This window comes from Capra hircus, chromosome 21 (genome assembly GCF_001704415.2).
Source record: "Capra hircus breed San Clemente chromosome 21, ASM170441v1, whole genome shotgun sequence".
Lineage (NCBI taxonomy): Eukaryota > Metazoa > Chordata > Mammalia > Artiodactyla > Bovidae > Capra > Capra hircus.
The window spans coordinates 21,249,534-21,388,634 of record NC_030828.1 but is presented as its reverse complement, the minus strand read 5'-3'; the positions used below and the strand labels follow the sequence as shown (position 1 = coordinate 21,388,634).

At 45.9% G+C, this 139,101-nt stretch overlaps 1 protein-coding gene across 3 annotated transcripts; it reads left to right on the top strand.

Moving 5' to 3' along the window:
- CRTC3 (CREB regulated transcription coactivator 3) lies at nucleotides 17,913-114,769 on the top strand. 3 transcript variants are annotated; one of them, XM_018065967.1, is made up of 15 exons: nucleotides 17,913-18,178; nucleotides 27,435-27,533; nucleotides 71,244-71,363; nucleotides 80,399-80,460; nucleotides 81,942-82,004; nucleotides 84,088-84,188; nucleotides 90,493-90,528; nucleotides 92,335-92,420; nucleotides 94,603-94,652; nucleotides 99,716-99,933; nucleotides 103,370-103,668; nucleotides 108,551-108,751; nucleotides 108,840-108,920; nucleotides 110,724-110,826; nucleotides 111,281-114,769. In XM_018065967.1, exons 1-15 carry the CDS (start codon nucleotides 18,047-18,049, stop codon nucleotides 111,484-111,486), a joined length of 1,857 nt encoding a protein of 618 aa, XP_017921456.1. In that variant the 5' UTR covers nucleotides 17,913-18,046; the 3' UTR covers nucleotides 111,487-114,769. The 3 variants fall into 3 exon arrangements, with proteins under 3 accessions (XP_017921456.1, XP_017921455.1, XP_017921457.1); XM_018065966.1 differs by having other exon boundaries at nucleotides 17,914-18,178; nucleotides 111,278-114,769; XM_018065968.1 differs by lacking the exons at nucleotides 17,913-18,178; nucleotides 27,435-27,533 and adding an exon at nucleotides 63,793-63,942 and having other exon boundaries at nucleotides 111,278-114,769.

Sequence of the window (139,101 nt, the reverse complement as noted above, 5' to 3'; positions counted from 1 at the left end):
GACCCCATAGACGGCAGCCCACCAGGCTCCCCCGTCCCTGGGATTCTCCAGGCAAAAACACTGGAGTGGGTTACCATTTCCTTCCCCGGTGCATGAAAGTGAAAAGTGAAAGGGAAGTCGCTCAGTCGTGTCCGACTGTTTGCAACCCCATGGACTGCAGCCTACCTGGCTCCTCTGTCCATGGGATTTTCCAGGCAAGAGGACTGGAGTGGGGTGCCATTGCCTTCTCCCTAGTGCAGGGGACGCAGGTTCAATCCCTGGTGGGGAGCTCACATACCTAGCAGCCAAAAAACAACAAAACACAAAACAGAAGTAATATTGTAACAAATTCAATAAAGACTTTAAAATGAGCCACATTAAAAAAAAAAAAAAAAACCTTCAGTGCATGCATGTTAAGTCACTTCAGTTGTGTCCATAACTTTGCGGCCCTATGGACTGTAGCCCGCCAGGCTCCTCTGCCCTTGGGATTCTCCAGGCAAGAATACTCGAGTGGGTCACCATGCCCTCCTCCAGGGGATCTTTTCCCACCCAGGGATCAAACCCTTGTCTCTTGTGTCCTGCATTGACAGGCAGGTTCTTCAGCACTAGCGCCACCTGGGAATACCACCCCTCCCAAATATGTGGATAAATATTACTGCTGGCCATAATAAAAGAGAGCTGTTGACCAATTCTCTTCCTGTTTTCACTTTTATAAATGTGAGCTCTGAGAACCTTTGCTGCCATAAATAAGTCACTCAGTCGGGTCTGACTCGTTGGGATCCCATGGACTGTAGCCTACCAGGTTCTTCTTTCCATGGGATTTTCCAGGCAAGAATACTGGAGTGGGTTGCTATTTCCTTCTCCAGGAGACCTTCCTGACCCAGGGATTGAAGCCGGGTCTCAACGCATTATAGACAGATGCTTTACCCTCTGAGCCACCAGGAAGTCCATAGTAAGTACTAGTATATGGAATGGAAAGTGTTTTGTGATAATGATGTCACCCATTTTTTAGGACTAATCATATCTCCCAAATCTCAATGAAATTATAATTAAAAAATTAAATATGATTAGGCCCTCTAATTTTGCTGAAAGCAAAAAAAGTTTGGAAAAGAGCTTATTATCCAGTCTGTAGATCATACACTGTGTCAAGGCTTGGGAAGTAGGCGAGGGACTTCACTAAGACTTATTGAATGACTATGAGTTACACTCATAACCTTTGACTTGTGGTGGTTCAGTTGCTAAGTCGAGTCTGACTCATTGCGACTCCGTGGACTGCAGCATGCCAGGCTCCTCTCCTTCACTGTCTCCTGGAGTCTGCTCAGATTCATGTCCATTGAGTCACTGATGTTATCCAACCATCTCATCCTCTTCTGCCCCCTTCTCCTTTTGACTTAGAGATAACTTACTTAAACTAATATGCTAGTGATGCTTTGGAAAAGTAGAAATATTTTAATACTCCTTTGGTATGACAATTTTTAAACAAAATTTTATCATGGAAAAAAATGTCTAACAATCTAAACAGAAGGAATGGTATAATGAACTCCCATGTGTCCATTGTCTAGCCTAAGCAGTTACCAACACTTTCATCTCTACCTTCACCCACATCCCCTTGGGTTATTTTTACAAATCCCAGCTACAGTCTCATTTCAACCACAAATACTTGAGTATGTATCTCCACCACAGTGTTTCTCAACAGGGAGCAACTGTCCCTCCATGAAACACTTGACAATATCTGGAGATGGTTTTTGCTGTCTTTATTAAGAGAGCTCTGCTGGCATCTAGTGGGTGGAGATGAGGGTTGCTGCTCATGCACGTCTTAATGCAGAGAACAGACCCCTCAACAGAAAATGAGCTAGTCCAAAATGTCGGTAGAACCCAGGGTGAGAAATCCCACTCTTAACACTGGGGAAAAAAAAAAACAACTCCAAGCCATTATCACACCTAAAAAATAAATTTGAAATACTGAATAGGCAGTCACTGTTTACATTTCCCCAGACATCTGATAATTGGCTTAAACATTTCATATATTTGAATCAGCTGCCCAACAAGATTCCCACATTACATTTAGTTGATGGGTTTCTTAAATCTCTTAATCTATGAATTCTCTCTCTTTTTAAAATTTTAATATTTTTGAGTACTCTGATTCTCTGTTGCTCTGTGGGGACTGTATCCAGATGCGGAGAGCAGGAGCTTCTCTCTAGCTGTGGCATGCAGCCTTCTTGTGGTGGCTTCTCACGGCAGAGCACAGGACCTAGAGCACGCAGGCTTAATAGTTGTGCATGGGCTTAGTTGCCCTGTGGCATCTTCTGGACCAAGGATTGACCCAGTGTCCCTTGCATTGCAAGGCAGATTCTTAACCACGGGCCACCAGGGAAAACTCTCTGTTTTTTCAAATCTTGGGTTGGCCAAAAATTTCTATCAGGTTTTTCTGCAAGATGTTACAGAAAAATGCAAATGAACTTTTTGGTCAACACAGTATTTGGTGTTGATCCTATAGAATTTCTATTCTCTGAGGTTTCTTATTATATCTTGATCTACAGGGTGATCTCAGGGATGTGTCTTTTTGTGATGTAAAGCCTGATCACAAAGTTCAAATATTTCCAGCTTGATTCATTTGTTATAAATTTTCCTATCCCCTCTTCATCACATACCGCATGGGTTCAGCAGCCACTGACATGACTGACTAGATTTCTTACTTCATTGAGGGTTGCAGAATGGTGATAATCAGCCATTACTTCTTCACTTATCAGAATTTTTCCAAAAAGAATGTCCTATCACCAACTATTTGGTTATCTTGAAGACTATTGAAAAGATGGAATGCTGTCTCTCTCCCTTTATTTGCCAGCTTTCAGAAAAAGCGTGTTCCCTAACATCTTCATCTTCCCAGGTGGCTCAGTGGCAATGATCCCGCCTGCCACGCAGGGGATGCAGGTTCTATCCCTGGGTTGGGAAAGATCCCCTGGAGAAGGAAATGGCAATCCACTCCAGTATTCTTGCCAGGGAAATCCCATGGACAGAGGAGCCTGGCGGGCTCCTAACATCTTCTAAAGGTGACCGGTGAGGTTTTGTTTTTTTCAATCCTGTGACTCCTAGTTTCTTTAATGTTTTAATATTCAATGTCTTTCAATCTGCTGTAGATATATATATATTTTTAAAATATTTAAGAATTTTATGGTAAATTTTAAATTTAAATGTTAAAAAATTTTAATGTTTTTACATGCTCAAATTGTCCTCTTTTGGACCAGTAGAAGTCCTTCAGTGGGGACTGTCCTTTTATCATGACCCCAGTAGACTTTTGACAGCTTCCTTGCTTTCTGGCTTAAGATGTTCCAGCCACATCTTGCTACTTTACTCACCCCCAGACTTCAAATCAGCTATTTCTCCAAGGACCCCTGCTTACTTTTAGTGGGAAAGGGTACTTGGAGAATATAGTCTGGGTGCTAGGAGAACTCATGACTGTTAGGTTGGTCATTGTCTCTGTTTTCAGTAGAAAGAGTTTTTTAAAGAACATTTCCTGAGTTCATTCTTTTCTTCTAATAAAATGCTTTTATCTTAACATATGCAGTTTGATGAAAGAAAAAAATAATGGTTGTAGCATTTGCCAATTCCGTAGTGTGAACACCTCCCACAGCTGATTTCAGGCTTGATGCCATTGGTCATTGAACATAGAGTTGAGGGGTAGGGGTGTTTTTGTTTCGTCTTGTTTGGCCACACCGTATGGCAGGCAGAATCTTAAGTTCCCCAACCGGGCATTGAACCCTCACCCTGTGCAGCAGAAGCATGGAGTCTTAACCACTGGACCTCCAGGGAAGTCCCTAGAGTTGGGAAAAGATGCTAACAGTTGGCTTTCGTGAGTTGGTGCTAAACTACTGATTTTATTCCAACAGTAATAGGGAGCAATGGATGGGTTTTAAGAAGAGCAAGAAATGATGAGATCTGGGTCTTAGAAATGTGGAGGATGGATGGGGATACGGAGGCAAGACTCCAGGTTACGCTATTTCCTGTTTGTCCCTCAGATCCACTCTCCACCTTCTACTCTCCTCTGGGCCCTAGGAAGCTGGCTGTGTAGACTACATCACTGTCTCCCTCCAGCTTCTGCTTGGGTTTGGCCAATGACAGGCACCTCAGGAGAGCAGAGGTCTAAAATAAGGTGAAAAAACAGTGAAGTGAAAGTGTTAGTCGCTCAGTTGTGACTGATGCTTTGTGACCCCACGGACTATAGCCTTCCAGGCTCCTCTGTCTGTGGAATTCTCCAGGCAAGAATACTGGAGTGGGATGCCATTCCCTTCTCCAGAGGATCTTCCCAACCCAGGGATCGAACCCAGGACTCCTGCAGTGCAGGCAGACTCTTTACCATCTAAGCCACCAGGGGAGCCCAGAATAAGAAGAGGTTAAGACTTATTCTTCCAGGTCACTGTGAATTAACTTCTCTCCCTGCCAAAGGCCAGAGTTCCTCTCGGGTTCCTCTCTACAGATAACCACCTTCTCCCTATTGCAGTAAGCAATCCTTCCCCAGGTCCCCTGTGGCCCAGAGAGCTAATGATTCCTGTAACTAGCCCCAGGGGGTCCTGCATTATCTGTAAGCCTTGCCTGTGTCTTTATTAACTTTTCTTCCAGTCTCCAGTTTCAGCAGCCATCTGTTTCCTGCTGGACGCTGACTGATACACAAATGGACCAACTAAGGTCTCAGTTAGTGAGAGACTTTGCTACTTGAACTGGATAGTGGTTGTTCGGATGAAAAGGGGTGGGTAAATTCTAGAGATGTTTAGGAAGCAGAGTTGGTTTACTGGGTGTTGGAAGAGTGGAACCTGGGTCAGCAGGTGCTCTACAGGAAGTATTCTAAGATCAAGAGAGATGATTTTAGAAAACATTAATTTTTGCCTAGCTAAAGCATTTATGACATTTTGATTCTACTTGTTTGACTTAGTATGAATAGAATGCTAGATTTCTAATAAAAAAAATAAATATGTAACAAGCAACAAAGGTTTACTATATAGCACAGGGAACTATAGTCAATAGCTTGTAGTATGTAGTAACCTATAGTGGAAAATAATTTCAAAAGTAATATATGTGTTTATGTATAACTGAATCAGCTTGCTGTGCACTTGAAACATTGTGAGTCAACTATATTTCAGTGAAGTATATATGTTAAGAAAAAAGAGAAATTTGGAAAGGGTTGTATTCCATCATTCTCCTTGGAAGTCACAACACACATAAACATATTAAAAACCTCTGAGGGACTTCACTGGTGGTGCAGTGGTTAAGAATCCACCTTCTCAATCCACTATTGTCAAATATCTTTTGATATTGATTTCTGACATAATTCCACAGGGATAAAAGAGCAGACTCCATATGATCTCAATACCTTTAGACCATGACATTTTTGCCCCTTGTTTTGCTTTCCTGAAAATGTTCCAGTGTCTCCTTGTTTATAATCTATGGGAACTTGGACAGAATTTGTATCCTACTATTGTGTGAAAATTGTATAAATCTTAATTATGTTGAATTGGTTCATAGTGCTTTTTAAGTCTACTGTATCCTACTTTTTTTGTCTATCCATTCTATTAATTTTTGAGGGCATGATATTGAAAGTGTCAGACACGACTGAGCGACTGAACTCAGTCGTGTCTCCTCAAGGAGGATATTGAGGAGGCTACAATAGTACCTGGCTTTAAGCTCCCAATAACTGTTAAATATTACTTAGGAAACAAACAAACAAAAAAACTAAAAATCTTAATTTATCTATTAAAAAAATAATCGTAAGCTATAATGGAGCTATGTATGTAATTTTGTTCTGTACTTTCCAAGAATCCTATAAATGTGTTATACTTTCATAATTAAAGAAAGAACCCACCTTCCAATGCAGAGGATGCAGGTTTGCTCCCTGGTCAGGGAGCTCAGATCCCACATGCCCACGCACAGCTAAGCCCATGCACTGCAACCGTGAGCCTGTGTGCCACAAAGAAAGACTGCACGCGCTGCAAATAAGACCTGATGCGGCCAAAAATAAAGAAATAAGTAAACATTTGAAAAAAATAAGAAAAAGCTTTGAGAAATCCTACAGTCAGGAGACCAGCCCACCCCTCCTGCTTTTCAGGGAGCCCCTCTTAGCTGTCTATAAGACTCATGCTCCGTGAAACACACCCTGTGAGATGCTAGAGAAAGAGAAGGCTACAATAATACCTGCTTTAAGCTCTCAATAACTGTTAAATATTACTTAGGAAACAAACAAAATAAAAAGTGGGTATTTGTAGGTCACTTTTGCTAAAGAATTTTGGATTCCATTAAAAAACTTGAGTTGGGTGAAGTTATTTGTGAAATGCTTTGGGCCTTAAATTGCAATTCTGACATTTACCCCTAAATTTGATATGATTCTGTAAAAATGTATACTTGATAAGCTCACTATACTTTCTCAGAGTCACTGACCTTTGGAGAAACACATTTCCAGCTCCTATGAATACAGAGGCACCAAGTCTGCAAAGTGGAGAAAAATCTGGAGGTAGGGCTTCCCTGGTAAAGAACCTGTCTGCCAATGTAGGAGACACGAGTTCAATCCCTGGGTCAGGAAGATCCCCTGGAGAAGGAAATGGCAGTATTCTTGCCTAGAGAATCCCGTGGACAGAGGAGCCTGGCAGGCTATAGTCCATGGGGTCACAAAGAGTGGGAGATGGCTTAGCAACTAAACAACAACAACTGGGGTTGAGAAGGCACACAAGTGAAAGGGTGATGTAATAGAAGTTAAAGGATAATTCCTCTCAAAAAAAGCCGACTCAGAAAGACTAGCTTCCAAAAATAAAAGAACCAGTGCCCAAACACCCTTTTCCATGAAAAGAAACCAGGACTGCTTGGAGAAGTGACTGATTCTGGGACTGGAAAGGAAAAGTACAAGATGGTCAGGATATCTTGTTGTGTCCAGAAAGGAAAAAAAATACTAAAAAATGGATAGGGACATATTAGAAGGACACAGAAGCCAGATTAAAGGTTAAAGCTGGGATAACTTAAATGTAATAATAGTAGTGGGTTATAACCTATTGAATAAAATAAGAATTCATGAGCCCATTCTAATATAAAAGAATAAATAGGGAGAAGGCAAGAATCGTTAATGAGTGCTAAAACTAGTTTTCTGCAAGTTTACTGAGTAACAAAATATTTATACAGTCTCAGACTGTCTCCCTTCAAGAGTTCTATTGACTATTAATGGAAAAAATAGAAACTTTACAGTGGAGAAACCTGGCAGACAGCATCTTAGCTAAATGATCCAAACTTAACGTCATTAATGGGACAAGTTGACATCGTGTGCCTCCTGATGGATAAACTGAAAACGCAATATTGCTCCTGGGCTCAGTTCACTTCAGTTCAGTCGCTCAGTCGTGTCCGACTCTTTGAGACCCCACGAATCACAGCATGCCAGGCCTCCCTGTCCATCACCAACTCCCGGAGTTCACTCAAACTCACGTCCATCGAGTCCGTGATACCATCCAGCCATCTCATCCTCTGTCGTCCCCTTCTCCTCCTGCCCCCAATCCCTCCCAGCATCAGAGTTGTTTCCAATGAGTCAACTCTTCGCATGAGGTGGCCAAAGTACTGGAGTTTCAGCTTTAGCATCATTCCTTCCAAAGAAATCCCAGGGCTGATCTCCTTCAGAATGGACTAGTTGGATCTCCTTGCAGTCCAAGGGACTCTCAAGAGTCTTCTCCAACACCACAGTTCAAAAGCATCAATTCTTCGGCACTCAGCTTTCTTCACAGTCCAACTCTCACATTTATACATGACCACTGGAAAAACCATAGCCTTGACTAGACAGGCCTTTGTTACTCCTACCCAAAATGCATAATCTGAAATTAATCAGGAGGACACACTACACAAACCTTAATGAAGGGACCGTCCATAAAATAACTGGCCTGTCTCTTCAAAGGGCTTCCCTGGTGCCTCAGCTGGTAAAGAATACACCTGCAATGGGGGAGACCTGGGGGAAGATCCCCTGGGGAAGGGAACGGCTCCCCACTCCAGTATTCGGGCCTGGAGAATTCCATGGACTGTATAGTCCATGGGATTGCAAAGAGTCGGACACACTTCAAAAATTTTCAAAGTCAAAGACAAAAACTGAACAACTATTCCAAATGAAAGGATACTAAAGAGGTGGTCCCTGGTGGTCCAGTGCCTAAGACTCTACATTCCCAATGCAGTGGTTGGGGAACTGTATCCCACATACCGCAACTAAAGATTCCACATTCCCAGTGAAGACTGAAGATCTTGCATGCTGAAACTAAGACCTGGTGCAGTCAAATAAATAAATAAAAATAAACATTTTTTAAGAAAGAATAATAAGATTTTTTAAAAAAGCTTTCAGAAAAAAAGGGATACTACAGAGACATGTCATTCAAATATTGAGAGCAATCCTAGAGTTTCTTTTGCCATAATAATGTATTGGGATAGTTTTCAAAATTTTTAAATAAATATCTGCAGATTATATAATATACTAAAGCAAAGTTAATTTCCTGATTTTGATAATTGTATTATGGTTACATAAGAGACTACTCTTGTTTTTATGAAATAAACACCAAAGTTTTTATGGATAGATCGGCATCATATCAACTTACTCTCAAATGGTTTAGAAAAAATGAACATATATACAGAGAAAGAAATAATAATGCAAGTGCAATAAAATCTTAATATTTGGGAACCTGGGTAAAGAGTATATGGGAATTCTTTACAAAATGGCAGCTTTTCTGTTAATCTGAAATTATGAAAACATTAAAAGTTAAAGGAAAAAAAAGAAATGAAGATCTTTACCAAAGTGCATCAGGAATGATTTTGGCTGCAAGAAATGGAAAACAGACTGCCAGTGATTTAAACATTGAGAGCTATCTTTGTTTCACAGACGTCTGGAAGAAAACACTTGCTAGTGTTGGTTTAGCTGCTCACAATGCTAGCCCTGATCAGGTTGTTTTCCGTCTTTCTGAATTTGGAATTTCTTAATGCTTTCTCTTTTTGTGACTGCAAGATGGCTTCCATAGCTCCAGGCATCACGTCTGTATTCCAAGTACAAAGCGGGTAGGAGCTGGCTGCAGTTGAATATGTTCCTTTGATCTGAAAACCAAAGTTTTTCAAAAAGCTTCCTGTTTGGCTTTCCCTTAAGTCTCAATAACTAAACTAGTCATGTGGCCAGGCCCATCTGTGAGAGAGCCTGGGAAGTGGCATCTGCCTTTCTGGGCTCTGCAAAAGAAGAGTGGAGGGAGTTTTGCTAAGGAGTGTTTACTTTCCAAAATTCTTGGGTTCATCCTTTTTTATATTTATTTCAATCTTTAAAAATATATATGTTTGTTTACTTGGTTGTGCCAGGCTTTTATTACTGCACGCAAAGTCTTAGTTGAGGCATGTAAACTCTCAATTGCAGCATGTGGGATCTAGCTCCCGGACCAGGGATCCAACCCAGGACCCCCTGCACTGGGAGCACAGAGTCTCAGCCACTGGACCACCAGTGAGGTCCCTGTGATTTCATTCATTCTTTTTTTTTTTTTACACCCCCTTCTGATTTCATTCTTAATGGCAGCATTTCTTAAGGTTTGACCCACAAACGACCTACATCAAAATCGCCTTCTATGATTTTGATCTATGGGCCCTGAACATTCCTCAACATTCTGGCTGGTTATGCCACAGATACAAAGCTCTGGTCATTCCTCGCTGGGCCATTCTTCAGAGTTGTGCTTATAGCGAGCAGCTCGAAGGGATGAGGCAATGTCTTCTTCTGAGTCAAAGAGCAAATTGATTCCTCTCCTGGGACAGAACCCATGCATGTCTGGGCATCCATCTGGGCCCTTATTTTTTTTTTTTAATTTTTAAAAATATTTATTTTTGGCTGCCCTGGGTCTTTGTTGCTGCTGGGCTCTCCTGCAGTTGGGGTGAGCAGGGGCTGCGCTCTAGTTGTGGTACGCGGGCTTCTCGTTGCGGTGGCTTCTCTTGTTGCAGAGCACGGGCTCTAAGGCACAGGGTCAGTAGTTTCACAGCAGATGGAATCTTCCTGGACCAGAGAAGGGACCCATGTCTCCTGCATTGGCAGGTGATTCTTCACCACTGAGCCACTAGGGAAGCCCCATCTGGGCTTTCCTGCATCATCCCCGTGGGACCTGGTGAGCAAGGTGAACTGACACATAAATGAGCCTCACGATGCTTGCTGTCTCTGACCTGGGAATCTCATGCCTCCTGGCAGCAGCCGTGCAGTAGTAACAGGCTGATGTACAAGTCTGTAAGCGGGGTAAAATCCCAGCCTGAAAGAGTAAACTCTACAACAGGCAAAGCTGACAAGGAAGTTTGACTCTCTCTGCCTGGGTTCTGGGAGGAGGGGTGGGGAAGCCCCTTGAGAAGCCAAAAACTCGGCCCATACACGGTTTTAGGATCTGAATGTATGGTTTCTATGTAATAAAATTCTCATGTCTGGTAATTGATTCTCATGCATCTCATGGAACAAAAAAACCCAACAGCAACATTTGAGTCATATTCCCACTACCCAGGATTTCCATGGGGTATAAATCAAGCCCTCCTAAAGTTGAAAGCATAGTTAAAAACATTAGGAAATAATCCATCATAAACAAGAGCCTGCAGATACAACAAACAGGGTCAGAGCTCCCCAAACTTGAAATAAGAGAACTACTTGCTGAAAGAGAATATAAAATTAGTATAACTAAAGGCATAAAAGAAAGAATAGAAAGATAAGAATAGAACCCAGTGAAGAGTAGCTGTGCGTGCTCAGCTGTGCCTGACTCTTTGCAACCCCGTGGACTGTATCTTGCCAGGCTCTTTCTGGGATTACACTGGCAAGAACACTGGAGTGGGTTGTCGTTTCCTTCTCCAGGGGGTCTTCCCAGCCCAGGGACAGGACCCATGTCTCTCGCATCTCCTGTACTGCAGGCAGATTCTTTACCGCTGAGCCACCAGGGAAGCCTTAGTAAAGAGTTGGCATATTTGACAAAGAACTAAATGGAGTTTGTAGATGGGAAAACAGTTCTTAAGGAAGAAAAAACTCAACAGATAGGTTAAACGACAGATTACACATGCCTGGAAAGAGAAGTCAGTAAACTGGAAGACAGATCTGATGAAATTACCTAGATGTAGCACAAAAATTAAGAGTAGAAAAATATAAAAGGGAGGTAAAAAGGCATGAAGAATAGAATGGAAATGCTTAATACGCATCTAATTAATCTTCTAGAGGGAAAGAACAAATATGAATAAGCAGCATTTAAAGAGATTTTAGAAAAATTTCCTAGAACATTTGGAAGACATATAGCAGAGTCTTCCAGTTGCTCCCTGTCGTCTAAAAGTGATGGCCCTCAAAGTGAAATCCCAGAGAACAGGCAGCATCAGCATCACCTGAGAATCTGTTAAAAGTGCAAATTCTTCCCACCACCCAAGACATACTAAGGCAGCAACTCAGAGTTTCTAAGCTCTTTGAGCCCCAGACTGTGCTCAGCAATCTGTGTTTTATATGACCAGGGGTCAGCAAACTATAGCCAATGGGTCAAATCTGCCCCACTGTCTGCTGTTGTAAATAAAGTTTTATTAGGATACAGTCATGTCCATTTCTTTATGTGCGGTTTATGGCTGCTGTCATGTACACTGGCAGAGGTGAGTAGTTATGAGGAGACAGCAGATGATCTGCAAAACTCTTTTCAGCAAAAAGTTTCCAACCCCTGACTTTGACAAAGGATACATCTCAGTGAGTGTGGTTCCCAGAGTTTCTCTTCTATTCCTCTTAGACAGATGCTCAAGTGATGGTAGCAATGGTCAACAGACCCGAGGAGCTTCCAAATAAGGCTCCCTGGTAGTCCAGTGGTTAAGAATCTGCCTGCTAATGCAGGGGACATAGGTTCGATCCCTGGTCTGGGAAGATTCCACATGTTTAGGGGCAACTGAGCCTGTGCGCCACAGCTCCTGAAGCCTTCCCTCTAGAGCCTGTGCTCCACAACACGAGAAGCCGCTGCAATGAGACACCTGTGCACCACAGCTAGTGAGTAGCCCCCACTTGCCAGCCTCAACTAGAGAAAGCCTGTGCAGCAACAAAGACCCAGTGCGGTCATAAATACATTTAAAAAGAATTTTTTTTAAAGGTCCCAGTTTTAAATTTACTCCTGCAAAAGCAGCCATATCAGTTCTTGGAAACAACTTAGGTGACATTAGCACATAAGAAAATACTTTTGCCGTTCTGCAAGTCAGGTCACCTGGGTCCTGATTCTGGGTTCACCATCCTGAAATTCTTAGCGTGTCCAACATATGCAGTTTTTCCTTGCCTGTGCCTTTACTTTTAACTTTTTTTTTTTTTAACCCTCCCAGCACTTCAACATATAACTTTTAATTTTTGTCCAGTTAGGGGCTTTCCGGTAGCTGGCCTAGCCATGACTTCCACCCTATGGACCAATGGTAATCAGCACAGCAGAACATAAAAGGATGAAACTGAAGTGCCTGCAAAGCAGGGGAAAGGGGAAAATCTAATGAGAAGCAAGATGATTTGAATCAGAGAACTTCAGAAAGAGGGCCAAGGCACCTGAAGAGGGAAGGTATAGAGTTAAAAATACAAATATTGGTCAAAAATGTGTACAAGATGCAGTTAGACACCCAGATACTTTGCACTGTGGCTGTAGGCGGGAGGTTAACTGGGGAAACAGAGGCAGAGATGTTTTGGACTTAGGGTGAGGCAAAGACAACACCAGTGAGGTGTTGTCTGAAAACAGAGAGATTAAGTGCAAGGCAACACATCAAATAGTGGAACTCTTAGGACTTTTTTTCCCCACGTGACTCTCAGAGAGCCAGCGGCTTATTTATACTTCCGGATAGTCAACTGGAAGATTCTTTAGGCGGGAGAAATTGACCTGCCCAAGAGAAAAAAACAAATTTTAAAGTCTGTCCAGTGGTACAGATGAACCTATTTCCAGGGCAGGAACAGAGATGAAGCTGTAGAAAACAGACACGTGGGCATAGGTGGGGAAACGGAGGGTGGGGCAAATCGGGAGATTGGAATTGACATATATATACGGCCTGTGTAAAACAGCCGGCTGGCAGGAACCGACTAGAAAGCACAAGGAGCTCAGCTCGGTGCTCTGTGAGGACCTAGGGGGTGAGATGCAGGGGAGCAGGAGAGAGTCTAAGAGGGAGGGGATATGTATACACGTGGCAGATTCACTTCATTGCTCAGCAGAAACTAACACAACATTGTAAAGCAATCATATTCCAATAAAAAAAAAAGCAAAACACACACCAAACCCTAGGGTATTGTTACCTGGAGGACATGCACTGAAAATTCTGGGTCTCTGTTCCAGTGAGCTCTCTAGTCAAGAAACCTCACAGGTGCACAGAGCTTCCAGTTAGTTCTTTAAAAACAAGTGATATTTGTACTTCCTTATTTTTTCCTGATTTTACTAGTAATACATACTTATCTCTAAAACTGTATATAATTTAGAAATGTGTAAAGTGGAAGATAATTTTCCCAGTAGTCCCTATTCCTCAAAGACAAATGTTATTAACCCATATCTTGATATACTTACAAATTTTTTTCTATTTAAATGTAACAGGTCCTGGCTTGATCCTGTAATAAGGCCAAAATAAGTGGGCTTGAAACAAAATCGGTACTTCTCTCTCAGCCACATCATAGCCTGGAAGCAGTTGAGAGCTGATACTGTGGTTCCCCAGGGCTGGGAAGCCAGGGGTCATTGCTACTACTGGTTTGTCATTCCCAACACAGTTTTTATCTAATGGTCTAGGACAGCTGCTCTGTCTAGTTACCACATCCATATTTCAGCCAGTGAGGAGAAGAGGGAAAAGGTCTTTCTCCTTTTCATTTAAGGGCATGATCCCAAAGTTGCCTGTATTTCTTCTGCTAACATCTGTGGAGTGAAACATGACCAGATCTATTCACAAGGGAGACTGGGAAACGTAGTCTTCAGCTGATTTTAGCTGGGCAACGAAGCATCCAGTTAAAGTTCAGAATTTCTCTTAATAAAGGAAGAAGAGGAGGATGAATGTGGAGAGAACAGCTAGCAATTTCTGCTACAGAATATATAAAAATATTAATTTAAATCATTTTAATTTCCAGAAACAAGATATCTATACATATTTAGTGTTTCTGTCTTAATTATGAATGGAGTCAAGGATTACCAGAGGCTTGAGGGAAGCCTCTAGATGGAGATCAAAATGAACAAACTAAAAACTGAACTCAGACAAAACAGAGACAGACAATACAAGGAGTAGAAGGAAATATAAAAACAGAAATAACCTCTAATTAATAGCACACCCTTGAAATGAGTATAGGATGCTATTTTAAAAAGGAGCAGTCAGAAATCAGGAAAGAGCATTTAGAAATTAGAAATACAATCACAGAAATAAAAGTTCAACAGAAAGGAAAGACAAAACTGAAAGAAAGAGCTGAAAAAATTTATTAGGGAATAGAATAACAACAGCAAAAGACAAAAAAAAAAAGAGAAAATAGGAGAGAAAAGATGAGAAAATTAGATAAGCAATGTAGGAGACCCATTAACTGACCAAGCAGAATCTCCACGAAAGAAAGAAAAAAGAATATTGTCAAAAAGATAGGACAATTTCTCAGAACTAAAGGATATGAGTATTCAGTTTCCACATACATATCTAATGCCAGTGTGGTGAACAAAAATAAAGCCTCCCACCAAAGTACATTATCATAAAATATCAGAATACTAAGCCTTCAGAGAATGGGGTGTGTGTGTGAAAATAAATAAACAATAATCGCCCTCAAAAAGCAGGTCACCTACAAAGGAAAGGTGAGAGTGAGTGGAATGTGAGTGGACTTCCCAATGGCAACACTGGAAGCGAGAAAACAGTGAAGCAATGCATTCAGAGAAGTAAATGCGAAGGATTTCTGATGAAGACGATTCTTAGCCCAAATGTCAATCAAGTCTGAGGGAAAAATAAAAACATCTGCATACGCACAGAGCCTGAAGGATTTTATCTTTTATGTATTCTTTCCCAGGAAACTATTGGAGAATGTCCTCCGTTCTAACATGAATTAGTACATGAAGCAGGAGGACAGCTTGAGATGCAGCAGGCAGAGGTCAGAAGACGGGAGATGAAGGGAACTCTCAGGATGAAGGGAGGAGAGCCAGCAGATAGCAGGCGAGGAAAGCAAGAGTCCAGGATGCAGCAGGGAGGCAAAGTGGTCTGCGAGAGAAGTTCCCTCCCAAACTGCCCGTTCATAGGTTCAGTAACGTCTTTCAGAGTTCAAGGAACTTTAGAAAGAAGACCAGAGGGACCAGAAGAGGGGAGAGACAGAGCTAAAACCCAAATACTATAAATCAGAGTTTGGGAAAAGATTTCTAATGAGTTGAGAGAAATCTAAGCAAAAAAAAAAAGTGAAGGCAGGTTTTAACTAAAAAAAAAAAAAGTTTAAAAATGGAACTATTGTGTATTGTGTAAACACTTAATATTGACTTACCAAAAATTATCATATATTAATAACTACATTGAAAGAATGGGAGCAGGGAAAATCATATTTGTGTTGGGGGCACAAAAGAGCCAAAGCATTCTTCCCATAGTAGAAAATGAATAGTTAACATCTAAAACTAAAAAAATAATCACAAAACAGCAGGAAAAACTTATTTACCATGGGAACTGGGACTTACTTGGGAAAATTGTGTGCCTTGTAAAGCTATTGTTAAAAAATTCACATGTATTTATTTGATTAAAAAATTAAATGGAAAGTGATTAGATTAATCACGACTATTTTCCAAATTAGATAAGGGCAAAATGGAAATAAAAAAGAGTCATTCAGGGCTTCCCTGGTGATCTAGTGGTTATGAATCCACATGTCAATGCAGGGAACACTGGTTAGATCCCTGATCTGGGAAGATTTCACAGGCCTCCGGGCAACTAAGCCCTTGTTCCACAACTACTGGGCTCCCAGGCCTAGAGGCCAAGTTCCACAACAAGAAAAGCCAGTGCACACAGCAACAAAGACTGTAAATAAATACATAACTTAAAACAACAACAACAACAGTCATTTAGTGCAACAGAACCCAGACATGATAGATCCCTGCAATGGTGAACTGGTAGATTAAAATAGAGGATTTAGCTCAACACCCATTCCAGTGTCCTGCGGCGCCTCCCTGTATCTCAAAAGCTGAAAGGCTATAGCCACATTTCCTAGATGTTACTGCAGCTAGGATTCTGGATGCAGTTTTGGCACTTCCAGTCCAATTTTGTTTCTTATTTGATTTGTGAGGTGGAAGTGAAGCTGAGCCTTTGTGTGTGCTGTTTCTATTGGTGAGTACTGTTGTATTTTTCTATGGTGGCTTCAGGGTCCAGGAGGTGGCCAGTGTAGTGACAGCCCTCCAATTCAGTAGGCGGCTTCCAGATTTTAGAAGAAGCAGTGGCTCTTTTGTTGGCCTGGTTCTGCAGCATGTGTCTCCAGGTCACTTCTGACCCTTTCAACCCAGAGTCTGCTTGCTCAGCCCTCCTCACAAGTCCTTAAGCCATTTCATACCCTACAGTAAATCCTTCTGTACTTTACCTAGGATGAATTCTGTTCTTTGAAACTGAAAAAGCAGAAAATATAGAGTAAAAGCATGATAAACAGTACAAAATAAGACAGAAGAAATAAATCCAATCATAATGAATCAAACTAATCATAATGAATCAAACTAACCTCTAGCTAATAGAGGTATGTTCTCATTCAATTTTCTGAAAAACAATCTATGAGACGCAGGAAAAGTAGAGTGAAATACTACACAGGAATTAAAACAAATGAATCAATACAAACGAATTTCAAAAGCAATGGTAAATGAAAAAAAGCTGCCAAAGTTAATTTAGCATGATGTAGCTTTTTTGTAAAATTTTAAAAATAAAATTTGGTATTCCATATGCAGTTGGTGGATCCATATGCCGTATATAATAAAAGTGTAAAAACATTAATGTGAATGACAGGTACCAACTTGAGCCCAGTGACCACCTCTAGGGAGGAGGGAGAAGCAATAAGGGTGGGGTTTTAGATCTGCCTGATTTTCTATTTCGTTAATAAATACCAAGTAAATGAAACAAAATGTTTTGATACATTTAACCTTGATAGGGGAGGGCGTGGGTGGCGCTAACATCATTTTCTGCAGTCTTCTGCGTGTCCCTGATAGTTACTAGCTTACAAAAGGCAGAGACACACTCTCAGAGGCGTCCAGGACATCTTTACACACATCAACATCTCTACGGAGAGGAACTACGGGGGCTGCAGACAGGGAGAAAACCGATGAGGCTGACTGACTAGGCTGGAGCTGGAGTCCAAAAGAGCCCACGGATGCTCATAAAGAGCCTGGAAAAGGGGCCGGGGCTGAGGAGCGAAGAGGGGGACCCCCGGGCGGCGGGGATGGTGTCTCAAGTGCAACTCGGGAGATGGTTTTAGAAACTGAGATCCAGATTTAGTAACTGTTTTCTTGGGTGGGCCCGAGCGGACCGTCAGCGACACAGATCGAGGGAGGAAGCGGGCTGGGAGGCGGAGGACGGAGGGCAGCTGTTAGGCCCCACAGGGGTGGGAACCGAGGGAGAGGATTGCTCAAGCGTAGGTCGCCCGTTTTCGCCCCGCTGAAGGAAGTCGGCCTGACTGGGGAGGGCGAGCAAGGTGTTCAAACTCTTTGAAAACTAACGTCAATCCGAAGGCCAGGCGAGCCCTCCCGGGGAGCGCTTCAGTAAAATGGTACCCTAGCGGCTCCCTCACGTCGGGCCCGCTCTGCCGCGCGAGCCGGGGGTCTCCTCGCGGGGTCCGCGCGGCGGGTCGCGAGCCGGGCGCGGGACGCCGGGGAAAGCCCTCCGGCGGCGGGCGCGGGGCAGGGTCGGGGCCGGGCGGCGGGCGGGCCGCGCCGAGGGCGGGGCCGGGCGCGCGGGGGCGGACCTCGGCGCGCTCCCGGCCGCTCGCTGGCGGTGGGGCCGCGGCGGCTCCTCTGCCGGGTCGCGCCGGAGGACGGGCTTCGGGCGGCGGCTGGGGCTGGCCTGCGGACGGACGGGTGGGCCGAGGCAGGGCCCGCGCCCGCCGTCTCCCGCCTCCTGCCGGCGCCGGGCCCGCGCCATGGCCGCCTCGCCGGGCTCCGGCAGCGCCAACCCGCGGAAGTTCAGTGAGAAGATCGCGCTGCACACGCAGCGGCAGGCCGAGGAGACGCGGGCCTTCGAGCAGCTCATGACCGACCTCACCCTGTCGCGGGTGAGGGCCCGGGTCGCGCGGGCGGGGGCGGCCACGGCGGCGGCGGCAGGGGGAGAGGTCGCGGGGCCGAGGCGCCGGCGGGGCCGGGCGAGGGGCCCGGGAGCGGGCCGGGAGAGTCCGGGAGCGGGGCCGGCGCCCCCCGCGCGGCCTCGGCGCGGGCCCGCCTTCCGACACCCGCTGACCGTCTGCGGTCGCCGCGGAGGTGGGAGGGTCGCGGGGGCCGGCTGTGCGGGGAGATGGGAAGGGGCCGAGCCCGGGAAGGCGGGCCGCCGGGTGAGGGAGGCCTAAGGGGGAGGGTGACCGGGAGCCCCGGGAGGAAATCACAAACAGCTTGGAGGCGGGAGTTGCGGCTTCTCGCTGCTCCGAACATCCACCGCCCGCGAGTCCTCCGGGACTGCCCGGCGGGGCGGGCCCGGGGCTCCCACCCGCTCCCTCGGGAGAGCTTCGCGCACCCGTGCATCCGGGGACGGCCCCGGCCTGCTTTGGGGTCCGTCTGGGTATCAGGCGGTGACTCCTTATCGAGTATGGGGCTTTGCTCCTCTCTCTCAGTGGAAGTGCTATATCCGTCCGGTTTACCGAGTTCGGCCCCGGTGTATCATGCGAACTGGAAAGGTGCACAGCGTTGCGGGTGACCCGAGGAGGGTCCAGGGGGACCGAGTAAGGTCCAGGGGGCCGCGCGACCAACACCCGGCGAGGTTAGGTAGCTGTCGAGGGAGGCAGTGGAGGATGGAGGATGGAGGACACAGGAGTGTCTGCGCAGGGCTGCGGGGAAGGAGGGTCAGCGTGAGCGGGGGCAGGCCTTGAGGATCCTGAGTGCTGACCTTGAAGGACCATCAGTAGGATGGGGGAGGGTATGCAGGCGCGGGGCCGGGGTGCGGGGCAACCCGGAGGAGAGCCCAGTTGCAGCAGACTGGTGGTTCCTGGCTCGCTGAGCTGCAGACGCGTCCGTTGCTGGCCAGCAGTGTTTGGGTATCTGTTGCCAGAAATTGGGAGGGTTTTTGTAGAAATCAAAGTTAAGAGATTTTAAATGTAAAACCGACATTTCTTTACATTTAAAATTGGGAGACCTGATAACACTCCTGATTCCCATGTGACAGCCGCTGGCTGGAGCTGGGTGGTGGCTGCGCACGCCTTCTCTGGCTGGCCACAGTTCACACCACACCCTGTCATGATCCCCCCTCCTGATCCCCCACTGCTGAGCCTAGATGTCATTTGCCATTTATCATATTTTTGATGTTCTGGTTTTTTTTAGTGAGGTTAAGGAGAAACAGAAATATTTCTTATGCTTACTTTTCTATCATCATGAGAATAAATATATGCAGATTAAAAAGACAGGATTTCAAGAATTTTTTTTTCCCTTGTGTCCTGGCTGGTTTCACTCATTTATGACCTGCCTGGTGTCCATTTGTGACCTTGGTTGTGTCCCGGGATGAGCATGTCAAGCTCATCACATTGAGGAACATGACAGGGTCAAGGTTGAGAATTAATGCTGGGGCCTGTGTTGTTTAAATACATAAATTTTATGTGTACAGATACATGCATTCTGTATGTATATCTAGAGGTGATCTGCTTGCTCACCCAATTCATGAATCCCGTTTAAAGTGTCTCAGACAAAGGAGGCCGTAATGTACAGACTCTTTCAAAGGCAGTTAATTTTCACAAGTCCTGTGTTCACTGAAATGAGTCTGATTATGTTACTTAAATATGTTCAAACGTAAACTTGTATGTAAAATTCTTTGCTTTAACTGTGATATAACCATTAGCTAAAACATAGGTACCAATAAATTCAAAGTTACAAATGTAGTGAGTTCAAATGGAATTAAGTTAATGTGATAAGTGCTGTTTTGCTGAACTGAATTGAGGCTTTCAGTGTGAATCTCATGTTAAACCCTATAGTTCAGATTATCTGGAGTTTAGCAAGCCTGACCAACTGTGCCTTATATGATAATTCAATTCAGCCACCACTTTTCTCTGTTCTAATTACCATAAACTTATGATGTCATTTTGTCCTTCACCTTGTACAGGACATTATTTACATGTTAATTCTGCCTATTACTGTCTACCAATTGCAAGTAAAATAATGAATGCTAGTTGGGTCCTCTGTGTTCATAAACACAAAGGCAAATGATAATTCTGAATTTGCCTAGTAATTTTTGCTTATTTACATTTTTAGGAATAACTTTCATAATGAAATTACAAAGCTGAAGTACTTTTCGTAGAGTTCTTTGATTCCCCGAGCATATGTCCCAAATTCCAAGGGTCCAAAGATCTCAGATGGAAAAGAATCTATCCTGTTCAGCAGATTATCGATAACCTGATGGCACATATACTGATTTTCCATCACCAGCCCATGGCAGTCATGCTTATGGATGGAACAGACATTGCTAATCAACCTAGGTGCTCTTTCCTTCCTGAGTCTGTGCTGGGCTTTGAGTCTTTCTCCTTATAATCAGAGTTGGAGCTAAATCCTATTTGTTTAGTTGGTGGGATAGATTAGATTATGGAGAATTTTCCACTCTAGCTTTAGGGGTGCAGCCTTATCAGGAAGCAGTGGATAATTTTTGAGAAGAGAATGCTAGGAGGATCAGTTCAGTGATGATGGTAAAGAGAAGGAAGAAAGCAGAGGCAGATAGGCCTGGAAAGAGGCTGTTTCTTTGTTTATTCATTAATTTGTCAGTACTTGAGTGCCCAGTGGGGAGATGTTGGGGTGAAGTGAAAGGTGGGAGGAGGTGAAGATGTGGTGCCTCCCTTCAGAGATCTTGTTAATTTGTTTAGCAAACACCTTTTGAGTCTCTTGTGTGTGTGGGAGGGGGTGTGGGGTAGGATGGACCCTGGGGATACAGTAGTGTGAAGTCGCTCAGTCGTATCCGACTCTCTGCAACCCCATGGACTGTAGCCTGCCAGGCTCCTCTGTCCATGGAATTCTCCAGGCAAGAATACTGGAGTGGGTTGCCATTTCCTTCTGCAGACAGTAATATGGTAGTGTCTCCTAATAGATTGTAGGGATGCTATGGAAGACAAAGATTAATGGGGAAGACATTCATTTGACAAGTAAGGGCACATTTTGGTGAATATTATGAAAGGGGAACAGCTGGGAGGGTATGGTAGAGAGTCCTCACCTCTTACAGTGTCATAAAGAATTAATGGGAGTGGGGAAGGTGTATGAGGGTATATACTTGTGTGTTGAAGGAGGCAGAATGTTTTAGGCACAGGGACAGAGGTGCAGCAAGGGAATGAAGAGGGTCATTTGAGATGAGGCATTCTCGGGAATTTGGGACTTGATCCCAAGGACAATGGAAAGGCACTGAAGGGGTTGAACCAGGAGAGATTTACGTTTTAAAAGAATGACTGTAACTCCCGAATAGGATAGATCAGAGGACGAAGTCACAGGGAAATGGTTTAGAGTCTAGGAGGTGTGATGGTGGGAGTGCAAGGATGCAGTGAGGTGAACAGGTTGATTCTTAGAAGGCAAAAAGGACCAGAATGGTGAATGGATGAGGGAGCTGAGGGAGAGGGAGGACTCGAGAATGATCTCCAGCTTTCAGAGCCGAGCCATTTCAGGGTGTCTTCTGTTGAGAGGGGCTTCCCTGGTGACTAAGATGGTAAAGAGTTCATGTGCAATGCAGGAGACCTGGGTTCGATCCCTGGGTCATGAAGATGCCCCTGGGGAAGGGAATATCTACTCACTCCAGTATCCTTGCCTGGAGAATTCCATGGACTGAGGAGCCTGGCAGGCTACAGTCTTTGAGATCACAAATTAAGAGAGGAAGTGCTGGCAGGAGCAAGTCGGGAGCAGACTCGGTGTCAGGAGATGCCGAGTTTGAGGTGCGCGTGAGGCACTTAAGTAGAGATGGTTCAGCAGACAGTTGCTTCTGGGGCTCAAGAAGGAAGTCTTAGCTGGGGGGGGGGGCCGCGGGGGAGCGGGTCTCTTTGTTGGGTAGCAGCAGGAATAGATTCTGCTGCCTAGAAAGAATTTCTAGAACAGATCTTATAGATTGGTGGCCTGAATTGTAATTTGGCTGTGTGATTTTTTTTTTTAATTTCTTTGGTGGGAGGCCCCAAATGTTGTTTTTTTTTTTTTAAATTAGGGCCAACAGTGAATATTGAGATTTTTACGTTAAAATCTGGACTCTGGCTTCTTTTGAAAAATGAGATTATCTAACAACACTTACTGTCCATTTCTGCATGACTGCCGAATGGCAGCTGCCCCCGTTAGACATGCCCTTCATTCTGCCACAGACTTCCTCACTCTCTGTGGTTTCCTCACAAGTGATTCTAGCCTGCTTCGCTTATTTGCCTTCCATACTTGGCACCCCTACGCTCTTGAGTTTGTAACTCTGCTGCAGAATGAAACATGCAAAGGGCCTAGGAGGTGTCCAAGGAGCTGCACCATTTAAAGGAGAGGGACAGGAGGAAGGAGGAGAAGGGGCGACAGAGGATGAGACGGTTGGATGGCATCATTGACTCAGTGAACACAAGTGTGAATGAACTCTGGGAGATGGTGAAAGACAGGAAAGCCTGGCATGCTGTAGTCCATGGGGTCACAAAGTCGGACAAGACAGCAGAGGAGGATGAGCCCGCAAAGATGACTGAAGGGTAGACAGAGAGATAGGGAAAAAACCAGGAGGGTCATGGTTCGGAGGAGGGAGGGCGGACTAGCCGAGCCCAGTGCTGCTGGCTAGTCTGATGTGATAAAGACCCAGCCTCTGGTCTAGTCGTTTAGAGGTTGTTGGTGGCCTTGGTGAGAGCCACCACATCCACAGCATACTGGGTGAGGCACTGAGGGCTTGAATGAAGGAAGCAGGAAAGGGTTGGGAACCTGCTTAAGAAGTCTGGCTTTGAAGGACAACTGGTAGTGTTGAGAAGCCCCAGGATAAATGCCACATAACCTGGAATGTTAATTTTGCTTGAATATTTGGGAGGAACTGTCACTTTCATGGGCTTCCCAAGTGGTGCGTGGTAGAGTCTGCCTGCCAGTGCAGAACATGCAAGGGATGTGCGCTTAGTCCCTGGGTCGGGAAGATCCCCTGGAGTAGGAAGTGGCAACCCGCTTTAGTATTCTTGCCTGGAAAATCCCATGGTCAGAGAAGCCTGGTGGGCTGCAGTCCTTGGGGTCGCAGAAGGTCAGACATGACGGGGCATGCATGCACATCAGTTTCGTATTAAAACAGGCAACAGATATGGTATAGTGAGGCCTCTGAGAGAGGAGCAGAGAGAGGAGAGGATAAAGATTAGGTGTGGTTTGACTGTGGAGTGTTATCGCTTTGCCAGGCATTGTGCTGATCACTCTCCATTCATTGTCTCCTGGAGTTCTCACAGCAGCCCTATGGACTGTGTGGTCTACAGTGTTCCTCATTTTGTGGAAGGTGGCATGGCCAGTAAGAGGCAGTTCTAGGGTCTGATGACGGTTGTCACACTGAATGTCTATATGCTCAGCTGCTTTTCTCCCCCACTAAGATACCCAGTTGTACTAGTGGCATCTGCCGAAAACAGTTCTCCACTGAACTGCTGTGACACTTTGGTCAAAAGTCAGTTGGCCATATACGTGTGGGTCTGTTCTCGGACTCTCTCCTGTTTCTGCAGATCTGTTCATCTTTCTTTTGAACAGTAGCGCACTGTCTGGATTATGATAGCTTTATAATCGGTCTCAAAATGAGGTAACTTAAGTCTTCTATCTTCACTGGTCTTAAGAATTGCTTTGGCTACTCTAGCTCATTCACTCATCCATAAATTTTAGAATTGTCGTGTCAGTTTCTGTGAAGAGGCCTGCTGGGATTTTTGGGGGGGATTGTGTTGACTCTTGACAAGACTTTTTCAAAAACGAATTGGTGAGACTTAGATCTCATTTCTTACAGACATTGGAGGAAATTCCACTGAAGTATGAGACCAAAAAAAAAAAAAAAAGATAACCAACCTCTACTGTACAGCACAGGGAACTCTGTTCAATATTCTGTAATATCCTAAATGGGAAGAGAATTTGAAAAAGAATATGCATATATATATATATATATAAATTAATCATTTTGCTGTACATCTGAATCAAGCACAACATTGTAAATCAACTATAGTCCAATATAAAATAAAAACTTTTTAGACTTTTTAAAAAATTGAAAAAAATAAAGTGTATGCCTATAGGCTAAAAGTTGCTAACTCAAGGTACCAGGTGAGGCAAAAAAATGAATGGAGGGATCAGGAATGAGGTGGTAAATGGTCACTGATCTCAGGCCAGAGTGGAGGATAACAGGGTACAGTGAGGACTTGGGGAAGCTGGAGAACCCAAGCCCTGTCTGAACTCCATGCCTCGCCTCACAGCTCCATGCCTTGTTGCCAGGCAAGAGTATGGGTTTAGTGTTCGTCAGATCTTTCAGTCAAGAGAAGATGGAAATCCAGATTTTTGTGCCTTCTTGCAATGTTTTAAAATTTAAAACATCGAGTGGGTCAGTTCCATGTGGGTCGAGCAGAACTCTCTAGGCTAACCATGGCCTGTAGCCTGATGGTCCAAGTCCTCTGTCTCAGGCTACTCATTCTTTGATCCTCATTCTCCTTATCAGTAAGCATGATGGTATGGGAGACCATCTCTAAGGTTCTTTCTAGCTTACTGGTTCTCAGTTTCAAAAGAGGAGGGCCTCAGAATTACTCAGTAGTTTAGGAGGTGGCTGAAGCTATCAGCGCTAATGACGTTTTGAGCAGTTGTCCCAGACCTTTACACACACTGTCACATCTGTTCTCTGACTTAATCCTTCCATCATCTGTGTGAAGTAGGCAGCAAAGAGATTTGTGCAACCACATGGGAATGCCAGGTTACGACGTCAAGTCTTCCCATTCCAAATCCAGCGCTCTTTTTTTTTTACTGTGGTGCAGCCATTTCTGAAAACTCTAGAAATGGACATTTTGGTAGAGCCAGCAGATGCAGGAGATGTGGGGAGGGACTCCAGTTCGGCTGAAGGCAGATCTCTAGCTAGATCCAGAGCTCAGCTTGGTTGAAGTGTCAAGGCTTTTGGGTAAGAGTTTAAGCCTTTGTGAAAACTCCCTGAAGGTAGAGACTTTGGCACATGTTCATCTTAGTAAGCTGCTGCCTGGCACTGTACCCAATACACAGTTTACCATTTTTATGTAAGTGAGTAAGTGGATGGGTTGATGGAAGAAGGAATCAAAAGCTTTAGATTAAGGGGGCTGAGAATTTTGTCTAGAGAATCTCAAGGACAGAGAGTTGAATGTTTCCGGTTGAGAATGTTAAAAGCTGAGACTTTATACTGATAACTTAGCTGATAGATGGGAAAAGCTCACCATGGCCTCCCTCTCGTATTTGACTCTCAGATCTGGGTTTTGATTAATAGATTATTACCATTTCCCTGTGCCATGTTTTTGAAAAATCAAGTACTGTGGGTATAAGGAAGCTAAGGCTGCCAAAGGATTTTATATGATATGCTTTTATAACCTCCAGACAGATGCAAGCCCTTATCTTTGGAGATACCTATTGAAATATGGAATGCTAGGCTGTCTCGCTTTCAGTGGAGTGTAATGGGTGATGAAGGAGATAAAGATGAATCAAGGTTAGATGTAAGTTGATCGTTGTTGGAACTGGAAGATGAAGAGATGGGGTTTCATTATACTCATCTCTGCTGCTGCTGCTGCTGCTAAGTCGCTACAGTCGTGTCCGACTCTGTGCGACCCCATAGACGGCTATTTTGTATGTATTTGAAAGTTTTCATAATAAATGTAAAAACAAAAAACCAGAGCACGCCATAGGCTCAGCGAAGCTTTTGGTCACTTTTCCCTGAGCTTGTGAATAGTGTGATCATTGAGGAAGAAATGGATCACAGGAGAGGAACATGGCAGAGATAAGAATGTGGGTTTTGAGTTTGCCGTAGCTCAGGCTCCTCTAACTGGGTGACCTTGGGCAGGTCTCTGACCTTCCCTAAGTCTGGGTTTCCAGGGTTGTAAAGGCAGGATCACTTGGTCTCCCTTGGTGGTTGTTGAGAGGGTGAGGGATAAAGTGGGCATAGCCTCTGAGGACAGCCTCTGGCTCATCTTAGGGGCTCATATCTGGTAGTTTTTATGATTATTAGGCAAAGACAGAGAAAGTAACGAAAGGGTAAAACTCTGCCTCAGGGTTCCCAGCTACCCCCTTCTTCCCTACATGAATTACAAGTGCCAAGGGTTATATAACCACCGAGGTAATTTATTGTTTTAGAAACAGAATTCTCAAAGATCAGATTGGACCACTCTGGGATTAAGGACCGTAACCAGTTTACTGCCTTTTGAAAAATGAAGCAAGAAAGAACTTACAGAATAAAAGCATATTAAAACAGTGGGACACCATGTTATACCTGTTGAATTGGTCTCCTTCTTTCCTCTAATGAAGGATAATATCCCATGTTAGTGAGTTTTTGGCCAAACATTTTTCTCACATATACATTGCTACACCCTCTGGGAAAGCATTTTGGCAATGTGTATTGAGAGCCATCTAAAAGCCCAAACCCAAGACTTAGTAATCACTCTTTGAAATGTATTCTAAGTCAGTAATGTGGAAGAAGAAATGTTATGTAGCCATTTAAAATGCTTATATAATATCATAGAAAAAGAGTTGTGATGCAAGCTTGTAGACTTGTGCCTATGTTGTGATCACCACTGTGCAGTTTTTGTTTTTGTTTTTGTTTTTTTAATTTTGGCTGTGCTGGGTCTTTGTTGGGGCATGCAGGCTTTTTCTAGTTATAGCATGGGCTCAGTTGCCCTGCAGTATGTGGGATCTTAGTTTCCCAACCAGGGATCGAACCCCTGTCCCCTGCACTGGAAGGAGGATCCTTAACCGCTGGACCACCAGGAAGTCCCAGTGCAGCTATTACACCTGAAAGTAAATGGAGACTGGAAAAGAGCATGGAGAAGGGAGGATAGTATGTTAGGATCATGGGCAGTGGCTTACTTTTTTTTTTTTTAATTTCTTTTATTGCTGTTAAAGATTGTGCCTGCATGCGCCGCCTCCCCCACCCCCCCTCAACACACACACACATGCACTCAAAGACTGTGCAAGAAGGTCTTTGAGTCATGCCTGTGACATGACACGGATAAATTCCTTCCCCAAAATAGACGAATCAAAACCCAGAAAGCCCCGGAAACTGGAAGGTTTTAAGTAGAGAAGAAATTGAAACCAAGACTTTCACTCTTGAACCATGTTGCTGCATAACACTGTACTTTGATGCTTCTTTCAGATCTTTGCTGTCATGTCTCAACAGCTTTGAAATCTCTCTGTCCCCAGGTTCAGTTTCAGAAGCTTCAGCAGCTGCGCCTTACACAGTACCACGGAGGATCCTTGCCCAACGTGAGCCAGCTGCGGAGCAGTGCCCCAGAGTTCCAGGTACCGGAGACACTTACTTCCTTCACACCTTGTGAGATCTCAGCTCCCTGGCCAGGGATCGAACCCAGGCCCTCAGCAGTAAAAGCAGAGTCTTAACTAGGCCACCAGGGAATTCCCAATACTTACTATACTTTCTTTGAACTGAGTGGAGTGTAAAAGAGGCAAAAATTTTCCTTGAAAAGATTAGATATCAAAGGATAAAGTTCAGAAGTGTTCTGGGCAATCCATTATTATTCGTTTCACAAATGGTCCAATGTAGCACTGTCCAGTGGAAATACACTGTGAGCTACATATGTCATCTAAACATTCCTTCATTTAAACCATGTTAAAGAGAAAGAAATCAATGTAATTAATTTTAATATTGCTTAAGTAATTAACTTTATTTGACCCAGTGTATCCAGAATAATATTATTTCAACATATAATCAGTATTAAAAAATTAATGAGATATTTCATCCTCTTCTTTTTTTGAATGAAGTCTTTGAAATCTCATGTGTATTTTGCACTTAAAGCACATCTTAATTTGTACCAGTTATGTTTCCCCACCTTCGTGTGACTGGCTTCCACCATATTGGACAGGACAAATCTATGGCACAGATAAGTGGTCAGTACTTTGTTTAGAGGAGTAGTGTCATAGAGCGCTTTAATCATTCATGTTATTGAAAAGCCTTATTCAAAACAATGTGGAATCAGTGATTTGGACAATGGTATATGATATTGTTGTTGAAATCTGAATTAGATTTAGGTATCCTAGTCTCTGAAAACTTAGGAGCCTGACATTTTCGTTAACACAATATAAGATTAAGTGTTAAATCTGGGATATAAACTCTAAAATGAGGTATAACTGTATTCATTTGGATGCCTCTCCATTTTAAAAGTACTATCTTCTTTCTCTGTGGTGAAATCTGGTTCACTTGTTTGATGATGTCCCATAAAGCAGAAGTAATATTATTTAAATGGAGACTTCCATTTGAGAGTGCTGATAGAAACTCTTAGGTATAAGGCGGGTAGAAAAAGTACTCTGTGAACCGGTTTGTGCCTTAGTACACTGGAGTCTTGTCTTTAGCATAATGACTTTGGAATCTCACCGCAACACTGCCTGCATTAGAAACCCACTTCTAGCAGTCAGACTATCTTACATCTTGGCCCGTTGGGTCATTCAGTATCCAAATAAAGTAGATCTCTACCTTATGCTGGAGTTTGTGCTTCAGAAAATAGGGCATCGCCAAGGGGTACTGAGTTTGAGATTCCAGTTTTGTGGTACTTTCCTATCAGCCTTGGAGGAATACAGAATAAACTGTAGTGTCCCTCCCCTGGTATATTGGATGGGACAAAGTGACAGGCCCTGGGCTCCCCAGGATTCTTTGAGTAATTTCTAAACTTTGAAGCAATTGCAAGCTTACAGAAAAGTTGGGAGTACAGTAAAAATAGCTATATTTTTCCCCTTGAGAATAAGTTGCTGATCTCATGCCCTGTCAGCCCCAAATACTTGACCGTGTATATTTCCCACCATCAAGGCCATTGTTCTACATGAGCTGAATAGAGCTGTGAAATCAGGAAATTAACAGTATGTGTTACTACCATTTGACAAGCTTGGGCACCTTCAGGGTGGTATGGCTGTGGACACATTATTAGTATTTGATCCTGAGACCCCATTCAGGTTTCCCCTAGATGTCCCGTTACTGTCCCTGACAGCAAAAGGATCGAGTTCAGAGCACATACATTGTCTTTAGCCCCTTCTGGACAATTTTTCCATTTTTTATTTTTGACATTAAAAAAATCATTTGCAAATTGTGTGACCTTGCCACTTCTGAAGGTTGCAAGCCAGTTCTTTTGCAGAATATCCCTCGATTGGGGTTTGTCTGATGTTTCAAGATTAGATTTAGATTATGTGTCTTTTGCAGAAAAGCCAAAATTGATTTTAATTTTGTATCCAGTGAAGTGGGTGATTTTTCATTTGCATGATGTTCACTTTTATCATTTAATTTAGGTGGTGTTTGTCAGTCTTCTCCACTCTAAAGTTACTCTTCTTTGTAATTAAATATGTGTTTTGGCACCCCACTCCAGTACTCTTGCCTGGAAAATCCCATGGATGGAGGAGCTTGATAGGCTGCAGTCCATGGGGTCGCTAAGAGTTGGATACAACTGAGCGACTTCACTTTCACTTTTCACTTTCATGCACTGGAGAAGGAAATGGCAACCCACTCCAGTGTTCTTGCCCGGAGAATCCCAGGGACAGGGGAGCCTGGTGGGCTGCCGTCTATGGGGTCACACAGAGTTGGACACGACTGAAGTGACTTAGCAGTAGCAGTTTGTGAGGAGGTAATTTATCAGGATTCTCATCAAACTTTCAACTTATACATTTATTTATTTCTACATATTTATATGGTTTAGTGATTTCTTATATTATCTGATGGGTTGTAATCTCTAACTACTATTAGTATTTTGGTCCTCACATTTTCCCTGATTAGGCTGATAGGAGCCCCTTCCCAAGAGTCTCGTCAAAGTGAGAAAAAAGGGAATCCCAGAACCATAAACTATTTTTTAAGCAAACAGCGCTAGAGTTTAATTTATGTACAGTACGTACTTGTATATACGGGGGCCTAATCTCTGGCTGCAGTGCGTGGGCTTCTCATTGCAGTGGCCTCTCTTGTGGCGCACGGCGTCTAGAGCGGATGGGCTTACGCTGAATGCGGGCTCAGTAGTCCAGTGGCTTCTCTTGTGGCGCGCGGCGTCTAGAGCGGACGGGCTTACGCTGTATGCGGGCTCAGTAGTCTCGGCTCGCCGGCTCTCTGGCTCTAGAGGATGAGCTCAGTAGTGGTGGCATATGGGCTTAGTTGCTCTGAGGCACATGGGATCTTCTCAGATCAGGGATTGAACCTGTGTCTCCCGCGTTGGCAGGCAGATTCTTTACCACTGAGTCACCAGGAAAGCCCTGACCTCTCTATGATTTATAGTTTTACATTGTATAATTATGACCACAGTCCAAGTTAAGAACAGTTTCATCATCCTGCAAAAGTTCCCTTAACATCCCTTTGTAATCTGTTTCCATCCCCACCTCCTGCCTCTGGAACCACTGATCTGCAGTTTTGCCTCTTCCAGAGTGTCCTCCAAATGGAATCAGACGCAGAATTTGTTGACATAGAAATTGCATTTGAGACTCACTCACCTCTATTGTAGCATGTATGTGTTTCTTAGAGCTGCCATAACAACATACCACCAACTGGGTGGCTTACATTTTAAACAACAGAAATGGATTCTGTCGCAGTTCTGAGGCTGGAAGTCTGAAATCAAGTCCATAAGGCTATACTTTCTGGGGACTCCAGGGAAGAATCTATCTCCTCGTCTCTTCCGAGCTTCTCTTGGCTGCCGCCAGTCCTTGGGGTCCCTTGGCTTGTGTGCTGTCACTGCCCCGGTGGTCTGTATTCCATATGACCACTCCTGTTTGCCTGTTTTCGGATACCCGCTTCCTTCTCTTATAAAGACACCACCCTAATCCAGTATAACCCCATCCTAACATGTTTACATCTGCAAAGACTCTCTTCCCAAATAAAGTCACATTCACAGGTACTTAGGGTTATGACTTGAACAAATCTTGGAGGAACATGATTCAACCCACTGCATTGCAGTTATCAGTTGTTGTTTAGTCGCTGAGTTGTGTCCATGTGTCTTTTGTGACCCCACGGACTGTAGCCCACCAGGCTCCTCTATCCATGGGATTTCTCAAGCAAGAATACTGGAGTCCATTGCCATTTCCTTCTCCAGGGGATGGTCCCAACTCAGGGACTGAGGCCAAGCATCCTGCATTGGCAGGCGGATTCTTTGCCACTGAGCCACCAGGGGAGCCCTGTTGCTGAGTAGTATTGCACTGGAGGGAGGGACTATAATTTGTTTATCCATTCATCACTTGGTGAGCACTTGGATGGTTTCCACCTTGAGGCGGTTATGAGTGAAAATATTCACATTCAGTTTTTGTGTAAACACCTAGTAGCGGAACTTTTGGATCAAACGTAAGTGTATATTTACCTCTGTGAAAGACTGCCAAACTACTGTACAAAGTGGCTATACCATTTCACATTCCTGCCAGCAAAGTTCCAGAGACTCTGTACTCTCTCCAGCCCTTGGTATTTCAGTTTATTTTTTTTTAAATTATGCTTAAAAAAGCACAACATGAAGTTTATCATCGCCACCATTGTTAAGTGTGCAGTTGAGTAGTGTTGAACATATACACGTTGCTGTGCAGCCAATCTCCTGAACGTTTTCATCTTATAAAACTGAAACTCCATGCCCATTAAACAGCAACTCGATTCCCTCATTCTCCAGCCTCTGGCAACCACTGTTCTACTTCTGTCTCTCTGACTCTGACCACTCTAGGTACATTATATAAGTGAAGTCATGTAATACATGTCTTTTTGTGACTGGCTCATTTAGCATAATGCCCTTGAGGCTCATTCATATTGTAGCATGTGACAGGATTTCCTTCCTGTTGAAGGTTGAATAATACTTCATTGTATATATATGCCGCATTTTGTTTATCCATTCATCTACTGATGGACACTTGGGTTGCTTCTACATCTTGGCTATTATGAATAATGCTACTATGAACATGGGTATGCAGACACCTCTGTGAGATCCTGCTTTGAATTCTTTCTGATGCATTGCCAGAAGGGGGATTGCTGAGTCACATGGTAATCCCATCTTTAATGGTTTGAGGAACCCCCATTCTGTCTTCCACAGTGGCTACAGCATTTTGCATTCCTGCCAACAGTGTGCAAAGGTTCCAATTTCTCCACATTGTTGTTACTATTTGCTGGTTTTGTTTGAATTCTTTTTTTTTTTTTGGATAGTAGTCATCCTAGTGGGTGTGAGGTGGCAGTGTATCAGTTTTAAAAAGTTGGTCATTCTGGTGGATGTGTAGTGGTATCTCATTGTGGTTTTAATTTGCATTTTTCTAATGACTTAGGAGGGCATGGCAACCTACTCCAGTATTCTTGCCTAGGAAATCCCATAGACAAAGAAGCCTGGCAGGCTATAGTCCATGGGATTGCAAAGAGTCAGACACGACTGAAGTGACTTAGCATGCACAGTACGCGATGACTTACGATATTGAACATCTTTTTGTACACTTATTGCCGTTCTTATCTCTTCTTTGAAGAAGTGTCTGTTTAAATTTTTTGCCCAGTTTTAAAAAGGAGTTCTTCTTCTTATTGTTAAATAGTTAGAGTTCTTTATTTATTTATTTTGAATACCTTTTCTTCAGTAGATATGTATTTGACAAATAGTTTGTTCTGATCTGTGGGTTATCTTTTAATTTCTTAAAGTTTTGAAGAGCATAAGTTTTACATTTTGATGAGGTCCAATTTATCAAAATTTGCTCTTTTATAATTAATCTTTTATATTGTCTCTGAGACTTCTTTGTTTAATTCAAGGTCAGAAAGATTTTTTTTCCAGTGTGTTCTTCAGAAGTTTTATTGTTTTAGGTTTTATACTTCAGTAATTTCAAGTTAATTTTTTTAATGTGATGCAAAGAGTGGGTTGGAGGGCTCTTTTTGCATATGGATATTGAATTGTTGAGCATCATTTGTTGAGAAGACTTTCCTTTCCCTACTAAATTGCCTTGGCACCTTTTAATATTTTTATTTACTTATTTATTTGATTGTACTGGATCTTAGTTGCACCACTCGAGATCTTCCGTCTTTCTTGCTACATGTAGGATCTTAGTTGTGGCATGTGGGATCCAGTTCCCTGACCGGGGATCAGACTTGGGGCTTTGCATTGGGAGTGCAGAGTCTGAGCCACTGGACCACCAGGGAAGTCCCACTTTGGCTCCTTTGTTGAAAATCAGTTGACCGTATATGTGTGGGTCTGTTTTTGGATTCTCTCTTCTGTTCCACTGGTCTCTATGCCCATCATTTCACTAATATCACACTGTTTTGATTGCTGTACCTTTACAAGAAGACTTGAAATCAGGGAACAGGAGTCCTTTAGCTTTGGTCTTTTTCAAAATTATTTTTGCTTATTTTAGTTCCTTTGCTTATCCGTAGAATTTTAGATTTAGCTTATTGACTTCTACAGAAAGGTCTGCTGGGATTTCAAACGAGATTTCATTGAATCTATAATGATGGTGAATCTAAAACTGATGTTTTAATACTGAGTCTTCCAATCCATGAACATGGTACAGAAGCAGAGGTTCTTGAGTCAAGTATTATTTAAACACAGCCCACTTCCTTTTTGTTTATAGATCCTTTGGAGTTTACAGAATGTTTTCACTTCTGCTGTTCTACTTGATCTTTAATACATTAATTGGTAAGCATGCTGCTACTGCTGCTGCTAAGTTGCTTCGGTGGTGTCCGACTCTGTGCGACCCCATAGACAGCAGCCCACCAGGCTCCTCTGTCCCCGGGATTCTCCAGGCAAGAACACTGGAGTGGGTTGACATTTCCTTCTCCAATGCATGAAAATGAAAAGTTAAAGTGAAGTCGCTCAGTCGTGTTCAACTCCTAGTGACCCCATGGACTGCAGCCTACTAGGCTCTTCCACCCATGGGATTCTCCAGGCAAGAGTACTAGAGCGGGTTGCCATTGCCTTCTCCAGTTGGTAAGCATAGTACTGTGTTAGTATTGGTTAAAGACTAATTTTCTATTCTAATGGAGGATCTGAAAGTATACTCTTCATCTAACCCATTGGGCTCTTGTTCGGAGAACACAAACTTACCTGATGAGTAAACCAAAGTAAGCTTTTTCAGGCTATGTTCTGATAGTCCTTAGCAAGAGGCAGGTCATCAGTCAGGAATGGCTAGGGTCACTGCCCTCCTGGTTCTGGGCCGGGCCTGGCTTGTGTGCGTGGAAGGCAGAGAGAGGAACTGAGTGCTACCCTCTCTCGGAGGGTCCGGGGAGGGCCAGCTGGTCTCTGGCGTGTTTCAGCCCACGTGACAGCCAGGGCTCCTGTTGACTGTGCAGCCTGATTGTCAGGCAGCTACTGAGAGAGACAGAGGGCATCTATTTGTACAGCACTCTGGGCGCAACTCTGTCCTTTCCTAACCTTCACGTAACTCATCTAGTTCTTTCAAACAGTATCACTAAAAACTAATCACACGTTTGACATTTCTGACTTCATTTTTAAAAAGTTGGGTCATCTTGTTTGTAACTGAGAGTTTATAAGATCTAACTAATTTAGGAAACAGTCTGATGGGAGAAAACCCTGTTGCAGGTATCAAGATGTGGGCCAGATGTGGAAGCTGATTTTTCTGAGACCCACTCCCAATACACAGGGGTATAGTGAAACCCAGAGTTCCTGTAGCAAGTATGTGGGAGAAGCCGAAATTGCAAATCCTGGTTCGATTTTAATGGCTTTCCATTGATGCATTTCCCTTAAATTTTTTATAAGATTCTTTCAGAAATGATTGACAGAAGATTTATTGGTTGAATTCAAACAAATGGAAGACTTAAGTAGCAACATGAACCTTAAAATGCTACTAATAATAGCCAGCATTTGTTGAGTGTAGGCTGTGTGCCAGACACCGCATTAAGCTCACTACAAAGATTATTTAATTTTCACAAAAACTGATTGGAGTTGGTATATGTCTTTGGTAGTTGTCAAAGCATTCTTTGAGTTGTATGTGATAAAATAACATAGCAACAAATTACAGTTCTGAGACAGGAAGAACTTATATTTATCACTTTTGACTTCTTTTTTTTTTCCTCCTGTGCTCTTCACGTTCTCCCCACCCTGCCAAGACCTGTGCTGTCCAGCATGGTAGTCATTGCTGTGCTGTCTGTGCTTAGTCACTCAGTCATGTCCAACTCTTTGCTACCCCGTGGACTATAACCCACCAGGCTCCTCTGTCCATGGGGAGTCTCCAGGCAAGAATACTGAAGTGGGTTACCATGTCCTTCTCCAGGGGATCTTCCCAACCCAGGGATCGAACTCACGTCTCCTGCATTGCAGACGGATTCTTTACCATCTGAGCCACCAGGGAAGCCCAAGAATACTGGAATGGATAGTCTATCCCTTCTCCAGGGGATCTTCCTGACCCAGGAATTGAACCAGGGACTCCTGCATTGCAGGCGGATTCTTTACCAGCTGAGCTACCAGGGAAGCCCATGGTAGTCACTAGCCATATTTAAATCTTTAATTAAGATGAAATAAAATAAAACACAACGGAAGATTCACTTTCACAGTCACACAAGCCATCCTTCAAGTCTCAGTAGGCACACGTGGGGGTGGCTGCTTCTGCGATCGGCACTCCCTAGTTAAGGCTGCACGTGCCCCTGAACACCCAGTGCTTTTGGATGATCTGTGCTCCCTGTTTTCCTTCATCAGCCAGTCAGGTCACTGTGTCTTGGCTAAGGTGCTTGTTTGGATTATAAGAAAATTGTTCTGGGGGAATTCTCAGTGGTTAGGTCCCCACGCTTTCACTCCCGAGGGCCCAATTCCATTCCTGGTTGGGAAACTAAGATCCTGCAAGCCAGTCGTGTGGCAAAAATAAATAAACATATAGATATATTCTGATAAAATTTATATTAAAATTTTTTGAATGGACCTAGATATTATTATACTAAGTAGAAACAAGTCAGAGAAAGAAAAATACCATATGATATCACTTATATGTGGAATCTAAAATATGATACAAATGAACTTATTTAGAAAACAGAAACAGACTCCCAGACTTAGAAAACAAACTTATGGTTACTAATGGGGAGAAGGAGTGGGGGAGAGAGAAATTAGGAGTGTGGGATTAACAGATACAAACTACTGTATATAAAATAGATAAACAACAAAGTCCTACTGTATAGCACAGGAAACTTGTATTCAGTATCCCCTAATAAACCATAAAGGAGAAGAATATGAAAAAATGCACATATGTATAACTGAATCATTTTACTACCCACCAGAAACTTAACACAACATTGTAAGTCAACTGTATTTCAATTAAAAAAAATAAAAAATGTTAACTTCCACTTCACTACTCTGAGGCACATGCATTTTGAAAGAGGGTGCCTGAAAAAATCACACATCTCCAGTTGGCAGAATTCCACACAGTAAATGGTGGTGGTTAATCTGAAAGGCTGTGCAGAAGGGCTTATCCTTAAATTATGGAACGCACACACACACGCATATGCCGGTGGGCATCTGAACGAACAGACTGACCTGTCAGGCCTTTGTGTTCTCCTGTTCCTTCCCTCCTCTAAGAGAGGATTGGCTACTCTTCTTTTTCTCCTCTCACTAATTGATAGATAATAAATACATTCATAAATTTCTTGCAACCACTGTGGTGGCAGAAACGTATTTCTGTATGAAGCTTACGAAGAGTGGAAATGGGTGAGTTGGCCTCTCCGCAGAAGAAGACTGTGGCCCAGTTGGTAATGGTGGAACCCCCTCAGCTTTGGCCCTGAGGTCTGGGCAGCCTGCACGCGGCCACTGCCCCTCACTGAAGGAGGGCTGCTGTGCTTTACTTCCATGATCATGGACTCTCAGAGACGATCCCAAAATAGTCAGGGCTTGAGTCATGGATGAGAGTCTCCACAGAGACCTCAGAACAGCCTCTCTTGTGCCTTCAGATGGTCTTCAGAAATTCCGTCTATCTCCACCTTCAGCTCCCTCCCAGAGCTGACAGCATCTGCTGACCCTCTCCCACCTCATTCTCCCGTCTCCTGGAGTCATGGCAGCAGCTTGCAAGGTGAACTTGCCCTGAGCCCCTGCCTCCGTTAGGTCCTGGGCAGGGGTAAGCTGTGGTATGCCGAAGAGTGTGGCTTGGGTGTCCGAGCTCTGGCTCCACTGCTCTTTTGATCTGTGATCCTTGGCTTTCCCTCAGCCTCTCTAAGCTTTTTGTGTTTTTTTGCATATAAAATATAATCATAATTATCCATAAGGTAATCTGAGATCGTGGGAGGCATGGGAGCATGGACCAAGGGATTTGGGAGCTGGACTGAGTTAAGGGAACTAGGGTGTAAAGATAACTGATTCCTTCCCAAGCCGCTAGCTAAATTCTGTTTATGTATGCTCGTTCGTCATAGTTTGTGGCTTCTGTGGCAGTCATCTCTCAGAACTTGAAAGTGAGAGGGAATTTTGTTCCCAAGGTCATAAACCTTAGCTAGCGCAGCACTTGGGCACAGCATGCTCTCTGCCAGCCCTGAAACAATACCCTTTTATCCAAATACTATTAGTTAATAATAGAGAGGGCAGTGGCCTTGGTCTTCTGCGTGAGATTTAGAAGACCACATTTATAGATTATTTTATCATGCGTTATTTCCAAGAAAGATTTTCACTGATTGCTAGTATCTCTTATGTCTAAACGACAGTTTTCTGAATTTGTCACTAAACTTTGTTTAGGAGTCTGTACCCCCCCAAACTACATGCACTTTGCAACTGTAATTTTTTCCCCACTGTCTGTCTCTGTGCTTGATTTGCTGCCTGGCTTGCCTTTGCTTTTGACTTCAATGAGTTCTTCTCTTCTGCCCAAGGAAACAGTGAGAAGCCCAGAAAGCTAGGGCCTTACTTAATAGCTTTGGAATGTGCCTCTGTCCCAAAATAGGAACTGTGACCAAGAATACGGTTGTCATATTTTTAATACAGAGTCGGGTAGTGCTTTCCCCCCTTTTTGTCTAACCATACATGTTGAGTAGAAAACTTACAGCATGAAGGAGAAAAGTAGGCAACTCATGAATCTCTAGTCACTCGGAATAGAGGTCTTTGATATTATGCTAGGGGCAAGGAAACACTGGCCCCGCACCCTGAATCGGGAACATCTGCCTCCATGAGAACTTGAACGAGAAACCTGGAATACGGCCACATTCATTCTGCTGTTCACGTGCTCCCAGCTGCTCGTGTGATGGAGGGTAAGGAAGAGCATGGATACTCCAGACAGTGCTTCCAAGACTGAGCTGTATTCCATTAATTTAAATTTTTTTATGCCAGATAATACTGGAAGAGATGGGAACTTCTCCTGAGAAGTCCACCTGTTAGATAAAATCAGGGGTCTGCTTGAAAAGAAATTCTCTGAGGACTAGAGTGCCAGACATTTTGTTGTTACTGTTTTCAGATGCTAAGTTGTGTCTGACTCTTTGCGACCCCATGAACTGCAGCACACCAGGCTTCCCTGTCCCTCACTATCTCCTAGAGTTTGCTCAGATCCATGTCTATCGAGTCGGTGATGCCACCCAACCATCTCATCCTCTGTCGTCTCCTTCTCCTCCTGCCTTCAATCTTTCCCAGCATCAGGGTCTTTTCCAGTGAGTCAGCCCTTCACATTAGGTGGCCAAAGTATTGGAGCTTCAGCTTTAGGATCAGTCTTTGCAATGAATATTCAGGGTTGATTTCCTTTAGGATTGACTGGTTTGATCTCCTTGCAGTCCAAGGGACTCGCAAGTCTTCTCCAGCACCACAGTTCAGAAGGATTTTGCTTTAGAATAAAAGCTTTAGTGCCACACATAGGCTGCCCAGCCTGACGGCCAAAAGGTCAGACTCTGAGTTCAAATCCTGCCTCTGCCACTTTCCAGCCAGGTGACATGGGACAGATCGCTAACATGTCAGCCTCAGCTTCATCATCTGTAAAGTGAGGGTGGTGGCAGGGCCCATGTCAGAGTTTTGTCGTGAGGAATGGATGAGTTAACATCTAGGACACTGTCAGAACAGTGCTTGGCACAGGATGAGCCTCTGGAGGTCTTTCCTCTTGTCGATGGCTTTGTTCCTACCCGCTGCTCCCACCCTGCTCTTCCTACCGCTGTAATTACTTCTGCCACCTCGTCTGTGGCCACCTCAGTGGGCACTGCTACCTCTACGGCTTTGGCCTCTGCCTGGCTTGAGTTCCAGCTCTGCCACTGTTCAAGTCCAAAAGCCTCTGTGTCTGCATTTGCAAGATAGGGGTGTTACGAGTGTCCTTCCCAGGGTCCTGGTAAAGATGACCTCAGGGTCGTGCATGTGAGGCTTGTTGCTGTCTTATTTTACTGCGACAGCTCGAAGCCAAGGTGTCACCCACAGAGTGCTGGGCTCTGTGGTGAGTTCCCAGTACTTTGTTCTTATTAATAAGCTGCCAGTGCTTGAGAATTGACACGACTGCAGCGACTTAGCAGCAGCAACAGCAGCTTGCGAATTATTTTTAAAAGGTAATTGGAACTAAGTCAGGTTATCCTCATGTAGCATTGCTGTTTGCTTCCATATTGAGAAATGGGCAGGTGCTTGGAGGTGGGGACACCCGGGGTGCACCTGCTGGACTATGGGTCCTGCATTTGAAAGTTGAGAGCTTTGTGTGAAGCGAAAAGCAGGTGCGAGAGCCACGGGTCTAGGGGTGCTGGCCCTTCTGTTACAGAGTCCTGTCCACGGTCTTCCACATTCATGCTCCTCCACAGGGCAAATCCCTGTTCCTGCTGCTTGTCAGACCGAAGCACCGTCCTCCCCACATCCAGCCATTTTTATCCTGTCCAGACATGTGCAGGTGTGCTCAGCCGCTCTGTCATGTCCGACCCTGTGGCCCCCGTGGACTGCAGCCCACTGGTCTCCTTCTCTCCACAGTATTATTCCAGCAAGAATACTGGAACGGGTCACCATTGTTATTCGTCCAAACATACGAGTGTGCTCAGTCGCTCAGCAGGATCTGACTCTTTGTGACCCTGTGGACTGTAGCCGGCCTGGCTTCTCTGTCCATGGGATTATCCCAGCAAGAATACTGGAGTGGGTAGCCCGTTTCTTCTCCAGCCAAACATATGTAGATACTGAGGAAATACTTGTTTGGACTCTGAAAATCGCTTTCCATATACATTAAACAGCTACTATGACTTGCTCTGACTTTGCCCATTAATAAATATTGACTGAGTGCCTGTTAAGAGTCAATGATTATTGAGCTTATAAAGATAATCGTCCACTTAGGAAGCTTATAATCAAGTTTGAGAGACAGGTTGTGTACACAAGAACTTTAACAGAAAAGCATTGACTCTAGTTTCTTTTTCTTTTTTAGCTTCCATTTTAAACTTTTATATTCAAAAAAAGTAACACATTGTGTTTTTTTATAGCTTGTTCCCTAATTCTTTGTTGTTCCTTGAAAAGTGATATATACCAATTGTATAAAATATAGAAAATGTGTAAAAAATGAAAAGGAACAGAAAAAGTTATCTGTATCTCATCAACTAGAAGTCTCCTTTTGAATGTTTTATTTTAGTTATTTTTCATGCATCTTTTATAGGTGGTATCATTTTCTGTATTTATAACCTTTTAAGAAAATTTCAACCATTATGTAATCATTATTTCCCTGTTATTAAGATACTTTATAATTTTAGTAGCTAAATAATATTTCATCACAAATGATATAATTTATAACCACTTTCAGTATATTTTGGATATTCTGATTGATTCTGAATTTTCTTTATTATACATCATACAGTAATAAACATCTTTGTGTATGAGTCATCTGTTTCTGAAACATAGATTCCCATAGGAAGAATATTCAAGGAGTAGAAATATTTGTAAGGTTATTAATACACGTGGCTTTGTTGCTGTTTTGTAAATATCAAAGATATTTAACCTAACAAAAATTTTGACTCTGATTTGAATATTTATTGGCTTAGCCAAAATGTTCATTACCTTAGGTCCTTAGCCTTTGCAGATCTTACGTTCCAAGTGTTGACTGTTCAAGAATGACTCCAAATGGGGGAAATGAAACTATATAGATACATATATGTATATACACCAGAAACTAATACAACATTGTAAATCAGCTATATTTCAATTTTAAAAAAAACTAAAAAAAAAAAAAATGGAATGACTCTAGAGTTCATGACATAAGAAGTCTGCATATATACTGAAGCACAAAACTTAACCACATGGACCTTGAGGGGCCATGAGTTGAGCCCCTTGTCTAGTGAGGGACCAGGGCTGCTTAGCACATGTTTCACTGGGGCTTCATGGCTTTTTCTGCAACACCTCTGGTATGTTGCTTTAAAAATTAATTTTTTTAAGTGTAGAGAACTTCTGTGAAAACTGAAAAAGCCATTAATTTATAGTATACAAGTATGCAAAGAAAATCTGTGATCATCAGAGAAATGTGCCTCAAGAAAAAAACAAGTTTGTACAATTTTTTCCGTGTTAGAAAAATGAAGATTTTCTTTCTGATTGTTTAACGGTGTTTATTAATCTGTCAGTTATAGAAAACAAATATGATTTCATTTTTAGTGCCTAGTGAAGAAATTTTTCTCTTTATAATAAGTCATGAAATGGTCATATGTATCTTTATGACAAAATAAGAAAATACATTAATGAAATCATCAGACAGTAAGCTGCAACAGCTCAACAGACATTATCCCCCTTGCATTAATTCTAAAAGGTCTTTGTATTTTGGTGGGAATGCCTTATACTCTAGCTAGGAGAGACAGTATGTGGAAAACAATTTAATCAGTGTCTAGGAAGAAGTCAGAGAGCACTCTTAGTAAAAGAGACACTGCTTAGACCAATCACAGGTTAAGCTCTGCTTAACCTAATACCTCTGAGTGAAACCACCCACCTGCCAGGCCCCAGCATCACCATCTAGAGCAGCTTCCCCCTGCTCCCTTTGTCTGAACTGTTCCCCTTCAAGTTGCTTTCTGTCCTCTTGGTGACGAGGGGGTGGCAGTTACTTCCTATCTCGCCCCCAGCATGTTTCTTGCTTTGATTTCCCAGTCCCTTGGCAAACTGTCACCCCCAGCTCTTCCCATCCCAGGAGTTGCCTTTTCTTCGCTCCCCTCTGCAAGGTCTCAGACACGTATGAAAGGAGAGAGTCGTGTTTCTGCATGCCCGGACCTTTCACATAGTGACCTGGCCCCGTGGCCCTGCCCAGTGTGCTAAAGGCCTGGAGTCAGTCTGTGATGGGCCAGCATCGCCCTGATGATGCAGCTGAGCACAGATATGGAGTCAGGTCTATCTGGTTTCTGGCTCCCGGTGTGGGCTTCTTCCCCAGGCTCTGGAGGCCACGTGACCCCTGATCAGCCAGACTTCGCGCCATCCCTGAGGCCCAGAGAGAGAAGCAGAGGGACTGGGGCTGCCTCTCACCCTGTAATTTGGCTGCAAGTCACCATCATTGGCCTTCTGCCTCAGCTCTGATAACTGGACTCCTGTCTGGTTCTGATTGCCAGGATCCCATGGTAACCTGCTTCGTATCCCTGGGCCTCCCTCCCGGGGACTGAAGTCCTGCCCTGAGTCAGTGACCGTGGCTCTTGGCTGATGTCAGCCACCCCTCTCCCTGGATCCCCGTGCCCTAGATTTCTCATTGTTCCAAAGGGCCTGCAGTCAGGAAGCCTCTGTTCTGGACTCTTATCTCAGCAACGGCAACTCTGCCGTCCCAGTTACTCAGGCCAAAACCTTGGGCTCATCCTGAACTCCTCCCGTTCTCTCTCATCCCACGTCTGAGCCTTCAGCAAATTCTTGGTCCTACATGAAACATGTATCCCGCCTCTGCCTCCTCTGATCTGCACTTGTATCATTCCTGCCCTGCATTCTTACAAAGACCGGTATCCCAGCTTCTGCCTTATCGCTTTTCAGTTACTCTCAGCCCTGCCATTCGAATGATCCTGTGAAAAAATGAGCCAGATTCTGTCACTTCTGTTTTCAGAATCCTCCGTGGCTTCCGGTCTCACAGCGCAAAACCAAGGTGCGAAGCACAGTCCCTGCCCCATGAGGCCCTTCCCCTCTCTGTTCTCACCTGCTACATGTCTGTCCAGCACCCTTCTCACCACTCTCTCCACTCTGGCCCCTCTCTCTGCTCCCCAAGCCCCCGTGGACCTCACTGCCAGAAGTATTCTTCCCCAGATACCTTTTTTTGGCCGCGCTGGGTCTCTGTTGCCGCGCTCGGGCTTCTCTAGGTGCAGCATGTGGGCTTAGTTGCTCCGAGGCACATGAGATCTTAGTTGTCCTACCAGGGATCGAACTTGCATCCCCCTCACTGGAAGGCAGATTTTTTTAAAAAATTTATTTATCTGTAATATTGAAGGATAATCACTTTACAATATTGGGTTGGTTTCTGCCATACAACAACAACAATCAGCCACAAGTGTACGTACATTCCCTCCCTCTTGAACCTTCCCCCCAAACCCACCCCTCTTTTGATTGTCACAGAGCGCAGAGTTTGAGCTCCCTGCATCATACAGCTAACTCCCACTGGCTATCTGTGTTATATATGGTACTGTCTGCGTTTCACTGTTACTCTCTCAGTTCATCCCCCCCTCCTTCCCCAGCTGTGTCCACAAGTCTGCTCTCTGTGGCTACGTCTCCATTGCTGCCCTGCGAATAGGTGCATCAGTACCATCTTTCTCGATTCCGTGTGTATGCTGTATGCTATTTGTCTTTCTCTTTCTGACTTACTTCACTGTGTATAGTAGGCTCTAGGTTCATCCACCTCATTGGAACTGACTCAAATGGAAGGTGAATTCTTAACCACTGACCATCAGGAAAGTGTGCCCTTCCCCTCCCAGATACCTGAATGGCTTCCTTCCCCCTGGTCTTAGCTCTTTATTCAGATATCTCTCTCCGGTGAGGCCTTCCCTCCTTATAATCGTAACCCCGCCCTAGTCTCTTGTTTCATTATTTTTCTTCTAATCACTATCCCACGTGCTATGTATTTCTGTTTATTCATCTTATTTTTTTTTTCTGTTTCCTCCATTGGAATGTAAGCTCCATGAAGTCAAGGGCACTTTGGTTCACTGTTATATCTCCAAAGTCTGGAACAGTGTCTGGTCAGGGTATGAATTCATTAGATTATCTGTTGAACGAATAAATCAGGTAGTTGAAAGAATGAATCAGGTAGTTGAATGTTTGCCATGTGTCAGCACTGTTCCAGGCATTTTATATGAACATTATCTCATTTAATTCTCATGATTACCTACGTGATGGTACTTTTGTGAATCCCATTTTGCTGATGAGAAAACTGAATCTAATGAGAGGTTAAGTGACTTGACCAAGAGGATCTGACCACACACAAAACATTGGTTAGGACAGTATGTTAGAATGAATGTTTCTTTTTACTAAACAAATCTGCATTCAAGTCCAGCTCCGTCAGTTATTGGCTGAGTTAAAACCTCTTTTGAGCTTCAGTTTTCTCAGATACAAAATATGGACAATGATTCTACCTCTCAGGTAGCAGGACTGCATGAGATCATGGGTATGTGATTTTCGTGTATTTTTTCCTGATGACTGGTAAGGTTGACATTTTTTCATAAATATATTGGCCATTCAGCTTTCCTCTGGGGATTTCCTATTTATAACCTTTACCTTGCTTTCTTTTCCTTTCTTTTTTCCTTATCAAGTTGCAAGAGTTTTTTGAATATTAGATATACACATTGTCCTATGTGTTACAAATAATTTTCCTCCCACTGTCATTTGTCTTTTGGTAATGTTTTTGGAATCTTCTTTGATTCATGTATAGGCAGACCTCAGAGATACTGCAAGTTCAGTTCCAGACCACTGCAATAAAGGAAATACCACAATAAAGCAAGTCATAGGAATTTTTTTTTTGTTTTCCAGTGCATATACAAGTTGTGTTTATACTATATTGTAGTCTATTAAGTATAATAGTATTATGTCTAAAAAAACAACATACATCCCTTCATTAAAAATACTATATTGCTAAAAAAAATTCTTTAGCAAGTGGTAATCTTTTTTACTGGTGGAGGGTCTTACCTGTGTGTTGACGGCTGCTGATCAGGGTGGTGGTCGCTGTAGGTTGAGGGGGCTTAAAATAAGACAACTAAAGTCTGCTGTATTGATTGACTGTTCCTTCCACAAGCAGTTTCTGTGCAGTAGTCAATTCTGTTTCATGACATTTTACCCACAGTAGAACTTTCAAAATTGGAGTCCATCCTCTCAAACTCTGCTGCTGTTTTATCAACTAAATTTAAGTAATATTCTAAATACTTCGTTGTCATTTCAACAATCTTAACAGCATCTTTCCCAGGAGTAGATTCCATCTCAAGAAATTACTTTCCTTGCTCATCCATAAGAAGCAACTTATGTTTAAGTTTTATCGTAAGGTTGCAGCAATTCAGTCACATCTTCAGGCTCCATTTCTAATTCTGGTTCTCTCACTGTTTCCACCACATCTGCAGTGCCTTCCTCCCTTGAAGTCTTGAATCTCTCAAAGTTATGCATGAGGGTTGGAACCCACTTCTTGTAATGTTGATATTTTGACCTCTTCCCTTGAGCCATGCATGTTCTTAATGGCCTACTGAATCTTTTCCAGAAGGTTTTCAATTGACTTTTGTACAGACTCATTAGAGGAACCACTATCTATGGCAGCTAGAGCCTAATGAAGTGTATTTTTTTTTTCTTTTGGCCACACCGTGCATGGCATGAGGGATCTTAGTTCCCTAAGGATCAAACCAATGCCCCCTGCAATGGAAGCACCAAGTCTTAACCAGTGGAGCACCAGGGAAGTCCTGAAGTGTATTTCTTAAATAATAAGACTTGAAATTACTCCTTGATCTATGGGCTGCAGAATGGATGGTTCACACCTGCTAACACAACATTAATCTCCTTGCACATCTCCATCAGAGTTCTTGGGTAACCATGTACCTTGTCATCAAGCAGTAATATTTTGAATGGGATCTATTTTTTTCTTTTTTCTTTTTTTTTTCCTGAGCAGTAGGTCTCAAGCATGGGCTTAAAATATTCAATGAATATGTTGCCAACAGACGTGATATCATCTAGGCTTTGTTGTTCCATTTATAGACCACAGGCAGGGTAAATGTAGCATAATTCTTAAGGACCCTGGGATTTCCAGAATGGTAAATGAGCATGAGCTTCAACTTCCAGTTACCAGCAGCATTAGTCCCTACAGGAGAGTCAGTCTGCCCACTTTGAAGGGCGCTGACTTCTCCTCTCTAGCTATTGAAGTCCTGGATGGCTTCTTCTCCCAAGAGCAGGCTGTTCATCTGCACTAGCAGTTCCCAGCCTTTTTGGCACCAGGGACAGGTTTTGTGGAAGACAGTTTTTCCATGGACTGAGGTTGGCGGGGAGGATGGTTTCAGGATGATTCGAGTGCACTGCTTTTATTGTGCACTTTATTTCTATTGTGATTACATCAGCTCCGTCTCAGATCATCAGGCATAGATCCTGGAGGTGGGGGACCCTGATCCACTGAAGATCTGCTGTGTAGTGTAGCCACCTTCATGAATTATCGGCGCCAGGTCTTCTGGATAACTTGCTGCAGCTTCTACTTCAGCACTTGTTGCTTCACCTTGTACTTTCATGCCATGAAGGTGACTTCTCTCCTTAAACCTCATAAATGACCTTTGCTGGCTTCAGAAGTTTCTTCTGCAGCCTCCTCACCTCTCTCAGCCTTCACAGAATTGAAGAGAGTCAGGCCTTGCTGTGGACTAGATTCTGGCTTTAAGGGAATCTTGTGGCTAGTTTGACCGTCTGTCTAGACCGCTGAAACTTTCTCCATATCAGCAATAAGACTGTTTCCCTTTCTTATCATTCATGTGTGCACAGGAGTGGCACCTTTACTTTCCGTCAAGAACTTCTCTTTTGCCTTCACAGCTTGGTTAACTGGTGCAAGAAGCCTAGCTTTCTGCCTTTTCTGGCTTTCGACATGCCCTCCTCACTTCAGCTCAATCATTTCTAGCTTTTGATTTAAAGTAAGAGATGTGCAGCCCCTCCTTTCACTGTGAACACTTAGAGGCCACTGTGGGGTATTAATTGGGCTAATTTCAGTACTGTTGTGTCTCAGGGAATGGGGAGGCTGAGGAGAGGAAGAGGGATGGGGGACGGCTGGTCGGTGAAGTTAGAATGTGCTCATTTACTGCTTAAGTTTACTGGCTTATCTGGACCCAGGTCCAGGGTGCCCCAAAATAATGACATCAGAGATCACCAATCACTTATCACTGCAACGAATACAGTGATAATGAGGATGTTTGAAATCGCAAGAATTAGCAAATGTCGCAAACGCACAAAGTAAGCAAATGCTGTTGGAAAAACGGCACCAGTAGACTTGCTCGATACAGGGTTAACCCAAACCTCAATTTATAAAAAAACAAAACAGAACGCAGTATCTGCGAGGCACAGAGAAAGCATTATATACCTGTAATTAGCGATCGAGTGTTGTGGCCGCTCAGGCCCGGGAGAATACAGATTTACTCGTTCAGCAGTACTTGAGTGTTAGGACCTCACAGGATGGTCGCTCAGTCAGGGCAGTGCTGTATCTCTGACTTTGAGCTTGCGTCACTGACGGCGGCTAGCAGCTTTGATTGTAGCAGATTCTTGAAAAAGAACGTGTTTTCTCAGAGTCAAGTAGACCCGGACAGCTCCCAGACTTTGGCCACATAACCAGAAATTTCCAGAGGCTTGGAATTTGTGGGCGTAGCTCCAAGAGATCAGGCCTGCATCATCCTCTCCTTTCCCTGGCAGCTCTGCGGCATGGATAGAGCAGAGAACGAGGACTTCAGACTTGCCCTGTGAGGTGAGCACCAAAGGCAGCTACTGGAGGCATAGTTCTTACTCCCAGCCTGGGAGGCTCTTCAGAAATCATGTGATGTATTACCAGGTCACCAGCTCTGTGAATGCTCGAAGGTTAGGGTGGGTGCAGCAGTGTGGACCAAGAGCAGCATCCAAGTGCTCCCCGCCCGAGCCCAAGCTGCAGGTCTGTGCCCTTGGAAAGTAAATGTCCTGGGAATGAGTCACCAATCCTCCTGGTTTCACCCTCCGGGCCAGGTTTAGTTTGTGGAGACATCTCACACAGGAATTGTCTTGTAAGCCTCTTGGGGGTCAAACAAAATGGGTCTCTCAGAAACCTTTAATAACACAAAAGTCCTTGTTTTGAAAGAAGCATCTTCAGCAAATTTCTCCCATGAGACTCTACAACCTGCCAGCCAGTGCATCAAAATAAACACAGTGTTCATGCTCCGCTTTCGTATCTTAGCACCTGGTCAGGTATGCAGTCCTCAGAGGCAGACTGGGGATCTGATGACCAGCTTCCCCACCAGCTAGCACTGGGACTTTAGACAAACTCTCTAAACTCTCTGTGCCTCAGCTCACTTGCTGAGGGGTGCTACTGAGAGTACCTAATACAACATTGTGGTGAGAATGTAATTACAACATGTGTCTTTAGAACAATGCCTAACATGTAGCTACAAGGATGCTTGCTCCTTGAAAGAAAAGCTATGACAAACCTAGGCAGCGTATTAAAAAAGAGAGACATCAACTTTGCCCACAGAGGTCTGTATAGTCAAAGAAATGGTTTTTCCAGTAGTCATGTACAGATGTGAGAGTTGGCCCATAAAGAAGGCTAAGTGCCAAAGAATTGATGCTTTCGAACTGTGGTGCTAGAGAAGACTTGAGAGTCCCTTGGAGAGCAAGGAGATCAAACCAGTCAATCCTAAAGGAAATCAGTCCTGAATATTCATTAGAAGGACTGATGCTGAAACTGAAGCTCCAATACTTTGGTCACGTGATGTGAAGAGCTGACTCTTTGGAAAAGACCCTGATGCTGGGAAAGTTGAGGGCGGAAGAGAAGGGAGGGACAGAGGATGAGATGGTTAGATGGCATCACTGACTCAATGAACATGAATTTGAGCAAATTCTGGGAGATAGTGAGGGACAGGGAAGCCTGGCATGCTTGCAGTCCGTGGGGTCACAAAGAGTCAGATACGACTTACCAGCTGAACAATAGCAACAACACTTAGCTATTGCTTGAGAAATGCTGTGAAGTTCCTCATACATACTCTCCTGTTGAGTGAAATTCTAGAAGCTAAGTGTACCAGCCTTCCAATTTGATTTCAGTAAATTGTCGGTATCATTTTTCTGTCTTTTGTTGCAAGTACTCTTTCTAGGGCTAGAAAGTTAAGCTTTGGCTGTTTTTTTATAAAGCTGCTTAAATTCCAGACAGGCTAGTTACCTCCTACTCAGACTTCAGTGACTAGCTGGAAATACTTTTGCGGAAAGTCTTCATCAGCCTCTCGTGGGGTCAGCAAGGCTGTGTGTTGATCCCTTGACCCAGCGCAGCTTCCAGGAAAGGTAGAGGGAATAAATACCCAGACAGAGAAGATGGGCCTTGGTGGTGCACAGCCCAGGACAGAGCCCAAGCCTCTGGATTTCCTTGCATTTCATTTTCATGTTAAATTCATCTTGTATTGATACGAATGCTTTCCTCCTGAGCCCAGCGTGTGACTGCTGAATCATGAAGAGAGGGAGAAAGAGCACTACCTTTAAAGCAGTGATTGTCTGCAACTAAACTTTTCATTTCTCACACTTTTTGGCAGTAGAAACAGCCAGTTTTGTTCTAATTCCCTGCAAAGTTTCACAATAGTCAGGAGTCAGAATTGGTCCCTGTGTTATGAAACTGCCACTTTTTATACTTTAGACTTTAAAAATGAATCTTTAGTTGTGTATGACTACTTTTGATGTTTTCCAAGAGTCAGGATAGCATCTACAGAAGATTCTACACTGACCTTGATACCAGGTACCAAAGCAGTTTTCCCAATTCCAAAGCAAGAGTTGGTGCTTCAAGGAATTCCCCAGGTACAGAAATTGGCTGCCTTGGTGACAGCTCACTAACTAACATCTTAGCCCTCCTCCGTCTTTACCCCCACCCTCTTGGGGACATGAGTTCAGAAAGCTCTCCCCTAATTTTCTCCTGTAACCTCGGCAGAGGCAGTTGCCTTGGAAACCACCTCCTTTTATGTTAGTTTGCTTGAGTGCAAGAGAAAACCTTTCCCCACGGACGTTAATTAGGTAGAAGTTTAACAGTGGCAAGGAGAAGAGTGCAGACTGTGCCTGAGTGCCTGCCTGTGCTTTGTGTGCCCCATATCCTTTAATCCCTGCATCAACCCTCTGAGATAAGCATTATCGCCATTTACTGGGGCTTAAGTAGTAACGTGCCCAGGGTCACCCGAGGGCTAAATGCTGGAGTCTGGCTTCATATCCATGTTTCTCTTGCCCAGGCTTTTGCTTTTATTTTGCAAATCAAACAAGTATGGACACACAAAATCAATTCATTTTCAGTTAGGAAAGTGTTTGTATTTTCTTTTTCTCAGTTTGAGTAGGTAGATGCCTTTTTCTCATCCCCTGGGGCCATCAGTTGCCCAGTTCAGGGTGACTTGTGCTTGGGTTCCTTCTCTGAGATTCTGTCTGTTCACTTGTCTGCCCCCTGGAAAGTCTTTTTGCTGGTTGAATCCTACTTTCAGTGCTTTCCTTGACTCTCTAGGAACCCTGTTCTGGGGTTAGTCTTAAGTTGCCCCTGAAATGAGATCTCCCTACTGGAACTTGGTCAGGAAAAGCTAGAACTGGATGGCTAGTGTTAAGTCACTCAGTCGTGTCCAACTCTTTGCGACCCCGTGGGATGTAACCTGCCAGGCTCCTCTGTCCATGGGATTCTCTAGGCAAGAATACTGGAGTGGGTTGCCATTTCCTTCTCCAGGGGATCTTCCTGACCCAGGGATGGAACCCGCAGTCTCTTGCACTGAAGATGGGGCTCAGATAACAAAGGCAGGAGCAAGACCAAATGCATGCAGGGTCCAAAAGGTCGAGGAGCCAGTGAGGATGGTGGGGGGTGGGCAGTGGTCAATTCGAGCAGACACGGCCCCACAGGTTGTGACTCTCCAGGCGCCATGCCTGCCCAGCCTGCTGGGTGCCTGGGACCTGAAGAGCTCAGGGACTCGCTGTTGAATCAGAGGCACGCTATCTCTTCTCAGTGTCTCTCACCCACCATCTTGTCATTCACGAAATTGCTCAAGACATGCCTTCTGCTAGTCTGTGCCTGTTGATCTCTAAGTAATTTACAGGCCTAATTTAGAATTAACTGATTTAGGGCCATCACTCAAAAGGTGTGAAGCAGCTTAGAAAGTGTAGCTCGAAATGAAACCAAGAGAAGGACACTCAAAGGGAAACATTTATGGGAAGCAAAGCACAGCCTTGGCTGGGCTTCTGCCGATAAACTCTCGCTTGGAACAGAGGTCTTTCTGTATTGACTGCTGGCCCTGGCCAAGACAACGCTGAGCTTTTAGAACCAGAACAGACCCTGTAAGTCTTTTGTTGCAACACGCTTACAGTTATGGGTGAGAAAATTGAAAGCAGGAAAAAGTAGATGATTAGCTTAGTGTTTCTCATCTAGTAAGTAGCTGATCCCAGGATCAAATTCTACTTCCTATGTCTATAGAGTTTTCCAGCCACCCTGTACCATTTGACCAGCACATTTGCCTTTTGTTTCTGCATGCAGTAGAAAAGGAAATTTACCCCTTCCTCCCTCCCTCCCTCCCTCCCTCCTTCCCTCGCTCCCTTCCTTCCTTCCAAATAGGGTTAATACCATTAATTTTTGTTTTTTAAGATTTTTTTTTTTTGATGTGGACCATTTTTAAGTCTTTACTGAATTTGTTGCAATATTGCTTCTGTCTTATCTTTTGGTTTTCTGGTCACGAAGCATGTGGGATCTTAGCTCACTGACGGGGGATTGAATCCACACCCGCTGCCTCGGAAGGTGAAGTTTTAACCACTGGGTCACCAGGCAAGTCCCTCATTTCAGTGCTACCACTTGTACCACTGCCTTGCATGGTGAAAGTGTAGCGAATATTTACCAGACGTGGGGCACTATTGCTCAGTACTCTGCATATACTGTTTACTCTTCCCAGTAGCCCCAGTTACTGTCTCGATTTAAACCGGGGACAGTGGAGACTAAGCAGGATTAGGACCAAGCAGGCTCCCCAGATCTCGCAGCCGTACGTGGTAGCACCGGATCTCAAGTCCTGGCTCCTCGCTTACGGAGATCATGCCTGTGACGCCTGGCACCCCTTCTGGCTGTTTTGTGTTGTTTGTTCTTTTGTCAGATGACTAAAACAGAACCATTTTCTCCAAATGCAGAAGTTGAAACCTGTTGAGGAAATTCAACCAGAGTATTTCTTGAAGAAAAAAGAAACCATTTCCTGATTTCTTCATCTGTCCACCCGGTGACATCTTTAGGGCTGTTACTAGCTGCCCCCTGCCTTCACACACCACGATGGAGTTCTGCGACAGTTCTTCAGGGACTTCTGAGGCTGTTGGGAGGGTCCGAAGCTCGATGCCCCGCCCCTTTGATTCTTTTGGCCTGACATCTGGCGCTTAAAGTCTCACTGTCCCAGCCAGCCGTCAAGGAGAGGCAGACGGCAGAGGCCCCAGGTCTAGTCCCTGCGGTCACTGAAGACGTTCTTCTCTAGATTCTGATTGACTTCTACTGCAGACTTCTGTCTTGTCCATTGTCAAAACCTTGGCGCTGAAACTCTGGCTTCTCAGCTGCCTCTGATCCTTTGGACTTGTTTGTATTTGCCACAGATAGAAAAGTCAGGAAATATGGAATTCACCAGCAAAGAGACCTCTGGGAGTGTGTTTGTTACTCTGTCGAAGCAATGATACGCCAAGTAGAACTACAGTTAGATGCCATGAGCAAGAGTGATTGGCAGATGGGCTCAGACTTTAGACAGCGGGCAGATGGGCTCAGACTTTAGACAGCGTGGGTTCAAAGCCTGCCTCCACCCTTGCTGAACTTTGTGCTGAAGAACGTAAGCTTTCTAAGCTTCAGTTTCTTCATCTGTAAGATGGAGATATTAGTAACATCTCACAAGTTTGTTGTAAAGTTAAACGAGCTGATGTATAGGAAGCATATGTGCCTGGAATGTTGTCAGTGCCAATACAGGTTAATAATTTAGCCTTTTTGCCCATCAAATAAGGAAAAAATTTGAGTTCATACTCAGTGTTGGTGAGGGGCTAATGAGATTTGTTCTTGTCTGTGTTACTATAGACAGTGTAAAGCAGTGTACATCTCTTTGAGAGCAGTTCAAGAATGTGTATGAAGTGTTAAGATATTCATATTCTGTGATGAAATCTACTTTTGGGGCTCCAGCCTAAGAAAGTAATCCAAGGTAGCAAAAGAAAATTTCAGGTGTGATAATGCTGCAGTATTATTTATCATAGTGAATAACTGACTCGAGTAAAGGATGGTACATCTACTCAGAGCAGTTAAAAATGACAAGTGTAAAGACTCTGCAGATAGATGGAAAAATGTTTGTGCTGTTAATACTGTATTAAGGAAACAGTTGAAAAGGAGGCCCAGCATTGCAGGCACCAGCGATTAGAGGAGAATGTGAAATTCCCACACAGCTGCCAGGACACGGCTGCTTTATCTCCAGGGACTTTTTGACACGCCCACTGTGACACTAGTTTGTTTTTAAATATGGGGGGGGAAGTCAAGTAATGAACGAAACATAGGACCTAACTCATGCCTGAGTCTTACCATCCGTTGCCAGCCTCTAATCTCAGGCCGAGGGTAAAGGGTGAAGGGTAGTGAGGGGTGAAGCAGGAGCTCAGAGGTGCTCTGAGAAGTCACTCGTGTCTTACGTGGGTTTCTTCTCAATTTCTCGAACTTCTCTTTGTAGATCCGGGGTGGGGAGAGGCGGATGTGGGCATCTGTGTGGTTTCTCACTCTTGACCTCGCCACTGTTGGGGACCTACTCAGTGAAATTCCTAACGGTTTCTTCAGCCACACATCCATCCTACTGATGCTTTAACTCTTCTTCCTAGTGATTATTTGGGAGAAAGAGTGATAAGTTTTAAAAGTTAACCAAGTAGGTTGTAAATTAATCATTGTTCTTTACAAAAATTTTAATAGTAATTCATCCTCGTAAGACTTCAAACAATCCAGGAATTAGTAGGATACAAAGTCCTCAGTAATGAGAGGTAGGTTCATGATGAGAAAGAGCCTGGGATGTCTGTGGTCTCTTGCACATGACTTGATTATAAAAACAGCAGTCTTTACTTTGGCTGATAAGTCTCATGTTTTGACAGGGTTCAGCAAAATGTTCCCCGAACAAAATGCCTGTGTCAGAGGGGTCTTGTCAAAATGTCCAGCTTGGGACTACAGCTAGGAAAAAACACATACAGGGAACAAAAACACTGAGTGAAACAGTGCTTCTTTTTGTGCAGCAGGATTATAATTATTATATAGTTATAATGTATATATATTATAATATATTATTAATAATATATTAATATATTATATATAAATATATAGGTTATTATAATAACCACCTGTCCTTCTGTGTCCCAGATTTGTCTATGAAAGTGTTATGTCGCTCAGTCGTGTCCGACTCTTTGCAACCCCATGGACTGTAGCCCACCAGGCTCTTTGTCCATGAGATTCTCCAGGCAAGAATACTGGAGTGGGTAACCATTCCCTTCTCCAGGGGATCTTCCTGACCCAGAGATTAAACCCTGGTCTCCTGTGTTGCCGGCAGATTCTTTACCGTCTGAACCACCAAAGAAGTCCAATCTACCTATAATGTGGGCAAAGTTTCTTTGTAACGAACGTGCAACTTGGCAGATGTGTGTTGGACACACTGTCTATGTGCCACATATTGTGCTTGGTGCCCGAGATCAGACAGTGACCCAGACAAGCACAGTCACTACCTGGAGGAACTTCAGTCCAGTGCGAAAGGCGAATGATTTTATAATACAAGTCATTGTGAAGTGATGTGATAAACCCAGGGTGGAGGGGTTCAGAAAGCGGCTGGGACTCATCTGAGCGGTGCCTACCCCAGACCAGGGGTTGGGGGGGCATCAGGGAAGATTTTCCTGGGGGGAGAGGTGTCTGAGCCGGGACCTGAGGGCTCTGGGACTATAGGACTAAAGGTTGGCATGGGGAGTGTTCCAAGCAGAAGAAACAGCATTTGGCAAAGCTTGGAGGCAAGAGAATGCGTGTCCTGTTTGAGGAACTGGAGGTTTGGTGAGACTGGAACACAGATCGAGCGTGAGATGGGGGTGGTAAGAGCTGAGACGGGAGGATGGAACAGGAACAAGATCACAGAGGATTGTTCTTTCTTTGGAAGGGATTTAAATTTCCTCCTAAGGGCAATGTAAAGCTGTTGGGGAAATACTTCTTTATTTGCTTGCCTGCTCACTCAGTTATATATTCTCCCAGATTAATGCTTATGTAAAAGTAATACATGTTTGTTGCAAAGACTCAATACAGAAGTATAGAAAATGAAAAGTAAGCTCCCTTTCTCTCCCTTTCTTTTAAATAAACATATTTATTTAGGCTGCCTTGGTTCTTAGTTGTGGCATGCAGACTCCTTAGGTCCCTAGTTGCGGCATGCATGAGGGATCCAGTTCCCTGACCAGGGATCAAATCCAGGTCCCCTGCATTAGGAGCGCAGAGCCTTAACCTGCACTCTGGACCACCAGGGAAGTCCCTCCCTTTCTTTTCTTGACAAACTCCTCAGTCTAATCCCTGGAGGGACTTATTGCCAAGGGTTTCTTTTGCACCCTTCCAGGAGTTTTCTCTGTATAAGCAAGTATATATTGTGTGTATGTATACTTTCTCTTTACACAAATGGAACCATGCCATTCTAAATAACTTCCACCTTAAAAACAAAACTTGAACATCTTGGACATCTTTCTATATCAGAACATAAAGATATATATTCTTTTCAAAGACAGCATTGTACTATTACATAGCTGTCTCATCATTTATAATACTTAACCAGTTTCTTATTGAGGTCTAGCACTTAAGACTGTGTTGTTGTTGTTTAGTCGCTAAGTCATGTTCAGTTCTTTGTGACCCCATGAACTGCAGCACACCAGGCTTCCCTGTCCCTCACTATCTCCTGGAGTTTGCTCAAATTCATGTCCATTGTGTTGATGAAGCCATCCAACCATCTCATCCTCTATTACCCCCTTCTCCTCCTGCCCTCAGTCTTTCCCAACATCAGGGTCTTTTCCAATGAGTTGGCTCTTTGCATCGGGTGGCCGGAATATTGGAGCTTTAGCTCCAACATCAGTCCTTCCAGTGAATATTCAGGGTTGATCTCCTTTAGGATTGACTGGTTTGAACTCCTTCCTGTTCCAGGGACTCTTAAGAGTCTTCTCCAGCACCACAATTCAAAAGCATTAATTCTTTGGCACTCAGACTTTTTTATGGTCCAACTCTCACATCTGTACATGACTACTGGAAAAACCATAGCTTTGACTATATAGACTTCTGCTGGCAAAGTAATGTCTCTGCTTTTTAATATGTTGTCTAGGCTTGTCATAGCTTTTCTTGCAAAGAACAAGCATCTTTTAATTTAATAGCTGCAGTCATCATCTGAAGTGATTTTGGAGCCCAAGAAAATAAGTTTTTCACTATTACAAAGCAAACTGCAGTGGAAAGTCTTGTTATGTGTATCTTTGGGTATTTATGTAAGGTTGATACCTATAGGTTATGTTCCTATACATGTATAATATATACCCAATATATACCTGTATACCCATGTACAATAGCTGGGTAAGAGGATGTATACGTTTACAGTTAAGGAAGATATTACTGATTTAATCCCTGTAGAGACAGTTATACTTTCTATTCCCACCAGCATTATCTGAATGTCTGTTTCTTTGTATTGTCTGCACCATAGGCATTTAAAAATTGTGGTTAAAAAATAAAAACAAATAATATATACTTCACTACCTTTACCATTTTTAGCCATACAGTTCAGTAATGTCGAATATGCACTGTTGTGCAATCAGTTGCCAAAACTTTTTCATCTTGCGCAATAGAAACTATTTCCATTAAATAACAGCTCCCTGTTTGCCCCTCCCTCTGCCCCTGGTAACCACCATTCTACTTTCTCTCTCTGTGATTTTGACTACTCTGTGTACCTTATATTAGTGAAATCTTACAGTGTTTTTTCTTTTGTAATTGGTTTATTTTATTTAGCATAATGTCTTCCATGTTCATCCATGTTGTATGATGTGCCAAGATTTCCTTCTTTTTACAGGCTGAATAGTTTTCCATTGTATGTATAAACTATGTTCTGTTTACCCATTCATCCAGGGAAGGATCTGTGGGTTGCTTCTACATCTTGGCTATTGTGAATAATGCTGCTATGATCATGGGTATGCAAATATCACTTCGGAATCCTACTTTCATTTCTTTCTGATACACTCTTAAAAGTGAGATTTCTGGATCCTATGGTAATTCTGCTTTATATTTGAGGGAATAGCCATACTGTTTTCCATACTGTCTATACCATGTTACATTCCCACCAGCAGTGTACAGAGTTCTTATTTCTCCATATCCTTTCCAACATTTGTTATTTTCTGTGGTTTTGATAATAGCCGTTCTAATATGTGTGAGAGGATATCTCATTGTAGTTGATTTGCATTTCTCTAATGAAAACTGATGTTGAGCATCCTTTCATGTGCTTATTGGCCACTTGTATATTATCTCTGGAGGAAAGTCTATTCAGATAATATCCATTTTTTTACTCTTTGCCAATCTAATGGGTAAAAATGCATCTTGTTGTTTCAGCTGGCATTCCTTTAATTATGAGCGAAATTTATTCATTCCTTCAGCAAATAAATCCTGAGCAGCCTCTAGTTGTCTGGCACTGTGCTAAACTGTTAAGGACATAACACAAAAGGCAGGTTGAATGTCTCTTTATGCTTCTTTGACCATTTGTATTTCCTGTTCTGCATGCTTTGTTTTTAAGTCTTTTGCCTGTTTTTCTATTGAGTACTCTATCTTTTTATTGGTTTTTGAGACTTATTTATTACATATTAAGGAAATTGACTTTTTGTGTATTAGATTTCTATTGCTGTGTAACAAATTACCACAAGCTTAGTGGCTTAAAACAACAGGAATTTTATTATCTAACAGTGTCTGTGGATCAGAAGTCTGGTTACAGCTTACCTAGGTTCCCTGCTTCAGGGTCTCATCAGTCTGCAGTCCAGAGAGTGGCGGAGGCTGTGGGTTCATAAGAGGCTGAACCGAGAAGGCACTTCTCAGCGCCCATGGGCTGTTGGCAGTTTATTTTCTTGTGGTTGCCGGACTGAGGCACCAGTTTCTTGACGGGGAGTCCCCTTGGTTCCTACCAGCTGCCTACACTTCCTTGCCCTGTGGGCTTCTCCAGTTTGGCCAATAACTTCACAGCAGCTTATTTCTTCCAGGCCAGTGAAGAGTCTCTCCAGCACCTCTGCTTGCAAGACAGAGTCTTTAAAATATCAAAACAGATTCACTCCATTGCCATATCCTGGTGATTTAAAAAAAGTCACAAGTTCTGCCCACATTTCAGGGCAGAGAATTTCACAAAGGCATGAACCCCAGGCTGTGGTGATCATCAGGAGACACCACAGAGTCTGTGCACCGTGATCTGCCATATATATTCCAAATAGTTTCTTCATTTAGTAACTTTTATTTGTTTGGTAGTTTTCTGCTCTAATTTTTATGGAACAAATGTATTGATTTTTGTCGCTTCTGTATTATAATTTGTATGTTTAGAATGACCTTTATCATGTCACGATTTCTCAAGCATTCACCCAATTTTTTTAAAACCCATACCATATTCTAATACTGTTGTTACTTTGGGATTTATTTTGACTTGAGCCTTGAGACAGCCTTTTCCTTCTATGTCCAACCTATTGTCTCAGTTCTTGAATAATTTATTTTTTATATGATTCTTTCTGTTTTGTTACATTGATGTGGCTGCCCATTTCCTCTGTCCATTTCCATATCAGTGTAGTTACTGTAGCTAAATTTATAATATACTCTTTGTTTTTTATTTTAATTGTTTGTTTTTTAATATATGTGTGTTGGGTTGGCCAAAAAGTTCACTTGGGTTTTTTCATGTGACGTAGTAGGAAAACCCAAAGGAGTTTTTTGGCCAACCCTGTATTTAGTATTCATGAGGTTTAAAATTAAAGATAATCAAAAGAGTATACAATGAAAATACCCCTTCCATCTCTGTCCTAATCACTCAGTTCACTCCCTACGGGCAATAACCATACACATTTTTGTAACTGGATATTCTTCCAGAGGTATTTTATTTAGTGTTGAATCCACTTCACCCCAAGGTAGCTAACCATACCCATTTATGTACCTTACATTTTTCACTAATATATTGGAGATCTTTCCATTGCACCTCACCAGGAGCATCCTTACTCTTCTTTTGTTTTGTTTGAGTGTACAGTATTCTATTGTATGGATTTACCAAAATGTCTTCAGCTAATTCTCCATGGATGAACGTTTAAATTATTTACAGACTTTTTGAAAATATACAGACTAAGTTGCAACAAATAACCTTGTGCATATATAATTCTGCACACCTGCAAATACAGCTGCAAGAAAAATTTTATAGGAGTGGAGTTGGTAGGACAAGGAGTATATGCATTTATAGCTTTGATGGGTAGTATCAGTTCACCCTCCATAGAAACTGCACCAGTTTACATCCCTACCTGCCACATATGAAAGTGCCTGTTTGCCCACATCCTCCCCAGCTCAGTGTTTTATCAAACTGATCTTTGTCAGTCTTACAGATGAACAGTCATGTCTCTGTGTACCTTTAAGTTACATTTCTCTTATTATGAGTGCCATATATTTTCCCCTATGTTTATGAATTATGTATTATCTTTACTGTGAACAAACTGTTCATATCTTTTGCCCTAAATTCTTTAGAGCGGTTGATCTTTTTCTTATTGCTTTTTAAGGAGCTCTTTATATATTAAAAAGGAAAGTAGACATTTTCCCAGCCTGCCATTTGTCTTTTGACTTTTTCTATGATGGTTTGTTTTTTTTTTTTACCATGCAGACATTTACATTTTTTATGTATCAAAATTTAATGTTTTTCAATGACTTCTAGGGTTTTGTAAAAAGTCTTTTTCTCTTTGTTTCTTGTAGTACTTCGTTCCTTCCTCTTTAGCTGTAAAGTCTTTGATCCATTAGGAGCTTATGCTGATATATGGTGTGCAGTGTGGATCTGACTTAATTTTTTTCAGTTTCCTAGCCAGTTGTCCCACCACTGTTTATTGAATAATCATCTTTTCTTCGCTGATTTAAAATACCACTTTTATCAGATACTAAATTCCCACAAGTGTCTGATGATATTTTGAGACTTCCTGTCCTCTTTTATTGATTTCTGTGTCTATTCATACACCAGAATCACACTAACTGATTACCATAGCTTTATATTACATTGTAAAATTCTAGTTGGGTTGATTCACTCTCATGCTTCTTTTCAGGGATTTTTCCAGGCTGTCCTTGCATGGGTATTTTTCCAGGTGAACTTTAAAATCGACTCATTAGTACCTATTTTAAAAAAGCCTGTCATTAATGAGTTTTATGTAGTTGAATGATGTGATCAGATTTGTGTTTTAGAAAAATTACTCTGACTGCATTGTGGAAGCTAGGTTGGAGGAAACAAGATCAGAGACGAAAAGACCAATGACAAGCTGCTGCAGTGACTGGGGAGTGGGTGGGTGAGAAAGTGAGGAGTAGGCTTGGGAAGTGTCTGCAAGGTCAAAGTGACCAGACTTAGTGACGCCTGGGATCGGGAGAGGCTGGGAGGAAGTCTTCAAAGAGGACCCCAGACTTCCAGGGCTGAGCCCTGGGGCAGTGCCATCCCCAGACATTTGAAACACACAAGATAGAGCCAGTATGGGAGGAAAAGGACAGATTTGCCTCCGCACATGCTGAGTTTGAAGTACAGCCAGGTAGTCCTAGAAGAGTTGTCCAGTGAGCTGTCAGACTACAAGTCTGAAGCTTTGGTGAGAAGTCTGTGTTGGAGATACAGGATTATATGACAGAGCCCTGAGGAAGGCCAGCACTTACAGGATGAGCAGGGAGTTCAGGAGCTGGCGTGCTGTTGTTTGGTCGCTAAGTTGTGTCCGACTCTTGGCGAACCCATGGACTGCAGCTTGTAAGGTTTCCCCATCCTTCACTGTTTGCCTGAATTTTCCCAAACTCCTGTCCGTTGAGTCGGTGGTGCCATCCAACCATCTCATCCTCTGTCGCCCCCTTCTCCTCCTGCCCTTCCTTAGTCTTTCCCAGCATCAGGGCAGTCAGCACAGAAGACTGGACAGAAGCTCCCACAGTGGTGGGAGGAAAACAGGAGAACATAAAGTCGTAGAAACCAGGGAAGGACGTCTTCAAAAGAGAGTGAATTGTCAGTCGTCTCAGATGCCTCTAAGAGGTCAAGTAACTCAACAGCTAAAACAGTCCGACTGGATTTAGTAACAAGGACAGTCTATGGTTATCTTGGGGAGAGAAGGGTCAGTGGGGAGGGGTTGGGGGCTGAGGTAGGGGTCGGGGGCTGAGGTGGGGGAGTCGGAGTTACGGTGGTGGTTGAGGCAACTCCGTCAAGAAGCTTGGCTGTGGAGAAGGGAAGAGACAGGGATGAGAGGAGAACAGAGTAGCAAGTTCTGTTTCAAGCCCCACCCACCGCCCATGGGAGAGGCTTGGCTGTGATGAAATGCAGGTGAGAGGGAGGCAGTTAAAGGTAAGAGGGTAGGGACTGTATTTGGAGGACCCATAATCCTGAGATGGACAGAAGGACTTAGAGAAACTGGCCAGCGTGAACTGTCCAGAGAGAGTAATCCAGTTACAGTATTGATATACGTTCTCTCATGTTTTTTTTTGTTGTTGAGTTTTCTGATATTTTTGTTTGGCTATTGTTTAAAACTCTATTCATTTATGGTGCACTGGGTCCTTCTTTGTTGCCGCACATGGGCTTTCTCGAGTTGTGGAGAGCAGGGGCTCCTCTCTAGTTGTGGTGACGGGCTTCTCATTGTAGTGACGTCTCTTGTTGTGGAGCCCGGGCTCTAGAGCGCTGGCTTAGTAGTTGTGGCGCACGGGCTTAGTTGCTCCAAGGCATGTGGGATCTTCCCGGATCCGGGACTGAACCCATGTCTCTTGCATTGGTAGGCAAATTCTAAACCACTGGACCACCACTAAAGTCCCAGTTTGGCTATTTTTATATCTTGAGAATTTAGAGAAAGAACTTCTAAAAATTGGAATCAAGTTTAGAAGTTTAATTGACGATTAAGTTAAAAAGCAAAGTATAGAATAGTGTATTAGTATGCTACCATTTGTGTAAAAAAATTTAGTAGAAATAATATATATTTATATTAACTGTACGTATATAATCAGTATTTGGGCACAGTTACAGAAACTAATAAATCTGGTCACCCACTGGGAGGTGGGAGATGGAAACAGGTGAGTAAGAGTTGGAGGTTGTCTCTTCACTGTCAAGCTTTTAAGAATTTAAATGTATTATTTATCCAAATGATATGATCTAAGCTGGTTGGTTGTCCTAAAAAGTAATGGTTCCGCCAGAGCCTGAGCTTTCTTAGCTATTTATGGCTCTAAGTGTGATCTCTCTGTCCTGCCATGTCTGAGAACCTCCAAGAAGCAAGCTTTATGTCTGTGAGCTGTGGGTGTTTTCTTTTTCTCTGCTTTTCCCCACTGGAGACCAGCAGTTCTGGGGAATTGGAGAGTCCTCTATTATGGTTCAGGGAAAAGGACTTTGCCCTGGACTGGCGTGTCCTGGCCGTACAATCCACAGTTTGACTGAGTGGGCAATTAAGGTTTCTGCACCCAATTCCACCATGGACAGCAGGGGGTTCCTGGCATCCATAGACTCATCTCCTACCATTCAACCCGGTTATGACACCATCTTCCCAGAGATAAAGGACTCAGTCCTATAAGACTGCTGCCCTCTACACTTTAGACACCAGTTGCAAATCTCAGTCTTGGAGTTACCTACAACTTCTGTCCAACTTGGCTGCAAATCAGAGGTTTCCATGATCTCCCCCTCCTTTGGATTCAATGAATCTGATAGGGCATCTCATAGAACTCAGGAAAACATTTACTTACACTTACCAGTTTATTATAAAATAATATGATAAAGGATACAGATGAACATCCAGATGTAAGAGAGGCGTAGGGCCAGGAAGGTGGGAAAGGGCACAGAGCTTCCAGGCCCTCTTCAGAGCATACCACTCAAATCTCCAGTATTCAGCAACCAGGAAGTTCTCCAAACCCCATCCTCTTGGATTTCTATGGAGACTTCATTGCAGAAGACTGATTGATGACATCACTGACTGTTAGTGATTGATTCAGTTCTCAGTCCCTTTCCCCTTCCTGGTGGTGGGGTGGGGACACTGAAAGTTGCAACCCCCTGATCACAGAGTGGGTTCTCTTGACAGCCAGCACCTACCCTTAGGTATGCTCCAAAAGTCACCCGATTAACAGCAAAAGACACCTGTGCCGCTGTCAGCCCTTAGGAAATTCCAAAGGCTCTAGGAGCTGTGTGCCAGAAATGAGATGCAAAGCTGGCTTATAGGGAAGAGAAGGAGAAAGGGGGCAGTCATAATCCTGACAGGGGCAAAGTTGCCCCCTGGTTGTCCGCTTCCCAGCTGAGGCACACCCCCTGACAGTTAATCCTGTGACTTTTCAGTCTCTCTATTACCATAAAGAATCTGCAGTTTCGATCCCTGGGTTGAGAAGATCCCCTGGAGGAAGGCATGGCAACCCACTCCAGTATGCTTGCCTGGTGAATCCTATGGACAGAGGAGCCTGCCAGGCAACACTCCACGGGGTCACAAAAGAGTCGGACACAACTGAGTACACCCATACACTGGGATCCAAATGGGACTTCCCTCCACCTTCCTCCCTCCTCCTGGAGGTAAGGTTGCCTGACCCGGCATCGGCAGGGCTGACCATGCTGACCTCCCCAGTCACAGAGCTAGGGAGAAGCCCACCTTCCTCGCAAGTGAGGGGAGACTCTGCCCTACTCTTGGGAACCAAGAAGCTGCCAGTACACGGTCCCCCACCAAAGGAGAGGCCCCACTCAGGATGGCAGCCCTCATCAGCTCACATCTGAGTGGTCGGTTATCTCCGTCCTGTCTGTAGGCAGAGCGGGGCCCTTGTAGGTGAGATGAAATGGTTTCCTCCTTGTGAGTCCTGCCAGTGCTTATATGAGTGAGGAAAGGAACGCCAAACCAACATAACCCGGGGTCTCCAAACGGGCAAACCGGACATATTTGCAGGTTTAACTCAAATTAAACGGAGAACATGGTCCCACAGCTCAGCCCCTCTACTTTTGCTAGTTTGGTTCCTCATGGAGAAGAGTGACCTTATAATGGTGAATTTTTAGAAGCCTCTCAGTGGGCAGATTCCCCCAAGGATAGTTTACAGCTCAGCCTAAGGGAAGATGTAGCAGAAGCAGGGCTGTATGAAAAGGGAGTGGCCTGCCTGGGAAGGTTGTCGGGTCCCCTCTCAGCAGGGGCTGGATGCCCACAGCCAGGGTGCTGCTTAGTGGGATTGACGACCTGTAAGGATGTTGAGGCCTGGAGGAGCAGGACGCTCTATGTGCCTCTTCTGAGCAAGTGGTCAGATGAGGAAAAGTACCCAAGGCTCTTTTAAGTCAAAAACAGGATGTACTTTTTTTTTTAACTCAACATGCTTTATTTAGAATTGCCACGTGCTGGTCTAACTAAATATTTCAGATTATTTTATTCCCTCTAGAAACATTTTCTTTTAGGATACCTTTTTAGTTCCTTTATTATACACTTATTTTGTCCTTTAAAGTCATGTGAAAAAAAGTACTTTAGTACTAACTTTGGCAGGCCATGTGGTAAAACACTGAGCTTTCATCCCTTTTTTTGCATGTCTGTAAAAGTTATAGAAGGTCCCTGGAGAAGGGTATGGCAACCCACTCCAATATTCCTGCCTGGAGAATCCCCATGGACAGAGGAGCTTGGCAGGCTATACAGTCCATGGGGTTCCAAAGAGTCAGACACGACTGAAGCGACTTAGTGCACATAGAAGTTATTGGGCTAAAGCTACTAAAGGTATCCTTAATTTATTCTAGTGTCAGAATTCAATTTTTAAAAATTAAAAAAATTTTAATGAAAAAATTAAGCCTTTAATTTGAACATTTAAGGTATCCCCCAAAGTAGAGAGTAGAATAGTGAGCCCCTTTATACTCATCACCAGCCTCCTTGGTGTGTCCCAGCTTTACTGAGGTGTGATTGGCATGTGACGTTGTGTTGGTTTAAGGTATGCAGCATCATGGCTTACTGTGTGTACACACTGCGAAATGGTTGCCGCAGTAAGCCTGGTTAACATCTAACAAAATAAACCTGCTCCCTCAGGTGATGCAGGGGCTCTGAGAGAGTACTCTGTAAGGCTGGACTAAGGCCAGCTTGAAGATAGTGTAGCCCTGGCCGACCTCTGGGAGAAAAGCCCGACCTTATTGCCCAAACCTAGGAGCCTTACAGTTTTGTGAATCAAAATCTCTCCCTCTGGTGTGGCTGAGCACCAGCTCCTGCCCAATTCTGACACTGCAGAGGGCGGAGGAAGAGGTTGGGGAACTGTGGTCCGCTGGGGCTGGCAGGGCACTGGTGGGTCTGATCCTGGAGATTTGTAAAGTATTTTGAATTTTTAAGTTTTTTTTTTTAATGGTGATATAATAGAGTCTCTAAGCAAGCTATGAAATCCTTTTTATTCTGCTCATATTTTAAGCTAGAAGTAAACTGCTCCATTTAGCCCCGAGGCAGTGGATTTAAAGCTGCTGCTTTGCTGTGGGCTGGTCTTCCTCCCTCCTTCCCTTCATCATGAGAACCAAAGGAGGCACTTGCTGTGGCTGGAATGAGCTCCAGCTGTGTTCCCAAGAGACGACAGTTGTCCCTTGATTCGACTGACCCTTTTAGGAAAAGGGAACCTATAACATCTTCCACTGACGTAACCTGCATGTAAATAAGAGGCCTTGCAAGCTCAAGAAACCTGCCTTACTCCCTACCCTTGTAAAGTCTCCACTCTTCCCCATAGAGAAAGTTATTCAGTACCAGGGGCCAGTCTTTCCTGCACTTACCAAGAAGTAAAGACGAGCTGCCCAGCATTGTGGAAAGGCTAGAGTGCCTGCTGAGCAAACTAGCGAGTGTGACCTCGGGGCCAAGCAGTAACACACCGTGTCCAGTAGTACCTTTTTGATCTATTAAACTGCCAGCCAGTCTCCTGCCCCACCTGTAAGTCTACTAGGACAGATGAAACAGATGGGAGCTCAGATACATAGAGGAGTTCGGGATAATTGAGGTAGCATTTTAATTCTATAGGAGGGAGCATGGGATGGTCAATACATAGTCTTGGAACTCATGGCTTATCTTTTATAAAATATTAAGTCAGACCCCTACCCCAAATGAAACTGTTGGATCCAGTGTAAAGATGTAAGCATGCTGTTTATACTACAAGTAGCCAGATATTTCAGCTAGGCTGTTACTCTGCAGTTAGATCTTGGGTGTTCAATAGATTTATAAGAACGTAGTTAAAAGTTTATTTGGGACGTTTCTAGAAAATACATATTGTTTTCTGTATATATCAGCAAAAATCCGCTTATAATCTGCTTATATGTGGGCAGCTGAGCAAAGGAGGCAAAACAGCGAGGTGATGAGAGCCCCGAAGGAGTCTCAGAACCCCAAGTTCAGATTGCTGGGCTATATGGCTGTGAGGAAAATCACTTTGTCTCCTTAGATCCCGATTGCCCGGCTGTAGGAGAGCAGAGAGCTGGGCACCATGGTGGCCAGCGGCCCTTTGCTCGCCGCTCGGGTAGCCGGCAGCTCCTGTGCCCTTGTGGTGCTCATCCCCACCTGGTCTTCACCTGCTCTGTGCTGAGAAGCCAGGTGGCCGGTTCATGAGGCTCAAGTAAGGTGCAGTGGAGAACCTGAGGGGCTCCCTCCCGAGTGCTCTCCCAGGGGGCTCTGTTTTGCTCCTGAGAGCCTCTCTTTGCTTCCTGGTCCACTGGTGAGAGGGGTGAGATGGTCACATAAATGACCCCTGCTTCAGGCTCACACGTGGTCCTTATACCGTAAAACAACAATGGCATTGCATCCTGTCAGTATGTATTTCCAGTACTGACAGTGGTATTCCAGAAAAACATTTCTTGCTCTTACAGGAATTTTATTATTTTTTGTCTTGCTCTGTAGTCATAACATCTACAGATGAAACTATTGAGAATTGTCCTCTGTAGACTTGTTCCTGTTTGAGAACACTGATTGGGCATCCCCTTGTAAGGATACTGAGGTTATGGTATTCTGGATCAGGATGTTTCAAAGGAACCATTTATCTGCTTAATCTCAGTCTTCTAAAATTTTCTTAACTGTTTTTTGAAAAAATATTTATTTGTCTTCACTGAGTCTTAGTTGCTGCATGTGGGATCTAGTTCCTTGACCAGGGATCAGACCCAGGCCCCCTCTATTGACAGTGTGGAGCCATAGCCACTGGGCTACTAGAGAAGTACCCCTAAAATGTTTTAAATCCATTAAAGCAAAACCTCAGTAGAACTTCTGACAATGCAAGAAGGTACTTGGTTATCCTACTAGCATTTAGAAATCTGTATTTCACTCAAGAAAATTTGCAAATTACATGTCTCCCGCTTTTAAGAACACTGTATAGAAATATAGCTGTACGCTAAATTGACTTTGTTGCAAGGAAAAATGTCTTGGTCATTGACATACATACAGTATACTATAGCACATATACCTTTAATAATAACCATCTCCTTGAGTTGGCAATAAGCAGCTCTCCAGTTCTCAGACTTCAGCTCACTTCACGACTAACCATGGGCTTCGTAGGAATCTGCTTGCAGTTTCTTAGTCACATGAGAAAGATCTGGGGTTTCTAATTAACCACAAACTTAATGGTACGCTGGCAGTGTTGAGCATCTGCTGAAAGAACCAATGCAAATGTGGGTCACGTTGACAGACCAGCAGTGCCGAACCAGAGGAAGAGATCTTCCCCTAGGAAAGGGCTGCCGGGCTCAGCCATTCACCCCAGGCGGAGGTGATGTGCGGTGGGTGGCCGCAGGTGGTGCCTGCCTGAGGTCTCGGTCCTTGTGGGGAGAACCCGGGGAGTGTGGTGCTGTCTAACACTGGCCTGCAAGTCCACAGTGCTGCTGCTCTTGGCAAATCCACATATCCTATTTCATCCCAGAAAGAGTTCTGGCATCAGCATTAACCCTGCCACCCCCACCCCATCAACCACCCTAATGCCTACAAACCTGAGCCAGTTTGCTGTCCATGTAGAGATATTTTCAGAGACAGTCAGGAGCACGCAGTCCTACGGAGTGGGGAGAGTCGAGGCCAGGACTCTGTGCTGGACATTCAGTTCCCAGTAGTACCTTGAACTCCTTTAGATTTGTTTCCTCCTCGCAAAGTTCAAGGCTTCCCCGATGGCTCAGCAGGTGAAGAATCCGCCTGCAGTGCAAGCGACGCTGATCCAGTCCCTGGGCCTGAAAGGTCCCCTGGAGGAGGGAAGGGCAACCCGTTCCAGTATCCTTGCCTACGAAACCCCACGGACAGAGGACCCCATGGCGGGCCACAGTCCATACAGTTGCAAAAGAGTCGGACATGACTGAGCAGGCATGCACGCCTAAAGTCCAACCACAGCAACTAAGTAAGGGTCGCCTACGACTTCCTGCTTGCCAGCTCAGGAAATACCCTGACCCTTTCACCTCAGCTTCATTGCCCTCTACTATTAAGGTTTGTGGAACCTTGGTGTTCAGGCTGCACTCCATGCGTCTACCCTCTCTCAGGTTTGGGGCCGTAAGCCCAGAAGCTACCTTTGCCCTGCCTTGGGTTACCACTCAGTCCTTCCTCTCCGTGCGCAGCCCTTGGCAATTCAGTCACAATGCAAAGCAGAATTGTCTGGCCACCACTTGGCTGTTTGGGTTCCTATTGAGCCTCCTGGTGCTAAACTTCACTGTCAGGCTGTTGATGCTGGCACCCCTGAGTTCAGTTCCCTCAGCTGCCAGCAAGGACACTGCTGCCACCAGGGTCCATTCCCATCTGTTTTCTAGTGCCTGGGGGCCTGTGGGGAGACCTGTGCTGGCCCAGGCAGAGACTTGAACTTGTGCCACAAGGAGGAAGAGAAGAAATTATCAAATGTAGGCAGAGAGTATCCCACCAGACACACACTGAATCCAAGTAATAATACAGGATCTGGGCCAATGGGGTCAAGTCAAAAGAGGCAAGTGTAAATAGAAAATATATATGTAATAGGAAACCTGGAAGACATTCGAAGAGGTTTCTGTATTTTGGATCGTTTTCTTCTTCTTTTAAATTTAATGTTCTGGCTGAGCCGCCTGACATCTGTGGCACAGGATCTTAGTTCCCCAATCAGGGATCAAACCTGCACCCCCTGTGGTGGAAGTGCAAAGTCTTAACCACTGGACTGTCAGAGAAATCCCCTTGGACCCCTTTCTAAAGAGCCTCCGTACCCCCTCTATTCGCTGGCCTCTGGTAGTCCAGTCTGGCAGTAGCTGTGCTCTAAGACTCCTAGATGAAAATGTTGTTTTCAAGTACATTTCCCATTTGTGTGATTTTTTATCACCAGAGAGACCTCTGTTTTCTTTAGTCCTGGAACAGAGTCATCCATCTCTTAAAATTATGTCTGTTGTGTGAACAGGTTCTGAAAAAGTGCACGATGGGTATTCAGCCTCTTGATGAACAAAGGTGTTTCCGTTTATTATTCCTACAGTAGTGCACTCTCTCTTCTGAGCTCAGCATCCGTCTTGCCTATCGTAATGGATATTTTTCTTCCAGTACCACAGGTGTTCCTCAGGAAGATCTTTTTATTTTAGGTGTTGATAGATTTGGATTGTAAAAGAATTGTTCAACTAAACCAGCCCCAACATTTCATCAGCCCCCTTGGGAGAAATAGGAGTCATCCCCAAATCCAAGATATGAAAATCCGTATGTTTAACAGCAAAATGAGTGGCTAGTTCTTAACTAAAAGGAGCTCCCCTAGAAAGACATACTCCATCATAGGGTTCTTTTCATAATGAGCTAGCTCTTTGACCTACGATTCAGCTTACGTGAAAGAAGGTCTGTTTCCATGTGTTTCTCGAACATCTCTCGCATAATATTGTATACACATTGCCCCATTATGTACAATATAATGGCGCAGCCTAGAATTTGGTTTTTGCCAACCAAAAAGCTTTGCCTTTTATGATGCCAGACTCAAAAATGTAGAGAATGTACTCCAAGCCTGCCTTAACAAAGGACTTTGGATTTCTTGACCATGACTTTATCTTGAATCTGTTTGTATTTTCTTTTGTGCCATTTGGGCTATGGCGAGTTGCGTGTTTCCCACTAGTATTCAGGTACTATTCTTTTTTTTCTCCTTGACTCGGGGGTCACAAACTCAGACGTCTAACATAAGAAGTCCTCAAAGTGGTCTGGTGTCCCATTTGCAGAGAAGAGCTACTCTCAATTTCAGTCCTCATTGCCATGTGGGAAGTTGGGACCAGTGTGGCTAAAACATTCAGACTTTTCACTAGAAGCCCCAAAAGTTTTTAAACATTGTTGAGTTTAAAAAAGACAGTGAGTTTAAAAAAGACTGTGTAAGCCAGTAGTCCCCAGTCCATAGGTACCCCATTTTATCTCTGGATGCTGTGTCTGTGTTTCTGCATGCTGGATGCCATAGGTACCCACTTCGTTTCTGTCTTATGCAAACCTCTTTTTCATTTCACACATACCTCCTTGTTACTGGGATTCTGTGTATAAATTCATAGTCTCCAAGTTGTGACAGTGCTTAAAAAGTCATTCTTTCAACTTCCATCTTCACACACTAAAGACTCATTTATTTTTTTATTTGGCTGTGCTGGGTCTTAGCTGTCTTTAAGACAGCTGGGTCTTTGCGGGATCTAGTTCCTTGAGCAGGGATCGAACCCCAGCCCCCTGCATTGGGAACTCAGTCTTAACCACTGGACTACTAGGGAGTCCCAAGACTATTTTAAATTATTCTATAATTATGCTGACACAGCTCCATGCTGCATTTGATTCGCCTTGACTCAAGGCAGAGTCACAGATACCAGTAAAACTATAAAGCCAGTCTTGTCATCTGTTGTTGCTAAGAGTTGTTGTTCTTGATGGCAAGTGGCAATGTCACAGTCACAGGCCAACCGACTCTTCTCCATTCTCTCTGCAGCCGGCGTTCCACCCAGCTGACAGCGTGCGAGGGACCCGCCACCACGGGCTGGTGGAGCGTCCGTCCCGGACTCGCTTCCACCCGCTTCACCGACGATCCGGGGACAAGCCGGGACGACAGATATCCTTTCTCATTGTCTGAGGGGAGGATAAGTTTTGAAATGTTTGAAAACTTTCAGAATTTATTTTCCCAGTAATTTCCTTTTGGCCTCCAAATCTTCGTTTCATCTGACGAATGGAGGCAATAAACCTAAGTGACTTGGAAACTAGAAACATTTCTGCAACTAAAAATTGGAAGGATCCTTGTAGGTGTTTACTTTATGAAAGTGTCAATAAAGTTCCGTCTAATGAAGTAACTGTCATAAACAGCCTGTCATTCAGCCCCATTGCAAGGCCTTCTCAGCATTTTCTTCAGACATTGACAAAATCAGAATTAACCCTGACTTTAAACCAGGTTAGATTTAGTCGGTCACACTAAAACAGACATACAGATAGGTGATTTATGTTTATTTCTGTTCACGCACTGGCCTGCTGCTAGAACTTATGGAAGAAATTTTTATATAATTTTCTATTTAGGGAATTTCAAACTCAATCAATGACAACTAAAATACAAAGCTGGTATTTAGGAGAATCTTGCATAGCGATATTTATTCACACCAAATCCTGTGCTGTGAAGTAGGAAGACAGAAAAGGAGGCTGTGAACTCATCGGACAATTTTATTTATCAGGTCAGAGCAAGACGTGGTCTAGCGGTGTGTACAGGGCTTTGGGAAACAGGCCTGAGCTGGGATTTGCGGGAGAGGAGACAGGTAAGTATTCCAGAAGAGTCTGCACTCTGCCCTCGTTCTTCTCACCCGCAGGGCTGGAGGCAGGCAGGAGAGGCGGGGTGAGTCTTGCTGCAGAGCTGGGTTCCTGGCAGTGATGGTAGGGTTGGCTTCAGCAGCCTAGAAAGCAGGAAGTGGGGGGAGGGCTCTCGTGTTTACCGAGCACCTACTCATGCCAGGCACTGTGCTAGGCAATTCATAATCATTTAGATGAACTCAAAATTTACTGGGCAGTTTGCTTTTTTAACCCCCACTTCCCAGTGAGGAAACTTGAGTGTCAAAGTGACTTGCCCCAAATTCCACAGCTGAGGCTAGAAGGGCCCAGATTCAGCCCCAAGTCAAGCTGACTGACCCCCCAGCCTGGGCCGCCTTCTTGCTCCAGCGCTCAGTCGCCCCCAGGACCGTGGAGGAGGTGTGGGGACACAGAGGAACTCCCACTGCTTATCTAGCCCTCAGGCTTCTCAGTTTTTTATCAATCTGAGGCGAGGATAAGGACCCCAATGGATGTTTGCTTCTCGCCTCTCCCCACCCAGGGGCTTCCCACCCAAGTCCACCAAGATGCCTTGACTCCTGACATCATGCAGCCATTATCAGAGCAGGCGAGAATGATGACTGATTATTTCCCTTTCCCTTCTGGGAGGTGGGAATTCTACCGTTTAACCACCAACACATCCCTCAAATTCCTTTCTGGAATGGATCATAACTTTTACATAGAAATGCAAAAGGGAAATGAGAATGGAGGCAGTTCTTCAGCAAATTCACACATATGTAGGTGGTTGTCCATCGAACCATTTTCTAAATTGCTTGGAATTTTCCAGTAAAAGACTTAGTGTATTTCTTTGCTTGATGTGACTAACATTATATCTTTTCCTAATTTCTCAGTTCCCTCTTTCTCTCAGAGATGTTCTCTCTAAATATTTTAATACATACAGATATATTTATGGCTACCTCAGATCTTTTTTACAGCAAGTATAGTCTAAATATATGCATATACTCACAGCTTTTTAATTTAAAAATTTTTTATTTTATTTTGGCTGCACCTTGCTGCTTGCAAGATCTTAAATTCCCCCACCAGGGATTGAACCTGCTCCCCCTGCAGTGGAAGTATGCAATCTTAACTTGGGCTACCAGGAAAGTCCTCCTCACAGCTATTGTTTTTTTTTTACTTTTTATTTTGTATTGAGCTATAGCGAGTGAGCAAACAGTGTTGTGATAGCTTCAGGTGGACAGTGCAGGGACTCAGCCATACATACACATGTATCCATTCTACCCCCAACCCCCACTTCCATCCAGGCTGCCACATAACACTGAGCGGAGTTCCCTGTGTTGTACAGTAGGTCCTTGGTTATTCATTTTAAATACAGCTGTCTCATAGCTTTTTTTTTTTTTTTTTTTTGGCTGTGCTCGGTCCTGGTTGTTGTGAGGGCTTTCTTTAGTAGCAGCAGGTAGGTGCTCCTCTCTAGTTGCAGTTCGCAGCCTTCTCCTTGCGGTGGCTTTTCTTGTTGCAAAGCACAGGCTCTAGGCACACGGGACCCAGTACTTGTGGCACATGGGCTTAGTTGCCCTGCAGCATGTGGGATCTTCCCAAACCAGGGATTGAACCAGTGTCCTCTGCATTACAAGCTGGATTCTTGACCACTAGACCACCAGGGAAGCTCTCATAGCTTTTTAAACTAGGAGACTATCTAGAGAAGGAGGAGACCGAGGAAAGGCAACAGAGAAAAATGTTCATTCACTTAAAAACAGCTGGCGTTGGGCGCCATTTACATTCTGTGGATGTCATGGCAAACAATCACGCACTTCTGCCCTCCAGTCACTCACAGTCTAGCGGGAGAGGCTGTGTGGCGACTGCAGGCACCACCGCCCGGAGGCTGTGCAGACTCAGAGGCGCACAGCCTGAACCAGTCCTGGGGGGATGGAGAAGGCATCCTGGAGGAAAACCTGAGGCTTGAAGGATAGGTAACATGCGAGAGGACAGTGTTTTTATTTATTGAACAGGTATTTTCACAGAACCCCTTCTCCGCACAGGTACTGTTCTAAGCACTGGGGACTCAGTGGTGAGAGAGACAACGGTATCCCTGCCTTCCTGAGTGGGCGATGTCAGACAGCAAACAGGTTAAAAAAAATTATCAAAACAAAATAATTTCAGGTGGTTGTAAGTGATAGACAGAGAGGAAGATACCCCTGTAGGGCATGTTTCAGGCAGAGGGAATAGCCTGTGCAAAGTGCCAGAGAGGGAGCCTCCACTGTGAGTGCAGGCGACTCTGTCTCCTTCCAGGTAGTAAGTTGTAGGCTGTATAACTTGACCATGTATCCGGGTCAACTCATGAGAGCAGCTGCAAAGCAGATCACCTCCTAAGGGGAGGAGAAGCAGGAACCAAATAAATACATAGATGAATTAGAGTTTCTCATCAGACAGTATACATCTGATTCATAGACCATGAGACGTCTCTCTCTTAAGCACCTAATGGGGGTCCCAGGACTGGACATCTGTGACTCAAAAGAGTTATTTAGTGTAGGTCTGCCCATGAATGAACAGTGAGTCTCCTTTGAGGAATCAAGGGACCTTGAGCTCCTGTGTTGAGTCCCTAAGTCATGTCTGACTCTTTGCAACCCATCAACTACAGCACGCCAGGCTTCCCTGTCCTTCACTCTCTCCTGGAGTTTACTCAGACTCATGTCCATTGTGTTGATGAAGCCATCCAACCATCTCATCCTCTGTCACCCGCTTCTCCTCGTGCCCTCAGTCTTTCCCAGCATCAGGGTCTTTTCCGGTAAGTCGGACCTTCATATCTGGTGGCCAAAGTTTTGAGCTCCTAGTAAAATGTAAAAGTAGAATGATTTTATGTTGAAGATACTGAAATATGTACAAAAGATGGGGTAGAGGGCTGCAGTGCCATCTTTTCTTTCATGGCCTGCATTCATTTTATTTTGTGATAATTTGCTTAAAATGGTTGCCTTTCTTACCAGTCTATTACCTCCTGAATGAAGTTTTATCATTTGAAAGGATTAACACTGGTTTGAATCTTTGTTAGAACAAAGAGAAGACGTGTACCCAGAATTTTCTTATTCTGGCTGTTTCTTGGCTCGGGTGTTATTTTAGATAGCGGGTGCACTGGCTTAGGAAGGGGTCGGTCTCTACAGTGATTGCAAATACAATGAACACCGCTAACAGTGTGGCCAGACACAAGCAGCAGAGCGCTGGCACCAGGGCGTTCCTCCTCCGGTGGGTGGCCATGGCCACAGAGAAGGCTGGCGCAGTGGGCTCTGAGCTCTGCCATGGGCATGGGGCCACCACAGGCAGAGACAGGGCACTGCCCAGCCGAGCTCCGGTCCAGGCCATACTCAGGACAGAGGCGAGGCGCTGACTGGTCCCCGACTGGGGGTCTGGGCTTGAGAACTCAGAGGAGAGGCCCTCCCGCCTTCCTGCAGCTGCTTGTGTCCTAAGCAGCCCTTCTCACTCCTCAAAGGAGCAAACGTGTACCCCAGACACCATCCTGCTGAGTTTCCAAACTATTAACATAAATTTACATATTTGTCATATGATCTCAGACCTGGGGGTCGTACATAGAAGAGGAGGAGGACACACTAATGACTCATAGAAGTGCCTTCCTCTCAAAGAGATGTGTTTTTAGGAAGAGAGAAAAGCAAACGTCTAGAAATTTTCTGATTTATATTTGCCAGCAAGGTTGGAGCGTGTGTTGCATCTGGAAAACTAGAATGAATGGTCATGATGAGACGCCTTGAGATCCACTAAAGCTAGGAGTGGCTTTCCTCTTTGGAGCAGGCCTTGCTTTGGTTCTGTTCATACAAGGAGATGAAAATGTTAGAACATTGGTTTATAGGACAAAACTGTTTCTTCGAAGGGCATCGCCTGTTGTATTTGAGAAATGTTGGACTCTGTCTCTTCTGGAAGGTTCACAGTTTTATATTAGGGCTGTGAGAAGCCTGGCAGTTAAGAAACTTTAACCCAGAGTTTTCAAATCTTGCTTGATCACTAAACCCAGTTTTTACCTAACACCCTTTAAAGATTTCCATCTCAAAGGGAATGCAAGTTTTTAGAGTTTTAAGGGGGAAAGAGTCAGACTTCAGAATTCTACCCATCTCCCATTTGTCACTCATGTGCTGAGGGAAACAGGAAGATATCCTCGTACATTCAAGAACCAAAAAAGGTCTCGTTCCTGTGCCTCCCTTCATGTGTGACGTGCAGATGTATTCCAGCAGGACGTCACTGGAAGCCAAAGGACCAGAGGAAGTTGAGCGATGGTGAAGACATGGTTAAGAAACTAGGAAGGAACCAAATGCTGACTGGTTTTATATATTAAATCCGGCCCTGACACCTGTCTCAGTGAGTGTGGGTTCTACTAAGCAGACCTAGAGTTCAGGAACCCTGCCAGCTGCGTGGACGACCACGGGCCAGCCCCACAGCTCCAGCAGAAAACAGGGTTCCAGAGGGGAAGAGAGAGCCTGGCGCCTCAGGCTGCTCCTGAGCCCTGCCCCAGGTGCCCTTCCCGCATGGGAACAGGAAGCCAAAAGAAGAACCGGGCCATGCAGCCATTACTGGGGAGCCCAGGGAAGAGACAGGGTGGGTCTTGTGTGGGGTTTCTGACGCTCACTGACCCCACCCATGTGCAGGGAAACGGGCCACAGATGTCCTGTCTCATCAGCAGAAGGGCAGAACGTTCTCAGTGACTGAGGCCTTCCCCTCTAACATTATCCGAGCTGAGAAGGAACAGGAGTCCCTTGTGGGTGGACTGGGGCAGGAACGGGGAGGAAGGATTCTCCTCCGCAGAGCCACAGGGCCTTGGGGAGAGAGAACAGCCCAGGGTGACTGACACCTCCACCTGAGTGCCTGGGTGGAGGGCGCCCCCCATTATTTAGGATGGACTGGAATATGATGGAGAGAGGAGAGGCAGCATGACGAGTCAGGGTGGAGGTAGAGTTTGGGATGGTTTGGGTGGAGAAGCCAAGTAAGGCAGTGGGAAGGGCGGGCTTGGAGTTCATGAGAACTGTGGCAAGCTGGAAGTATGGATTCATGAGTTACTGGACTGTGGGTGATGGATGGAGCCAAAGGCATGGATGGGACTGAGCAAGGCAAGCATGGCGGGCAGAGGAGGGGGCTGCCTCTCAGAATCTCCTCAGGTGATCTTCCCAAAGTGGCTGCACCCGGAATCTCTCTCCAGCCTCCCACCCTACTCCCACTCTACATGGTACCCACGATACCGAGGCTGTTCTCCCCATCACGTGCTTTTGAGAGCAATGCAGGCGGATGTGGGCTGAGAGACCATGAAGCCATAGAAACTCTGGGACCATTAGGGTTGAAGGCAGAAGAGGAAGACCCAGAAAAGGAGCTGAAAAGCAGTGCACAGGGGGATAAATCAAAAGATCCATTATAATGTGGGTTGTTTTTTGACTTAGGTTTAACTGAGGTGATGGAGGCTTTCCTGGTGGCTCAGATGGTTAAGAATCTGCCTGTAATGCAGGAGACCCAGTTTCAATCCCTGGTCAGAAAGATCCCCTGGGGAAGGAAATGGTAACCTACTCCAGTATTCTTGCCTGGAGAATCTCATGGACAGAGGAGCCTGGCAAGCTATAGTCCATGGGGTCACAAAGAGTGGGACACAGCTGAGCGACTATCACTTTCACTTTCTTTCAAGGTGATAATGGGTGAGGGGCTGACCTGGCTTGTTTTCCCCATAGCCTAGGCTGCTCTTCTGTTTGTTTCCTGGAAACTCGCAGGCATTCTAGAAATGTTCATTGAATTGAATGGTAAATTCTAGTTTACAAATAAGGGTATTTTTTCTGTCTGTTTAGGATGTTCTTCGAGGCATATCAGTACCGTGGAGTGATTAAAGCCACCTGAACAAAGTTTTCTCAGATCTTCAGAAGAGCAAATAAACGTTTTCTAAAAGCTGCTTCTGTTGAGTTTAGCTGTAAGCCACTGACACGAGGGGCAGTAAAGCAGACAGTATAGTACCCGCCTGCAGTGCAGGAGGCCCGGGTTGGGAAGACACTCTGAGAAAGAAATGACAACCCACTCCGGTATTCTTGCCTGGAGAATCCCATGCACAAAAGAGCCTGGTGGGCTACAGTCCATGGAGTCACACATACACACACACGCATGCACGCACGCACACACACACACACACACTGAGATGAGTAGGCTTCCCTGGGGGCTTAGTGTCAGACATTACCGAGTGACACACACACACACACACACACACACACACACACAGACACACACACACACACACACACAGATGAGTACGCTTCCCTGGGGGCTTAGTGGCAAAGAATCTGCCTGCCATTGCAGAAGACATGTACCAATCCCTGGTCCAGGAAGATCCCGTGGAGAAGGAAATGGCATTCCACTCTAGCATTCTTGCCTGGAAAATCCCATGGACAGAGGAGCCTGGTGGGCCACAGTCCACGGGGTCGCAGCGTTGGATACGACTTAGTGACTGAACAACAGCAAAAACTGACGTGAGTGATAGCTAACGTTAGGGCATCTCTTGATGCCAGTAGGTGTTGGGTTTTGAATATCCATTAAGTGAGACGTGAATGGTGAGAACTGGGAGAGCTCAGAGGTCACATCTTTTAACTTTTGATGCCTCAGCCCCGTCATGTTAAAATTTCAGAAATTCACCACGTACTCCTCAACATTGAAAAGATCGATGTTTGATCATTGTACGACTATTACTCCACTATGTTCTATTTTGTTTACTGGTTCTAGATAAGTGGACTTAATGACTTTAAAGGTGGCAGTGTCCTGAGAGAAGTGGTAAATTTCTACTTCAGAATTAAGTATTTCTGGACAGAGGTTCATTAAAATCTGCTGAAAAGAGAAGGGCCCAGTGCCTTCTCCCTAGTGGTTCTGCCAACTAAGACACTGCCGTTTTTCCTCCAGAGGCATTCTTGTCTCTTCACCTTTTCCTCTCTGTCTCCTACTGTGGTCCATTCCGACCTGTACTTTGCGTGCATACATATGTACTAAGTTGATATAGTTGCGTCTAACTCTTTGCAACCCCGGGGACTGTAGCCCATTGGGCTTCTCTGTCCATGGGATTTTTCAGGCAAGAATACTGGAGTGGGTTGCCATGCCCTCCTCCAGGGGATCTTCTGGACCCAGGGATCCAACTCACGCCTCTTATGTCTCCTGCACAGCCTAATAGTTAATGTTGAAGAAGCGTCTGGTCTCTCTTCTGAAAGCACCTCTGTTTTATTGCATTGACTAAGATTCAGATTAAGAAAGAAGGTAACTAGAGCTGACCACACTTGTGCACAGGAAGTGAAACTTGTGATCATAGTGCTTCTGGCAGAGAAACATTTCGTTAAGAGTTCATCAGTGTCCCTATTTCACTCATGCCAGGTTCTGCCTACATCATAGTTCCTTCTCCATCAAGGCCTCCGTTTCCTCCTGAGCCTTAGATGGTAATGGCTTCTTTTATACAGAATCACCGAAGATCACAGGAGAATAATATGACTTAGAATGTGTTTAGAAGGTATTCTATGCGTATAATTAAATTAACCAAACGGCTCTATTGTACTCAGCACATATAGTGTAGCATCCCATCTGTTTTTCCCTGTTTGCATTTCATCTGGAATGTGTTCTAAGGCAGGCTAGACCCAGTGAAGAATACAGAATCCATGAAACGGGGCCCCTGACCATCTAAGGAAGTTCACATTTCTCCACAAACCTAATGTAGCTCTCTTAGGGTTATAAGAAACAGGAACCCTCAACTTAAAGAAAAAGGAAATGTATTGGCTTATGGTTACTAGAAGCCCAGAGGGCTAGATCCAGGGGTCCATACAATAGCACTGAGACTCAGGATCTGGGGGCGTGCCACCTGTACCTTGACTTCCAGGGAGATAGACCCAGGCCCACATGGTCCCCGAGCTCACCACCGCAGCTGGGGGCAGTCCTTTCTTCCCCATGAACCCATCCCTGAGCTAGTCACAGGGGTTAAGTGACGTTGAATGGAAATGCTGGGTGTGGGTACATTCTGTGGGACAGGGAGGCCTACACAGAGTGACAGCCAAACCAGGTTTCGGGTTGGGGTGCAGGCAGGTCTTGAAAGTAGAAGAGGTTGGGCACGCAAAAAAGAAAGAAAGAAGCACCCCACATGAATCATGCAAAGATGGTGCTGGTTAGGAGATAGGGGAATGAACTTTTCCAGGGGAAGTTGATAAGCCAAAGTAGGAGGAAGAGCTGTCGGGTATAGAGATAAAGATACAAACTGAAAACTCAGCAGCTGAACTCCGCACAACTCCAGCTGCTCAGTTCTGCCTCAGCTTCCCCTTCGTCTGAGTTTTCCTTGATTGAAATTTCTACTTCGATGGTAGCACGCTTGGAGCAAATTACGCCTCACAGCCCCTGGATGAAAGTTGGCCCAGGTAAGCAAGTCATATTTGCAAAGATATGATGGGCATGTGCTGTGCTTGGACAGTCTCTCTTTATTTTACCCACCTCAGATGTCATTTTAGAAATTTCTAATCTAAAGCACAGACTCTTGTTTTCACTTATAAAACTTAAATCTCTCCACATAATAATCATAGGCTTATATGAAAGTCTAAAATTAAAAGTTACTTAAATCAATCTGAGTCTTCATTTTAAAGACCAAATAGAAACACATTCAGAATACATTGACCAATATGATAGTCTGATTTGGTATTATTATATTTAAATATATAAAGGTGTCATGGTAAGCTACTGGAAGAAATAGAGGCGATAGTAAGCTCCTAAAACTGTAATTTGCATAGTGGATTTGATTTAGGGTCTCTTTGAGTATTTTTATATGTAGAGAATATGTACCCCCAAATTGAGTATTTTTTGGAATAGTACTGAAGGGGACAGAATATAGAGCTAACTGAACACATTCTTACATCCAGTGGATGCAAGATACCATTTTCAGATCGCCTGGTCAAATTTAAGAGGCGTTTGAAATGGACATGTTGAAAACTTCCAGCTCCCTGGATTGAAGTCCATTCTCCATCTATTCTTGGGGCAAATACTGACAGCACTTGCTGTGGATAATGTAGTCAGGACCTGGGAAAGGCAGGTATGAAGAGGGTAACAGCGGGCCCCTACTGCAAGTAGATTTTCAGCAACCCTTAAGAATCTTGGGATCCGTGATTGTAGAATAAACACAGTATCTTATTTTAAATCATAAAAGCATTTGGCAGTCCATGGCGCCTCTGTCCATGGGGATTCCCCAGGCGAGGATACTGGAGTGGGTAGCCATTCCCTTCTCCAGGAGATCTTCCTGTCCCAGGGATCAAACCTGGGTCTCCCTCATTGCAGGCAGATTCTTTAATTAAATCATAAAAAGATATTTCCAATTTGAGATTGTAAAAAATTTGTATTTAAGAGAAAAATGTCCTATGCTTTCTAGAGCATGAGGATTAGTTAGATTAATATTTTCAAACATTGGATTACTGTAGCAGTTATGTTCCTCTTTATGGAACTCTGTAGAGGAGTGCAGCATTTCTGTGTCAGGGTTTGCCAGGCATCCCCTATGCACACACTCTGGGTATGTGATGAGGGGTAGTTTTTCACATATCTGGAATAAGACCTCACATCCCCAGAGAGGAGTTGGTCATGGATCTGAAGTATTTCGAAAGGCATTCAAAAGTGCTTGTCGTTTAAAAAAAAAAGACCAAAAACCTCCTTGCATGCCCAGCTGGCTCATTTGCTCGCCCTATTCGCACGAGTTTCTGATAGTTTTTATCATAGAAGTCAGAAATCACAGGACCTGGAGAGATCAGCTGTGCAGCTGGGTGAGTAGAAGGGCCGGTTCTCAAACCCAGGCCTGAGGTTTCCCTTGCTCCTTGTGGACTGAACTTCTTTTCTTTTTATGTTATTCTGGTTTTTAAAGGCAGCAGCCTCCTTGGAAGGAAGAGAAGCACCCTGGGTTCAGGCTAACATCTGCACTAAACAGGTACATAGCTTGTTTTCTAGTAGAAATAAACTTTAAAGAAGGCAAATCACCTTGATGGTCCTGCTGCTTTTTAATCTATCATTTGTTTGCCAGAGTACTCTTATATTGATGGGTTGTGTTTATACAAAGTGTTAAAAAAAAAAAGCAACCTGAATCTCCCACCATGTAGCAAACACCTGCTCAGGACAACGTAGCTGTGAGAACATGACGTCTGAGTGAATGACAGAGTTTGCCTCCTACTCTGTGTCCTTGAGCAAGTTGCATAGCTTCTCTGTCTCACTTTACTCATCTGGAAAAAGGAAGATAACAGTACCTACATCAAGGGATGGTTGCAAGGATTAAATAAGATACATAAGAAACACAAGGAAGCATAAGCATTCAATAACCGTTTTGAACTTCAAGCTTGACCCCAGTGTTTAGGTCATTTTGTTCAATCCTGATCACATTCTACAAGAATGAGTATGATTTTCTGTTCTAAGAAGTTACAAATGACTTGTCCAAGGTCACTTAGCTAATATGTGATGGAACTGGGATTAAAAAAAAAATTTTTTTAGTGCAAAATTTTAACATACACAAAAGGGAAAAGTGTTACAAGGATTCCATGTGCCCATCTTTTAGCTTCTGTGTCTACCCTATCCCCTGCCCTTCCCACCCTTATCCCACCACCAGCCAGATAGAGTATTTCACCTGCAAATATCTCTAACACTATAAGGCTGATAGGAACCTTTAAACAACAACAACAACAACAACATAACTGTAATGCCATTATTCCACTTAACAAAATTAACAATAATTCCTAATATTATCTAATACCCAGTCTGTATTCACATCTCCCTAGTTGTCTCTCTGCATTTGATTGATATTCTCTTGAGTCTCTTTGAATCTGAACCCAAGGCTCCCCGGTCCCAGAGTCCTTGCTTTTGCTGCTGCTTCATCCTGGTTCTGAACTGCCTGTCTTTTGTGTAAACCCAGCCTAGCCATGGTGCACAGTCCAGCCACAGGGCTTAGTGGCTGCAGAAGGCCATCACCCGAAATAGCCCACAGAGAAGCATTTTAGGCTAATTTGAAGCCTCACACAAGTTCTTTTTTGGCAGTTTGACCCTTGATGGGACAAGTAAATAATATCTCTTGGAGTCAAAGCTGCATGTAAACTGCAACTGTCTGGGAGAATCTCAGAAATTTGCTATAGTTCCACACTCCCCCCAGTTTTTGTCATACAATTCTGTCACAATCTTAAAAACCATTGAGGCCCTCAAACAGTATTTATTCGTGTGGGTACATTTGTTTGTATTTAGCTATTGATATTGGAAATTAAATTGAGAGATTTATAGAAGATACTTATTAATACACTTAGAAATAGCAATAATAAACTCATTACTCATAAATAAACTCATTTATGTCAACATAAATCATATTTTTGTAAGCACAGTTATATTTTCTGAAACAAACTAAATCACTGAGAAGAGAGGCGTTGTCCCTTTTATGTATCTCTTGAAGACAGCTCGATCCTCTGCTTGTGCGTTCAATCTGCATTGACATTGCGTGTCACAAGCCTCTGGAAAGCTACTGTGCTCATGAGGGCAAGAGTGAAAGGGCAGAGAACACGTTAGGGTTAGTCTGAAAATCGTCCCGACCTTGCATTCTCCCTGGAAGGGCTGGAAAGCCACTGCTTTGGTGATCCTTCCTGGGGGAGGAATTATTCCCAGATGGAGAAGATCTAGCCCAGCTGCAGAGACTGTATTGGCCACAGCCATCTTCTGAGTTGTGAGGAAAGATGGAACATTTCTTAAAGAAAGCCGCGAATCCAGTGTCTTCCTTGTTGAACCATATCGTTAGGCCACTAGCTTCAAAGTGTGAGATCTCACAAGTACAAATTGCTGTCTTCTGGGTGTGGGTCATCTTCAGAGGCTGATGTTGTTGTAAGGGATTGCAGGTAGGTCCAAACCCCTCATTTTATGGATGATTGTAAATCTGTTATTCTTGCTTTCTCTCCCATTGGTAATTTTCAGGAAAGAATATTGCATTTTCACTAAGGAAAAATGCGTTTTTCAGCCAGACTCTCTCTCCCACCCCTCCCTCTTAGGACCAATTCTGACTCTGCTCTTCACACCAGCGCTCTGAGTACCAAGCCCCAGGACCCCTATGGAGGAGGGGGCCAGTCGGCCTGGCCTACCTCGTATGTGGGTAAGACACATAGGCCAGAGGCCAGCCACTTCTGTACCGTCTTGTTCTGTCCTCGGGGAGTGGGGGGGAGAGAAAAGCTTACACCGTGTGCCTTTCCTTGGCTCGTCTTCCCCGGGAAGCAACTCCTGGCCGGGGAGGTGTGTGTGTGCTCGTGATGAGATGAGAGTGGACCTTCCCTCCCGCCTCTTCCTCTGCAGGTTCTCCTTGGCGTGTCTTGGCCCTCAGACTTTCCTGCACACTCTCCCATTGTAAGGTCCTCATCGGTTTTATGAGGACTCGTAGCAGCTTTCTAACTGGTCCCCTTATTTGCAATCTCCTGTCTTCCCAATCCAGTCTTATGTCGGGTTCTCTGAAAGCCCTTTTCCCACCCAGGATCTGGACAAACTGAGAAATAAAAGCAGAAGTGACGTAGGGAGGTGGATGCCGCCTTTCCCCCTGATAAGAGGAAGTGGCTTCTCTCTGGGGGGCCATGTCTATTCAGACCAAACCCCAGAGGGATGCTGACTCCCCCAGTGGCCAGCAGCCCGGGGCCAGAGGAGCGGGAGCTCACCTGTTGCCCACTTTGCTGTAGGTGGTTGTCCCACCTCCCCAGGGTGACCAGGAGTGGGGGAAAGAGTCATGCCATCTGCTTCCAGAATGACCCAAATCTGATCAGATTCCAGTCACAGTGCCACTCCCCCACCTCTAGGAGAGAATCCACATCTCCCAGTTTGGGACGATAGGGACCCCAGGATCAGGCAGCCTGTGCCCACCTCACTCCCTTTTCTCCTTACTCACCAACCCTTCCCCCCCAAGTCTGTGAACTGCCTTGGGTTCCAGAACTGCTTCATCCTGCTGCCATCTGGTCCTCTCTTAACTCACTCCTGACTCAGCTGGCCAGCACCCTCAGCTTTGTCCTCATGTCTGCAGAGCCATCCTTACCCTTCCTCTCTCTGCGAGCCCAGAACCCGCCATGTCCTTCCAAAATCCTGGAGCCCCTCCCTGTAGATGGCTATCGTGCCACTGACCGCCTCTCCCATGGGTGTGCTTCTCTTCCGCTCCAAGTAGATTGCTCTTTTTTTTGAAAAAAAAAAAAATTAACTTTTATTTTAAATAGGAAAGCATTTCTAGTGCGACAGGCATCAAGGTATTTAAAAGGCATCAAAATGTGGTGCATAGCAACTCTGGATCATAGAGGTTTTTATTCTTGAGGGCAGCAGAGCAACCCCCACGAAGGGTCTTGCCGGGGAAGCTCTTACAGGAACCCCACGTGAAGCAGCTGTGTGAGGGGCTGCTCCCAGTAGAGTTCCTGCAGTCAGCGCGTTAATGGTCTTATCTTCCACACAGAGTCAGGCATGGAGGAGCCCTCAGTGATGGAGAGTGAGGAGGAATTACTTGGTGGCTTATGCATACAGAGCACACTCTAGTCACTGACTAAGCTGCACCTGAATCACGTTTGGTTCAGTAAGATGCCGTCCAAGCCTGCCTTTCTGGGGTTTATTTCTATCAGGAACAAGGGTCCTGAAATAGCCATTCCATGTGCACACTGACCATTGTCCACAAACAGAGCCGTGTGTTTGGTCTGAAAACGAGAATAAATACATCTTTGGCCAAGATAATACTAGCCTTTAGTTTCTTTTACTTTTTAGATAGTTTAAAGCCTGAGTAGTCCCTATTCCTTCTGAGGAATCCATTCTGGGTCTTATTTCCTTGCATACAGTAGGGATGGGGTTTAATCATCCCGGTACGTGTTGTGATAATGCTGTATTTCTTCCCTTGATGCGATTCAGAGATGCTCCATTTACCCAAGCAGTTTGTCAAGTATGAGCTGCTTGAGGACAGGATGGGGCCGTCGAGCTTTGTGTGCACACAGGGGGCTGTGAGAGTAAAGCTGGCAGCTGTGTTGAAGCTGGATGTGGTTCCACCACTCACCACTTAGAGGAGTAGGACCTATGGGAAGCTGGAGTAGTTTAGCTTCCGCATCGGTAGTTACAAGTAGTGCGTAGGGATATATAAGCCTATGGACTTCCCTGGTGGTCCAGCGGTTAAGACTCCACACTTCCAGTGCAGGGGGTATAGGTTCAATCCCTGGTCGGAGAACTAAGATCCCACACGCCCACTGCATGGCATGGTCAAAAAAAGCAGAATGTGTGCTTAGGGCTTGCCCAGTGGCTCAGCAGTAAAGAATCCATCTGTGATACAGAGATACAGGAGGCGTGGGCTTGATCCCTGGGTCGGGAAGATCCCCTGGAGGAGGAAATGGCAACCCACTCCAGTATTCTTGCCTGGAGAATCCCATGAATGGAGGAGCCTGGCAGACTACATGTCTGCCACATGGCATGGTCAAAAAAAGAAAAATGAAAAAGAGGGGGAGAATATATAAGCCTAAAAAAGGTGCAGCAAGGTCTTAGTCTCCCTGGATTGGGAGGGAACCAGACTGATAGACTTCAATCTGGAATTCCCGAGAAAGAGCTGCCTTTCTGCCTCTGCCATTCCTGTGTTCGTGTTGCCCTCTGTTCAAAGTGTGTGCTTCTCTAGAAAGGGCTAAAGGCCTAGAGAGAACAAGGAAATCCTAAGTAACAGGACTTTGAGGCCTGCATGCAGAGAGGAAGAGAAATAGCTAAAGCAAGTGATTAATCAAGTGAAGTATTTACCCTAAGAGTGATGTTGCCTGCAAGGGAAGAGGTGCGAAGTGTCAGAAGGCGTGAGTGAGGACAAATAAGAAAAGCAACAGAGTGTCAGTGTTGATCCTACAACGGAGCCATACGGAAGGCAGAAAGAAAGAAGGAAATCCTGGAGCAGAGTCCCAGGGTCCCTACTTTTCACATCAGCAGCTCGAGCCTGCCGTGTTTGTACCCCGGTATCTGACAACTGAGGAAGGCAGGCCGACCTCCAGCCTGGACGTCTGAACCGTGTCCCTGCTTCAGTTGCCTTGGAAGTACAGCAGAACTCAGAAACACATCCAAATATGGCTGTGTTTACATGGGAAAGCCAGTGTGTTTAAAATATTATTCAAGTCTCCAAGGATAGGAATTATTTCTGGAGAATTCTATCTGTTGGTGGGAGCTATTTTAAATAGTTTCTTGTCTTTCCCCTCTCCCCCTGTCATTCATGAAAGTTTCTCATTTGCTTTCCTTTCAGACTTTTAAAAATATCGACTAGCTTTGCAAAAAGGTATTTCTTATTATAGGAGCTACCAAATAAAGTAAAGATTTTAAAAGTGATGGGAAAAATTATAATTGAAGCTGGGAATTAGACTCCATAAGCAGAAAGCAAGAACTGCCTTTTCCCTGGGAATCTTTCCTGAGCATAGTGATGTAGCTTCAATTAATGTTCCCACTATTTTTTTTGGTTCTGAGTAGATCATAAGGGAGCATCTGCTGACAGCTTAACTACAGGAGCAGAAAGCTGTGATACATTCACGAGCAAAAGTTTATGTCCCAAGAAGACACAGTCATTAGGCTGATACATGGTTAGTAATTCTCATAATGGTTATTCAATTTGTGCGACAAGGCATCCATGGTGAGGAGTTGATGGAAATGAGAGAAATAGACTTTTATGCAACCAAGCAAGATTTTTATAATTTCTCTCTTCTTGTTTAATTATCCAGAACTTAGCAGCATGTGCAGTTTAATTATCATTTCATACTCACATGCACACACACACACACACACACATATACCCCCTGAATGGGTAAGCCTGATGGCACTCTGTGACACTTGCCTATTGCCCTGTAGACTAGGACTGTACCTAACTCACCTCTGCTCATCACTAGCGAGTAGAGTAAGGGGCCAGGGTGGTCCTTGCCCTTTCAAGTAGCAGTCTAGAGCTAAGGGCAGAGCAAGGCATGATGGTTGTCTTAGCACCCAGAGCTGTAGAGGCTGAGTCTCACCAGCCTTAAGAAACACAGCCCTGAGCTCCTTCCCAGGGAAGGGGATCTGCCTTGAACCCCAGTGATCTTACCGCAGGTAATACTATACCTTTGACCAGCACCATGAAGGCTTAAAATGCAAATAGCCCTGAAAGAAATGAGCCTGTTGGAGAAGGAAGTGGCACCCCACTCCAGTATATTCTCGCCTGGGAAATCCCATGGACAGAGGAGCCTGGTGGGCTATATATTCCATGGAGTCGCAAAGAGTCAGACACAACTGAGTGACTAAACAAACGAGAGAGAGAGGTGAGCCTTGGTTGCACAGATGGGAGGGAGAGGGGGATGGCAAAGGTGTCGGAGATTTAAAGAGGGGGCAGAAGTGTCACGCAGGTGGCAGGAGGACCCAGAATGGGGAGGTCTCCTGAGAGAGACACTCTAGTTAAGTACTCTGCCCCCTGCCTCCACCTCTGTTCCGCAGATCCAGGCTGTGCTGGGAGGTGTTATAGATTCATCAGGCATGAGGGTGGGAAGAGGGAAGGCGGCCTCAGTTACGTTCAGGAGGTCAGCCCCTGGCGGCTCCTAGTCCGCGAGGTGTCTTGGAGCACACGTGAGCCTTGGTTGTGGCTGCTTGTCCCCTGCGGGGCTGCTCCATGTTTCCCCTGCTTCTGGATACCCACTCACAACTCCTTCCCTTTTATTTTTATCCCTGTATTTATAGTTGTATCATCTGATATTTTTCATCCAATAGTAAAAATCCAGGCTTGGATATGTTGAAAAAAAACTATACAACGTGAGAGCTGTGAGTTAAGTTTTATTTGGGCAAAATGAGGACTGCAGCCAGGAGATGGCATTTCAGATAGCTCTGAGAGACTCTTCTGAGGAGGCGACAGAAGGAGCCAGGATATATAGGAGTTTTGCAACAAAGGGCAGGTAGTCTGAACATCAAAAGATTGTGGTTAATTAAAGAAAACCAGATAACCTGTGTATGGGAAGGTGCAAGCGTCCAGGCTCCCTGAAATCCTTCCTTTCATGTGCAGCTCAGCTGTCGGGGCCAGTGCCCTGTGTTTTCACATCCTGAATTTCCTCAGGGCTCACCATGGGGAGTGGCTGTAGTCTGATGGCTGGTAGATGGAGGTGTTTTTTCCTTCCTGAGTTCCCTGGTGGCTGCAATCGCTGGTGACTGTGACAGCCTTTGTTTACTGATATGGCAGGAAACATTCCATTTCTCACATATTTTGGTTATATATTAACTTGGTGCTAACACATTGGTTATTGCCACCATCATCCTTCTAGTTACCGAAACTCTGAGCCAGGAGTTAATTGTCTTTAATTACTCTCATTCCCACACCCCTCACACCCATTGAGTAGCCAAGTCCTGTTCATTCCACGCCTGCTGTGTATCTCAAATCCGCCGCCTCTTTTCTGTCCTCGCTGCCAATAAATACCCCACTTATTTCCTTCTTGTCTGGACTGTTATGGAGGCTTTTCACTTGGTCTTCCTGCCTTCCGACTTTCTCCTTTCAATCTACCTCACATTCCGCTGCAAGAACAGTCTCTCCAAAACAGAGGGGATACACATATGTGTATAGACTTCCCAGCTGGCTCAGCGGTAAAGAACCCACCTGCCAGTGCGGGAGCTGCAGGAGACGTGGGTTCAATCCCTGGGTTGGGAAGCTCCCCTAGAGGAGGAAATGGCAACCCACTCCAGTATTCTTGCCTGGGAAATCCCATGGACAGGAGATCCTGGTGGGCTACAGTCCATGGGGTTACAAAGAATCGGACCCAACTGAGCGACTCACACTTTGTGCCTTTTTACTTCACTCCCTATATTACTTCTTTCTTTTCTTTGTGATTTGGTTAGAGGTCCTCAGACTTTGTAAACTGTTCTTCTTTCAGGACAGAGGCAGTAAAAGATTTTAAAGACGGAGATAATTTTAAAGAAAAGTACATAGGCGCCAACCTTAGACTTTAGTTCAGTTCGTCGCTCAGTCATGTCTGACTCTGTGACCCCATGAATCGCAGCACGCCAGGCTTCCCTGTCCATCACCAACTCCCAGAGTTCACTCAAACTCAAGTCCATCGAGTCGGTGATGTCATCTAGCCATCTCATCCTCTGTCGTCCCCTTCTCCTCCTGCCCCCAATCCCTCCCAGCATCAGAGTCTTTGCCAATGAGTCAACTCTTCGCATGAGGTAGCCAAAGTACTGGAGTTTCAGCTTTAGCATCATTCCTTCCAAAGAACACCCAGGACTGATCTCCTTTAGAATGGACTGGTTGGAAGTTAGCTCTATCTATTTTAAGTTTACTATAAATGCTGATGCCCTCTGAGTGAACATCACTATACCAAAATTGCCTTGGGATTTTCAAAATTCTATTTGAATCAGAAAGATTTACTAATTCATGAATAAATAAAGGTGAAAGCACCGCATAATAGTGTTTTTTTCTTTCCTACTAGGTTTCTGTGATGGTGAGAATGACGTGCATGGGGAAGGTAATGAACTGATTTCACCTACCTGTGCTGAGTGGGATGCTGACTGTAGTATACATAACCTCCTCTTAACATCTGATCTAGTTAATACTCAAGTTTTCTGGACTTCCCAAAAATGCTGACAACTGCTGACTTGTTTACTTTTCTGAGAGGCTCTACAAAGTTAAGGCCAGCCCTGATCAAGGCCACGAGAAGGGAAATGTGTGGTTAGACTACAGAGGCTCCTTGTCATCTGGGTCCCCATGGTCCCACAGTCATAGGGCTGTACAGGGGAGCAAGTTGTGATCACACGAGAATAGTGATTAGACACTTAAGCCATTGGTTGTTCCAGTATCCATCCTTCCTCAGCTGTCTTTCTCAGCCTGTTTAGAAAGTTTGGTGAGCCAGTAATCGACAGATATAAATAATGTGAGGAAAATGCAAAGTGATTGCAAAATGAAATTGCAAGCCTTACAGAAGATAATGAGTTTCATAAAGCTGATTAATGTTGGGGATCTCCTAAATGACTCTGGAAGCTATTGACAGATGAAGGCCTGACACAGCTCATTTATTCATGCAGTACCAGGCACTGTTTTCTTTTCCCTAAAATTTTATAATCTGAAATTTAATTTTCATAATCTGAAAGTGAACAACTAAATTAGGTTTATACACCGCAGGGGTCAGGACTTACAGGGACTGTGATAAATGAGGAGCTTCCTGTGCCAGAAGCAAATCTCTTTCATCATCATATATGCTCCTTTCTGGGAAGGCCATTTCAGGCCAGGAGTAAAATCATGAAAAGTTGAAACAGCAATAAATATCTAATTCACTAGGACAGAAATAAAGAGATGGCTGCAAGGTTGTTTGCATTCCCAGTGAGTTCTTTGAAGAATTACAACCAGTCTTGGATATGAAGTGACAAAAAGCAATGAACTTCTCCAAGGAAACAATCCCCTTTACAGTGCTGGAGTCCATTCCAGCCATATTCTTGTGACCAGACTGTCATGAGAAGTAGCCTTAAGTCATCTCACGCATCCCTTGCAACTTCTCCTGTCATCTGATGTTATCTTTCAGGGGCTTCCCTGGTGACTCAGATGGTAAAGAATCCAGCTGAAATGCAGGAGACCTGGGTTAGATCCCTGGGGCAGGGAGATCCCCTGGAGAAGATTTCCTCATCCCTCTGGGTTCTCAACTCCTCTTTCTGCCCCACACCCAGCCCAGGACCAGGCATCTTCACTGCCACCTTGTCTTCCATGGAATATTCCTCTTCTCTCTTTGTTACCTTCCTCATTCCCTCTCTCCTGGAGTTTTGTGGGTCCCTCCTCATCCCTTTTCTTCCGTCCTCTCCTCGCCAGGTTTGCAAGGCCCTCCCTGGCCTGACCTTGACCTTCCCACCCTTCTCCTTTATCTACTCAGTGGCTGTCCATCACCTTCACTCTCAGCCTTCATTCATATTGCTCTCTCTCTGGGGATGGCTGTTTCCTGTGTCCCTAAAAGGCTGGCCTCAGTGCCGAGCCCTAGAGACTGGGCTCTTCCTGGTCCACCCAGAGCAGCACTGAGCCCTTCGACCTTTTGAGCCTCCCCCAGTCCTCTTTCCAGACATGGGTATCCACATGCCACCCTTTCCCATGTGTAGGGTACGAAATCCTCAGGGGCTGAATTCACGTCTCACCCATGCATCCCCCACAGTAATACTCAAAACACCATCTGTAGTAGACAGTCCATATATGTTAACTCAGCTGTTTTCACAAAGGTCATTTGTTGGGCCAGAGGTGGGGGTTGCAGTGGGGGGCCTTCTAACGCGGCGACTGTGCTTCTTCTCCCCTTCAGTGGTGTCTTTCCCCGGCCCGCTGAGGGACGAGAACCTACTGAACGTCCCCAAGCCACTCCCAAAGCAGCTGTGGGAGACCAAGGAGGTAGGTGGACAGCTGTCCTCGTTGTCACTGAATGTTTGCCCTTCAGAGGTCAGTGTCAAATCCTACAGGGGATTTGGGGGAAAAAAAGCAGAGCAGAAGTCTGGCGACAAAGATAGAAGAATATACTAGGGGATGATGGTTCAAATAAAACAAGCATAATTGTATCGAAGGGTTAGCATAACCATCTCTTAACTTTCTAGTTCCCATATGAATTCCCTCTTTCAGAAAGACTGGTTGGTCCCTCCTATCTCTTTCATATTATAGGAAGTGCTGAAACCCAGTTACAAGTCAGAGGCAGATTTTTCTGTTTTGTAGCCAACACCAGCTGCCAGTCACTAGCTTCTGTCCATAATGGCTGGTTCACCAGATAACTCCTTGCTTTAGTGAAACCCATTTGACCTGAGTCACCTGGAAGTCGGAAAGAAGTCCTCTGTTTAACAGTTTCTAAGAGCCTTTGAGTACTTGTCCCTGTCTCCACCCCAGCTCCCTCTCCTGTTAACCCACCTGCTGTGGAAGAGAGGGGGGTCCCGTGGTACCCAAGTCAGGCTTTCTTCCATACAGAATCTGCCACCTCTGAAAGAAGACAACGCGTCCGCCCAGCTCTGAGCCAAAGGAAACCAAATGAACTTTTTGGCCAACCGTATATATATATGTGTGTATATGTGTGTATATATATATATACACATACATACATACATACATATATGCTAAAAAATAATAATAAAAAAAGGAATGAACCTATTGACTCAGCTCTTCTCCCAGAAACGATTAATGGAGAACTGCAAGTGCGTCAGAGCTGAGTGGGATGAGGGGCACTCCCTGGCGGTTCAGTGCTGTGGTCATTGCTGCCTGGGCAGGCGTCCTGTGGGCCAGTTTCTTCTGCCACGTCTACCAAAGTCATTGTTTGCATTAGGGTGGGCTGGAAAGGCCTTTTGTAAAAGCCAGGTATTTTGATATTTGGTCTTTTGGGGGGAAAGAGATATAAAAGTTCACATACTTAGACACAGGAGAAGCCCACTGTCCTTTTCCACGAGAGGCGCCAGTGGTCTTGGAGGCCTTTGTCAGAGGACAGCTGTGTCTTCCCCACAGAGGGGTCAGAGACAGCCAGTCTTCTCTGAGCACCAGGGAAAGGTACTCTCTAGGGAAAGCAGTGTTCATCTCTATTAGTTCTTTTTTTCTCTGCTGTGCCGCATGGCTTGCAGGATCTTAGTTCCCTGACCAGGGATTGAACTCAGGACCAAGGCATTGAAAGCACTGAGTCCTAGGTACTGGACTGCCAGGGAACTCCCCTCATCTCCCCTAGCTGTTACAGATTTGCAGTTCTCCATAAATCACTTCTGTGAGAAGAGATGAGTCAATAGGTTCATTCTTTTTTTTTATTTTAAGCATGTAGTAGGTTGACCAAAAAGTTCGTTTGGTTTCCTATAATATCCTAGGAAAAAAAACCTAAACAAACTTTTTGGCCAACCCAGTATATATTGAGTACCTGTTGCCAGACTTTGAGGTGCAGGGATGGGACAATAAACAAAATGAAAATACCCTCTAGGGACATCCCTGGTGGTCCAGTGGCTGAGACTGCCCGCTCCCAATGCAGGGCACCCCCGACTTCCATCCCTGGTCAGGGAACTAGGTCCCACGTGCTGCAGCTAAGAGTTTGCAAGCCGCAACTGAAAGGCCCCCCATGCCACAGCTGGGATTGAAGAGCCTGTGAGCCGTAACTAAGACCCAGCACTGCCAAATAAATAAAGTAGATTTTAAAAAACAAGGGAAAAAAAGAGAAATCCCCGCCCCCCCCCCACCGAGTTAGATTTTAGTTGAAATTTTTCTTTTCTTCAGATGTTAATTTCCTGTTTCTTCACTCTAGTTCATGTCTCTTTTTTCTCCTGTTCCTCTGAGGCTCGTTAGAAAATGAATGTTTATTTAAAAGCTCTATGGGACGCATATTGGCCTTTTACAAGAAAATAATTCATTTAGAAGAGAGTCATCTAGAAGGATCAAATTAAGAAAATTTATTAGTATCATGCCTCCCTTATGCCTGGAAAAGTCTAGTCAAAACTTAAACTGCTGCTTTGCGAGGATGCTGCTTCTATGCTGGCGCTCCACTCGCACTGACTGGAGCCCCAGGATACCTGCAATGACAGTTTTTGAAAACTTGAATTTGGCTTCCTATGTCTCTCCCCAGATCCAGTCCCTGTCTGGGCGCCCTCGATCCTGTGATGTGGGAGGTGGCAGGTAAGAGATGTTCTTTCAGTTCTTGCTTCAGGGCCGTCCTGAAGGTTTTACCGAAAGGAACGTCTTGCTGCTTCATCAGAGAACACTGAGAAATTTCACACATTACGTATAAGTTGAAAGTCAACTGAATTTTCACAAAAACAGCAGCTCTCTTTTGGTATGTGCATATTTCATTTGTTCAAAGTAATTATATGACATAACTGCAAAAGTAAAACTGCCATAAATATGTTTGAGAATAATATCACCGACTCTGGGTAAGCAAACAACCCCACTGGAGGAAGCCGGGGCCTGCAGGCGTGGAGGGGGCCCACCAGCCTCGCGCCTTTGGAATCCGTGGGCCCCTGGCGACTTGGTGACCCAGAAGTTACCTAAGAGAGTACCGAATGCCACAAAACCATGAACCTCAAAGGGATAGATTTTGTGTTATGTACATTTTATTTTTACCACATTTTTTTTAAACTAATGGAAAATGAATAAATAGGAAAGCTTGTGATATTAAAAGGAGTTTCTGTGGAACAGCTAATTAATGTATTTAGAAGTGTACAGCTTCACTCCCTGAAAAATGTGAGAGACAGCTTTCACAAAAAAACATGGGCAGTACTAAAAGATTAAAATGTTCCTGAGGAGATGGGACCAAGGAGGGACGTGGAGACAACAGAGCTGATGAAGCCCGCACACTGACACCCATGAAGGCGCACTCACTGAGACACAGGCATGGGGAGGGCCCTCTCTCGCTGTCTTCGCAGAGAGGGCTGAGCCCTGGGGTGCACGGTGGGGTCCTGAGAGCACGGGGGCAGAGGGGGCCCCAGTGACCCTCGAGGCTGCCCCCCAGGGTTGGAACAAAAACCTCGAAACGGCAGCTCTTCCAAAGCCAAAACCGTGTGGTTTGAAGGCTGGCCTCTTGCATGGTCTAGCTGAGCGCAGGTGTGCTTTCTAGATGGTCTGACAGTCTGCAGAGGAACTCCAGCTATAGTACCTCAGGCCGTCCTTCTTTCTCATCTCCCCTGTAAAGCCTTCACTGTTGTCTAACAGCACTGAGTTCAGGGCCCACCCTCCTGAGCAATGGGAGCGCAGGCATTGTTTTCAGCTGGTTAAATATAAACTCATGCAATGAACAGCCCACTGAGCTGAGATCAGGGTTGACCTCTTGAGAAAGTCAAAATGCCCTCTAGGATGCCCACCTGGTGAGACCATCACGCCTGGGGTATAGGTGGTCCCCACAGCTAGGGCTGAAGATTCTTCTCAAGAATTCATTTTGGCTCAATCCTCAGGCAGATGGGTGATGGAGGCCCCACAGGCCTAAATTGCAGAAGGGGCTGTGTACTTTCAACTCCTCATCCCCGCCCCCAAGAGCTTTGAAACCAGGGTTCCTTAGGTGACAAAACTTGGTTCCCTGCTCTTACACTAGGTGTAGGATTCTGTCCCGTGACTTCTGTTCATCTGGTGTTTATTGACCCCCTACTCCTAGGCACTGGAGCAGAGCAGTGAACGAAACAGAACAGGTGCCTGCTCTCAACAAGCTGAGGTTCCTATGGAGCAAAGTAGGCGAAAACAATCAAGCCAATGAATACATGTCATGTGTTGGTAAACGCAGTGAGGAAAAAGAAAGCCGAGTAAGGAGAAAGGCGACCGCGGGTGTCTGCAGGAGCCTCTCTGATACGATGACTGTGACCAGAGTCCAGGATGCAGTGCAGGGAAGGGCAGAGGGAACAGCAGGAGCATGCCTGCAGAGCATGGAGGCAGGTGCAGCCCAACCTGGACTCGTTGGAGAGTTGTGAACCAGGGAGTACGTCGTCTGCCTTATAGCGGATCCAGGAGGTGGCTCTAGCAGCTGAATTTGGAAAGTTACAGGGTATATTCCTCTCCAGCAGAGGGAAGGGACTTTGAATGTCGGTGACGGCCTGTGTTTGTCATGGTTACCTTCTCCGTCCCTGCTCTGTGCTACCAGATGCGGTTTCTGCCTTCGCCTTTCCTCCCTCCCTCTGAGCACCCAGCCAGAGAGCCCGTTGCCCGCAAAGCGAGCAGCTCTGCATTTGCCAGTTTATTTCCTAGTCCTTCGCCCTAACACTGCAACCAGCTGTCTGGAAGACAAGGTATCCCGTTCAGCTTTTCTACAGTCTAAATCATCCTCCTTCCTCACCCCAAAAGGACCCCTTTCCTACTTCCCCTTCTCTCTTCAAGCCTCCACAGTGATCCCAGTCCTACTTCACCAAGAAAAGAGAAGCAGCAGGAATGAACGCCCAGCTTCCTCCCACCCCGCACTCCATGCCTCCCAGCCCCACATGCCATCCTTCCTGGTTTCTAGTCCCAGGGACCCAACTGGCCGTCTGTTCACACCCGATGTCCTTGGCCCTTCCAGAAGCCTCTCTCCTGCTTATCCTTCCCGCTTCTGTGTTTTCTACCTTTCCTGTCTCCTAGGTCTTCTCTCTGCATTAATCACACTTAAGGATCCTGCACCGAAAAGTACTATCTGACCTTGCGTTCCCTTCTAGTTCCTTCTTCTCACTTCCAGACTTCTCAGCCACACGTTCTGAAAGGCTTTCCCCTCGAGGCTCCCTTCCTGCTTGTCTGTTCCTCGGCCCGCGGTGGCCTGGCTCCCTCCCACACTGTTCTGACAGAACGTTCCTCGAGAGACATCCCGTGACACGCCCTCCCGTGTTGCCGGAGCTCAGCATCTGCAGCAGAAGTCCTTCTCTCACCCACACCACCTACCCTGTCCCCGGTCTACTCGTGTGCTTCCCTGTTCCCTGTCCTGGTGGGGGTGGTTCCACCCGTCCCCGTGCCAGAAAATCAGGAGTCACCCTTGAGCACTTCCTTAGACACCTCCAGAATTTCTCCACATCTGTCCGCCTCCACGCTCTCGTTTTGTCTTCACTGCTCAGCGGCAGCACTACTCACCTCTTTGCCTCCAGGCCCCGCTTCTTACACCCTCCCCCAAGTCTGGCCTAAGGATGAGTGTGTCTTTCCCGCGCTCTCCACCTTCCCCTGGCTTCTTGTCATCAGTTTAAGCCTCATGTACTCTCTGCCTCCTCCTCCAGGCCCATATCCCATCACATCTCCCCTCCAAACTTGACCTTCCTGTGGCGGCCAAGTTCCTAGTGCCCACAGTGTAGTCACATGCGTCTCTGCTTCACCCGTGCTGGGAACTCTGCCTGCAACGATCTTCCCTCTTCCCGTTTGGAGCATCTGAATTCTTGAGCCTTCCAACTCAGCTCTGACATCCTTCAGGAATCTCCCCTCCCCCAACCCTCCAGGCCTTGTACCATCAGGCTCCGTCACTGCACAACTGAATCGGATTATACTGCAAGTTATTTTGTTTATGGTTGCTTCCCCTGCTTTGTCCAAGTCTCTTGAGGCCCTGATGCCAGTGGCCTGCACCCGGAAGGTGCTCCGCTGTGTGTGCTGTGCTGAGTCAGGGTCTTCAATCACGTTCACCACCTTCCTCCCATCCTGGCTGAGGGCCCCTCCTCCAGCCACTCTCCTCCCCATCACCCACTCTGTTCTTTTCCTACATCAGATGTGGACCGCACAGTCACTTCTAACCGGTTCTCCCCTCCTCCCTCTCTGCCCCTGTAAGGAGCTCTCCACACCACAACCACAGGGGCCTCTCTAAACTGTGATTCTCCATCTCATACCTGGGCTCTCTGTCTCCTGCCAGCACTGATCCACACTCTCCAGAACAGCCTGTCCTCACGCCCTTGTTTCTTCCCTCGCCCGCTCATCTGCCCCCGCTTCCGCACTCTGCCCAGCGCCCTGGCCGTGCCATGCTGCCTGCTGTTCCATGAGCACAGGGTCACACGCTTCGCCAGGCCCTCCCTCCCCAACCGTCCGCACAACCACGACTCCTGCTTCTGCGTTCCCAGTGACACTCGTATCAGTCCTGGACCAGCGAGCTTCCTGCCATACTGCAGTCACTTGCCTTACCTGTCTGTCTCCAGCCTGTCAGTGAACGCTAAGAGCAGTGCCCCCACCCAGCCCTGGGCTCAGTGGCCCCTCCCCGGGCCCACACTTCAGAGGGTTCCACTCCCGTGGAGTAAGGAGTCCAAGGGGCTAAGGGGATGTGGGGAGCGGCCAGACCTGGGTCCCTGGGCTGGGGAAGACATAGGCCTGGTCTGCGGTGCAGGACAGGGCTGGGGAGGTAGGGAGTGGACTGCGGGCTAGGGCTGCCTCTCTGCATGTTCTAGCACAGAGCTCCAAGGAGTGGGAGAATTCTAAACTTGAATCTGGCCTTCCAGGCTGTTATAAAGGTACAATCTGTCAAGATGGAAACATAGAAGATAGTTCATTTAAAGATTTATTGATTTGATTTATAACTTTAAAAAATTTAAACAATTGGCCTGCGGGGCCCCCGTCTGTACTTCTGCTCACACTGCACACGCCCTGCTCATTCATCATCCTCCCACCAGCACTCAGCCTAGTGCCTGGGCTCAGAGCAGCCGCACCACCGATCCTGACAAAGGAACGGTCACATCTCTTTCTCACTTGAAAGTTTATGGAAACTGTTAATGGAAAAAGTATGCTTTGGAAGGTATCTGGCTGATACAGGAGATCCTTTTGGGGGGGGAGGGAAAGATAATTTAGAAATGTAACCAAAAGAATTGAATAAATGCAGAGCAGCGTCTCATATGTTATACAGTGCTTGACAATTTTCAAAGTACTTTTGCATCAATAATCTAACCTTCTGTACAGTGAAGTAAACCAGCTATATGTGTATCCCCTCCCTCCTGGACATCCTTGTACAGTGGAGAGTAACGCAACATTGTAAAGCAGCTGCATTCCAGAGGGAAAAAAAAATGCTGACAAAGGAAAACAGTAAAAGCACACACACGCAACTAATCTTGTCTTAGAAAAGATTCCTGTAACGCGGGCATAGATGACATCCTTAGTCTAGCATTACAGGTAAGCAGATCACACTCTCAGAACAAGGAAGAGGCAGTCTCCACGAGGACTTGAATCTTTGCTACCCACGGCTTTTATTGAACAAGGAAAGGTATCATACACATCCTATTCCCCAGCAGCCAAATGCATTTTAGAAAGTAATACTTAACCCTTCTTTTTTTCAGCACTTTCCCACACAATGGTCAAAACATGGGCCTCTCCCCCTTCCTGGGAACCCTGAACACTGGGGGGTCGTTGCCAGATCTAACCAACCTGCACTACTCGGCACCACTGCCAGCCTCCCTGGACACCAGTGACCACCTCTTTGGGAGTATGAGTGTGGGGAACAGCGTGGGCAACCTTCCCGCTGCCATGACTCACCTCGGCATCAGGGGCTCTTCTGGTAAGTGGTCCCTGCTCCATCGGGACCATGCCTGTGTCCCCTGGTGGCTCAGCCATTGGTGGTCCCTGGCCGGGTGGCATGTTAGTAAATCGTAGAGTGAGAATGACTGTGTCTGAGTTAGAGATAATAACCCACTGGGCTTCGCAGGTGGCCCTGGTGGTAAAGAATCCACCTGCCAATACAGGAGATGCAAGAGAAGCGAGTTCAATCTCTGGGTCGGGAAGATCCCCTGGAGGAGGGAATGGCAACCCACTCTAGTATTCTTGCCTGGATACCATAGATAGTACCATGGATAGAGGATCCTGGTGGTCTACAGTCCATGGAGTCGCAAAGAGTCAGACACGACTGAATGACTGAGCAGGCATGCACACAGCCCGCCAGCTCAGGTACCTCTCAGCTCTGCTGGCGTTTCACTTAGGTGGTTCTCTTTCTGCTGAGTTTGGTGAGCTCTGGGGCGGCTCAGTGAAACCTCATTCTTTTTTGTTGTTCTGTTTTCTTTTGGGTTGGGGGGCAGAGTTGACTGTACCTCACGGCATATGGGGTCTTAGCCCCCTGCATTAGGAGCATGGAGTCTTAACCACTGGACCCCCAGGAAAGTCCAAAACCTCATTCTTCACTGTCTTCTCCAGCCCACATGCCCCAGGGACTTGGAGAATAAGATTTGAGAGTCAAGAAATAAGTGTCCATTCTATTCTGTGTTAGCTGTGGTCCTTTATCAACATATGATGATATTTAATAATTGCAGATATCTCTTTAGATTCCTCCAGCTTCCCAATGGATTGCAAAAGAGAATATTTTGAATTTTAGGAAATTGTGGGTACAAGGAAAATATCTATCCTTAATAGATATGTATATTAAGTATAAATCTGCCATAGTTCAAAACTACTGGATCAAATTTTCAGAAGTGCTTAAAGGTGCTTTAGCTTTACTAAAAAGCTACTCATGAGGTGACTTGGCTGTTACCATAGGAGTTTGAGTCCCTGTCACTCAGACCACATGTTGAAACATGACTGCATTTGCTTGAACCCTGACAGACGCTCTTGTCAATGTCTGGGGCAGGTAGTATAGCCTCCAGCCACAAGGGTCCCAAGAATGGTGGCATAGCCTATCTCCTTTAGAAAGATCCCCAGCAATGGTCTGTCACTGGGGAAAGTGCTTGCTCTTTCCACTCTGGGTTCAACAAGACGTGTCTATGCAGATCTGAACTCACTACTCAAATGAGGGTAGGCTGCTTCATCATGGTCCTCTGGAAGTTTCTCTGTTGATTACAGTGATGCTACCATTATGCTTTTAATATATAATTTTAGGTTTGAAGAATTGACTTCAGAGACCACCTCTATTTTGGGGTCTCTGGGAGTCTTTGGGATCTCTAGGGTCTTTGAGTTATCCTGTTGCTTTACTTATGTGACCTTGGTGACGTCTCTGAACAAGGTTATCCGAGGTCACGTGAATCCAGCAGCACTGGCGCTTAGCCCCCTTGGGTCTTGGGGAAGCTGGCATTCTCCAGTACAGCCTTGGACGTTGCTTCAGCTGAAAATCCTGTGTTTAATTGCTGGCTGTTATTTTCCTCAAACAAGCATTGTATTATCGAGGATATGTCACAACCAGTGCTTAAGTTTTTAGAGTTTCTCTGCACTCCTTAAAAATGCATGGTATGAAAGATTGCACATATATTTTTTAAGATGTGTGTGCTTTCTTTCTGAATGACTGCGTTTTAAAAAAATGTCTAAATTCATATCTTTAGCTCTAATTTTCATTCTTATTCGAGCCAGCCACATCTCTGACTTTTCCATGGTGAGTTAGGTAGGGGGATAACTACTTAGAGTTTTGTCAGAGACGTCTTTCCTACCTTTTCAAAATCAATTGTGTGGGGGTGGGGTGTGTGTGTTAGTGCTCAATCATGTCCGACTCTTTGCTACCCTATGGACTGTAGCCCATCAGGCTCCTCTCTCCATGGAATTCTGCAGGCAAGAATACTGGAATGAGTTGCTATGCCCTCCTCCAGGCGACCTTCCCAACCCAGGTATTGAGCCTGAGTTCTGCATTGCAGGCAGATTCTTTACCATCTGAGCCACCAGGGAAGTCCTCAGAATCACTTACTGGCTAAAAAGCCTTGGTCATTTATGCATTCCATAATTTTCATCTAATACTTAACTTTTTATCGATGTGAAACAACACAGAGTTTTGCTTGCCCCAGCTGTGGGCACAAGAAGGTGGGCTGGGCTCTGAAACACAGGGGTCACCCACGGAGAGGCACTGCAGGGCCAGCACTCATTCACGGAATGAAGGCACTCTGCCAGGCCCTGGGCCAGGTGCCAAAGAGCCAGCGGGGCAGAGAACAGGCTCCCTGGCCTCCTGGAGCTTGTGTCCTTGCAGCATGTGTTATGGAAATGCCTTTCCCAAACTCTCTTGCTCTTGCTAAAATTCACTTCCCTCCCTTTAAAACAAAGCACCAACAAGGTGTCCTTTTCACTACACTGGAGGAGACAGTGATGAACCACTTTTCAGGAGCCAGAAAAACAAAGAGAAGGGAAGCCCTGGTAGAGGGTCCCTACCTGTGACTTGGTGCTGGGCTCAGGGTGTTTAAACAGCCCCTCTGAGGCAGCCTGCCCTCCACATCGAGAGCCGCGACACCCAGTGAAGGCAACCGAGGGTCCTGGCTGGTTGCCAGGGACAAGGCACTGGGGGCCCCGAACGTAATGGGTTGTGCGGCCTTGGGATCTGTTCTTGGACTGGAGCGGAGGAACTGGACAGTCACCTCTGCTGCCGCCTGCCCCCGTTCTTGCTCTCCCAGTGGTGGTTTACATGATCTAATTCTCGAGAAAAATCTATTCTCATCCTTTTTTAAAAAGCTTTTTATTTTGTACTGGGGTAGAGCCGATTAACAATGTTGTGTGATGGTTTCAGGTGAACAGCAAAGATACTCAGCCATACATATACATGTATCCACTCTCCCCCAAACCCCCCTCCCATCAAGGCCACCACGTAATGCTGAGCAGAGTTCCCCGTGCTGTACAGTAGGTCCTTGTCGAAACCATTCTCATCAGAATGGCGTCGTCCCTCTTAGTGTGAGTGCCTCTTCTCCTTGCCCTTGATACCACTTTTTTCCCCTTTGGCTTAAACAGCAAACATTTATTTCTCACAGTTCCAGAAGTTTGGCAATCCAAGATTAATGTGTCTGTGCAGAGCCCTTCCTGGTTCATAGGTTCCTATATATATTTTTTTTTAGTCGGACTATAAGTGCTTTACAACATTCTGTTCGTTTCTGCCGTACAACCTTGGTACCTTTTCCAGCAGGAGAGTTGCCCAGAGCTCCTTCTCACACGAAATCATCATCAAGTACAAATAGGAAGTTGAGTTTTTTCTTCACTGTTTGGGAAACAGACGATTTGGTCGGTGACTATGGGGTGTACGTTGCAAACGTTCTGTCTTCCAGGTCTCCAGAGCTCTCGGAGCAACCCCTCTATCCAGGCCACGCTCAACAAGACAGTCGTCTCCTCCTCCCTGAACAGCCGCCCGGAGGCCTCCGGTCCCAGCGCCTCTGCCCTCCACCCCTCTCTCCGCCTCTTCTCGCTCAGCAACCCGTCCCTCTCCACCACCAGCCTGAGCGGCCCCTCCCGGCGCAGGCAGCCGCCCGTCAGCCCCCTCACGCTGTCGCCCGGCCCGGAAGCACATCAAGGTTTCAGCCGGCAGCTCTCTTCAACCAGCCCCTTGAATCCGTATCCTGCCTCACAGGTAAAAAGCAGGCGAACTAACAGTGAAGCAGACCGAAGCAGATGGGAACTGAACCCGGTCCTCACTCTAAGCGCGGGTCATGAGGTCTCAGATGCAGTCAGTTCCCACTTCTGTGCAAAATCTCATCATTCCTAATGCACTGCTGCTGCTGAGTCGCTTCAGTCGTGTCCGACTGCCCCCCAGGCTCCCCCGCCCCTGCACTAAGGGTTTCCTAAGAGCAGAGCTGTTGTGGCGATTTGTTGTTGCTGTGTAGTCGCTCCATCGCGTCCGACTCTTTTGTAACACCATGGACTGTAGCCCACCAGGCTCCTCTGTCCATGGGATTCTCCAGGCAAGGATACTGCAGTGGGTTGCCATTTCCTACTCCAGGGGATCTTCCCGACCTACCGATCAAACCCATATCTCCTGCGCTGGCAGGTGGATTCTTTACCTCTGAGCCGTCAGGGAAGCTCGTGTGTTGATTACTCTTAAGCAGACACTGAGCAGTTTGCGGTGCTCTCAGGAAGCTGGAAATGGAGGAAAGGGTCAGGTGTGGAGCGTGAAACCCAGTTATGTCTGAAATACAAGGGAAGCCAGGTTGGGGTTTTAAATTTGGTGTCGAGAATCATTAATTGACTCAGCACTGTAAGCCACAGAGAAAGCTGAGGAAGACATTGAAACACCCTCCTGAAGCTTCCATATTGAATTAGACCTCTTCCCTAATTACACTGACAGATTTAAGGACGGTCCTTCTCTTGTTGATTGAACACTTAGGTGCAGTAGGGTCACATCTCTATAAAAGGACCCGGATGAGTCTGTTCAGAAAGAGGCACACTTTGAAGTCACAAGCCTGTTACAGAAATTTAGGGTGGAAACGTCATCCTTTTTGACTTGTTGACTTTGTTTCTATTCTAAGGTTTCAGAGTGGTTTTTCAGAGTCATCAGTGAACATGTTTTTAACCTGTTGGTCACTCCCTAGATATATTATCACATCACTTACTCACCACTTCACTATAAGTGAGTAATGATTTAGCAAGAAGTTGACAGAACACAACAGAAATTAGCAGATCCAGTTATTAGTCACTCTTTACCAATTACTAGCTATGGAATCTTTATTATATGAGTAATCCCTTTCAGGAGGCAGTAAGAGAGTATTTCATAATTGTTTTTTAATGGTTCCTTCATGTTATTGGATTGCCTTTAATTTATTTTTCAAGATTATTTTATAGAGGCTTCTCTGGTGGTTCAGTGGTAAAGAATCTGCCTGCGGTGCAGAAGACCGCCTGCAATGCAGGAGACAACAGTTCGATCCCTGGGTCAGGAAGATTCCCTGGAGAAGGATAGCAACTCACTCCAGTGTTCTTGCCTAGAGAATCCCAGGCACAGAGGAGCCTGAAGGGCTACAGTCCATGGGGTCACAAAGAGTCGGACACGACTTAGCAACTAAGCCACCACCACAAGCTTATTTTACAGGACATAAAAAATAACACCGTCTAGCTATATTTTAAGGAGACCATAGAGATAAACAGCACTCTTTTTCAGATATTTTCATTTTTGTCTGCTAAATATTTAAAAATTAAAAAAAAAGAAAACCGATGTTATTTGTGCACCTAATTTAAAAGGTCAAATAGTTCTGAAGGGCCTGTTATGAAGTAACAGCTGTCTTCCAGGCCCCGCCAGCCACGTTCCTCACTGCCTGGAGGAGGCTACTTCCGGCGTCTAGCTGCTCTTTGGTGTAACTGTGTTGCTTCGTGCTGGTTTTGTTCTAGGTTTTTAGCTTCAGGTGTTCTCTGAGGACATCCTTCTGTGGAAGCCCAGGGCTTAGCTCTCTTTCAACCCCCCCAGGCCCCTCCCTCCCCACTTCCCACATTCTCCTGCTCACTCCCCTCATCTTCACAGTGTGGTTTATTCCATTTAGTTTTGCATAGAACAGTACTCAGTGTTTAGTGTTTTCATGGTTGTAACCGTGTAATCAGAGTTGAACCATATAGCTTAGTATGAAATAACAAAATGAGGATCTTTTTCTCCTGGGAGTTAATGTCTTGTGTTTTTCTCACTGTGGTTTTCTCTGTATGTCTTTCTTTGTATTTCTATTCAATCTCAAACTCTCAGCATCGGGTAGATCTCCTTCTGATATATTAAACACGAGCCCTCCGGTAGCTTTCCAAGAAAGAGTACATGTGGCGTGGCTTGACTTCATTGTGTCCTCATTCTCCCCACCGTTTAACTAATAATTGGCTAAGTGTAGAATTCAAATGTGAAATAATTTTCTCTTGAAGTTTTGAAGGTATTAATCTGTCACCTTTTAGTTTCTAGAGTTGCTACTGAGAAATCCAGTGCCATTCTGATTCCTGAAGTGAATGAAGTGAAAGTGTTAGCTGTGTCCAACTCTTTATGACCCCATGGACTGTATAGCCCGCCAGGCTCCTCTGTCCATGGGGATTCTCCAGGCAAGAATACTGGAGTGGGTTGCGACGCCCTCCTTCAGGGGATCTTCCCAACCCAGGGACTGAACCCACATCTCTTATGTCTCCTGAATTGGCAGGCGGATTCTTTACCATCTGAGCCACCAGGGTACCCCCTCTGTTACTTAATACTTGAAATTAAATCTCCCTTTTTTCCTTGCGAGGTTTGCAGGATCTTCTTTTTCCCCCCCTTAGTGTTCTAAAACTTCAAAATAATGTGGCCTGATATGAGTCTGACTATCTGGTTGGTTTCTTCAATCTGGAAACTCACCTCCTTCGTTTCTGAGAAATTTTCCTGAATTATTTCTTTGACAGTTTCTTCCCTTCAGTTTTCTCTGTTCTCTCTTGAATGTATGAATGTTAGACATCCTGTACTTTCCCTCTAGCATTCCTTATTTTTTTCCTCTTTCTTTTCTCTCTCTATCTTTTTCCTCTGCTTTCTGGAAGAGTTTCTTAACATTATTTTCCACCCTTCTGTTGAGGTTTTCATTTCTGCTCTCATCCTTTTAAATTGCCAAGACATTTTTCGTTCTTGTTCTCTGAATGTTCCTTTTTTCATAGCATCATATTTATTCCATGGATGCCTTATCATCTTTGATGTCTCTGAGGTTTTTAGTGATACTTTTTGTTCCAGTTTCTTTTTATTTTCTTTGAACAGATATTTTCCAAATTGCATAGAAGCAGCAAACATGATATAATGAATCCTCCTATGCCCATCATCCAGCCTCAACAGTCATCAACATTTTTTTTTAAAGAAGTAGCTGTCTTTAGCTGTGCCGGGTCTTAGTTGCAGGAACCTGGGCCCCCCGCATTGGGAGTGCCTTAGCCACTGGACCACCAGGGAAGTCCTCGACATTTTCATAATCTTGTTTTATCCATATCCCCTCTCTAAAAAAGTGTGTATAGAGGTACATATTATAAATAGTATGTATTTCTAAAAGATAAGGATTTTTTAATCACCCTAAATATTATATTGATAATTCTTTTTCATGACAGCTTCTTCCTACATAAATTTCCCCAGGTTTGTTTTCTCAGTTCGTCTGCCTGGGTCTCTGACTTACATCCAGACACATTCCTCATGATCTGGTGATCCTTGGCGTCCTGCTCATATTTAGCAATAGGACACAGACACATGCACACAAACTGATTGGAAGCTCAGTGTAGGTGGGTGGGCTTGTTGAGTACACTCTTCACTGTAGACAGATCCAGCTCAGCCCTTTCCCTGGGGACCCTCTGGTATTATAAGTTGGATTATCTCCCAGGCTGGTCAGATCCCCAAAGGATGCTCTCCTGATCTTGTGCCTGGCCTGTGCCTGGACCCAGCACTGTGGGAACTGAGCTGAGAAAGAAGTGGAAGCTCAGGGGGCCACAGTGAGCTTTTTTTTTTGCTTTCTCAGAAGCCCTGAATTTTCAACAGCACCTCACCTTCTAGGGTCTGGTGCAGCCAGTCCAGAGACCCCAGGGCCATACTCCCTCCAGAGTGCCGCCCTCAGCCTCCCGCCAGGCATGGGCTCTGGAGCCCACTGCTGCCTGCCAGCCTCTCCAGATTTAGCTTCGTCTTCTCCCCTGCTGCCCCCCCTTCCCCCCCACCCCCACCCGCGGGGACTCTGCAGTGGAACCAGGCCGCCTCCCTGCTGCCAGCCCTGCGTTTGGTTCCCTCAGGTCTGCTCAGCCAGCTACTGCGTGTCCATCTGCTTTTCATTTTCCAAACTTCGTTGCCATTTTCTTCCTTTTCATTATCTTCATCCTCATGTTGTTTGTCTTCATTTTAGCATTATTTACGATGGTTTTCATTTTGTTTATAATGTTTATTGTTGTTTAACGTCGTTTTAGGGTTTCAGTGGGGTTTGGGGAGACAGCAGAGCTAAGTGCTTTTTTTCAGTCTTCTATTTTTAACCAGAAGTTATGGCTGTTAAAAAAAAAAAAAAACAAACAAGCATGATTTTCACTGAGAAAACTGAGACAAAACTGGTTAAATTGGCTGCATTTTGCTTTGTTTGTTTTTGAAGACAATAGAAATTGTCACTGAATGGAAAATGCTTTGTGGGGAAGTGACATTTGAAGTATACTTTGCAGGAACAGAGTAGCTTTCTCAGAGCACAGTGTAGACTGCCAGGGCGAGGAGAATATCAGGCTTTTTCCTCACTTTGACATTTCCTAATTGTAAAGGGGGGCTTCCCTGGTAGCTCAGCAGTTAAAGAATCTGCCTGCCGAGCAGGAGACTCAGGTTGAATCCCTGGCTCAGGAAGATCCCCTGGAGAAGGAGATGGCAACCCCCTCCAGTATTCTTGCCTGGGAAATCCCATGGACAGAGACGCCTGGTGGGCTACAGTCCATGGGGGTCACTAAGAGTCTGACACAACGCAACAACTAAGCATCCATGAAGGACTGACCACTAGCAGCTCAGAAGCTGAGTAGTTAGTGGCTTTGTTTTTCAGATGGTGTCCTCGGATCGAAGCCCGCTCTCCTTCCTGCCCACAGAAGCTCAAGCCCAAGTGTCCCCCCCGCCCCCTTACCCTGCAGCCCACGACCTGACCCAGCCTCTGCTGCAGCAGCCCCATGCCCAGGAGCCGCCTGCCCAGCAGCCCCAGGCGGCCTCATCGCTGTCCCAGTCAGACTTCCCGCTCCTCACAGCCCAGGTGAGTCCCACCCGGAGCCCCAGGCAGGAGGGGACACTCATGCCACCCCGAGTTCCAAGCTAAATGGTTCCTTCCTTGTTCCCTGAAGGGCTCATCTTTGACCAGCTTCTTCCCAGATGTAAGCTTTGACCAGCAGTCCATGAGGCCAGGTCCAGCCTTTACTCAGCAGGTGAGTGATCCCCCAGGCCTGCCTCGTCCCCAGAGCAGGAACTGTCACCGTCAGGCTGCTCTGCGCGGGAAACCCACACTCAGCAGGCTTGGTCAGTACCGCACTTCTCCGACCTCAGATGCACTCAGTGGCCGGGTAGCCTGGCATTGCCCTGAGCCCTAGCTGCTGGCGCCGGCTGCCTTAGTTCATTGTTAGGCGTCAGCAGAGGACCTTTTGGAACACGTGGTAGAAGACTTGTGATGACATTCTAGCCATAGAATTGTAGACGCGCTCATGCTGGAAGGAACCTAGCAATCCACGGGTCTATCATGATGAGGCGACAAGGAGCAGGCAAGGGCTTTGCCTCGGCTCGAGTTGCTGTGTGTGGCTTCCTGGGAGCCCATCCTGGCCAGGCAGGGGTCCTTCCGGAAGGTTCTTTCATGCAGCCATTTTCTTTTGCTTTTTAGTTTCTCCCTAATAACAGACTCCCTAATATCTCCCCTGATGGCTCAGAGGTTAAAGCGTCTGCCTCCAATGTGGGAGACCCGGGTTCAATCCCTGGGTTGGGAAGGTCCCCTGGAGAAGGAAATGGTAACCCACTCCAGTATTCTTGCCTGGAGAATCCCATGGATGGAGAAGCCTGGTAGGCTAGAGTCCACGGGGTTGCAAAGAGTCGGACACAACTGAGCAACTTCACTTACTTAATAACACAGACAATCTTTTATATCCCTAGATTTTATGTTGTTGTTTAGCCACTAGGTTGTGTCCAACTCTTTGCAACCCCATGGACTGCAGCATGCTAGCCTCCCCTATTCTTTACTGTCTCCCGGAGTTTACTCAAACTCATGTCCATCAAGTAGGTGATGCCATCCAACCATCTCATCCTCTGTCACCCCCTTCTCCTTTTGCCTCAATCTCTCCCAGCATCAGGGTCTTTTCCAATGAGTTGGCTCTTCGCATGAGGTGGCCAAAGTATTGGAGCTTCGGCTTCAGTATCAGTCCTTCCAGTGAATATTCGGTGTTTATTTCCTTTAAGATTTTATAGTATTCAATAATTATGGTTTGGGCTCCAGGATATATTACAGAGAGAAGGAAGAGCACTTTCCAGAACTTAACAAAAACAGTAAAACAAATAAAGACAGATGTTTCCTGTGTAGGCCATGGGGAGTGGTGAGAACCAATAGTCTCTGCCGCCTGATTTTCTAGAGAAGCCATGTGAGTCTAGGTGAGTCAGTGTCTTTCTGAAAAGTGATGGAAACTCCTACTTTTGAAAGATTTTTTAATGGTTTAAAAATTAACTTCAGGAATGACACCTAAAATAGGCCCCAGTTCTGACCTGTCCTTATCAAGGCTTTTTGCAGAGAGAGGCATGCTTGCATTCCTCCCTCTGAGTGAGAGAAGGAGATGGGGCTACTGTCTCATTTCTTTAGCAAGCAAAGAGGAAAAGAGCCCGTCGCTTCCTTGGTTATAGACAGAGCCTTTGAAGGGTTCCCACCAATGGTAGTTTCCAGAGCCCTCAGTGTGCTGAGGAGGGAGGTGGCTGTGACCGGTGGGCCCGCAGAAACCACAGCCAGTGGCGTTATCCAGGATGGCATAGAGCGCCAGGCAGTGTGCAAACGGGGACACGTCACCCACAGCATGGCCCTTGGACCCCTCCTTTACTGCAGCCCCCCCCCTACCCAAGCAGAATGTTCTGTGTGGGCTGTCGTAGCAGAGAAGGCGTATGACAGCTCCAATGGCTGGTTTTGCTTGGGGGGCACACAGCATGGTCCTTCCCAGGGAAGCAGAGACCGTCCCTCACACAGTGACCTCTGGTGCCTCCAGGTGCCCCTGGTGCAACAAGGTCCCCGAGAACCACAAGACTCCTTTCATTTGAGACCAAACCTGTATTCCAACTGCGGGAATTTCCCAAACACCGTCCTGACAGGTGAGTGTGGGCCACCTCCCAGCTGCTTCTTTCATGTCACTGTTTCTCCAGATACCGCTGTAAGACAGTTTAGACAACATGACACTATATAAAGCCAAAAAATAAAAGCCCTGCAGCTCAGCTTTACCTTGTTGAGATGTGGGAGTCCAGCCCCAGAGACTGTGAGGCACCAGGGAAGGGCCTGGCGACCCAAGCCTTTTTCCGACCTGCTTAGTTTCCAGTGACTGACAGCTATTCAGAGGGAGGAAACCTGCAAAACTGGGACTTGTGGAACTGACTGCAAAGAACACAGATTCCAGAGCGGGACTGTGGGCCTGGGGGTGGTTGGGACATGGGTGATGACTGTCCTGGTGGGCGAGATGGCAGGGGGTTGTCACCAGTCGTGTCCTGAATGACCTGACCCCCACGCCTTCTAATCTGCACTGTTCTCCCTTCTCACTGCTCTTTCCAGAAGACTCAAGCACCAGCCTATTCAAAGACCTCAGCAGTGCACTGGCAGGCATGCCCGAGGTCAGCCTAAGCATGGACACTCCGTTCCCACTGGAGGAAGAGCTCCAGATCGAACCGCTGAGCCTGGACGGACTCAACATGTTAAGCGATTCCAGCATGGGCCTGCTTGACCCTTCTGTAGAAGAGACATTTCGAGCTGACCGACTGTGAGGTGATCAGAATGGGACAGGAGGACGTATTTCTGAAACAGCTAAAACAGAACGGAATAGAACCAGCTCCACCCCTGGGCGTTACTTATCTCGGGCTTCTGACCTGGAAGGAGCCCAGTTCCTCGGCTTCCAGCTCTCAGGTGAGGTCCCATCTCAGTCGCCGTGGCCTTCTCTCAACCACAGGGCTGGGCGCCACCCCTCAGGCCGGCAGCACAGGCCCTGTCGCTGCAAGCCTGCTGCTTTGGCGCTTCTGGTGACTCGGTCGTCCTCACACCCATGACATCTTTAATTGACCGTCTAGCCGGTCGATGAGTAAGAGAAAATGTGTGCCGAGAGGCCTCAGTAGCCGTTTGTAATGCTTAGAACCACTGATCTCAGTCAACACTGAAGAAAAGAGCCGGAGCCAGGGGCAGTCAGGGGCTGCAGGCCTCTGGGAGCTGACTCACCTCCAGCGACGGTACCAAGCCCCACAAGGCCTGCCGTGGTCCCGCTGTCTCACCTCGGCACCCCAGGCAGCCATGGGATGTCCAGGGCAGCGTGGAGGGCCAGGACTCCCTGAGAGGCCTCCATTCGAACACAAGGATTTCTGCCGCACGTCCAAGAAGAGACTTGAGTTGAGCAAACTGAATTCTAATTGGTTTTCTCCCAGTTTGTAATCTCTTCTCTGCTGCTGCAGTACCCCTTTTCCTTTGGATGAGAGGAAAAGGAAAACTATTTTATTTTATTCTGTCACTGAAAAAAAAAATCAAAATCCCCTGGTAATGGATGAGCCTGAAGAGAACAGGGCTTCTACTCCGTGGCTGCGGAAGACAGAGAAGGGGGCTGTGTGTAGGTATCTTACAGGCACACAATGTCCTCTAGACAAGCTACAAACCATCTAGGCCTCCCTGTCTACAGACTGGCCAGGAGGAGCAGCTGGGGGTCTGGACCAGCACCGCCCCCCAACCCAGCAATTGTGCAGCAGCAGAGGGAAGCTGGTTCTCTGTGGAAAGGGCGTGTTCCTGTCACCCCACTAGACCGTAAGCTCCTTGAGGGCAGAGACTGTGCCTTACCCATCACCAAACCCCTAGCACCCAACAAGTGCCTGGCACAGAACAGGTGCCACCGACCTGTGCGTCGAATGCACACATGCGTGAATGAGCAGATGGATGCACGAATGAATGACTCTGCCTCGCTAGGAGGCAGCCTAATCTTTCACTGACCCTCTTCCTCACCAAAGCTCAGAGCTTCCGCTTTTCTAACACTTGTGCCTGTGGTTAAGTGAAGCATACACTTTAAGATGCTTTTAACACTAGGTGACCAAGTCCACGCTTAGGCCACATGCCCTGTCCTCCTCAAGGCTACGGACGTGGGTGGACACTGTCTTGTGAGTGCACCTAGGGTGGCTCAGCAAGCTGGGGCCTCCCCCATACTGGGACCTTGGGGGTCCCGGCCATCACAAACATCTTCCCTCTCAGACCGTGTTTTGCTCTCGATTGCATTAAGAGATTCACCCTCTGAGGCTGAAGAAATAGTGTATGGTAAAACAAAGGCCTAATTTACAGAACTATCATTAGGCGTCAGTACTTTAGCACAAAATGGTATTACTGTATTTCCACCTGCCTCCTCTGATTCAGTCTGTGCCAGCCCCTGACCAGAAACCTCAATGGGTGGGCTTAAAAGCCATCAGGGGAGGAGTCTGGGCAAAGGGGCCTCACGTGGGCCTGGGAACACAGCCTAGAGTGGACAGACACACTGAAGGAGGGATAAAGATGCTAGAGCCAGACAGACAGCTTCTTTCCAGGGGACACCAGGCACGTTGCTGAAGGGTCCAGATTGCTCCCACCTAAAGAAGCAAGGCGGCATCGTGTGGGTCTGAACCTGACACATGTCCCTGGTGGCAGGAAGGGTCTGTCATGGGGTCCTTGGGCTGTTGACCTCTCCAGACCTTCTCCTATTTCCTTCTATCTTCAGGGGGCTCCCCTCCCTCCAATCTTTCAAGTAACCCCAATGGTGCACTGATCCATCTCCACTGTGGAGCCCAGGTCTTGGTCTTCCCGCGTCACATTCACTCTGAACACCCCCGCTCTTGAATTAGAAAGACCAGAGCCCTCCCTGCCTGAGCTCTGGCTCAGGAAGAGGCTGTGGGCCTCCCCTTCAAAGCCTTATTCGCAAGTAGACTTCCAGATCTCAGTGACTTTTTGTGAAAGAAAATGGCCTTTCATTGCACACAGCGCTCCAGCGTGCTGAAAGAGCCAGATGCTGCCTGCCTCTCGTGTGTCAGAGACCCCCTGAGATCTGAACTAGCCTTTCAGACAAGGGGGAGTGCTGATGTCATGAGAGGGTTTTTTTGTTTTTTTTTTTTAATGGAGATTCTAGGATAGTCTGCTCTCTACACAGTGCCTTACCCGTGGTGATCACTGGTATCAGGGTCCCAACTCTCTCTGGCTGCACAGCAGCCCAGCCGTACAGGCAGAGATCCCGAGACCTGCAGGACCAAGTGTGCTCCCCCTGGGCATTCACCAAGGACTTGTAGAAATGGAGGCTCCTGGGAAAAGTGACTTATTTGGGGGGAGGGAAACGATGACAGTAAGGTTTAGCACTGAATCCAGTTTGTCCTTAGGTCCATCCATCCCCTCTCTTCCTGTGAAAAGGTTTTGAACATTATACAACCCACCTTGCTTACCCAGTGTCAAGGACACCCATAGACAGGGCTCGCCCTGACCTCCTCACCGCTGCCTTTTGTCCTCAGCATCTGAAATGGCTGCAGATTTCAGAGTAAACTATTTTTCAATATTTAGTTTTTCACAAGAAATCGATGGTTGTACTACTCTCATTTACTAGCAGTTAAACAGCATAGAACTAAAAACCTATCTGTGTTTCTGTTTTTCTCCCCTTTCTATACGGTTGTGGTTTTTAGGACATAAGGTGTCAGGAGAACCTTGGTTATGTCTAGATCAACATGAATTCTCCACTGTCCTGTCTCATTTCTCCTAAGTCTACTGTATATTACCTGAGCTGAAATGTATATCCCAGTCCATTTGCATAGTTGAAGACACTTCCTACTCTGACCCTCGTCGTCTCTTCTGATTCACGCACGGACGGTCTGGTCCCAAGCGTGTTTCTTCCACTGCTTTGTGATGGAAACATCACAGCAAAACTAATCAGACCTCCCACCAGTATCCTAGTCCACATGCCCCTCGTCAAACAATATTTAAAGATTGGAAATTTGTATAAGGTAGCTTCCAAGTTTTATAATGCATTGTTTTACATCTTTCGTAATTAAAAGCAGCACAATAAGGTTGTATGTGCGTCTGGTGTCTTCCTTGGCCTCCAGTGAGATAAACCGGTGGCGAGCCCTTCTCAGTCAGTGCAGCCCAAAGTCAGAGATTTCTGGTCCATGGCTGAGCAGAGCCTGCACTGGCCCGCTTCTCTTAATATGTGCTGTGGCGCCCTGTCCTGGGAGAAGTCCAGAAGGAAGTAGAGGCACATGTGTACCCAGGACAGAGGCATCATTGTAGGGGCCCAGCATTCTGTTCCCTCTTCTGAGGTTCAAGCCACTGATGTACCTCCCCCAGCCTCTCTGCTGCAGGTACTGGTCTTTAGCTGTTTCAATCCTAAAGGAAATCAATCCTGAATATTCATTGGAAGGACGGATGCTGAAGCTGAAACTCCAATACTTTGGCAACCTGATGCAAAGAGCTGACTCATTGGAAAAGACCCTATGTTGGGAAAGATTGAGGGGAGGGGGAGAAAAGGGGTGACAGAGGATGAGATGGTTGGATGGCATCACTGGCTCGATGGACATGAGTTTGAGCAGACTCCAGGAAATGGTGAAGGACAGGGAAGGCTGGTGTGCTGCAGTCCATGGGGTTGCGAAAAGTTGGACACAACTGAGTGACTCAACAACAACAACCCATTTCACCAAGGACTTGGGTTCCGCTTTCTACCCTCAACCCTCTCCCCCTGTCCCAGCAGGGTTCAGAGCATTGACCTCTCCAAACAAACAGCCTCAGCTGCCCCCAGAGACCCAGAGGCTCGTCAGAAAGATGACTCTTCTGAAATCTTACTCAGAAATCCCACCTCTGACCCCGACTTCCTGAGCCACCATTTCTACCCCAGTCCCCACAGAGCCTGTCATCTGACCCCACTGAGACTTCTGTCCCATGTCCCTCCTCTCAGTCTGCCTGTCCCCTCTTCATTCCCTGGCTGAGCCCACCAACTCAGAGGCCTTCAGGACACCCTCGCCAGCCCTCCTCCTGCTCTGACCCTGGCGTTTCTCAGTAGCTGCACACTGCCCCTAAACTCCCTCCCTCTTCTGCCTTCAGACCTCTGCTCTCATCAGGGCCCTTCTCGCCACAAAAGCGGAAATTCCAGGTTTCCTTCAGAGGGCAGCTCCCTCGGCATCCCGGCTGCCCCCACACCATCCTTTCTCCTGGAAAACTTGCCTAAATCAGTACCCATCCGTACCTCCCTCCCCTCTGCCTTACCTAGTTCTCGATTTTCATGTGTGATTTATCTGTGCTTCCTCCAAGGATTCCTGGTCCTCCCCAGGCCTCATCTGCTCCAGCAGCTTTTCCCCCTCAGCCCGATGACGGCCTGTGTGTGTTTAGTTCCTCAGTTGTGTCTGACAACACCACGGACTGTAGCCCACCAGGCTCCTCCATCCATGGGGTTCTCCAGGCAAGAATGCCGGAGTGGGTTGCCATTCCCTTCTCCAGGGGATCTTCCCGACCCAGGGCTTGAACCTGGGTCTCCTGCATTGCAGGCAGATTCCTAAATATCTGCCGCACAGTCTCCTCCTTGCTAAGGGCCAACAGTGAAACAACACTCTCAACTCTGACTTCTCTTCCAACCACGACCTCTCTCTGGAAGAGCTGCTCGCGCTCAGCTCTGGTCTCAACTCCTCTGGCCAGTCCAGTCCCTGTCCTCCGTGGCCCTTCCCTGACGTTTGAGCCCTGTGGCCGCTCCTGTTGCCTCCCCTAGGTACTCTCTCTGGCTCCAGTGAATCCTTTTCTTGTTCTCTCAGGGCACATCCTCCACTACCATCTCCTTTTTCAGAACCACTGTCCCCAGGCCATCACCTCCCAGCTGATGGCCCCTGACATCCAGCCTCCCATCCCCCTTCCTGTTAGCTCAGGCTTACCTGCGCTCCATCCCATGTGCCTGCCGCACAGCCCTTCATAGCTCTGTGTCCACTGGCGAGCATTCCTCATCACACTCGACACTGGCCGTCCCCATACAACTCTCAGCTCTGTGAGGACAGGGACCTAGCCTTCTACTTGAATTCTATATCGCTGGTGCCTGGCATGTAAGAAGTGCTCAATAAATATTTTCAAACTGCTGACTTTTGCCCGCCCTCTCAGATTACAGACCACACAGCCCTTCTCCTCCTCCCCTCAAATTCAGCCTGAGTCCGGAAGGGCCACCTCAGCCCCCGTTCTCTCTCTCCTTAGCCTGACACCATCTTCTCATCCAGCTCCCTCCTCATCTCTGGCCCACGAAGCAGCCTCTACCTCCCCTTAGAAATTAGCAGAGTAGGGACTTCCCAGGTGGTCCAGGAGTGAGGACTCTGAACTCCCAATGCAGGATGCCCGGGTTCGATCCCTGGTCAGGGAACTAAGATCTCACTTGCCACATGATGCGGTCAAAATAAAGAGATTTTTTTAAAAGAAAAAAAAAAATAGTGAGATTTCACTCTTATGTTTTTGTGCCCCAGGGTTCTTAAACAATAAGTACCCCCCTCCCAGTTTTATAGCATTGTAGGGGTTCATTGTGTAACGAATTCATAATGAGAGCACTTAAAATCATGCCCTGCACATCATAAACACTCAATAAATGTCAATTATTATATTATCTGTTGCATGGATACACTGTCATTAAAAAAAAAAAATGGATTCATAAATCTTTAGAAGTACTGAATCTGTATAGGGCTTGCTTTGAAACACCAAATCTTATGGTCTTAAGTTGGTCCTATTTAGGTCCTGTTTGCCAAATGAGCGCTTTACTATTTTAAAGTATGGAAAAGCCAGTTACATATATGGGACTGTGTCCCCCTGTGGACACTAGATGGAGCCGAGACACAAGAGTAGCTGTTAGGACTCAGAAACAGCCCCTAGCGCCCCCTGACCCTCTCCAATTTCACCTTTAGACAGGCAGACGGCAGTGTGCTTAGCAGGTAACCCTGCGATGGCAGCGTGTAAGTCTCTCGAGTGACCGCTCAGACCCTGCACGTCACACGTCCCCGAAGCAGGCCAAGGGTGGCTTCTTGGGTTTATGGGTGAGGAAGGAGGCCCAGATGGCGCTGAGTCACCTGGCGACACCGGGAGCCCAGACCTTGCGCACGGCCGGGCTTCCCCACCGGCGCATCGCGGACCCCCAAAGCTCAAATGCGCGGGCGGAGCCAGGCAAGCGGCCCGACCCCGTCGGACCCCCAGGGGCTGAACCGCGCCCCTCACCCACCCGGGGGCCCGGGGGACCCAGCCGCGAGCGGAGGGTCCTGGAGCGCGGGGAGGGAGCACGAGCCCAAGGGGAGGGCGGGATTTTCTCTTTCCAGCAGTGTTTTTACATTTTTTAAATAAAAGGCTTTGCTTTTATAATAATAGTACACGCACATTATAAGAAATTCAGGTTAACAGTGAAGAGCACAAAAAAGAAAATTGTCAGGTGGTCCGGAAAGCAGCACCCGCAGAAACGTCGATGGGGACATCTGCCGACGCACCTATTCAGAGAAAAGACCAGATAGGTGCCTGGAAATTTCAACCAAGAAGTGTTCACAGAATATATGCTTCTTTTGGAAAAAGTCTTTCACAGAAAGGAAAAAAAAAGAAGCAGCCTAAATGTAACTAAAGAAGTTGCCGAGCTGCAAATAATTAAAAGAGAAGAAAAATACCCAGAAGCTGAATTCATCCTTTAAATTTGTTTCAACTGTAGATGGCATCTCTTGACAGCGCTGGAGTGGGGAGGAAATGAGCTCACCCACTTCCCCTCTCCTCCCCCCTCCCAAAGGTTGTGAGTTCTTATTTTCACATTGTCAAGGTTTGTGCTACTTACATCCTGTCCTGTAACCATCCTTCCCACCATTGTTTGGCCCCATTCTGTGTGTGCCTGGGTTGCCTGCTCACCGCCAGGCCTTTCAGAGTGGGTTTCCCAGCCCTCCCTCCTGAGTTCTTTCTTTCATTTATTTATTTTAGCTACACCATGTAGCATGTGGGATCTTAGTTCCCCAACCAGGTATTGAACCTGCGCCCCCTGCAGTGGACGCCCAGAGTCTTAACCCCTTGACTGCCAGGGAAATCCCATTAGTTCTTTGATTCTCCTCATGTCTGACTTGACTTGTCCCTAAGAAATCTGTTTAGGAAGGGCTTTGGGCAGTGGTCACAGACAAGGGGGTGGTTGGCTGCTGGGAGCAAAGGTTGGAGACCTCAGTTCTGAAAAGCGGTGGGTGGGCTCTAAAATTGGCTGAATTATCCCCAGTGAAACTGACATAAATCCCCAATGTAGGGACAAGCACTCATACTCTCCAGTATGATTCCTGGCTGAAAACTGAGTCTTCAGCTTGTATTTGGTGGCACGTAGTCCCCAGGCGGCTCAGTGGTAATGAATCCTCCTGCAGGTGATGCAGGAAACTCGGGTTCAATCCCTGGGTTGGGAAGATCCCCTGGAGAAGGAAATGGCAACCAGAATACTGACACTTGTCTGGGAAATCCCTTGGACAGAGGAGCCTGGAGGGCTACCGTTCATGGGGGTCGCAAAAGAGTCAGACACGACTGACCACACAAGTTGAATTCTTAGAATTTGGAAATAGAGGAACTGACAGGAGTAGGGATCCCAGAGGGTATTGTTTCGTTCTCTCTCTCTCTCTCTCTTTTTTTTTTTTTTTTTTTTTTGCCACATCACGCAGCATGTAGGATCTAAGTTCCTGGACCAGGGATCAAACTTATGCCCTCTACCTTGGGAGCACGGAGTTTTAACCCCTGAACTACCAGGGAAGTCTCTTATTTTTTAAAGAAAGAACATGCCAGATTTCTGGTTCAGGGGGCCTCTGTCTCCAGGCCATCACCACTACCTTAACAACCCCCCTCACACACACATACACACACACACAATACATACACATTTCATCCCTTTGACAGCAGTGCCCTGTCCCATATTCACCTGGAAAAATCCAACTTCTCCTTTAAGACTTAGGTCAAATGACACCGCCCCTGTGAAGCCTCTGTGAAATCTATGTTACGGCTTGGCAAACAGGGATGTGTGGTCAGCTTGTGCATAGGGATAGGACCTAGGGACTTCCCTGGTGGCCCAGTGGTTAGGGCTCCATGGTTCCACTACAGGGAGCCAGGGTTTGATCCCTGGTCCAGGAACTAAAATTCTGAATGTTCTGTGGCATGGCACCAAAAAAAAAAAAAAAAATAAAGACCATCTAGACACAGTCCTGCTTGGGGGCCAAGGGTGCGGGCTCTGGAGTTGTAGAGACCTGGGTTCAAATCTGCCTCCACTCTTCCTGGCTCTGAAGTCAGGGCACGCAAGTGGCCTCTGTGTGGTTCAGTTTCCTTATTTATAAAACAGGGATGGAAAGGTTGTGCCAGCCCCTGGTACACACTTCCTAAATCTTAGGTATTGTTTTCACTGTTGAATGTTTTCCCTAAATGGGTCCTTTATTGCTAGACCTCAGAAACACAACAAAAGGATTCGTTGAGAAGATCAAGTACTCTGAAAGGAGCGCTGAATAGTCTTCTCCGCGCACAGAGGGCTCCTGTGGAGCCGCCACTCTCCTGTCTAAGGAGCTGGTGTGACTGGCATTGACCAGTCTGACCAGGGCAACAGCAGCCAAATTCACATCTCCTGGTTGCACCAGCTTTTTCTTTATTCCAAAGGACCTTCAGGACTAACCTCTTGTGCTGGTGCTCTTTCACTCAGCGTGTCTGACTCCTTGTGACCCCATGGATGTAGCCCCCCAGGCTCCTCTGACCATGGGATTTCCCAGGCAAGAATACTGGAGTGGGTTGCCATGCCCGCCTCTAGGGAATTTTCCTGACCCAGGGATTAAACTCACTTCTCTTGTGTCTCCTGCATGGGCAGGCAGATTCTTTTTTTTTTTTTTTAATTTATTTTTAATGGAAGGATAATTGCTTTACAATATTGTGTTGGTTTATGCCATACATCAACATGATTGAACCATAGGTATACATGTGTCCCCTCCCTCTTGAACCTCCCTGCCCCCTCCCACCCCATCCCACCCCGCTAGGTTGTCACAGAGCACTGGTTTGAGTTCCCTGAGTCATACAGCAGGCAGGCGGATTCTTCACTACTGCGCCGCCTGGACTAACCTCAGATAATGCTTCTTCTTCACTGCTCAAAACTTGGCCTTGTAAGTATCGGATCTCCCTTAACTGCTTTCTGCAGAGCTCTGGTTTCACTCAGACAAGCCCAGCACACTGCCAGGGGACTGCTTTGTTGGTTGCAAGATGAGCCAGGCAGACTGGAGGCTGCTGGGCCCTCCCCTCCCAGAAGCTAGGCCTGCGCACACAGGGTCCCCTGGCATGTTGGCTGGACCCACTTGGCCAATCGGATGCTCCCTCCCAGGACTTTGAAGGCTGAGTGGGAGAGTGAGTGAAGCAGGAGTGAGTAAGCAAGGAGTTACTGACACTGAGCCACATTAATGGCAGTGCCTTGGAAAGAAGTTTCCCCAGGCCCCTGTATGGCCATTATTCTGCATTGGGAAGCTTGGCCATTCAGCAGTTCTCCCAGGCTGGGTGCTGCCCCACTGACTTTCTCGTCTGTCCTCTGGAGCAGAGAACTGCTTCACCTCACAGTTTGTGAGGCTGAACCCCCCAAAGAGAAGCCTGGGGATCTTGTAGCACTGTGTCTTCCCCGGCCCCGGGGGCTGGCCTGCCATCTGGGCTCCTGTTGCTGACTCTGCCTTCTCCTTCAGATGCACGGGTAGCAGTGGGAGCTGGTGAAATGTGTCATTTCTGGCTCCAGGTTCTTTTGGAAGAAAGAATTCTGTGGGCCAGCTCTGGGGAACGTCCACGGTTACACCAGCACACAGCTCTAGCTGCTGCAGACAGCCTTCACCCAGGGGGCCTGAGAACTAGTGCTCCCCACAGCAAAGCCTGGCAAACCCTAGTTCTGCAGAATGTTGACAAAGAGATGCACAGGTGGGGCTTCCCTGTGCCTAAGTGGCTAAGACTCGCAGTGGCTAAGACTCTGCGCTCTCAATGCTGGGGGCACGGGTTCCATTCCCGGTCAGGGAACTAGATCCCACATGCCGCAACTAAAGTTCCTGCATGCCTCAACTAAGACCCGGTGCAGTCAGATAAATAAATTCACATTTTTTAAAAGGTGGGGGGAGATGCACAGAGCCGTGCTCCTCTGGCCTGGGGTGTTGGCTGCCTAAACACAGTGGAAAGACATCTTCACTAAGGGCATTCTCAGGGGCTCTCAAGGGCCAACCACCAGAGGTTGACCTGGTGGTTGGCATTGCTCAGATTTGTTTGACGCCTGAGTCCTTTTCTTCGGGACCATCTTGTGTGGCTGATGTTCTTCGGAACACACTGGAAAACGCATGGAGATGGATAGGGATGGATGAGAGCAGGAGGTGGGAAAGAACTGGACTTTGGAAGGAGCAAAGGAGAAGGGAAAGGATGGAGCAAAATGGAAAAGAACGCTTGGAAAGGAGAGGGCATCCAGAGGTTTCGAGGGGGTTGTTTGTTTTGGCCTTGCCGCAGGGCTTGGGGGATCTTGGTTCCCTGACTAGAGATTGAACCCACGTCCCCTGCAGGGGAAGTGCAGAGTCCCAATCACTGGATCAGCAGGGAAGTCCCTCCTGGAGGTTTCACAGAAGGCCTGGTGAGTCCAGGCTCAGGGAAGCCCATGAGACGCCTCTGAACCATCCATGAAAACTATTAATTCACCTACGGATGGCTAGAAGTCTTTTTTTTTTTTTTTCCAACTCAAAAATGTCTTCATGGTCATCTAGTTTGTGTGAATGAATGTGGCTGACCAATGCAGGTTTGTTAAAATATCTGTGTTAAATTTGTCATTTTATCAAATAAATCTTGACTTGAAATCTTGGAGAAAATAAAATTGAAAGCCAGAAGAAAGTTATGTGATTAGGTGAGAATTAATGGTGAAGAGATTGAATCAATATGGCAGCTTGAACACATGTTCCAACCTAAGTGGAAAAAAATAGATACATTAAAGAAAAATCTATCATAGGGCTAGAAACTACAAAGGGATATCCTCATTATCAGAATTTGTGAGGAGGGACTTCCCTGGCAGTCCAGTGGTTAAGACTCCATGCTTCCAATGAAAGGGGCATGGGTTTGATCCCTGGTGGAGGGGCTAAGATCCCACATGTTGCTTGGCACAGCCAAAAAAATAAAAGTAAATAAAATAACAGAAAAAAATAATGAGGAGTAAAGGATGCCGCAGAGCGAAAGGCAAAGAGATGGGATTGAGTTGAAGGTGAAAGTCTAGCCATACGTGTTCAGAAGAGGATGCTGTGAAAGGAAGGGCTGGCCTTTGTGGGGAGGCAAGTGCAGGGTAGGTGGGCGCAAGGAGCAGGAGATCCATGCAGCTGATAAGGTGACCAGTGGGTGTGGTTAGGCCTTGCTGTTCCCCACTGCACCAAGCAGCTGGCCCCGATGATGCTAGCAGACAGCAGAGAGATAGCACAAACCCGGGAGGGGCCGGACACAGGGCTCACTTCCTTCAGAAACAATGAGCCCTTTATCAGTAAGATAAAGACTGACAGCCAACAGAAACTCCAGGGTGAGGACACCACCAGGCAGTTCACAGAGAAAGAAATACAAATAGCTCATACGCATATGAAAAGACTCTTGATCGCATGCATAATGAGAGAAACAGGTTAAAACAATGAGATACAAATTGTTCACTCTTGACACTCACTCTTGACACCTCAGGGCTGGGGAGGGTATGGGGAAATAGGGTTCTCACATACAGCTGATGGCATGTAAATTGGTACCACCTTTCTGGAGGACAATTTGATATCAGCCTCTAGACAGAATTATGAAGGCACTGGAAGAAAATATGATAAAAAGATTTTTATATTTCTAGAGTGGGGAAAACTTTCCTAAGCTAGATGAATATACCAAAGATAAAAGACAGGTGACAGCCATTAGGGGCAACATACATAATAACTTAAAATAGGCAGAGTCTCTTCATATCACAGGATAAAGTTTTATTTTCCAACATATAAATGGTCAAAAGACAAGAATAGGCAATTCACAGAAGAAACGCAAGTGGCCACTTGTTGAGAAATGACATTTATGCTCACTAAGGATCAGAGAAATGCAAATTTTAAAAGTGATAATATCTAGCATTGGCAAGAAGAAAGGCTTGCTCCTGGACACAGTGGGCTTTATGTGCTGGTAGAGTCTTTTGAGAAGGCAATGGCAACCCACTCCAATATTCTTGCCTGCAGAATCCCGGGGATGGAGGAGCCTAGTGGGCTGCCGTCTATGGGGTCGCACAGAGTCGGATAGGACGGAAGCGACTTAGCAGCAGCAGCAGCAGCAGCAGCAGAGTCTTTTGAAGGACCATGGAGAGAAAGCATCAGCATGAAAAATATCTACTTCTAGGGACCTATCCTTTAGGAATACTTGCTCAATGGTAGGTGAGTATGTGAAGAAGTATGCACGTGATAGAACTCTTTGTTTTAGAGAAAAACTGAAGATAATCTAAAGATAATCTAAATAATCAGAATGTGGGGAGAGTAAGGGGAGTTCACGTTCTGTATTCTTGTATTGTTTGAACTTCTATTTAGGATATTTAAAATTAATGCCAAATGTTTGATTTTCAGGAAGTTATTTAGGACTTCCCTCATGGTCCAGTGGTTGAGAATCTGCCTGCCAATGTAGGGGATATGGGTTTGATCCCTGGTCAGGGAAGATTCCACACGCCACAGAGCAACTAAGCCCATGAGCCACAACTACTGAAGGCCTCACTGTAGAGCCCAGGCTCCACGAATAAGCCACCACGGTGAGAAGCCTGAGCACCGCAGCTAAAGAGGAGCCCCTGCTTGTTGCAACTAGAGAAAGCTCGAGCACAGCCACGCAGACCTACTGCAGTCAAAAATAAATTAAAAAAAAAAAAAAAGAAGAAATTACTTAGAGTGAGCTGAAACTCCAGCATCTCCCATCACTAAACTTAAACGACCTTGAAATCAACACCAAAAACCTCTCAGGCACAACCAGAACAAAAAAGGAAAAGCATAGCTCAGAATCTGAATCCGTATAATCTAGCCCCTCCCGATGGGAAGAGATGAAGAGGAGTCCTTCACACAGCACCTCCTTTACCTGGCTGGAGAGCCTGATGCACGGTGAGTATGTGGTCATAACTGCACGGAGTAAGCTGGCCAGTTCCCCGCGCCCATATCTGGGCTGAGACCTTTGTCCTCCTCCAAACACTAGTGACCCAGCCTGCCCCCAGGTGCCACTTCCCTCTCTGCCTCCGCCATTTGGTCTCATCTCACCCATGACTCTGCCTGCTGTCTTTGTCATTGCTCCTATTCGGGACTGATTGTCAAGATACATAACAATTGCTACAGCATGGCCATCTGCAGGCAGAACAGACACCACCTGCACCAGTGGACAGAGGTAGCAAATTGCCCCCAAACTCAGTGATCTAGAACAACAAACTTTTATGATCGCACACACTCGTGGGTCAAGAATTCTGAGCTGCTGAGCTGGGTGGCTCCGACTCAGGGTGTTTCATGAAGTTATAGTCAAGATGTCGGCTGGCGCTGTAGTCCTTTGAAGGCTTGGCCAGGGCTGGAGGATCTTCTTCCAAGACGTCTCTCTCACAAGGCAGTGGGCGGGAGGCCTCAGTGCATCATGTGTGGGTCCCTCCACAGGGCTGCTTGAGCACCATCACAACGTGGCGGCTAGATTTCCCAGAGGAAATGACTCAAGGGAGCAAGGCAAACTCATAATATCTATCTATTATGACCTAGCCTTGAAAGTCACATGCTCATTTCTGCAGTATCCTAGTGGTTACACTCATCGGACTTATTTTGTGTGGGAGGAACTGCACAAGCCTGTGAATACCAGGAGGGAGACTCAACGGGGATATTTCGGACACTGGCTGCCACAGCACTGTATCACTCCCTGTTTAAAATCCTCTAGAGACTTCCCTGGTAGTCCAGTGGCTAAGACTCTGTGCTTCCAATGCAGGGGGCCCCAGTTCCATCCCTGGTCAGGGAATAGATGGTACACACCACGACTCTTTAATAAGCGATCCCAAGTACCACAACTAAAAGTTAAAAGTTCACATGCCTCAACAAAGATCAAAATCCAGGTGCCGCAACTAAGGCCCAGCCCAGCCAAACAATTAATAAATAATTTTTTTAAAAAGATTAAAAACACAGTAAAATAAAACCCTCTAATGACTTCCCACCACTCTTAGAATCAAAAGCAAATTCTTGGCCATGATCTTACGAAGGCTGGTGTGAACTGGCCTCTACCTACTGTCCAATCTCATCATGTCCTTCTTTTTTTTTTTTTTTTTTACACCAGTTTTTTTTTTTTTTTTTTTTTTAAAGCTCTGCCATATTTGTTTCTACTGGGTGCCGATGGTTACCTGCCACACTCGCACCAGGTTGTCTGTGTAGCCAGCAAACAGTGTCTGGCCATCAGCAGACCAGGCCAGAGAGGTACACTGGGGAGGCTCTGCCTTACTGCTGGTAAAAAATATGGAATGCTTCACGAATTTGCGTGTCATCCTTGCGCAGGGGCCATGCTAATCTTCTCTGTATCGTTCCAATTTTAGTATATGTGCTGCCGAAGCGAGCACTCATCATGTCCTTCTTTACCCACTAAACACACCAAGCTTCCATCTGTCCCCCAACTTCCCAAGTTCATCCTTTCTGTTTCCTGCTCCCTCTGCCTAGAAGTCTCCTTACCCAGATCTTTGGGTGACTGGTTCCTTCTCATCTTTCAGATTTCTCAGCTCAAACATCATCCCCTCAGGCAGGCTTCCCTGACTACCTTATCTAAAATAGCCCCTGCCCTAGCCTATCACTCTCTTTCACATCACCTTGTTTTGGGAGGTTGTTCACTGTTACAAATGTGCGGGTACACCTCAATGATGAAGTGTAATTTGCATTTTACAGTCTGGTGGCATGACGTATGTACCCCTGCAGTCACTGCCAACGTCACGCTACATTTCCTTAGGGGATGCACACTCACATCCCAGGGTGTTAACGTCTTCCTAGCACTGATCTCTACCTGAAATTATCTTGTTTATGGGATCACCACTCTTCTCCCTTCACGTACCAACGAGAGTTCTTGTTTACAGGCAGCAGATCCTTCTCTAGCTGGTTTCAGCGGGAAAGGAATTTAAGGATATTGGATACCCCCTAGAATCTCCAGGAAAGCAGAGAACCAGGCATGGAGGCCATCTGTGTGGATAGCCCCCATAGCACTGACGCTGTCATTTGCTCTGGGCGTGCACTGGGGTGCCAGCTGCCACTGCCTCTGGGAGCCAAACGGATCCACTGTCGTCCTCTCTTGGGCCTGCTTCTCAATGACACGTAGCCTCTTGCGAGTGCATCTGATTGGTGGCGTCTTAAGTCACGTGCTCTGCTCCTTCTCCACGTGAGGCTGGGAAGCCACCTGGCTTCTACTGTGGGGAGGTATGTGTTCACTGGGTGGGAAATTCTCAAAATGTAGGAAGGGTGTTCCATGGTGTAGGGATGTAAGAGTGAGGATGGTGTCTATCTTGCACCGTCTATCCCTTAGTTACCCCTTAACATCCTCATCAACCCTCCTTCCATAAGTAGTGTTGCAAACAACAAGAGAACCCAAGAGAGAGCTGGTTCGCAAAAAGAGAATAGTTACTTACAAAGAGAATTCATGACTTCATTCTAAAATGTGGGACTTTCTGCCATTTTCTGACCATCTTACTCATGTACCTACTTCTTGTTTGCTTACAGCAGCCCTCTAGTAGGAGTTATAAGAGCTGGGGCCTTGTTCATCTCTGTATCCTCATAGAGCAGTGTCCAGCACATCACAGGCACCCATAAATGTTAAGTTAGTGAATTGTGCCCATGAAGTCCCTTCCTACAGTGAGCAGGGCTGACCGGTGCGACCAGTAGGGAACTGTGGAAGTGGCAGTGTGTGACTTTCAAGCCTCAGTGGCCATGGCTAACAGCCTCCTCCTTTGCCTGTTCCAATTTCAGGTTTCAGAGAAGAGGAATCCAACTGGCTTATGTTGCCTATTTGTACCAAGCCATAGATTGTTAGGAGGCCCTATAAACTGGGGGCTTTGGGGAAAGCTGTTTGCCCACTTGGATCATCAGAAAGGGCTACGGCCTCCCAGACACTCTAGTTGACACGTCTAGTACACTGGGATCACATCTTACCTGAGGGCTGGATTGGAAAATCTCCAGGTAAGGCTCTATCCCATAGCCACTGGTGTTCACGTGTGCCTGTGTGACGTGCTCAGTTGCTCAGTCGTGTCCGACTCTTTGCGACCCCATGGACTGTAGCCCACCAGGCTCCTCTGTCCACGGAATTCTCCAGGCGAGAACACTGGAGTGGGTTGTGATATCCTACTCCAGGTGACCTTTGCGACCCAGGAATGGAACCCCAGTCTCTTATGTCTCCAGTGTTGGCAGGTGGATTTTTTTTTTTTTTAACCTGGGAAGCCTTAGAGTTACTCATGAACGTCTCTTATGTTACCCTTAAAATTCTCCACTGTCTAGTACCACCAATCAAAAATCCAGTTCAGCTAGTTTTTCCCTTTAACTGGGAAGATAACTGTTTCTTTGGTTGTGCACATGAAGTGGCTGGTTTACCTTACGGGTCTTATTGTATGAAAAGCACATCTTTAGACTTTTAGGGTCATGATGAAATGCTCACATATAAGGGGCACATGGGACCCTAGATTCTTGCAGAGAACCACAGTTTCCGGTCACATTGATCTCTGCTTATTATGGGGTACGTGCTGTCTGAGTAGAAAGAGAGGCGGAATCTCCAGTACTATTAAAATCATCCTCTCTTCTCCCCTCCCCTGATTACTGATTACTTCTCTCTCCTCCCTTTTGAATGAATATATACTACAAGGTTTAGTGATTACCAAAAAAAAAAAAAAAAAAAACCATCCACTTGCTCTTATTGGATTTACACATGAATTGCAAGGAAGTCTGGATATAAAAGGCATAAAACTAATCTGATCCCAGGGAGAAAAGCCGCAAGCACGGAAGTAAAAGAAGAAAGCAGTGAAATTGTACTGATAATCCTGTTCTCTGAAAGGGATCGCTCATGTGAATTGAAAGAAGATTTTAAAAAAAATAGAAAGAACGTTTTAGAAAACAGCTATTACCTATTCTCAAGGCAATCAGACAAGGACAGTGCAGGGCAAGTGGGTGCCCAGTCACGTTAGCTTGTCACTGGAACCTGTGATTAATAGGATTAGAGGTGATTGGATTATTAAATGAGGTAGGTGAGAGAAACCTATGTGGTAAGCAGGAGAAATGCATGGAGAGATGGAAAGAAAGCTAGAGGAAAATGCCGGCCATCTAGGATAAATTGTGGAGATTTAATGTGGTGGAAAGAGTCCCTGAAGGGAATTCCCTGGAGGTCCAGTGGTTCAGTTCAGTTCAGTCTCTCAGTCGTGTCCGACTCTTTGCGACCCCATGAATCGCAGCACGCCAGGCCTCCCTGTCCATCACCATCTCCCAGAGTTCACTCAGACTCACGTCCATCGAGTCCATGATGCCATCCAGCCATCTCATCCTCGGTCGTCCCCTTCTCCTCCTGCCCCCAATCCCTCCCAGCATCAGAGTCTTTTCCAATGAGTCAGCTCTTTGCATGAGGTGGCCAAAGTACTGGAGCTTCAGCTTTAGCATCATTCCTTCCAAAGAAATCCCAGGGTTGATCTTCAGAATAGACTGGTTGGATCTCCTTTCAGTCCAAGGGACTCTCAAGAGTCTTCTCCAACACCACAGTTCAAAAGCATCAGTTCTTCGGTGCTCAGCCTTCTTCACAGTCCAACTCTCACATCCATACATGACCACAGGAAAAACCATAGCCTTGACTAGACGGACCTAAGTCGGCAAAGTAATGTCTCTGCTTTTGAATATACTATCTAGGTTGGTCATAACTTTTCTTCCAAGGAGTAAGCGTCTTTTAATTTCATAGCTGCAATCACCATCTGCAGTGATTTTGGAGCCCCAAAAAATAAAGTCTGACACTGTTTCCACTGTTTCCCCATCTATTTCCCATGAAGTGATGGGACCGGATGCCATGATCTTCATTTTCTGAATGTTGAGGTTTAAGCCAACTTTTTCACTCTCCTCTTTCACTTTCATCAAGAGGCTTTGTAGCTCCTCTTCACTTTCTGCCATAAGGGTGGTGTCATCTGCATATCTGAGGTTATTGGTATTTCTCCCGGCAATCTGGATTCCAGCTTGTGTTTCTTCCAGCCCAGCGTTTCTCATGATGTACTCTGCATATAAGCTAAATAAGCAGGGTGACGATATACAGCCTTGATGTACTCCTTTTCCTATTTGGAACCAGTCTGTTGTTCCATGTCCAGTTCTAGCTGTTGCTTCCTGACCTGCATGCAGATTTCTCAAGAGGCAGGTTAGGTGGTCTTGTATTCCCATCTCTTTCAGAATTTTCCACAGTTTATTGTGTTAGGACTCCATAATTCCACAATAGGGGATGCAAGTTTGATCCCTGGTCAGGAAACTAAGATCCCACAAGCCACCCTGCACAGTTAAAAAAAAAAAAAAAAGGTCCCTGAAATGTCTACATAAATCAGTGGAACAGAATCAGTATTCAAAACGTGTCTGTTTTCTCGATTCCTCTTTCCCTTTCTCTCCCTCCCTGCCTCTCTCTCTCTCTCTCTGTCTCACTCACTCACACACACACACACACACACACACACGCAAGGGCAGAGAGTTTTTTGTATTTCCTTCACTGCTGTCTCCCCAAAACTTAAAACAGTGCCTAACAAGTAGTAGGCCCTTAATATTTGCTAAATAAATGGTTATAGTGAACTGAGATGGGTCATCTTGTACCTATCCAAATGAGAAGTCAACTTGACCCTAAGATACATCCTGGTGAAATTCCTAAACTTGATGGGAAAATAAGGACTTCTCCTAAATTTCAAGCAAAGGAATCAAAGTCAGGTGACTTTCAAAAATGTTGATAATCAGGACGGCTTTAAACTTCACCTGGCAACACGCACTGCCAGAGACGATAGAGCGAAAACCGCAGAGTCCTTAGGGGACAAGGGCTCCCCAGGGCTCCCGAAACCAGGAAGACAATCAAAGAAAACCCAGGACCTGGAAACGCAAGGACATGGCCTCACGGGCTGGTGGCAAAACACGGAGACTAAAGGACACCTGGAAAGAGAGAGCCCTTTCTCACTCTGCTGATGCTTACAGAGTACCATCAACACAGCAGTCTTCTCATGACCCTAAAATGTGGGCCACCTGCTCCTTCTCCCCGGCCTTGGCTTCTTGCGAGAGGAGACAGTCAATGAACAAAGGAAAGAACGATGGAATCAGCACCGGGAGAGCAGGGTTGGACCTGCTGCCTTAACTTGGCCCAGGTGGTGGGGGCAGCCTCAACCCTCCCCGTGGGACAGCTGGGAGGTCACAGCCCAGCCCCACTGGCGACACAGCTCTGTGGCACTGCAGGTGCTTTGACTCTGGGTGGTGACCAGAGGGATAGTCTTCCCAGACCCCACCATCCCTCTGCACCGATGGGAAGGGCTCGGCCTGGACACTCTCCTCACAGTAGAACTGCAGAAATGAGGCAGGGACATAGGAGGCCATGGAGCAGGGAGATGGCCAAGGAGTCACTGGAGCCCAGACTAGCATGCTTGTTGTGATGAGGAAAAGGCAGCCCAGGTCCCTCTCTCAAGTCTCCGGGGCTCCCACCTTTGTGAGCTCCACCCTGGAGCCTCCTTTAGTCCTTTGCCACAAGCCAGACCAGAAGGGAGCGAGCTCATGCCCACCTCCTCCTGAGCCTCGGCCATCCGGGAGCAGGCACAACCCAGGACTCTCCCCAGCTCCATCCAGGTGGATGAGTCACACAGCAGGAAAGGCAAAACCAGGGCCCACTTGGAAATGGGAGAGACCCCTGAAGGTGTCCCTCTGCTCTCTCTCCTCCTCCCACTCCTGGGGCCCAGTTCTATCCACGGCACTTGTTTGTGTGTCTCTGTCCTTTCCAGGATTGATTGAGTACCTACTACACACTGCAAGCTGGTGGAGAGAACAGTCTCAAAACCTGTTGGGATTTCCCTGACAGTCCAGTGGCTGACTCCGTGCTTCCAATGCAGGGGACCCAGGTTCAGACCCTAGCTGGGCAACTAAGATCCCACAAGCCAAAACTAAGAGTTCACGTGATGCAACCAAGACCCTGGCGCAGCCAAATAAATAAACAAATTGATAGATAAATAGCTAAACATTAAAAAAACAAACAAACAAAAAAGACCCTGCCATTGTGGAGTTTTTACTCCACAGAGATGACAAGGCAGAATCCTTCATGGATCACCTGTTCCCAGGTCTCTGAAGCTCCGGAGCAATCACCTTGGCCATCTCACCCCATCAGAGCACAGTAACAAAGGAGGTAGGAGCTTTTGCACCTTGGGGACAAAAATAAAAACCGAGTCACTGAAGTGTCACTCTTACAGCAGCATTGAATTCATGACTGAAGACAGAGGGGAAAAAAAACGTTGTCTGAACAGGGACATATGTAGTCAGTTTTAATTCCCATCCCTTCGGGGGGGGAAAAAAAACATACTGAATGCCCCCTCCCCCAAATAGGATAAAAATAAATTTCCAGAACAGATACAAAACAGCAACTGACTGCCTTCAGTACCAAGCACTGTCTGGTGGCTGAATCACCCGGACTTCAGATTACGCCCAATGGACAGCAGAGGTGGTGACTTACCTCCTGGGCAGGGAAGAGGCAGATGGAAGTGCAGGGACGTGTGGGGGCCGGGGTGTCCTCTCCCCGTCCCTGTGTCTTTCAGCCTATCCCTCTGTCTCTCTTTCTTCCTGTGTCCCGTGTCTATCCTTCCATCTGTCTTGCTGGTTGTCGGTGTCCTGGCCTCTGTTGATCTCTGCCTGCTGACCTGTCTCTCTCAGAACATGAGATCTCTCATCTCTGCTTCCCAGTACATCTGCTTTTCCCCTTCTTCTCTCTCTCTCTCTCTCTTTGCCTCTGGACTGGCTTTCTCATCTCTGCTGAAACATGGCAGTCTTTTCATGACCCTACACTTTGGTGCCTGTGCTAACTGACCCTGTCTCTAAGTGACCCAATTCTTGATACCCAGGGCAGGGAGGGGGTTGGCTCAGCCTCTGATATGCTTCCTCTGGGTGGCCCACCTCTCTGTTCCATGGCTCTGTGAGCGTGTGTGTGTGTGTGTGTGTGTGTGTGTGTGTGTGTAGGTGGAGGGCATGGTCCACTCCTGAGAATGGCCATGGGTGTGAAAGTTCTCAGATAAAGAAACAAACCCTGGGGACACAGCTCAAAAAATTCTATGTTGCAGACAGAGGTGTTCCTGGAAACTCCTGGGACAGACCCCACATGTAGTGTTCCCTTCTGCAGATTTTATACATACATAAATTCCTAACGCTTGAAAAAGTCATATATCTCATACGACTGAGATAAGATAGTGACAATAGATCTCTGTTTTACAGGATTCAGGCTGAAAGGTTTTCTAAATGCAGTAGGTTGCTTTAGCATCTTCATGCAGCCTCTTTCTAATTTGAAGATACTATAATTATATACCATGCATTGACATTGCTAGAAATCTGTGTAAAAACTTGGCCCAGGAAGGACCTAACCAAGATATGCAATTTCCTTGATTTAGTCCGGCCGAGATTGTGTCTGAAAAATTCCACACATTGTCAGAGACGCTTCTGTGAACAGGGCTTTTCCCTACCTGCTTTATCAAGACCTCCTCACAGCTCTGTGAAGGACCAGGAAGGCATATTTTCAGGAGAAAATATCTCGAAAAGACGCAGCCCCTTTTAAAAAAAATTTCAACACCGAAAACATTTTGTATTGGCATATAACTGATGAACAACACTGTGGAGTTTCAGGTGAACAGAGAAGGGACTCAGCCATAAATATACAGGTGTCCATTCTCTCCCCAACCCCCTCCCATCCAGGCTGCTGCATAACATTGAGCAGAGTTCCATGTGCTATACAATAGGTCTTTGTTGGTTATCCATTTTAAATATAGCAGTGTGTACATGACCTTCCTGTAGTCCCTAACTATCCCTTCCCCCCACCAACCATACGTTTGTTTTCCAAGTCTGTGAGTCTCTGTTTTATAAATCTGTTTGTATCATTTGTTTTTAGATTCCAGACATAAGGGATGTCATATGACATTTCTCCTTCTGTCCTGCTTCATTCAGTGTGACACTCTCTATGTCCATCCATGTTGCTACAAATGGCATGATCTCATTCTTGTTGATGGCTGCGTAATATTCCACTGTATAGCCGTGCCACATCTCCTCTGGCCATTCCTCTGTCGATGGACACTTAGGTTGCTTCCGTGTCTTGGCTGTTGTGAACAGTGCTGCAGTGATCATTAGGGTGCATGTATCTTTTCGGGCCACGTTTTTCACTGAATATGAGCCCAGGAGCGGGATTGCAGGGTCATATAGGAGCTTTATTTTTAGTTTTTTAAGGAACCTCCATACTGTTCTCCACAGGGGCTGTACTGATTTACTTTCCCACCAACAGTGTAAGAGGGTTCCCTTCTCTCCACACCCTCTCCAGCCTTTGCTGATCGTGGATTTTTTTTGAAGATAGCCATTCTGACCGGTGGGAAGTGATTATCTCACTGTAGTTTTAATTTGCATTTCTCAAATAACTAGCGATGTCGAACATTCGAAAAGATGCTTCTTCTTAAATGGCAGGAGGCCGGGGGTGGAGGGGGCAATGACAGTTCTTAGGATGCAGGCAATACAGCCTGGGGGACGAGGGGAGGGAGGGAGGGATTCTAGCTTCTTCAAGACTCTGAGTGCTGAATAAACTACCAAAGGAGATGTCTGCGTTAGCTTCTCTATAGAAACTAAATACAGCAAAATTCTCTCACCCTGAATCACAGAAAGCCTAATTGTTGTTTAAGCGGCTGTTTCTCATCCAAGGCATTTGGCAGTTCTGTCTTGTTTCCCAGGAATTTCTTGAAACCATGGTTTGTCTCATTTCAAATTATGCTGTGAGTATGCCAGGGATGGGCTGGGGCCAGGGTCTGCCCTCCTAGCCCATGCAGAGAGACTCTGGTTTGATCTGTTATTTATTTTCCTAATTTAATTTTTATTTGGTCAGTTGTACAATAAATATTGTTTGAATAGCAACAGTTCCCTCATCCAGCCCTGCAAAGTTCAAACTCTCAAGCCAGTTCTTTTAGTATTTACCTCCCTAATTCTCAGTTAATATGCATCTATGATTATTGACCGATTTTTTTTCAATGTGAACCATCATCTATCTACTGATTTCCATCCCCCATTCTTGACGATGAAGGTGAAGCTGGCTTATCACTCACCTCTCTGCCTGTAGACTCCTGCACCCACACAACCCACACTTGCCTTTTTCCTTCCTTATCTTCATAAGACTGTTCATCCCAATTTTAACTAAATCAAGAGTGTTTATATTATTATGACTGCAGAAGAGGCTACAGGGCTAATGCCCTGTCCATCAAGGGGAGGGCACCTGACTCCAAGTGAGGGATCAGGAAAAGATTTCTGGAAGGAGTAACAGATCAAAGTGACTTCAAGGGATTTCCCTGGAGGTCAAGTGGTTGAGACTCCATGCTTCCATGGCAGCTGGTGTGTGTTCGATCCCTGGTCGGGGAACTGAGATCCCACAAAATTTTTAAAAATTAAATTAAAGAAAAAAGAGAGAGACTTCAAAACTAAGCCTAAAATAGCAAGGGGAGAAGGGATCCTGGGTAGGAAGTGCTCAGGCCTAGAGATGGAGGGAGAGTGCAGTCCACCAGGGAAGCCGACAGAGCCCAGTGGGCTGGATCAAGGCCTGATGGGGGGGGAGCAGTGATGGATGAGTTGGGGTGTCAGCAGAGGGTGGGAGCCACTGGGGAATTTGATGCAGAGTAGTGTCAGGAGCAGATTCTCATTTTAGGAAGATGTCTGTGGCTGCCCTGGGAGGATGAATGGAAGGGGTGTGCCCAGAAGCAATTTATCTGGGCAAGAGACGGCCCTGGCCTGGAGAAAATTGTCTGGAAAAATATAGACACCTGGTCGGATGGGGATGCCAATCATGAGAGTCAAAAAAAGGAGGAACTGGCTTAAAAGGGAGGGTGATGCTTTCTCTCTCATTTTGGCATGTTGAGTTCAAGATGCCTATGGGCTTCATGGGTCTGGAGCTAGGAGAAAAAAAAGCCAGGGCTGGAGCAAGATGGATAAATACCTTTTTAAATTAATAGTTGGCTCCATAATTTCTGTTATAAATCATGCTAAGGGCTTGTTTTAGAAGGTGACATACCCACTCCCAAGAAGGCCTGGGTATCAGTAGGTCTCAAGATTCAGAGGAGCGGGGAGATGCTTCAGATGGCAGGGAGGCAAGTTTTGCGGTTGCCATGGTGAAACGAAAGGTAAAGGGGATGGCGAGAAAGCAGGATGGCGGAAGGCTGTGCAAGGCCAACATAGCCCCCCCCACCTAAACCTTTGGCGAAGCCCAGTTACCCCACAGTGCGGTGCAAGTAAATGTCGTGAGGGCACCGAGGAAGAGTGCAGGGCTGAATAGATTCCACTGGCTGGAGTGACACGGAAGGTGGTCAGGTCCCAGGGGAGCTGCCTCAGTGGCACCGAGACCCGGCAGAACAGAGGAGGAGGGAGCAGGAGACACAGAAGTACCCCAGAGTGTAGATGGCGCAGGGCGCAGACAACACTCTACACTCCCAGGCTCTTGGCTTTGAAGGTGCTTCAGGGGCTCCGTGGTTAAATTCTCCTCCAAAGGCCTAAAAACCCTTTAATACCACCATTAAGCTATATTGTTTTCTTTTCTTTCTAGAAAACAGAGAGAAAGGGAGAAGAAAATTGTGACTGTTTTTTAAGATGCCAAGTCTCACCGAAACCTGTGCTCCTCTTTCACATAAAGAAGTATTTGGACATCAATGGCCCAAAATGAATATGAAGTGTTTTCAAAAAGTTCCTAGTGAAATTCTTGTTCCCAAATTGTGCCAGTTACTGGGCAGAGAGGGGCCTGCCTGGATGAGGAAATGGGGCTTCGATCGGAGTGTGACCCCGCCCCTCTCTGAAACAGGTTGATTGGCTCTGGACAGTCTGGGGCAGCTCCCCCAAAAAGTTGGGGATCCAATTCTCCCTGGATTTTTTTTTTCTTTTGCTCTCCTTTATTTTGTTCTTTTAGACTTCATTGTTATTATTAGAGTATAATTGCTTTACAAGGTTGTGTTCATTTCTGCTATATAACAAAGTGAGTCAGCTATATGTATACGTTCCTCTCCCTTTTGGATCTCTTGACCACACCCCCCAACCCTCTAGGTCATCACACAGTACTGAGGTGGGCTCCCTGCTATACAGCAACTTCCCACTAGCTATACACTTTATATCTGGTAGTGTATATATGTCAGTCCCAGTCTCCCAGTTCACCCCACCCTCCCCGTCCCCTCCTGCGTCCACACATCCATTCTTTACATCAGCATCTCTGTTGCTGCTCTGCAAATATGTTCATCTGTATCATTTTTCTAAACTCCACTTATATGCTTTATTATATGATGTTTGTTTTTCTCTTTCTGACTTCCTTCACTCTGTATCTCCCTGGATTATTTTTAAGTACACCAAAGAGAAGACTGTGGTCACAGCCAAATCTGCATGTTGTTGTTTAGGGAGAGAAGGGAATGTAGCCTAAACCCTTTGAATGGCTCTCTAGGTGTCTTAGTGTCTAGATGTTTTCAAGTCATTTCTTATTTTAACAGAACTAAAAATTAGGCTGAGCATAGACAAGGGGGATCCTTCTCGCTTATGTATTGATATAAGGAGAGCAGAGCGATTGGAAGGAGCGAGAGGAGTGGCAGGAGGCAAAGGGGAGATGGATGGGAAAGATCTGAGCTTGTTTAAAGGCTAATGAGAAGCACACAGGGAGTAAAGAGGCTGCGGACAATGAAGGGTACTGCCTGGTTTTGAGGTTGCAGAACCAGGGGGAGGGAATGGGTTGAGAGCTCAGGAGTAGGGTCTGGCCTTAGAAGGAAAAAGGTGGGTGTAGGTAGAGAGAGGGTGTTGAAGGATTGGGTTGGGGTTGAGGGGGAGCAGGAGGTTGGAAGAAGTCCTAGCTGAGTTCTCTTTGCTCCTCAGAGCAGGAAGGGAGGCTGTGTGTTCAGAGTGGCACCAGGGAGATGGAGGTGGTGGCGGCGGTGGTGTTGGAGGTGGAGTTTGGAAAAGCTGACGTGGGCAAAGAGAGTAAAGGGTTGACCAGGGAGGCACGTTGGGGTATTCTAATAGGGAGTGGGGGCCCCTCAGCATCCGTTCCCCCTTCTTCCATGGTGGTCAGCCAAAGGCCAGGGAGTCCGTCTGCCAATACAGGAGGCACGGGTCAAATCCCTGGGTTGGGAAGATCCCCCGGAAAAGGGAATGGCAGCCCACTCCTCTATCCTTGCCTGGGAAATCCCATGGACAGAGGAGTCTCTGCGCTACAGTCCACGGGGTCGCAAAGAGTCGGATACGACTGAGCAACTAAACAACAACAAGAACCCACGTCCCTGTTGCCCTAAGGAAAGCAGACCAAGCATACTAAGGAGAGATGAAGCCCCTGGAGCGTCCCTCTCCGGCTCCATCCCCGAGGCCCCCAGCACCTTGAATTTGGGCTGTATCCCTCGCTCTCCACCATGGCGGCCCAGAGGGGCTGGCCGAGTGTGGTGGGTCACGCTGCAGGTAGATGAAGCAACTGCAACACAGCACTGCCCTGACCATCAGGAAGAGAGATCGTGGGAGCAACAAAACCCTCCTTTAGAGAGAAAAATAGAGGAGTTGCAGGGGCAGAGACCGGAAGCTGTCTGTCACGGATACATCAGCTCTGACACAAGAAGCGACAAGTTTAGTGAGTGGCCGTCTTAGGACACAGAAGCCTGCGAGGGGACAACCCACAGGACGATGACACAGTAGGGATCTGACCCCTCCCAGCTACTCCTGGCCAAGGGTTCCCTAGTACCCAGGTGAGAAGAGTGACCATTTAATAGCAGGCTGAAGTGGCAGCCCAACTTGGCCAAGAGGCTGGTAAATTGCACTAAGTCCATTCCATGCTAAGGGGTTATTAGTAATAGTTTTTCCTAACAAGTCAAGACTCAGATTGTTCTCCCCACCAGGCTCATGTTTGGATCAGGAAAATAAAATGGATGGTTGGGCCGTCTTGGAGCATTTCCTAAGGGACAGATGAGCGAGATGCTGTTGGTTGACATTTAACTGAAGCTCCAAATTTGTCCACATCTCCTTGCAATATGTCGACGTCAGCCTGGAACTAGACTGGACTTGAGGCATGAGGAGCTGCCTGTCCTCCCAGCAGTGCGATCAGCACTCTCCCTCATCCCATGCTGGGCACAGGTCACCTGCTTGTATTATGGGGTCAAGTGCCCGAGCTTCTACCAAGGGTGGTTCTCTGTTCAA

Coding starts and splice junctions, on each gene's coding strand:
- CRTC3 (XM_018065966.1), top strand. CDS start 18,047: ATGGCCGCCTCGCCGGGCTCCGGCAGCGCCAACCCGCGGAAGTTCAGT. Junction 84,189..90,492: donor CTGGCCTACCTCGTATGTGG/GTAAGACACATA, acceptor CTTTCCTACTAG/GTTTCTGTGATGGTGAGAAT. Junction 94,653..99,715: donor TGTGATGTGGGAGGTGGCAG/GTAAGAGATGTT, acceptor TCTTTTTTTCAG/CACTTTCCCACACAATGGTC.